At 39.3% G+C, this 140,840-nt stretch overlaps 15 protein-coding genes and 2 long non-coding RNA genes across 21 annotated transcripts in view; 9 read left to right on the top strand and 8 right to left on the bottom strand.

The window, feature by feature from the left end:
• The window catches only part of LOC116261047 (pentatricopeptide repeat-containing protein At2g18940, chloroplastic), a 4,252-nt gene extending 2,429 nt beyond the window's left edge, over positions 1-1,823 (bottom strand). For both annotated transcript variants that reach the window (XM_031639639.2, XM_031639640.2), the window contains exon 1: positions 1-1,823. This exon is cut by the window's left edge and continues 926 nt beyond it. In XM_031639639.2, coding sequence (XP_031495499.1) covers positions 1-1,641 — 1,641 coding nt within the window. In that variant the 5' untranslated portion in view covers positions 1,642-1,823.
• A 5,069-nt stretch (positions 1,824-6,892) lies between these two features.
• On the top strand, positions 6,893-7,694 carry LOC116261106 (peamaclein-like). The gene is made up of 2 exons (XM_031639721.2): positions 6,893-7,101; positions 7,278-7,694. Exons 1-2 carry the CDS (start codon positions 7,023-7,025, stop codon positions 7,463-7,465), a joined length of 267 nt encoding a protein of 88 aa, XP_031495581.1. The 5' UTR covers positions 6,893-7,022; the 3' UTR covers positions 7,466-7,694.
• Positions 7,695-9,815: 2,121 nt separating this feature from the next.
• Positions 9,816-20,104, bottom strand: LOC116260449 (aspartic proteinase 36-like). The gene is made up of 12 exons (XM_031638798.2): positions 19,566-20,104; positions 19,216-19,336; positions 17,628-18,055; positions 17,369-17,525; positions 17,000-17,082; positions 16,575-16,671; positions 16,348-16,420; positions 14,891-15,097; positions 13,031-13,158; positions 12,846-12,947; positions 12,644-12,741; positions 9,816-10,213 (listed from the first exon to the last, which is right to left on the bottom strand). The coding sequence occupies exons 1-12, from the start codon at positions 19,862-19,864 to the stop codon at positions 10,039-10,041; spliced, it is 1,968 nt and encodes a 655-aa protein (XP_031494658.1). The 5' UTR covers positions 19,865-20,104; the 3' UTR covers positions 9,816-10,038.
• Positions 20,105-26,004: 5,900 nt separating this feature from the next.
• On the bottom strand, positions 26,005-31,401 carry LOC116261099 (pumilio homolog 12-like). Its single transcript, XM_031639711.1, has 5 exons — positions 30,028-31,401; positions 29,663-29,825; positions 27,568-27,731; positions 27,200-27,464; positions 26,005-26,517 (listed from the first exon to the last, which is right to left on the bottom strand). The coding sequence occupies exons 1-5, from the start codon at positions 31,221-31,223 to the stop codon at positions 26,398-26,400; spliced, it is 1,908 nt and encodes a 635-aa protein (XP_031495571.1). The 5' UTR covers positions 31,224-31,401; the 3' UTR covers positions 26,005-26,397.
• Positions 31,402-32,155: 754 nt separating this feature from the next.
• Positions 32,156-36,957, top strand: LOC116261245 (protein RBL). Its single transcript, XM_031639919.2, has 6 exons — positions 32,156-32,502; positions 32,640-32,738; positions 33,769-34,856; positions 34,964-35,222; positions 36,023-36,195; positions 36,352-36,957. The coding sequence occupies exons 1-6, from the start codon at positions 32,484-32,486 to the stop codon at positions 36,361-36,363; spliced, it is 1,650 nt and encodes a 549-aa protein (XP_031495779.1). The 5' UTR covers positions 32,156-32,483; the 3' UTR covers positions 36,364-36,957.
• A 742-nt stretch (positions 36,958-37,699) lies between these two features.
• LOC116259946 (E3 ubiquitin-protein ligase APD2-like) lies at positions 37,700-41,505 on the bottom strand. Of its 2 annotated transcripts, none has more exons than XM_031637977.2 (8): positions 41,291-41,505; positions 40,970-41,196; positions 39,806-39,908; positions 39,650-39,724; positions 39,014-39,243; positions 38,793-38,862; positions 38,405-38,699; positions 37,700-38,181 (listed from the first exon to the last, which is right to left on the bottom strand). In XM_031637977.2, exons 1-8 carry the CDS (start codon positions 41,391-41,393, stop codon positions 38,103-38,105), a joined length of 1,182 nt encoding a protein of 393 aa, XP_031493837.1. In that variant the 5' UTR covers positions 41,394-41,505; the 3' UTR covers positions 37,700-38,102. The 2 variants fall into 2 exon arrangements, with proteins under 2 accessions (XP_031493837.1, XP_031493838.1); XM_031637978.2 differs by having other exon boundaries at positions 41,287-41,443.
• A 4,132-nt stretch (positions 41,506-45,637) lies between these two features.
• On the bottom strand, positions 45,638-51,721 carry LOC116259809 (uncharacterized). The gene is made up of 6 exons (XM_031637738.2): positions 51,359-51,721; positions 48,920-49,125; positions 47,717-48,014; positions 46,715-46,822; positions 46,075-46,316; positions 45,638-45,990 (listed from the first exon to the last, which is right to left on the bottom strand). The coding sequence occupies exons 1-6, from the start codon at positions 51,695-51,697 to the stop codon at positions 45,876-45,878; spliced, it is 1,308 nt and encodes a 435-aa protein (XP_031493598.1). The 5' UTR covers positions 51,698-51,721; the 3' UTR covers positions 45,638-45,875.
• Positions 51,722-67,115: 15,394 nt separating this feature from the next.
• LOC116261184 (probable indole-3-acetic acid-amido synthetase GH3.1) lies at positions 67,116-70,114 on the top strand. Its single transcript, XM_031639817.2, has 3 exons — positions 67,116-67,488; positions 67,767-67,868; positions 68,583-70,114. The coding sequence occupies exons 1-3, from the start codon at positions 67,205-67,207 to the stop codon at positions 69,946-69,948; spliced, it is 1,752 nt and encodes a 583-aa protein (XP_031495677.1). The 5' UTR covers positions 67,116-67,204; the 3' UTR covers positions 69,949-70,114.
• Positions 70,115-82,552: 12,438 nt separating this feature from the next.
• Positions 82,553-83,927, top strand: LOC126410384 (uncharacterized). The gene is made up of 2 exons (XR_007574288.1): positions 82,553-82,691; positions 83,598-83,927. It is a non-coding gene; the product is annotated as an uncharacterized LOC126410384 (long non-coding RNA).
• Positions 83,928-86,393: 2,466 nt separating this feature from the next.
• Positions 86,394-88,958, top strand: LOC116260954 (cyclin-A3-1-like). The gene is made up of 8 exons (XM_031639500.2): positions 86,394-86,991; positions 87,172-87,398; positions 87,481-87,556; positions 87,669-87,745; positions 87,847-87,880; positions 88,001-88,150; positions 88,245-88,379; positions 88,448-88,958. Exons 1-8 carry the CDS (start codon positions 86,683-86,685, stop codon positions 88,514-88,516), a joined length of 1,077 nt encoding a protein of 358 aa, XP_031495360.1. The 5' UTR covers positions 86,394-86,682; the 3' UTR covers positions 88,517-88,958.
• Positions 88,959-90,155: 1,197 nt separating this feature from the next.
• LOC116261378 (TIP41-like protein) lies at positions 90,156-98,078 on the top strand. Its single transcript, XM_031640111.2, has 9 exons — positions 90,156-90,182; positions 90,284-90,525; positions 92,465-92,650; positions 93,728-93,815; positions 94,611-94,727; positions 96,357-96,416; positions 96,508-96,549; positions 96,848-96,982; positions 97,750-98,078. Exons 1-9 carry the CDS (start codon positions 90,171-90,173, stop codon positions 97,852-97,854), a joined length of 987 nt encoding a protein of 328 aa, XP_031495971.1. The 5' UTR covers positions 90,156-90,170; the 3' UTR covers positions 97,855-98,078.
• Positions 98,079-99,730: 1,652 nt separating this feature from the next.
• Positions 99,731-101,162, bottom strand: LOC116260055 (zinc finger protein 4-like). Its single transcript, XM_031638132.2, has one exon. The coding sequence runs from the start codon at positions 100,600-100,602 to the stop codon at positions 100,087-100,089; it is 516 nt and encodes a 171-aa protein (XP_031493992.1). The 5' UTR covers positions 100,603-101,162; the 3' UTR covers positions 99,731-100,086.
• Positions 101,163-103,645: 2,483 nt separating this feature from the next.
• Positions 103,646-109,571, bottom strand: LOC126410352 (uncharacterized). Its single transcript, XR_007574180.1, has 2 exons — positions 108,919-109,571; positions 103,646-104,316 (listed from the first exon to the last, which is right to left on the bottom strand). It is a non-coding gene; the product is annotated as an uncharacterized LOC126410352 (long non-coding RNA).
• A 961-nt stretch (positions 109,572-110,532) lies between these two features.
• Positions 110,533-114,127, top strand: LOC116260020 (pentatricopeptide repeat-containing protein ELI1, chloroplastic). Of its 3 annotated transcripts, XM_050079409.1 has the most exons (3): positions 110,533-112,661; positions 112,740-112,809; positions 113,596-114,127. In XM_050079409.1, the coding sequence occupies exon 1, from the start codon at positions 110,593-110,595 to the stop codon at positions 112,504-112,506; it is 1,914 nt and encodes a 637-aa protein (XP_049935366.1). In that variant the 5' UTR covers positions 110,533-110,592; the 3' UTR covers positions 112,507-112,661; positions 112,740-112,809; positions 113,596-114,127. The 3 variants fall into 3 exon arrangements, with proteins under 3 accessions (XP_049935366.1, XP_049935365.1, XP_031493940.1); XM_050079408.1 differs by having other exon boundaries at positions 112,740-114,127; XM_031638080.2 differs by having other exon boundaries at positions 110,533-112,809.
• Positions 114,128-116,801: 2,674 nt separating this feature from the next.
• On the top strand, positions 116,802-118,710 carry LOC116260129 (uncharacterized). The gene has a single exon (XM_031638224.2). The coding sequence runs from the start codon at positions 116,809-116,811 to the stop codon at positions 118,378-118,380; it is 1,572 nt and encodes a 523-aa protein (XP_031494084.1). The 5' UTR covers positions 116,802-116,808; the 3' UTR covers positions 118,381-118,710.
• Positions 118,711-120,310: 1,600 nt separating this feature from the next.
• LOC116260895 (WD40 repeat-containing protein HOS15) lies at positions 120,311-128,821 on the top strand. The gene is made up of 14 exons (XM_031639420.2): positions 120,311-120,692; positions 121,518-121,663; positions 121,826-122,321; positions 123,492-123,586; positions 123,708-123,754; positions 124,170-124,314; positions 124,551-124,614; positions 125,333-125,491; positions 125,583-125,704; positions 126,266-126,340; positions 127,078-127,131; positions 127,255-127,328; positions 128,052-128,126; positions 128,232-128,821. The coding sequence occupies exons 1-14, from the start codon at positions 120,632-120,634 to the stop codon at positions 128,449-128,451; spliced, it is 1,833 nt and encodes a 610-aa protein (XP_031495280.1). The 5' UTR covers positions 120,311-120,631; the 3' UTR covers positions 128,452-128,821.
• Positions 128,822-130,247: 1,426 nt separating this feature from the next.
• Positions 130,248-133,149, bottom strand: LOC116260906 (probable cinnamyl alcohol dehydrogenase). The gene is made up of 5 exons (XM_031639442.2): positions 132,893-133,149; positions 132,694-132,807; positions 132,344-132,571; positions 131,345-131,784; positions 130,248-130,694 (listed from the first exon to the last, which is right to left on the bottom strand). The coding sequence occupies exons 1-5, from the start codon at positions 132,985-132,987 to the stop codon at positions 130,498-130,500; spliced, it is 1,074 nt and encodes a 357-aa protein (XP_031495302.1). The 5' UTR covers positions 132,988-133,149; the 3' UTR covers positions 130,248-130,497.
• Between the last annotated feature and the right edge of the window lie 7,691 nt (positions 133,150-140,840).

The raw sequence follows: 140,840 nt of genomic DNA, 5'->3' as shown, positions 1-140,840 counted from the left end.
AGAGAAAGATGTCTCATTAGGCTTGAATCCTTTCAGCTTCAAGTCTGCCATAACGGATTCTGCTGTCTTCCAGTCCCCCTTCCTTGCTAATACATTCAAAAGAGAATTGCAGGTTGATAGGTTAGGAGTAAAACCAGCTCTGATCATCTCGTTGTACATCTTGTAAGCATCTGCTCCCATTCCACACCGACCATATGCACTAATCAATGTATTGAAAGTACTACGATCTGGATCAAACCCACAAACCTTCATCTCTTCCAACACTTGCTTCACATAGTTATGCCTCACTTTGCTCCCACACATTGCTAGCATCGTATTCCACGTCACCCTGTTTGGGGTGCATCCTCGAGTTTTCATCTCAAAAAAGATCTCCATCATCTCCTTCAATCTGGACTTCTTTCCAAGCATTCCAAGTATTGTGTTGTACGTGTAGACATTGGGCAGGCACCCTGATTCTTTCATCTGAGTAAAGAGTTCCAAGGCCTTGTCTTCTTTACCAGCCTTACCATATGCACTTATAAGAGTTGTATATGTTATAACATTAGGCAGAATTCCCTTGCTCATCATGGTGTCAATCATGGAAAAACCTTCATCATAAAGTCCCGCTCTTGCATATGCCAGAATTAGCTCATTGTATGTCACCACGTCTGGAGGGCAGTCGTTGCCTTCCATTTCTCTCAGCACATTCAGTGCATCAGAGCACCTCCCAGCCCTTCCATATGCATTCAGCAATGCATTGTACGCAATCTTACCGGGAGAATACCCCTCCAATTTATATCCTTCAAAGAACTCAACGGCCTCTTCACACAAACCCTGCCTACTACAGGCAGATACAACAGTACTGCAAGTGAATTCATCGAAGCGCAAACCTTTGCTTCTCATCTCATTCAGAAGAGACGAAATTTGATTCCAAGAACGTTCAATTCTACCATAAAGATCAAGCACTACATTGTACGTAACCAGAGTGGGCTCAACGCCATTTTGCTTCATTGATTCAAAGAGACTAAAGGCACGTTCAAATTTACCAATTCGACCATAGGCATGAATCATAGAAGTGTGCGAATACGCATCCAATGCATAATCCTCTAAAGGAACTCTATCAAACAGCTTGCAAGCAACAGTATGTTGGGATTCTTTTCCCAAGATCCTGATCATCAATTCAATCGACTCTTTGCTCAAATGGGTGTCGCTCTGATCGATGAGCCACTCGAAAATTTTCAATGCCAGACCCCAATCCCCGGAATTTTCCAAGAATTTCAGTACCCCAAATGGATCCTCCCGGAGCTCATCCATAGAAGACAGAAAACCATGCAAGTCATCACCACATTTTTCGCTCAAAGACTCAAGAATAGATTTACCTGTCAAGGATAGAGAGCTCATCTCAGCGCCACCAGGAGAATCCTGTTGCTGGACTGACGCAGACGGGTTCGATTCGACGCGTAGATTTTTGGGCATTTCCGATGGGAGGGGAGGGGAGTGGTGAGAGGAAGCCAGTGAGAGATGAAAGAGATTGTCGATTACAGTTTGCATAGGGACGGAACTGGGTGGCTGCGGGGTCGGTAGCGGTGGCGATGGCGGGTGGTAGCATGGCGATGGTTGCGCGGGAAAGGGAGGACGAAGTTGGACAATTTCAGCTCCCATGGAGTGTAAAAGAGGGAGAATTCTGTGTTGCTGAGGAGAGAAAGATTAAAAGGAGCTCTCTCCTTCTCTCTCTCTCTCTCTATCTCTCTCATTGCATTTATAGATCATGACGACGTCGAAACGAGTGACTGGTGTTGGTGCAGGGAATTGGAATACGTTATCTCCCGCGCCCCTTTTCCTGTGAGGTGAACAAGAGATATTGCAGGTTTTTTTCTTTTTTCTTTTCAGAGGCTCCCAAGAAACGGGGTCCCTAACGTGTAGCATATTAAATAATATTATGAATATATAACTTTAAGAAGTTAGAAATACAATATGTAGATACAACCAAATTCGTGGGCTTCAATAAGTCTAATGTTGCAACAGGGATAAGTTTATTAGTATTTTCTTTTCCTACCATCGTCCAGTGACAATGGCGTTGTTGATTATTTCAAAATAATCAATGAAATTCGTGATGTAATTCATCGATCATCGCATTGAATTGGCTAAGCAACACGGACGAGCCCGGGCTAGAGTAGGGTGCCATCAATTTGGCATAAAAGAGTTAGTACTTCAAGGTGGAAAACTGCCGCCCTTTTCTTGCTTTAATAAGTTTTGGTTTTAAAGAATGATAAAAGAAGAACATCAAGAGATGAATCCACATGGTGGAGAGCTTTGACACAATACATCAAGTTGATTAATGTTAAAATGTTCAACAAGAACACAAACTACAAGAACACAAACTAGTAGGCTAAGACCGACTTGATCTTTATTGACATTTCAAATACTTTTGGCACAAATTCGTGCTTTGTGCCATCAGGACTAAAATTCTTAAGGTATATATTTTTCTTGAGATAATGTAAAAAATGAATACTACAACTAAATATAGAATGAAGTTCTAAACATTTGCCTCTATGAGTCCAACAATAAGTCAAACAAATGCATTGCATGAATTCTATTGAATAAATGAGAATATAGAACGATTAACCACTGTAGACCCAATGATGAGTAAACAAATGCATTGCATAAATTATATTAAACAAATAGAAACGAATTTTATGACATGAATATAAGTACATATCAATCAAAAGAATACTACTTGTGAAGCTGAACGTTCAAATTAGCCTCATAAATTTAATTCCATAAAAACGGAACAAAGCTAAGGAAACTGAGAAATTACCAGGAATATCTGGTTCTCCTGAAAACAAATGCGTTCACCGAAAACATGAACTTTATGTACAAAACAATAAAGCTTTGTTGCCTACATGCACTAGTTTCACAAATGTCATCGACCTTATTTAAGGTTTGTAATTTGCGAAAGGCAAGCATGTGAGTACATTTTGACAGAAAGAAGAAGACTGTACCTAATAGATCTCACATATCGATTCCTCCATAACCTGAGAACCCGTATATAAAACTTCACCATTTTAAAGCTACCAAGAAGAACTTGATCGGAGGTAGTAGCCCATTCTTCCGGCACTCAGAAAAAATTGAAAGGATAAGTTGTCCAAAAAATCCAACACATTAATTTAAAAAGGGCTTTGTAAAACAGTATGAATTCAAAAACAGAAGAGAAACCTGGAGGGAGAGGCGGACGCCGGAGAGGGAGGGGCGTGAACTGAATGAATCCTGCCGGAGAGGGAGTATGCTGCCGTTGGAGAGACAGATGCCGCCAGAGAATTTTAATTCATAAGTTCAGTAATTTGTGTATACGCAATAGTTAAACTAAAACATGTCCCCTTTCATTTTCTACACCTATCAATAACTTTTCTCAAATTGTGTATCGCTTTTAAGAAAAGAAAGACATTTTCTTGTTCGCTTTGACCAACTTGCATGATTCATCTAGCTTCTGGTGAACCTCCATAACTCCAAGTGTATGCATTTTTTATTGGGTCAACTTGAGTTCATATACCTGATTTTAATTTTTCTAATTAGTTCAGTAGCTCCGTTCGTTCTTTTTTCCTTACGAAAAATTCGACTGGATCAAAACATAAAGTTTGAGCGTTGTGCATTCGTTGGCAGAGCCAGCCATACTCCCGAACTACTTGATTAGCTCTGTTTCTAATCGTATAAACAACGGACTACAATGAAAATTGCATATCAAATTCATATCCTATTAATAACTGAACCTATTTTCTTTATCAATCGTCATCAAACTAATCAAGACTCAAGATAATCAAATAAATTGAGACAAGACAAGGCAGGTCCTCTTCCCAACGCCCAGCCTTGAGGGATTAGACTGTTTCATCTTGCTGAGTTGGATAATAGAAGTGCCACCATGTTACTGAATTGGATAAAATTGAATATGGTAAAAAGTAAATCCGATTTAAATCCATTGGCAGAATATGGTTCAGAGGCTAGTACCACCATGTTGCTGACTTTGGATCTACAAGCTGGGACCAAGCCCGAATGCCCTTTTTCTGGTTCATTCGAGTTTGCTATTATCACAGGCTTCTGTCTTGAAGTTGGACTCTTTATTTTCAAGAGAGAACATGGAACTGTATCCAATGGGTGTTGTTTCTTCAAGATTTATATGCTTGCCTTACCAACTTCAGATGCATAATATGAAATAAAATTGTAATTAAAAAAAAAAGAATATAGTAAAAGTTGGATGAGATATCTGCCTTTTTCGCTCTGGTGTTTCATATGCCATTACCTGGCCTTGCACAAGGAAATCTTGTTTTGCGCAGTCCATTCGAGGTTATCCATTCAGGTAATCTCTTTTCTCCGTCATTTTATGAATGTGAGATGTTCTATACCTTCCAATGGTACTTGGTGTTCCATGGAGCCATTCCTCGAGTTTGGTCAATGGCATTTTCTCTCCTTCTCAACCTTTCAGTATGGTAGGTCTGCACTTTCTCCATAATTATTGTAACACCACCTTTTATGTATCCCAAAATCATAATAATGCTTTTCCTTTTCCTTTTCTTTACATTTCATACTTTTTTGGAGCATATGAACCTGTAAACATTTTTCTTCGGAAGATTTATTTCGTTTGATCTGCTGCATTGATAGCTTTTCCTTATTCGTAAAACAACTCTGGTGCTCGAGTTTGTATTTGTTATTTTTCCAGAAGCTTTTTTTTTTTCACAATTTTTTGCTTCAGATTCGATATAGCCAAGCAATTTCCCATGCTTGAAAGTTCCTACAAGAGTCGGACATCTCTCCCTTCAGCAAACCAAATCATTTTTGGCCCTCAACTCTGAGGCTCAGACAGTGAACTGGTGGCTCAACTTGTTCAAGTTACAAGTTGCAATTCTGGAATCAATCTTAATACACTAGGCTGAACAATGATCTGTTAGGTTCCCATTCATCTGGTTTCCCAGCTCTCATCTCATCACTTTTTGTGTGGTGAGGTTGGTATTAGCGCAAGGAGATGATGAGAGATGGATGCTAAGTGTGAAGAGGCATACCATGTGAGGTAGGCGGGAGAGGAAGTATGACATCCCACACTGGAGTGGTGATGGTACTGCATTTCCCCTTCTACAACTATTCTGTGGAAGAAGCCAGGCTTTCTTCAGCATTCGTCCGATTACTTTTTTCTAATCTAAGAGGAAAAGAATGGCAAAAACAGGAAACAATTCAGTGATATAACAAAACACAATCAAGTTCGAAAATTTTGATCGATCTATCTCTGCTTTTGTATTACTCTCTGTTTCCAGCAGCGAAACGGAAACGATAAGAAATGAGTTTGCTTAATTTATTCCTTCAAAAGTTGAGCACGGCCTTTTGCCCTTGTGTATAAAAATATTCAATGAGAAATACCTACCCATGTTGATCAAACAAATGTGAAGGTGGGAGGCGTCTTTCCAATTTTTTTTTCATTTCCTTTTTCTATCATGGTTTTAGTAAATGCAGTATCCCTTGTCCCGGTTTAGTTAACTTCAAAAATTTTTCTTTCTTGCTCTGTCGTGGGAATTCTGTTATTCATATCACATTGTTCCCTGTCTCAATTGGAATCCCTATATTTTCCTTGTATATAGCATTCTTTTTTGTGCAGCTTCTTAAAATTGATGGTATGCTACTTTGAGTGCAAGTTTTTATCTAAATTTGATCAAAACATTTTGTTCTGGTGGGGCTGCAACGAGGCTGCCTCTTTAGAACAACTTTAAAACAGGAATAATCGGATCTAGATAAAAAAAATGGCAAAATCTGTACTAAATTTAACCCATTTCATTCATAGCTGAACCAATTCCATTCACCTGATTCATGATAAAGAGTAGAACACACGCACACACACACATACACACAGATAGAGGTATGCATTTGTATATATAGGTTTGGTTTATATATATATATATATATATATATCACTTCAAACCTGGGAGTACTCAACCCTATTCAATGAACTTGACATAAATCAGGCAATTTTTTTGAGCAACTTCCTTTGGAAAAAAAAACGAAAGTTTCAAATCTGATGTGACTGAATGTGATTCAAATTTTTTGCTCAACATTTTCAGAAAACTAATTCTCAGAACATATGCCTTCTACTAATAGATACAACGACCAGAGTGTATCTGAGAGCCCTTGAAGCTTCTTTTGGACGAGGAGGAGTTGATACGAGGATGAAATGGGTTATCCATGTGCACATTCCATGTTTGCAAGCTGTGTCAAATGTCAAGTGATGAAGCAGCGAGAGAAACCACTGGTTAAACAAATGTCAACTTTGCAAATTCGGCTTACAATTCTTAATTATGCGTTCACGAAACTAACACAGACAGTCGACCCGGTCATTCGTGCATTGAGATCAGAAGCTGCTCCAGAAAGCAACGAAGGAGGGAAGCTTCTGCCCACCTTCCCTCCTGCCTAGGTATAGCTACCTTCACGTGCACCATCCATGGCCTCTCTCTCCCCACCTAGTTTAATATTATCAGTTAGTGTCTCTCTCCCTCAACCCTGTTTGGTTTAATATAATCAGTTACTTCACTGCCTAGTCTGCCTCAATTAATATAATCAGCTATTTCAGTGCCTCAGTCCTTTTCTTCCATCTTTTGATTCTGATATGCAGAATTAAACTCTGAGTGCCGTCCAAGTGAATGCTTAATCCCAGCTTTTATGATCATCTCTCTCTCTCTCTTAGATTCCTATTTTATCGGCATCTCTCTCTCTAGTAGTTAGCACACACTACTGATGATAACTTAATTAAAGGGGGTCAATAAAATCTGGCTTGGCGCGCAATGCTTCTCGCACATCAGCCGTCCGATTCTGTCAACTTGAAGGAAGCCAGCGCACTGCCCGTCCTCCCCCTCCCCCTCCCCACCACCAAGAGAATCTCTCTCTCTCTCTATAAGAAGCACTCCTCTCCCCTCTGCTACCCATCTCACATTCTCACTCGACAGAACTTCTTTTTTCCTCAGCTGATTATTCCTTCCATCTGCAATTTCTTTCTTTCCTCTGCACCAGACATGAAGCCCTCTTCCGTTGCCATCATCCTTCTTGTTCTGCTGTGCTTGGCCTCTTCTTTACAGGCAACATTACCTGATGGTCTGTAGTCACTGCTACAACTACCTTCAGAGCTTACGGCATTCCCATTTTTTGTTGGCACCTAAATATTTTCTCTTTTCACCCTTCTTCTGGTGGAAGCTTTCCCTTCTTTCCTTAGGCATTTTTAGTTATTTCCTTCTGTTGTTGTTGATGTGTATGTGTTTGCGCGCTTGCAGGGAACATGTGTGACATGAAGTGCAAGATAAGGTGCTTCAAGGCAGCGGTGAAGGATAGGTGTATGAAGTACTGTGGACTGTGCTGTGCCGAGTGCAAGTGTGTCCCTTCGGGCACCTATGGCAACAAGGACGAGTGCCCCTGCTACAGGGACAAGAAGAGCGGTTCAGGCAAACCCAAATGCCCCTGAGGGGAAGAAGCACCAAGCGCCCTCCCCTTCTCTCGCACTATTTCACAAACTCTAGTGTTCCTCTTTTTACCATGCAATGCTTCATCCCTGTGTTTTGGGAGGAAGAGATGGTCATGTGCTTCACTGGCTGTAGTAGTGTGATATGAATAAACTGTCATGTCATAGTCTTCACGTTGATGATCCTTAAGGAGGTGTGCTTAATCAATATTTTATGTTTTTTCATTTTAAAGGTCTGTGGGTTGCTTAGTTTGTATGGCTTATGAAGAGGAAAAAAGGTTAACAAAATAAGAGAAAATTTTCAGTGAAGGAAAAAAAATGTTCACTTTGTCTTCCCCTCTTGCTTCTGCTCTAATTTTTCATAAATGAACTTCGAAGAATTCAACGATCGTAGAACCTATAATATGCATTTCCCATTAAATAAAGTGGGCAAACCTATGTGACAATAAAACTCCATATCCTTCGGTCTGCTTTGTTTTATATAAGAATTAAATGAAAGCTAGATGAAAGTGGTAGTGCCTCCACATCTTCGGTCGCATCTCCGAGACGCAGAGACAAATGCAGCATGCTTCCTGCAAAAATCTGGGCGAAACTAGGCTCACGCTCTTTAGCTGGTTCATCTTTTTAAATGAACGGAACAGATTAACCTTGTTTTCTGTACAAGTGATTACTAGTTTATAACGGAACAGATTAACCTTGTTTTCTGTACAAGTGAATTACTAGTTTATAAGGGGATATTTTATAATGCACCACGTTTGGCTATTCATCAAAGCACTGTGTTACAAATCTGCACTCAAAATAACATTTTTTTATTTTCAAAATATTGTAAATATTCCTTTATAAAACAATAACTTAAAAAAAAAATTGATTCTCCGCTGAAAGCTTGAATTATGAATAACCACAATTATTTTTTCAATATCACCTTTGACGCTTGCCCCTTGGCACATGTGATGCAAATGCGATTAGGGCTTTGTCGTTTTATCTTTCAAGTTTCCAATCCAATGTAACAATGAACTTTTGTTTTCACAAGCCAGCTGACGTTAGGCACATCATGTCAATTGGCAATTGAGATACACCTTGGATATTGAACTCTGCAGATGAAAATTGGGCTGGGGCATCACCCCTCCATTTATTCAAAAGAACAAAAGAATAAGAGATTGATATTGAACTCTCGATTTTCTTTGGATCAACAAGATTTTTTCATCATCAAGAGTCAAGAGAGGATGAAATATAAAAAAAAGGTCCATTTGGCAATAGTAACACGCTATTGCTAACATACTATTACTGTATCACAAATCAGCCCCCGAAAAATGGGACAAATTTGTGAATCATAATAACAAGTGTTCCTGAGTTTGCTTCGTTTTTTCTGAGACAGTAACAGTGTGTTACTAATTGTCATACGACCCTAAAAGATCTCAATAAGGATTTCAATAAAGCCATAAGAGGTTACAATGAAGATGGCAGAGGTGGCCTAGGACCAAGTGGACAAGGTATCCTTACCCTGTTCCACCCCAAGCTGCATATATCAGATACTGCTCTGTATACCAAACTTTGAATTGTATATCTTAGCTATTTGTACACCTTGCCACCTCGATCCCTCCTTGAGTTCATTTGTTCATGACTTACTCTAATACGCCTTCACCCGTCAAATACTGTCAGATAGAGATTTTGGAAAAGCTTTGGTCTTTAACATGTATTGATGGAGGTCTCTGTCCTCCGCTATTTTTGAATTGAGATGTGCGGTCGAGACAGAACATCTATCTCAGACGATTTCCTCACTACGTTCTCACTTCCATATTAGCATTATGATGCACAAATTGTTATTCTAGCACCTTTGAGAATCTGGCGTTTATTATTGGTCTTCTATTCATGAGAAATTAAGATAGGTTACAGAGTCTCCATGTATCTTTTGTGGCCAGTAAAGCATGCAAAGGGGACGATTACTAGTGCGAGGCGGTGGCAGGGCTAGGATTCTTTGGCTGTGGGGCACCTGAGTTGCAAGCCTACGTCCGATGCAGGCATTCAATGTAATTTTCAAGTCACCACTGTCTGATTATGAGCTCTTGCAAACTTTTTCTTGCAACAATTTCTTTATCAGAATGTCACCTTCATTGAAAGTCAAAACCAATCATACAAGACGTTGCATCAATGGAAGACTCGCTGCATTCACAACTTGAGGGCAGTATTTTTCTGACATTTTTCATAATCATGGAGCTTAAGTAAAAAATTACGAGTAACGATCAAAGTATTTTCGATCTATTTACTCCTGTTATGATCAAGCCCGTTCATTTGGGTGAACCCACAAACACACAAAGCAAGAGAGAGAGAGAGAGAGAGTTCAGAGTCTCACGAATTGTGATATAACCCCCAAAAAAATTGCATTTATCATAATTTTGATACTAGTCAGAGTTTTTACAAATACTGATGCTGAAACCCTATCAAATGATAAACCTTTTTTGATTATAGAAGTTCTGTTCAATTTCCTCTCAATCTCCAAAACCTCCAATTTTTACACCCTAGTAGTGTTAGGAGAAGAATGGCTTTTGGGAAGAAGTGTACGTTGTACCTGAACTTCCTCATAAGGGTTGAAGCTCTTGCTCGGGAACCACAGCATCCACGGGTTTGTAGGCCCCCAGTGCCGCTTGTGAATGTCGCCTCCAAACATACCATCCAATAAAAGCTGAAGAAATCAGCATAACAACTAGCATAGTTGCCGCGATCACAACCAACATGTGCCGTTGCAGCCACGTCCTAAATTATACAGAAAGAAAACGGCAAAAGGTTCTAAAAGCATCAGACTATGTGCAGGGTTGCAGCCATAGCAAGCAGGTCTTGCTGCAGAAAGTGTCCTACAGACTGCAGAAAAAAGAATGAGAAAAGTCTAGTCTACAAATTTAACATTTTTGGACTCCAGTTTTCATTTTGACATTCCTTGACACTGCATGGGCATTTCATTTTTTTTGGAACAATAAAATGTCTAGAAAAGTGGAGACTTCGTGCCATGCGCCTGACACTCAAGTATCTCTTACAAAAAAATGTCCACTAGAGATAATGTATTAAATACTTGGAAGCTCATTTTTCTTTGATATCAGTTCTGGAGAATTGAAGAGTTAAACCTAGTCATAAACCTGAGATTGATGTGAATTGGGCAAAGAAGAGGTCTCTCTCTCTCTCTCTCTCTCTTTCTCTCGCACGCACTGTGTGAGTGTAGCATAGCTGGTCGGGCCTGCAGCACGCCAAGTAACTTGTTTTAGGTTCAATTTCCATGGGCACTACCTACCAGTCAGTTCGGCTAAGGGGTTGCCCTAACTGGGTCAAGTGACAGGAGTTATGGTTTTTGTCTCCTCTGTCTCTCTCTCCCCCATAAGTCTGAGCACCTAATTTTCTAAGGCCACTAGAGCCTGATACCGTGTCAGGATCCATGTGCAAATTTGAGTGCTAGTAGTAACAAGCCAAACAAGCTAAATAGTTTGTTCAGCCCTAAGTCACACAGACTCTTCTATTTTACTGCCGCACCCGAGTCATGTCGAGTCGAGTGCGTCCCAGACATGGGTGCGGCTCCGACTCGCACCTGAGCCTAATTAACGTGAGTCGGATGCGGTCAGCCTCACCAGACTATATTTGTCCATTTCTGACACACACCCGACTCGCGTCAAACTCGAGTCGGGTGCGGTCAACCATCATCTGGTCTAAATGTGTCCCATTTTTTGGTATTATTGTTGTATACATTTTAGCATTTTATTTTGGATGCTTGTTCAGTTGTTCCTGAATCTACCATAAAAGTTTCAAAGTTCAACTAACAATATATAATTATGTATTGTCAGTCGTGTACATATGGCAGCCGTGCATATATACTTTGCAACTAATATAGTGATATATTGTATGTTATAAGCTTATAATATATAATATAAGCCTTTTTATATATGCATTGTGCAGCCAACCAGCCGTGGTTAGTGTTGTTCTTTCGAAGTTTTAATTTCAAATTTTCAATTTCTGTTTTTTATGTTAGACTGTTAGTATGTCATATTACTAAATTACTATATATAATATATTATATATAATATATGTTGTTCTGATATTTTCCTATGCAATACAATTATGCAACTATGTTACATACATTAATAATTAAATTGTAATAATAACATATACATGCTTATTCTGTTATATTTATAATAAATTAATCATAATAATAATAATAATAAAATACCCTCGCCGCATTGCCACACCTAAATTTTTTGGAATGTGCCGCTCCGGCACCCGCACCCCGCACTCATGTGACATAGGTTCAGCCACATTAATTAGTATGAATGTCCATCAATGAATGGAGAATGAGCTCCACCCATTGTCACAGAAAACCCATCCTTTAAGAAAAAAAACTGTCTTTTTCCCCTTAAAAAAACTCTAAAATGAATTTTTGGCGTTTTTGTCACATTTTTTTCTTGTTATATGTTAATTTTGCCTTAAAATTTAAAACTTCAATTAAATTATTTCTATCATTACTTAAAACATAGCCGTATCATTTTATAAAGTTATTTTTTATGTTTTTTTGTTAGTTTTCATTTATTTACTTTTTCTTAATTTTTATGAATTTTTTTCTTTTATAAAAAATTGCCAAATTTTTCCCGAGATTTTCCGCTTACCAAAAAATACCCGATAAAATCCTCATTGTTTAAAACCCATTAATATTTGTGACAATGGCTCCACTTTTGTGAAAAAAACTGACCACATTCCTGCCTGCTTTACAAGAGGTTTACTTCTAGATATCGTTCTTAAAATTTGATAATATAAAATGTACCAAGTGTAGAGCACAACATGTTGCAAACATTAATAACACATAAAATTGTACATGTAAAATTTTATTTGCTGACAAGTGACAAGACCACACGAGCTGGACTTAGATCATGCTAGGCTACCAGGTCATTTATGTTTATAAACAACATGAGTACTATGTGCGAGTTCTTATAGACAAACACTCATTTGCCAGTCCTAGGTTACAGCATGATTTTAAATGAATATGCAACATAATCCTGTTGATGAAAATGTAGTGAATGAAGATTAATATTTTTGGCAAAAAATCATAGAGGCTTGCTGTAGTAGAAAGTCTAACATAAGCCACAAACCAGTTTAACATAACTAGCGGATAATATTTCTTATTTACTTTGCACCAGTAGAAACAAGTACCTTTCAGAAGGCTGATCAATTTCCCAACCTAGCAACCTGTAGCTCCCAAATGTACTAGGAAGGTTCATACGATGTTCAGCCACTAGAGTGTGTATTCTCTGCAAATACAATGCAGCTGTTACATGGCAGGTAAAAGACAGAAGATGGTGATGAAGTAATATTTATCAACCATCAAAAGGTACATGCGAAATAAGAATGCTACCTCTACAGTCGCATTTGATATGTAACCAGTGGAACCATCTGGATATACTGAGCAACTAACAACTGAACCACTAACATCACCTGTAAAGTTTACTATGCGGACCTGAAATTGTTCATCATGGAATAAGTTTAGATAATCCCCTGGTGTAACAATTGGTTTAACAAAAAAGAACACTGAAAATTGACCTGATATGAGTTCACTTCTAATTCATGTACAATGCTTTCTTCAAGTTCATGAATGTGAGGGATGAGGTCGGAAAGCTTTATGGTCAGATGAAGTACAAATCTTATGAATCCAACTCTTTGTGTGCTACCTGAACAATATGAACAATTCAATAATAGAGCATGATAGCACAGAAAAGCACAGACCTAACTATCCTAAGCATAATACGAATGCTAACAGAGCCCTAGGGGTTGTTTGATGAGGGCGGAAATGTGGAATTCTGGAATTAAAATTTTTATTTTTGATGGAATGGGATTATGTTATCAAACAAAGAATTTTGATTCCAGAATTATAAGTTCATTCCTGAACCAAAATTCCATAATTGCGATTTTACCCTAGGGGTGGAATTATGATTCCAGAATTTTAGAATTTTTTAACTCTCTTTGGGGTAGATGTCATGAAGGTTTTAATTCATCAATTATACAATTTTAATTCATGTTTTATCAAACACGTCGTTTTCGATTCTGGAATCAAAATTCCAGACTACTGAACAGAAAGGGAAACCAGAACTGGAATTTTCATTCCAATTCGAGTTTGAGGTAGAATTTTGTTTCTAGAATTTTAATTCTATAATCAAAATTCAATATTGTCAAACACCCCCCTATGACTGCATATTTCCAGAAGCACATTTCGGTAAGATGTTGCTTTTTACTAGCACTAGTTACTGACTGAACACACTTAGAAAAGTATACATTGTGTGAATGTGCATGTATACATATGTGAATGAGAGAGAGCGAGAGAGAGGGAGATGCACAAAAAACTTAATTTCAATAATTCCTGTCACAGGCAAGCATCATATTAACTTCAGAAATGTAAACAGTGATAAAACATAATTTAATCATTCCCTTAGTAGTTAAATTGGTACTTCATATTATTTTGAGTCTGCATTTCACAGTAGTTAAATTGATATTGTCATTTGTGTGAGTATTCACAGCTTAGGCATAAGAGCTGATAATATTGAATGTTTAACAAAAGTAAGAGCAGCCCACCCAGACTCCATTCAAGAAAATTAAATCAATAATCTACGAAGTACACAGACCAGTTTTGTGAAATCTAGCATATACTGCCGCCTCTCATATGGACCAAAATATGCACATGAACTTGCAGCAAAGCATGAAGGTTAGCATAGCTATTACTTATTTAGGTGCACAAAACAGAAAGTACTTTTAGGTTGTGAATTGCCATAGAACCATCAAAGCAGCAGGAATTGATTATGCATTGCTAGAGAACAACCAAAAGAAGCATAAAAATTATGTAAATATGAATCAGACAAAGTACCTGATTACCCTAAAATGTATAGTATCCAGAATTTGTTTTGGTCAAATTCACATCCAAAATGTTCAGTAGAGGTACATGAACTTGCACATGCAATAACACAGCTTACCACAGCCAATCTGAGCACAGGTTTCGTCGAACTCCAGAACGTCAAAATATCAAACTTTTATTTAATAGGTGGGCAACCGAGTCATACATACTCAAGTCCCACATAACCAATTATTTCTTACATGGTTGATATTGAAAAATCACCTGTTCAAATGTCGGATACGATATGAATATGTTTTCATAAGGTCTCATATCAAGGGGCCAGAGTTTTGTGCATACTGAAGCCTCAAAAGTTCATTTTTTACGGAAAAAATCAATTACAGCAAATGAAATCTGATATTGCCCATTGTGTACATAGGCATGCATATTCTAATTATACAACCACTGGCAGTAAGACTTGGATTATGAAATTACTGCAGAACATTGATTTTCATCAGCTTTGGTTATGTAGCTCCAAAATAGTACAATGAAAATTAACATCCATTTGCATACTAGAAGACCTGAAGCGGAAGACATTGGTGGTTGACTAGGAGGCATAGACGGTAAGCTCGGCATGGTTGAGTTCTTCTCAGGAGCTGGCGGTTCTGCTGATGGAGGTGCTTCATTAAGTTGAAGTCTGTCCCACAATTCTGAACAATTGGTCTTCCAAAATCCAATCTTTTCATTTGCACGATCATAAGTTACTAGAGTGTTGCGCACAATAATCCCTGCATAATGCTACATTATCAATCACCAATGGAATCCCACATATTCCATGAGATTTTTCAATATTGCCTCATTAATGTGAGGATGTGAAGGACCTTAAGTTGCACAAAAAGGCTTTCAGTTTGACCAGTATGTAAATAGCTTTTCACACGATAAAGCCTTGATAAACAAGCAATTTTTTAGGAAATTGCACAAGCATACATGCACATACAAAAGTGTGATCCTGGCACACTGACAACTCTGTATCTTTCTCCTTATTGAATTTTTGCTTTCGTAGTATCAAATGATAGATGAAGAGGAGTTGTGATGGTGTTTCATACATGGAGTTGTCAAGATAGAGTTTCCACATGCACATGCATACACACACGTGGAAACATGGATCCTGACTACTGCAAAATGACATTCCCTAACTACTCTCTCCCTTTTTTCCTTGAATATATTTTCTTCAGCATTTAATGAAGAAAGAGATAGAGTGGTCGGAGAATATCGGTTTTGCAGTAGTCAGGACACACACACACACACACACATATATATATAGCCTTTTGATTGGAGACACACATCCGACATGGATTGCATATTAAGTACGTGTTTCATATTTTATTTTGCAACATAAAAACATGCTTTTGTGAGTAAAGAAATTTGAATCAATGACATTCTACATCCCTTGAGACACATGGGCAAATGCATTGAGTGCATGTTGCCAGGCAAACCATGTAGATAAAGTAAAGGTTCAAACTTGTTTGGGTTCAATTAAGCTGAGGTAAAAAGTAGATGTTCAAGCCTGGTGAGAAGTAATAATTCAAGAATCAGGCCTCACAGTACATGCCATAGGAAGTGCAAATGGATTTTTGATGAGGGTTTTGACATGTCCGGCTGTGCAGGATCAAATTTTAACCCAAGCAGCAATATATTCAGTCCCAGATTTGACCTATTTGCATCCCTATATGCCATACCAGGCAACATGAGACCCTTGCTTATGAGCTTTAAGCATGTAATGATGATGAAAACCGAAAAGAATGGGAGGAACACATGTTAAATCAACCCAGCCAATCTGGTCAAGCAGAAGGGCCTTATTTTCTAGGGAAAAAAATATATATAACCATAATTAAGAAGCCACAAGATGAACTATACAAAGCTTAAGCCAAGCACTTTGAACAGCCAGAACCATGTTATCACAATCTCATTTTATGATGAAATTTATACAATCTTAGTTGTGATGCTGCAAAATGAAAACACATATAGATAGAAATACCTCCCAAAAGGGTTGTAGGATCTCTCCCGTTCTGAAAAACTCCCAGACAGTAGGCACCATGCACCTTGGAATGCTTTTTTTTTTTTTTTCATAGATAAGATAGAATCAGAAAGTTTGTTCAACATTGTAAACAGAAATAAGACCCATGAACATATCAAAGAATGAATAAAACCAACCAATCAGGCTTCTAGAACAAGACGACACACAGTAATGAAAAAAACAATTACCCTGAATAAATAGTTTTCAGGAGACAGAGATAGTTTTTGCCCATTGCTGAATACCATGTCGACTGTGGGAAATGTCTCTGAGAGTCGGGAGATGTCACTGATTGCATCCAATGAAATAGTCAGGAACAAACTTCATAAATACATTAATGACAATAATGCATGATGCACAAAACCCTAACAAACCAGGACTTAGTCAGAAGTAGGTTGTAGTATGTGCTCTCTTATGTCACATGAGTATGGCTGACATAGTCAACTGTTATGCTCTTAGAAATGAAAACATCAAAATGAATATAACATCCATGGTTGGCATTCAAGTGTATAATATATTTTTCATTAAGTATGAAATGTAGACATCCAACTTGGGTCCACAAAGCTCTAAAATCTTTTGAAGGAATTGCAAGAGAACAAGACGCAAGATCCATCACCTTCCTGCTCCAGCAAAACAAATGTCATGATATGAAGGATCTGGGCCCGGAATTCGCTTGAGGGACTGAAGGCTTTTGAATATCTACCATTGAGAATAAAAATTAAAGCAAGCAAAAAAATAAGCAAGTACATATAACAGCCAGAGGGAAAAGCAAGATCTATAAAAGAAATATTCCAAGATATAGGACTGCAGTCCAAGCTTCTCATTCTATGTAATGTTGCCTTACCACCAAGTGTATGTGCTACACAAATTTCTACCCTTGAGAATTGAGAGCATTGTCTTAAGTTGTATCCACCCTTTGTATATGTTGCCATTGCAATTAGATAGAAGGGGAAGAGATGGAGAGAGAGACAGAGAGAGCACTCACAGCATCTCGAAATGCAACAAAGGCTGCCTCTGGTAGGTAAGCATATGTTGTACCACTATCCAGAACCGTACCATGTTTGCCGTTGAATATACTTGGATTTAACTGCAACTTCTTTCCAGCTACATGCATTTCCCTCAGCTCAATATTGTAATAAGGACTGTTTCCACCCCAAAACTAGAGTAAATGTGCGATATTACTAAATGTACATGTCAGGAAATCGAGAATCATGACGTCTCTGAAATTTAATTGGCAACAATACCTGCGACCAGGATCTGATGGAGAAAACACCATTCCAGGAGGAGGGGAAATTCCACCTAGAACCATTGCACCCCCACCAACTTCCATCCCTCCATAACATAAAGAAAACGAATCACTTATTACACCCTCTTCCACAAGTTGATCCATGATACTAAGTTGACCTCGTCCCAGCCCCATAATTCCATCAGCACGCTGACTGTATAGATCACCAGTTTCTGAGTTCTCACAGCCAAAAACAAGATGCTGTGGTTTAAGAGAACTCTCATTACCAAATGACACAATGTCTTTACCTAGTACACCACTACTGGAACTCATTTCTGCATATTGCCTTTCATAAGTGCACTGCGCATTATCTTTATCGCAAGTACAGTCAATATTACACTTCACTGGCTCGTAGGTACTGGATTGACTGGTTTGGAACTTAGGATCCTGACCACCAAAATAATTCAAAAATGTAAATTGTTAATGAAAAAGTGAGGATAAAATTGTTATATGAGGAAAAAAGAACATAATAAATGCACCAATATAAAGAGAAACTACATCAGGCATCAAATATTTTTTGAAATAACAACCAGTGCCTTCTTTTTGTCTAGCAAAAGCTCTGCGATGTTTGATAGATTATGAAAAAAAAGGTGGCTTCCACTACTTTTGGTAAAACTTTGCTGCCAAAGCAAAAGATCTGCCCAGCTATCAAACAAGGCCTGGTGTATCTTTACTGCACTCAATTCATAACTGAAAAAAAAACGGTAAAGAGAAGGGCATGAAGAAATTCTGTTTTTATCATTTGAAAGAAAGAAAAAGGAAAAATGCAAATGGATTTTTTTTTCCTGTTACATTATTAGACTTTGGAGGTTTCATAAGACAACAAAACGATAAGACAACAAAACGATGCAACTTTCCTGCCAAACTGTAACTCCTAATCCAATTGTCACCCACATTGATAAGATCTGCCTAGTGAAATCTAGATCAATAAAGAAACCAAACCAAAGGCAGTTCATTTTATTCCTACAGTACATTCTTTAACAGAAAACCAGAAGTCCAATCTCCTATATCTACATCTTTACACAACTAAATCGACCAAATAAAGGCACTCCCTAAAAATGTTTGATGTTGGTGCTCTCCCCTACTTGTTTCTTACATAATTGATATAAGGTCGTTCTAATGTTTGAGATGATAACATAGTTGTTTCCACCCGCAAACACATTATAACCAAACCACATTCTTAAAGGGGAGATAAAGCTTAAGGGAATGACGCACTTACAAATTAGTTTTTCCTTAACATTAGCAACCTATCTAGGACCTTCTCTTCCAAATCAATCTTAATAAGGAACTCAACGGTTGAATTCCTAGTTCACTCGGTAGTGCATAAGGCATGTGACAATATCGTCATCGCTGAGTAGGATGTCACACAGCCAAAAATGGAAAAGCCCATTTCAGATTTTTCTCTAGGATTCATGTTCGATTACTGTCCTGTGATATACACATTATCTGAACAGTCTCCCCACCTCCTCCCACACAAATTTTTAGCACAAGACTGTCCTTTCCATTTAAAACTTCTCACTAGAATTCGAAGTTTAACCTGTACTTGCCTGATGATTTCCACACTGTTCACAAGTATCGCAAGGGACGTAAGTAACAGTACTGCCTGAGTCGACTATAAGTGCGAATTCTTGAGGAGGTGTTCCAATAAACAGCCTAGTCGTGTAATACCTGCACAAAAACGAAGATACATTACGCTTCCCATCCGCAATGCTTGATACTGTATATAACACATCCCAACAATTCGAACAAGTATATTCTCTTTCTGATGCATTTTCTAGTCACAGCTATTTGATCCGCGTTCAAGCATCGCTATCGACCAAAAAAGGAAAACAAGCAAGATCTTTCCATGTACTATAGAAAGAGACAAGAACTATCTAGCAAAAACGCAAAATTTTACCCATTAAGGAGAAGATCGTCGTATAACTTCATGTGGGCATTCGATATCTGATGCGAGTCAGTCGCCTGCGCCTTCCGGCGGTGCTCTTCTCTGATGAATTGCCACGACAAGTTGGCGGGCGTCAGAACCAGCGGCAAGATCATCGGCGATCCACGACCGCCGAGGACGCCCTGGTTCAGATGCAGGCCGACACGACCACCACCACCAACCTCCGAACCTCTGTATAATTCACGGCAGAAACAAAGATCGCAAAGAAGGCCTACGCAGAGTAGAGCCCAAAGGCGCGTAATCAACGCCATGGATGGGCAGATCCAAACGGGAAATGGTACAATCCAGCGGTGGACGAATTAGATCGGGCATCAGATGAAGCGGATGACGCGTTCCGAGACCATTCGGCAGAGACAAACGGGGGGTCGCAATGAAAGTTTGCTGTGGAGGGAGGGGCCTGAGGAAAGATGCCCCCCGGACACGATGGCAGCTCGGAAGTCCTCCCCACTCAAGAGAGAGAGAGAGTGCCTGTGTTCTTGAGAAAGGAGGGCGGCCGCGAGTTTATAGTCCTCTGGCAACCGTTGACATTGGGTTTAGCAGTACGTTCCACGATCCTTTTTTTATAACGATTAATATGAGGGTTTTAAGCAAAAAATTAGCCGCTCACACAACTTAAAAAGCTTAACGGTCAAAAGTTGTATTCTCTTGTTAATTTGATCAAACTAAAGCATGTTAAACAATAACCAAAGTATCTCTGCATTCAAATCAAGTTTAACATATTGATGCATGGTTTTAAGGAGTCAATATGAAGTCTCCGAAAGCATCAAATTTTATACCTCCTTATATTATATATATATATATGTATAATATAAAATAATAATAATAATTGATTGTCAATTGTTCGATTGACTGGATTGATGATCTATGTTGCGCCAAAATACGAATGGTGAGTGGTGAGTGTACTTTGATTTCATTGAACAACTTATATATATATATATATATATATATATATATGAACTCATATGTGAGAACATGAGATTGCTGAAAGACCCTTCGTTCTTCTCCGGCAAGAGATTGTCGCTGTGTCAAATCTTTTGGAATCATATATCAAGTTATCATATTTACTTTAGAAATAGATTTTATTTATCCTTAAACATATGACATATTAGCAAACCTCCCACCTTCACGAAGCAGTCAAGTTCCTTAAACCAACGAGCATAAGATTGTCGACTAGTAATAGTATAATTGAATAAAGAGCGAATCCACTAATGATTGTACACTAAATATTAGGCAATTTTAAACTATAAGATAATTTGGTGCACGTATAGATATCATTAAGATTGATCCAAAAGTGTCAACCCTCAAACTGCCGAAATCTGACATGCATGCGGAGTTGAGTAACATTTCGGACTTTGAATGCAATAAAAATGTTGAAACTCGATGAAAACACACACACACACACTCTTTTCAAACACCATTAAGAATTCGATCCTTGTTTAAAATAACCATCTTGATAATATTTAAACCCTTAAAATGCGCAGAAATTAACTTGAGAACACAACAGCTTATTTTTCTCAGTTCTTCCTTCGAGTACGCGTAATCTTGAAAGCGACTCCAGTAGACCAAGATCGAATATCTAAAGAAATCAAACAGACTCGGGTTCAAAGTTTTCTTAGAAACTTAGGTTGTCTCTTTTCGCTTTCCACGCAAGTTAAGCCTAAAACATTCATCAGGAGTTACATTAAATGTCAGGAAAGCTCCTCTGCTATTTCACGAAGGAAATGTAATGAAAAGTAAGGATCTATGATGACCTGCGTAATAAATTTTTCTAAGATTACATTTAAGGACATGGTAAACTTATTAGTGCATCCCCCATGTTCCAAAAGCTTAAAATTAAATGGAAGCTTTAGGGTGAGGCTTCATTTAATAATACATATGTTTCAGAGTAGATATGCATTTGGTAGGGCACCTTTAGGATGATTTTATGAACCCCAAGTGGCTTGGAGCATCCTTTTTTTGTTTTTGAGGAATAGCTTCCAGCCGTCACATGTCATCTCTAATGTAACACTCCACTTTTAAGAAGTTTAGTCCAATACCGTAAGTGGTTTTTCAGGGAAATATTGTTAAAGTGGTTAGTTATCCTGGTTCTTGACCTTTTAGGATGATCAAAAATAAAGATAATAAGGAGCGGGATCCGTCGAACCAGAAGCCTGAACTGGGTATAGGTCTGGTTGTTAAATCTAGCATCCTGCTTTCTCCAATTTGCAGGTGATGTTTTTGTTTGATTTTTCTAAGTTGTTTTGGAATTAGCAAGTAGAGATGCTAATGGATCGGACATAACAGACCATCTCTAAATCTGGATGTGATCGCCATTCAGATTCAGAAATCTGAGCACGATATCCGACTGAGAGACAAACTTTAACTTTATGCTGGTCGGACCTAAATTATATAAGATCCAATTAAATTAAATTCAGAAGGGCCGATCCGACGGGAATCACAAGTCAAAAAGGCATTTACATGCTCGCAAGTGTATCTCTTTGACTAAATCAACCTTTATTAGATCATGCCAAGAGATACGTCCTGATTAGCATGAACCTCGTAGCTTTCTTAATACTCAAAACTTAAAAGTCTACCTCTCAAATCTTTCAGCTATCTTTTATTTTTCGAAGCAAGATCTATTTTTTGGATCGTAAGCTAAAATCCGGATCTCACACATAAATTTTTCGCTAAGTTGTCCTTATCTTATAAACCACATTACTTTATACCATGTTATAACAGGGCCAGGGCCATTAAATAACTCACTAAGTCCCACAAAGCAAATTGGGATAAGGTCATTTGGTGTTTTGTACAATATGGTCCAAAGATCACAGGTATGTCTGCAACTGGCCTGTCAATCCACTGACGGCAGTATACTAACTAGGAAACGGTGACCCTAATGATAGTTTCACGTTGCTAAGCTAAAACACTAGTGGACCTCAAAATAGTCTGTCAGGCTAACAAACCATGAATCTATGATAAACCAAAACTATATAAATAGATAAATTACCAAGCTACAAAAAGTGGGTTTTGTCCAAACAAGTGCCAGAGGAACATGTGGGCTTGTGTGAGCAATTGCCCACACGGACACACACGAATTGCTTTAGTATTATTGTCTCGTAACCATTTGCTTGTTTACATATTAACCAGAGATTTTTTTATCTGTCATCGCCTTTCACGTGCACCAATAGGAGGAGAGAATAAGAAGAAGCCATCCATTGTAAATTAGATTGGTACCTGATCAGACCTCCATGGTCGGTTTCTTGCAGAGTGGTTGCCCGCTCAAGGCCGACTTCCGACCACAAAGCATTGGTGGTCTCCTTTTGGAAGGAAAGCAACCACCGAATATATCACCACAGATTCAATGTCTGCAGGTTCTTCAGTTCTTGTGCCTCAAGCCAAGGAGATGGTGGCTAATGAATGGAGGAAGAACAGCAGCGGGTGCCCTATGATCAGGGTCCTGAATAAAATGGAAGCAACTAAGAAAGTTCTCAGTGAAATGGAATAAAATGGCTTTGGGGCATCTTAGCACCAAGGCCAAGGAACTTCTAACAAAGTTGAGACATTCTCTGCGAAAGAAATTTCGGAAGCCCTTGGAATGAAAGGAATCAGAGAAGAATGGAGAGTGGAGCTCTGCACCAGCTAGAACCAGCTGGTATATCTAGCATGCTGGGACAGGCTGGTTACGCAGGATCGTTTGCAAAACTGGGGCATTCAACCAGCTAGTCAATGCTATATATGTAAGAAACAAGTAGAGAGTAGCCATTATGTGCTCATTGCTTGCAGTGTAGCATCTAAGGTATGGCATATGGTTGTTAATCGTTTTGGCATGAGAAGGGTCCCCTGGCAGAACATTCAAGCTGAGATCAAATTTTGGAGGAAGATTAAAATTCAAGCAAAACTGGCTAGACAAATGATGACTGATAACGTTTCACATAGCAATTTGGAGGATGTGGTGGATAAGAAGTAAGATAGCTCATGGCGATGAAGAGGCAGTGAATGTTACGTGTATACCATCTATGGTATGGCAATGGTGCAGGCAGTCCTTTATGACCATGAATTGGAATGATGCAGACAAGGAAAAGGTTGGCATCTGGCTTGAAACAGGGTTGAAATGTGTGGACGTTGGAGCAGAGGAGACTGGATTTGTCACAGCTTATGTGGTAGTTGTAAAATGAGGTAAATAGATTCTATTATATGCTTGCTTTTCCAAAAGCTCAGAATATTGGAATAGAATAAAGTGATTTAGAGGAGAAAATGCTCAGGGCTCTGCAGAATATAAGGTTCTCTTCATTGGTGTGTTAGCAGTTCCACAGATGACCAGCAGAGGATAGGTCCAATAACAAATAATAAAGGCTGGGCCAAGAGACAGAGAACTACTCTGGAGGGCAGATGTGCATGGCCTCAAAGGTGGGCCTCTGTGAGTGACCTTTGCTGCAGATTTCGGCTGAGAGATAAAGAAGTTCCATTGGAGATTGGAAGGATGATTTTAAATTATAGGGAAACTGATGGCAGGTGTGAAAACGGAGAATCAGAATCAGTGGGTGCTTGTTTAGCAGGTTTTTTTGCTCGTGGAATGGGAGGACTTCTGAGTGGCTGGGAGGGGGCAGCGTCTTGCTCTCTGGTGGCTTACTGCTCAAGGTGTTACTGTAAATCGTAATGTTTAGTTGTTGCCTTTTGCTTGTATGCTGCTTTTGTTTATCATTAAATAAGATATTCTTTTGGAGTGAAGGCGGGGAGACTGCTCCCAGCAGTATTTTCATTGGAAGCTGAATGTACAGCTCTAAAAACGAAGCTGATTTGGCGTTATTCTCTTTGCGGTTGAAACCATATTTTTTATTTTACTAAACTAACGATAAAGGTGTGATCTTCAATAACATATTTTATATTTTCTTCGCTGTACGAACCATGAGAGACTACGAGCAAAAGGTGGGTGATTCATTTTAAAACACATAAATATATGGCTAACACAGTCAAGAAACTTATTTCTATGTCAACTTATAAATTATCTTAGAATGTCGATCTCTTGTGAAACACAACTCAAGTTTTTGTGTTTCAACTAGGGACTTTCAAACTATGCACGAGGGAGGCAAATATTTACTTTTGGAGCCAACTAAAATTGTTTCCATTTTTGGGGTGAAAGTTTTCAGGGTTAGTGTTTCCGTGTGAAATTTTTTCACCTTATATGGGTTGCCATCAAACATGGAGAAAAAGAATTGCATTTTTTTTTCGAATTTCCAGTTGGAGCTGCGAATTCCGGATATTTTTCTTGAATAGTCTACCTTCAAATCCCCTCATAAGAGTTGCACTTCAGTCACTTGAGAATTGCAGCTTAGATACTGATTTGGAGAAAATAAAGTAGTAGTGACATGCACGTCATCTTTGGGAGGCACATGATGACAACTTTGCGTGATCACCTCATCGCTTCTTTGTTAGTTAAGCCTAAATCAATGAATCATTGCGAAAAATCTTTCCGCTTACTTCCTGCAAGAAGTGCAAGATAGTTATGACCGAAAATGCATCCCGATATGCAAGGAAATTCTACTATTTCTGTTCGTTCCGTATCTTAGTCGGTCCAATCAGTGTGTTTAGTTCATCCACGTTCAAATCAAGACTATTCCACACTTTCGTTGGCTCATTGTTGCTAAATTTTCCTCATAAGCAGCAATTATGGTCTGCTAAGAACCACGGTTCAAAACCTACAAAAAATTCCCCTTGCAATTTGTCAGGATCGGTTGAATAGTTTTTCATAGACTTTTGCAGATTGATGAAATCGAATCAGACCAGACTCCAGAGAGACTTCTTAACTAAAAAAGTTTAAAGGTTCGAACTTTATAAGAATTTGAAGAAATAAAATTTTATGAATAATCTACATAGGATTTAATCGGTTAAAGCATGAATATTAGCAACTAAAAATAAAATGAGTAAGATTGTTAAAAAACATTTACATACGACAACTTAACCTTGTCTACCATTTTTCTACATTGTATGCTGCAAAGAGTACACAAGGTTTGGACAGGCATCTGTTGGGCAGACATCCTTTTCCTTTTTTATTTTCTCTCGGTCATCCATTTTCCATTTTGAAAAGTTCAACAGCCCATATAGGATTAGCACATAAAAGTCTGTTTTCTACCTATATATGTATATATATATATATATATACATATATGTATATATATATATATATACATATATGTATATATATATATATATATACATATATGTATATATATATATCGAGAGAGAGTGTGTGTGTGTGTGTGCGTGTGTAGGGCAACTACCATCATTAGCACGAGTCTTTTTAATCATGACAAATTCTCGCAACAAATCCATAAAAAGAATATTCGGTTACTAGTAACAATTAACATAACTAAATTCAACTTAGGAGTAGGCTATTATTAAACAAATGGAATTCAGTTGTGAATTTACATGATTATATAACAAAAGCATTGGCCATGACCTCCAGACCTGCACGAACTGCACGACAGAAATTTCTCCGTATGTTATGCGTTTCTGTAGTTCTGCAGACTCAGCTCAGTCTTGAAGAAACTTGTCCCCATCCCCTTTCCAAGTTTTCGTGAATCGGCTCATCTTCACAACTCTGCAACTATGCACATCTAACAATCCCTACTTACTATTTCTTTATCTAGAGAACATAGGAAGACAATCAACAGAGAAGAGCCTAAACAACATTTAGGCCACCCAACAAATAAAAGAAATATAAACCAACGAATTCAAGTGTACTATCAGTTGATTTACTATAGGAACATCTTTGCTGGAAGCACTTCATGATGAAATTTGCTTTCATTCACAAAGACATATTCAACACCGAATTGAGACACTGCAAAACCTTTCTCCCAATTGGGCAGCGGAGAGCAAAAGCGTTTGCTTGTATCCTGCCAACCAGATCATTGTGGACGGCAGATCCCTGGATTCAGAATACAGGAAAAGTTAGTTCAAAGGGAACAAGAGTGACTGACTGGACCAACTCTATATGGTTGCCCAAGCAAGAAAGCATCAGCCATTCAACATTTAAGAAACACTACTACATGATTTTCAAGTTCAAAAGCAACCTCCCATGAATCACTGTAGGCAACAAAAGATTGTCTCATCAACTACTATGATGCAGCCACATAGGGCTCAGGTGGCACTTGCCTACTCTGACCCACAAACCTTTAAAGAGCAATATGGGTTTAGAGTAGGCACTCACCACCATGAACTCAGGTTTTAGGTTCTTTATGCCCACCCTGAACCTGAGCCATCCAACACAGTCTAACTGTTTTTCAGTTATGGTGCCCACCCTGTTTTATATTTTTGGCTCTCCCACTGACTCAATGATCAACACTTAGAATGTACAACCAAGAAAGTTATACTTAATGACAAGCTATGATCCTGTCAATGTCCAAGTATTAGTGCAATGACTGAAATTTGTTAAAACTTGGTTCTCTACTCAAGTACTACAAGCAAAATGAAGCATTATTATTAAGTCCTAACTGTCAAAACTAGGAATGATATGTCGATGAGAATAAAAACTTGGGCATCCACTAAAAATTATCAAATCTCTATTGACCACTTCCAACCAAATTGTAGAGCCAAATGAAGTACCATACCTTCCACATTTTTAATGCTGACTGAATTACATAGTTACCAAAACTGTCTTTCACAAGCTTTAAGAAGTCTGGGAATTCAAGCAGCTCTCTAACTATAAGAGCGTACTCCTTTTCCACACTAACACACAGACATTTCTCCACAACATTGCTGCTGAACTTATCCATTGTCAGGGGCACAAAACGACCTCTCAACATACTCAGAACCTTAACTTTGGCCCAAGATGCGTTGTTCTTTAAGTCTAGTACGGACTGCACAACATAGTTGCTGAAACCGAGAGAGAGAGAGAGAGAGAGAGAAAGAGAGGCAGTTAGTTTCAATTGAAGGCAACAAAATATGAAATCCAAGATAAATTTACATAAATACAGACCCAAAGCGATGCTGTGTTAGATATAATGTATTCTCACATATCTCATTAATCAACCGATGCTTCTTCTGCCCTTCAGTGTCTTCCAACAGACTTTGCAGTAGAGAACATCCAAGGTTATGAGTTGCAATCTCAACACAATATGCTATTGCTTCATCTACAAGAAACTGAAAACAGCAGAAATTTCAGGGGCAAAATATGAAAGCGAGGAATGGAGTCGAACATGCAATTGCTGCAGGTAATGCTACAAGTAATTTCTTAAAAGGACATGCTAGCAAAATAACCCCATATCTGCAGCAAGGTTCTGTCATTGCAATAAATTTGGCCAAATGTTTAGGCCAAATCTTCAAATGGTCACTTCACTGAGAATTTATGTCATGAAACAGCAGATACAAACAACTGTGTCATCACAAGAAGAGGAAGAAGCAAAGAAGATGACAAAAAGATGCATAAAGGAATCTTACGGAATGAAGGAGCAGGTCCCTCTGATGCTGCACATCAATACAAGCTCATACGAACAAGTTTTCTCAATGACTTAGCAAGGTTTAGGTTTTCCACATCACATGGCTTATCTTGTTACAGTGTAGGACATTTAACTAGCTAACATCAATCCTAAAGGAAGCAACCAGAGTATGAAAGGCAAAGTTCACAAACGAAATGGACACCAAAATTTAAGAAAGGGAAGTCCAGTGGCATTGCTTATACCTTTGCTTGTGACCATGCCAAAAGATAGAATGTGCCATTACATCTTTAAATTGATTGCGCAAGCAGATTTTTGAGGTTTGTGAAGAGCAGAATTTATGTTAGGATAGGCTGCGATAAACAACTGGAACAACTGGAAACATTAAGAATTACATTAAAACATCTTCTTTTAGCACAAGGTTTTTTAGTTTGACATAGAACAATTTAGCTTTTCTGATAATAGCTAAGACCTTTTAAGGTAAATTTAGCTTTTCTGATCATAGCTAAGATCTTTTAAGGTAAAGCACACTCTACTGTATAGTAACTTCCAAAGAGATGGACCAAAGTTAGACACAAATCACAATCTAAACCAGAATTTTGAGGCCCAAAATGAAGAACTTAGAGGCTGTTTTCTTCAATCAATTTAAGCACATCTTACAAATATAAACATTTGAGGAATTCAAATGTCGACAAATTCCAATGCCCATTTTGTTCTCCTTATCGAATTGATTCAGTATTATTTAGTATCCTTGCCTACCAATTACTAGGCTAGACAAAGCTTCTAATGCAAATAAGCATCTGAACTTTCTTGATAGGAGAAAATCCACCAGAATAAGTGATTGTTTAATATCTAGACACTTGTAGCTTATAAGATATGAATTTCTGTTGGTCTTAGTATTTGTTACTATATTTACACTAAACTTACAAGGCTTTCTGTTGGTTTTAGTATTTGTTACTATACTTACACTAAACTTACAAGGCAATGGATTGCAAATGTGAAGGACAGATCATAGAACTATTAAATAACCATCCAAAGCAAAAATATACAAACCAAAATGCCATAAGAAAAATGTACAGATGATTCTCTTGTAGCTAAAACCAGCATTTGGAAGAAGTAAGAAACAACCACAACATGTGACGGGAGTATGACAGGGCCGGACAGGCATTTGCGCTAGAATAAAAGCCATGGCCTTGAATCAACCAATAAAATAACTAGATGGCAAAATGTTAGATCAAGCACCATTTTCAACCAAGTATGAGTATGTTAGTCTTGCACATATTCACAATGAAATATGTTTTCCTTTTTCTTGAAAAAGGTTCTTCATGAATTATAGCTTCTGATCAATATAAAGAACTCTTTAACAATGAAAAGATCCGACACATACGGCGATGCTTGAACTCCTATAAACAATTTGCACATCTCAGGTGAGACTACATAATCAAATCCTGGAATGACTGTGTAGTACTCAACTCTATTCAACAGCTGAGATCTGATTAAATGCCAAACAGAAAAATGCGCGCTTAATTAACCATGCGATTCGTTATGTAGTAAAGATCGCACTACTTTGGCACGCTAGCAACATTCAATAAAAACAATGCAGCAAGCTTAGCAGAAAAGACAGTTAATTTCACTCACCTCACAATCTTTGCTGCTGAAGTTCTTCAAACATTCTAGCACAACATGATGGCCATTTGAGTCCTTCATTACCGTCAAAACCCCAGGTTTCAAGGCCAAGCGGACCAGAGAAATTTCCTCTGCTGTCTTGACAGTCGCTATCAATTTTCTTACTACCTTTGCCCTGCCAACCAAAAAAGAGCACCTCTGTCAAAAACTATCACCTACCTGCAAAAGATCATTGTTCCATGTGCATTACCAGCATCACCAAATGACAGATAAAGCATTTTAAAACTCAAAAACTATCACGTAGCCACGAAAGATAATCAATTAATGTACACAGTAGCACTACCGATACTAGATGACAGAACCAAATAACCACTCACGCGTACTGATTAGTAGACATATGGATGAGAAAGCCACGTTTCCGAGTCACAATGGCAAGGATTTCCATTCTTTGCCTCTCATTACATGCATCCAGAAAACTATCAACAAGGTAATTCCCGAAGGCATCGAAGAGCAACTCGCATAGATGGTCTTTAATCTCGGAAAAGATCGTCTCGAGCTCATCCGGCGAACCTTGTTTACACTTGCTCTCCAAGAACTGGCGTCCATGCTTCTCCTTGGCCGCTGCTACTATCCTCCCTTTCACCTCCTCAAGCGACGTATACATCAGAGACTGCTGGTTCTCGATAAGGAATGAGAAGTCTTCCTCCTTTCGCGACATCTCTTCCAACTCATTCTTCGCCAACTCCCCGGCGAGGTCCATGGCCAGCAATTCGTCCCGCTCGTGGCGGTAAGGCTGTCTTGGGGTCCTTTTGGTCAGGGCATCGTCGTCCCAATACGCCACCTGGCTCCGACCGACACGGCTGGACGTGCCGGGCAGAGTCGAGGAGAGGCTCGTCCTGTGGAAGGCGTTCATCCAGTTGCCGCACCAGGGGACGGCCCCAAGAGGCGAAAGAGTCCGGTACTGATTCCCACGGAAGGATTGGCCCATCGGAGAGGGAAGGCAACTCTGGCGGAGGGACTCCGCCGTCGCCTGATCCTGTGGAGAAGGAGCTGCAAACGGTTGGGTTAAGCGGCTTGCATGTATCGCCGAACCGGACCTGTGGATACCATGGTCGTGAACCGACCGCTCGGCCGGGTTGAATCTCCAGAGGCTTTCCGCGTTGTGGGGGCAGAGCGGAATCAAGTGACCATCGGCGGCTGCGCGGTCGCTCGGGCAGAAATTATGTTGGAAACGCTGAGGGAACTGAGGAACGGTAGACGGAGGACGAGTGGCGACAAACTCGCCGGAGAAGAATCCTGCCGGCGGCGAACTGCTTGCCGGGAAGCAGGGATAGGCTTTATCGAAGTCGGCGAAGAGATACTTCTCATCATGGGGTTGCACAGGACTCCAGTCGCCCGTGGCGTCTGATTGGTTGCTTCGCCAGGAACTGTGGAACGACGACTGGACGAGGTAAGGGTCATGGGGTTTGGCCAGGGAGGTTCCGACCAGCGGCGGGCCGCGCTCTGTAGGAGAGAGGCCCAACGTCTCTCGTAACTCATATACAAAGGACATCATGTCAGCATGGTCTGCCATGACCTCTCTTCTCTTTCTTAGACAGAGCAACAGAGGGAGAGGGAACGCTGTGATACTCCAAGACGGGTCTCAGAAGGTATAGAAGGAAAAGAGAGAGGGAGAAGGTGGCGGGTAGGAGTTAGAAAATCTGAAAGAAGCGCCATGCATGCAGAAGAGAGAGAGGGAGAGTCATGGTCGCAGCCGGACGGTCGACGCCCTCTTCCCTTTGCCGATAAAAAAGAAAGTACCAACGAAGAACGTTGCCTTCTTTCTTCAATTTTTGTACATAAATAATTTGGCCTATGAACTTTAATGTAAAAATGACTTACATTTGATTAAGTTTGTCAATTCAATACTTTCTTTGCAAACAAAACAACATTATATTTGAATGTCAACACAACATTAGGAAGTCAAAAAACTTTTCTAAACATAGGCATGCTTCTGGGAAATTGCTAAAAGTTAGGTGCCCTTTTGAAAAACTTACATTTCAGTAGATCAGGATAAAGGAAGCTCCTGCTTCCTTTTTAGTGTATGTAGAGGAGATAATGATCTTTCAGTTATAAAAAAAATGGAAAGACCAGAAAGAAAAAAAACTCCAATGGGTTTGTAGAATATTTCGTCAAAGATCAACCAAGATAATCATAATCGCCACATTTGCTCCATCACCAGAACGCAGAAAAGGAAATGGCGATACTTTGTTTGCCAAATTCAGGAAAGTCTTTCAATTTTTCAAGCATTTGGGAAAGAGGAGGCGGCAGAGGTTGTAGGTTATTCCCTTACTGGAAATGACACTAATACCCTTGTTGGCAAATCTAGAAGATCACTCCTCCATAAGAACAAAAGTGGAATTTGGAAAAATTACTTGTCATGAAAAGACCAACGTTTCGGCCCGTGACCGGTTTCCGGCGGGAACATAGTGACTTGGGAATCAGACTATTTGAGGATCGTTTGTTAATCGTGCTATTATCTTCTTAATTAGTGCCACTAATCCCATGGGAGTCTAGGAGGGAAAAAGGGCAAAATTGGGGCCTTCATCAAAATTGGCGCCTTCATAAACCCCCTAAGCTCTAGGGTTCTCTCTCTCTCTCTTTCTCTGTTCCCTCCCAATTCGAAAAATTCGGAGGGAATCCAAGAAGAAACTAGAGGGCGGAGAATTGGAGCTCCGAAGCTCGGTCCGTTAGTCTCGTGATATCGGGAAGAATTTGGCCTCTGTCAGAAGCTCCCGAGCGCTTGCAGTTGGAACCAATCGGATTGGGGCACAAGGCTTCGGTTTTGACGACCATGAACGTCCCCATTATCGGTAATTTCTTTTGGTTTCCTAGGGTTTCGTTTGTGTGAAGTGGATCATGATCAGGGCATCCGTTGCTTTGGTTGCCTTTCGTGAATTTTCTTTTTGGGGACTGATTGTCTGGGTCGTGAGCTTTTCTCTTTGTGTAGATCCGTTGCAGGGGGATTTCCCCGAAGTGATTGAGGAGTATCTCGAACATGGCTTGATGAAATGCATTGCTTTCAATCGGCGAGGAACTCTTCTCGTGGGTATGCATGGGACCAGTTTTTTTTATCATTTTCATGCTCTAACGTGCTGTGGGTTGAGTTGTATAAGACAAATTTCGCTTAAATATGGCGCATTTCTTTGTTTTTGACCGATTTTGTTGGGTCGTTGGCTTACATAGAAGCTTCTCGTTGGTTAGTGCTTTCCTTTGTATTTTATACATAGATGCTTAATATGGAGAAGAATGCATTTTGTGAAGGGCTAGAGATGAGTGTTGAAAATGGTATTGTTACTCATTATGAGAGTTTGGTGTATTGAGATGCTTAGTTTTGCTATTTGTTTTCCTCTGTTAGTCAAGTTGTTGTCCATCCCGTAATGGAGCCCTAAGGGAGAAACTTCAATGAAGAGAATGCTAGTCTGAAAAAATCTAAATTCCTCTATCAACTTATCGACCTTGAACTGGCTCAAGAATGTGGTCAATCTTTTGTTTTCTTTTTAATAACACCTATATGTATCAGGCAGTGAGATATTCAAGGCTCCGTGCTTTTAGTACATGATTTATAGTAAAGAGATCCTTGCAGAGGGTTGCTGAAGCACCCACTGGTCTGGGCAAGGTGGGAAACTTTGCACAACACATTCCTTATTTATCTCACCTCTATGGACAATCAAGTGCATCTAAACATGCCCTATGTACAAAAGGTGTTGTATGCTGCTCGGTTGCTTGAACCAAAAGAGGGCTTTTCGGCATTGATGCAATTTAGGTTCTTTATGTTAAGCTGCTCCACATGAAGCATGATCACATGGGTGGAAAGTCGCTGCGTAATATTATGCTTTTGGGTTTGTATTCAATCAAAAGTGATATGTCTGGTTTTAGACTTTAGAGGTGGTGCAATTTCATGCATGATAGTTTTATTCTATACCTTTTTATGCCTGACTGGATACAGGTTTATTCATTTGTTATCTGATCTATGTAAGTTAAGAATTTTATGTTATGTCAGAATGCTGTTTTTGAGCTGTGGCCTTTACTCTTTGGTGCTTAACTGCTTATTGGAAATCTATTTAATGTCTGTCTAGCTGGCTGTGCTGATGGGAGTTGTGTTATCTGGGACTTCGAAACAAGGGGAATTGCCAAGGAACTGCGTGATAATGATTGTGTTGCTCCCATAACGAGTGTTTGTTGGTCGAAGTATGGACATTTTATCCTTGCTGCTGCTGTTGATAAGTCTCTGACACTTTGGGATGTTGTTAGTGGGGAGAAGATTACCCGTGTGCCTTTACAGCAAAACACACTTCATGCACGACTACATCCAGGTTCCTCTAGGCCAACTTTGTGCTTGGCTTGCCCCCTTGCATCTGCACCTGTTCTTGTGGACTTGAATACTGGTAGCACAACAGTTCTTCCAGTTTCAGCGCCTGATACCGGCAATGATTCTTTACCCCTTCCTCGTAATAAATTTGCTGATGGGTCTCCACCATTTACTGTGTCCTCAGCAAGTTTCAATAAACATGGAGATTTAATATATGTTGGCAATTCCAAAGGAGAGATCCTTGTAATGGGCACAAATGATAGAAATGTGAAAGCTGTTGTTTCTGTTCCAGGGGGTTCTGTGATTAAGAATATTGTTTTCAGTAGGAATGGACAGTACTTACTCATAAATTCAAATGACCGTGCTATACGGGTTTTTGAAAATCATCTTCCTCAGAGGGAGGCCTCAAAAGCACTGGATGAAATAAGTGAAAGTTTTGAAGAGCTGCAATATGGTGAGAAGCTCAAGTGGCTGGGAACTAAATGTTTAACATTTTTCCGTGAGTTTCAGGATTCTATCACACGAATCCAATGGAAGGTCCCATGCTTTAGTGGTGATGGAGAATGGGTAGTTGGTGCATCGGCAAGCAAAGGAGAACACAAGATATATATATGGGCTAGAAGTGGACATTTTGTGAAAATGCTAGAAGGTCCAAAGGAAGCATTAACTGATCTGGCATGGCATCCACTGCAGCCACTAGTGGCTTCTGTCTCCATGTCTGGGTTAGTGTATATCTGGGCTAAAGACCACACTGAGAATTGGAGTGCTTTTGCTCCTGATTTTAAGGAACTTGAAGAAAATGAGGAGTACGTTGAGAGAGAAGATGAATTTGACTTGATGCCTGAAACAGAGAAGGTGATCATAGGATGAGCTCATCTGAGGGCTTCTTAGCTTGTTAGGATAACTATTATTGTCCTTGTTCGTTTGGTTGCTTTTCTAATAACAAACTGTTTGATCTGCAGGTGAAAACATCAGAAGTCAATGAAGATGAAGAAATTGATATTATGACAGTAGAGAAAAATTCATCTTTTAGTGATTCAGATGCAGAGGAAGAGCTATCCTTTTTGCCTGCAATACCTTTGCCTGATTCTCCAGAGCAGCAGGACAAGTATACAGGGTGCCCATCAAAAATAGATGAAAGTACTCATTCCGACTCGCCATTCTCTGAGGAAGTTAGAGTGAATGGGATAGAGGCAAATGTGGAAGCAAGTCCCACAGAAGGTAGGAGTATGGCATTTGATAAATTTTCTGTTGCCTACTTATTTTTGTACTTATTGGTGTTTTGGTGATATTTGGGTGGATGTAAGGACATTAAATTTCATGTCTAAAGGCAACTAAAAATTAAGCTATTTTGGTATAAAGTTATAAACATTATCGGTTCTTTGGTAAGCTCAAGCCTCTGTCCAACCTATCTTTATCATATCCAAACTGAGATAGCTCCTATACAGTTAAGAGCACGAGGCAGGTCTAGACAGTGGGGACCTTCAAAAGGCCTTGTCAGGACTTCAATGGGGGCATGGGACCAAGTTAAAGGCCCATGTGGGCTGCAAGATACAAACAGAAACCAACACAGAATATTCTGCAGTGTTTATGTTTGCTGTAACATTTTGCAATTTAAGACAATTTTCATATATTCAGTATATTATTTGTTAATATTATTTGCTTATATTCAGAATATAAATGGCAATAAAGCAAAATACAAGAAACAAATTAGGTGGGCTACGTAGGTAGTATGTAGTCTAGGTGAAAACCAAACTGCCAACTTGCATAGGGTCCCTATGCGTGCCTTTGACTACAAAAGGTCTTTTATGACCATCTGCTTCTAGTGTTTAGATATGGCTTCTCTTTTGGTCAGTTGATTTTTGGCTTCATGTTTAATATTTCTATCCACTGATTATATTGTGGAGACTCATAAGATGGCATTGTCTCTTGTATATTGCATCATGTATTACTGGATTTGGACGCCTTTGTCCTCAAGGAGTGTCGATGCGTCATCTTTGCTAATTTTTATTTATCTACAGGGGATGCAAGTTTGAATGTCCCTATAAAGAGAAAAAGGAAATTATCCGAGAAGGGTGCTGAAATGCAGGCAGCAAAAAGTCGCAAGCCATTGCTGAAGCTGAAAGCTTCCTCCAAGTCGAAGATGGGCAAAAAAACTAAGGAAACAAAAAATACGACAAGCTCTTTATGTGAGGTGGGGGTGAAGGATGACTAGTTGTTGGCTTTTTAAAATGCTTCAGTTTTCTTTCTCTATGCCAAATGAAAATAGTGAAAATTTTCTGGAAGTGCATAAGCGTGTTTACTTCTTCACTGTACATGAGTCTAATACCTGAAAGGGTTGATCACATAGGTTTCTGGATAGGGATGGCTCCTCTTATCCTGAGTTTGAGATTCCGTCTTGCAAGTTGCAACACTTTCACAAAGCGAAGTCGGAGGCTCCTGAAGGTCTTAGGGGGAAATGACAAGCTTTTACATTGCTGTGGTGGTGACCGTAAGCATGGTATGTAGAAAGATGAGCATGAATGAGGTCTCCAAGACCCAGGTGTGATTTCTCTGCATAAGCGATGCATGTCTAATTCACCTTGGAGAAAATTATTATTATTTGTGTGCAAGATAGCAGGAGCTCTGCTCAATACAGGCGAATCGTTTCCTAGTTGCCTTTATGTTTCCTTCATGGAGCAGCTTCTCCTTCATCCTAGTCTAGCTGAGGCATTAAATGTTTCCGATCACCAGTGCAGAACCACATGTTTGTAAACCGAAGTTTAAATCGTGCAAGCTTGCACGGTCCAACACTTTCTGTGAAGGAAACCTGTTATATTGTAATGATCCACAACATGAATGCTTATTTCTGAACCAAAAAGTGACAGAAAATGGTTACCATTTACAGCAGTTACTGTAATTGTGGAAAACTTGATATTGTACAATGGTGGATGTGAAAAGTGTACTTTGATTTCTAGTTGAGGACGAACGAGTTCCTAAATCAGGATAACGCATGTTCTTTTCATCTTCAAAATCAGGACAGCCATCTTTTAAGTTCAGTGTCAACGCTGTACAGGCCATTTCTTTTATTTAGTCTCTTTGATGATTCGGTGTCACCCCATGTTCTAAAACTGTCTGTTTGTTCTTGTACATAATTTTACCCTCTGCTACTGAACTACCAGTTCAGTTTGTGGCTTCAGCCACAAGGTCTTCAAGTGAATGGGCTTCACTTAAGAATGCAACCGAATATCTCTCTGTGATTTCAATGGTGGATTTGAATGTGACTAGAAGGTCCAATACTCGTCTTGGCATCAACTAAGTGTTTCTCAAACTTGTAGGGTGGTGGGGGATATATGTGTGAATGTGTGAGATTTAAATGGAAAATGTCTAATTATATATATGCCTGAAGTATCGGAAAGTATAAAAATAAGAAAATGCGAAATTCTTTATGTAGTTTGGATTTTGAGCCAAGAAGGTTAAGATCGTTAATCTTAATATTTTTGTGTAGATTGATTTATTTGTAATGGATTTTCATGTTTCTTTTCTGACATTTGGTCTTGGATGTTTATTCTGCATAGTTGGATTTTTGAGAACGAGTTGCAAAAGAAATGAGTCGGTGGCATAGGACTGTCTATATATAAAATCTCTCGCTCTCTCTCTCTGACCATCTTTGATAAGATTGCTTCTTGTTTACGCTTTTTTGAGTGCAAGCTGCTATCAATCTGGAAGATTTATATTTTTTTTTCTTTTTTTTTTTCTTTAAGCGCTACAAGAATTTGATCTCTTTATTCAATAAATGACTAAGCACAGCACTTTCGACTACATCTTCCTGTTCTCAGAGAGACCGTACGACGACTGACTTCAGGAGTCATGAAGAAGCAATTGCCAAATCCCACCCTGCGTGATTGTCCACAGTGAACTCACGGTATTTGAAGTCCATCTTACATCCTTAATGGAGAAATACTAGGTATGACCTCATATGTCGACTGAGAATTGAACATAAACTTTAACTTGGTTCTCAAGGGGGTAAAAATGCAGGTAGAAGGAAAGGAGAACCAAGCGAAACATACAGGTGATGAAATAGAATGTTATATGCGGAACACATGCGGGACGAAAATTCTCTCAGGAACTGATCAGCCTTCTCACTTTATGAATCTGCCTTCGACAAATGGGACATGGCTTGAAATCAACACCCTCTATCCTGTAAAAGTCCATCCAAAGAACAATAGAAACACACATTAATATGACGAAAAAAACAAAAAAAATAATCACGACGAACTTATAGTAGCATGAATACTTGAATTCATGAAGTTGGTAGCTAGTTTATTCAGGCTACCACCTAAGGAGAATCATCCCCGTCATACCCTGTTGTTGTATGTGATGCTAAGCTTAAGAGCTTTACAGCACAGTTTAGAGCTTCTTACCTTTGAGCGCAGCTGTAACAAGTAGCACAGTGGCCACACGGAACAAAGAAGCAGTTGCGCGGCTCTTCATAACAAATCACACATATTTTTCCGTCGTATAGATCCTCGGAGGAGCTGCCAACTTGAGAGTCATCGTCCTCGTCGGTAGCGCCATACAGAGTTACGGCCGTCTGCTTAGGATCGACCAAAGGACTGGTTTCACGTTGATCTCTAGTTTCTTGCACATTTACTATTCTTTCGGATTCTATGGCTCCAAAGTACTTCAGAAACAAATATATGAGTACAACGAAGAGACCTGCATCCATCCATACGAGAAACGCATCAGTTCATGCCTCTCCAAAGAGCAAAGGGAAGTGCTGCGGCATCAGCCAAACGATCAATTACGTACCTAAAACTAGAATGTACGTGACCACTCGAGCCGCATATGAGAGCTCCACGTACCAAGCACTGGTATCATCCTGCATGGAAGTATGAGGTTATGTTTACTGCTCCACCGAAAGTCGAAGCCTTATATATATATATATATATATATATATATATATATATATAGTTCACTTATTTATATTTATAATGCAAGTGCATAATTTTTGCTACGATTAAGATGCATACCGTCATGTCCTTCGGAGTAGTGAGGACTGCATATCGAGTTTTGGGAAAGAGGAGCCTGAGGCTACACAGCCCGTTCTTGGTCGAGCACCGGGTCTCTGCTTTGCTCGTGTTATACACCATGGACGAGATATCGACGGTCATCGTGGCCTTCACGGTTCTTGAGTTCACATTGACGGCCCCGATGTAGTAGTTGTCATCTTCTTCCACCGTGTAGTTCACTTCTCCTCGCCCTTGACCATTTCATACTGATCAGGAAATTTTTTATGATAACTGAACAAATATACCATTATGTGCAAATTTCAGTAAGTTAACTTCATGAACTTGGTCATGTTTCAATTTGTAGACAATTGCAACCCATATTTTTCATTTGGATGACATGTTGGAGGATTCCATATATTTACGACTTCTTAGTCTCTCTTTCAACATTCACTAATGTAATTTAATAAAGAAAATATACAGAAACTGAAAATCTACCACGGTACGTATTATTATTTTTTCTATGCAATCACTATCTTATGAAAGTCACTATCAGTATACATTAGACTATTTGTTTAATAGGACAAAGTTCAAAACCATTGCACATCATGAACCACATATGTACCAAGTACGGGATACCAGAAATGCCCTTCAAATTACCATTAGTTAGACGACGGGAGTCGACCACAAGAGCTTTTTTTGGGTCTCGCAGCCACCGCCGGTAGTTCTTTTCACCTGCACAAGAGGTTATGATCTCCATCAAGATAAAGGGCATTTTAGTAATCTTATAAGATGGCAAGAATATGATGTTATTACCTCGAAGCAAGACGACGAGGGGCTCACTGATGGCCGGTGCCGGTGCCGGAACGTTCCATCTTGCTCGAATTGACGAACCTTGGTTTAACCAAACCGAGAATCCCTGAACAAAGATCAAGGGGATTAACAAAGCAATAAGAAGCTAAGTGAAATTTTTTTGAAACTTTGAGCATTCTTTTATAGTTCTAGTAAAACATTAAGCCGCCTTCTTGTACAATATTGAATAAAAGAAGTCAAAAACTCGATGCTGTACTAAAGGAATAATATATAATGATCGAAATTATATCCAAATCTGTTTCGTTTAAATTTTTACATTCATTTATTCCAATTCCAAGTCAGATACAGGTTTAATTTGTATGGATCATTTCAGCACAAAGGCAGAACAATTTGGATCTGGACCTCGTCTGATATTGAAACCTGAATCCTAATCCTAATCCATATTTTGTTGGAGATTGCTGGTTTTGGAATTTATTTTTAAAAGACATTTGAAGACGGTCTTTTTATTCACGAACTTTTGCAAGTCCCAGAGGCACGTAAAGAGAAGAATCAGGTTACGCAAACGTAAAAGTTGTGATTCTTAAAAGACCACAAGTGAACGTTGACGGCCCCTTCTACTTGCAAAGTGTTGACCATAGGTTCATTCCTATGATAAAAAAAAAAAAAAAATCACATGTTGAGGAATCAGAAGATTCATGAGAACTCCGCTTCTTCCCCGGAACTTTTGAAGCTGTAGACTACAAACTTGTTTAGAGTCTCGGAAGTTGGGATCTAGATCGATTGACAAACTTTTATTGTTTGAAAGCATAAGATCAGTCGTCTAGATGGTCAGTTCAGGGGAATAGCATCCTACGATCTTGATCCTAACCGGATTCTTCATTCACAACGGTCACTCTTAATCAGTGAGAATATCATGTTCATTGATCTCTAATTTTTCTGGGGATTCCTACAACTACATTGAATCAAAACCAATCCTACACAAATTATTGAAGTGGCCATAGACGACGAATCGCTCTAGAAATACATCACTTGAAGCAAAACAGACGCCAATTTTGCAGACTTCAGAAAAAGAGAGGACAGAAAAGCGATGATGGATCTGAACTAGAAAGAGAAGTGTACAAATTATATATCGAAAAAACATCAACTACGAAGGGCGAAAAAACCAACCTGGCGACGGTAGGCTGGAATGAAGAGAGACTTGGAAACTGTCCAATTAGCTTCATAACTCAGTTCTGGTTTCTCAGTGAATCCGAAAAGCATGAGCCCTCTTTCTGCATCATCCTTCACCTGCAATTGCTTCACAAAAACTGAGCTCGCCTTCAGCAGCCTTGACGAATTAGGGCCAAGCACCAATTGGGAAGACCCGTAATACCCATATCTCAAGCTCAAGCAAACTACAGAAACACGGAAAACAGAAGAAGAAACTCATCAAAACTCAGTGATATCTCATCTTGTCAGGAACTAAAAGATGGGGTAATTTTTACATGCCACAAATCCATATTGTAAAGGGGAGAAACAATCTAGCGCATGTTAAGTCTCTGCTGTCATCCCACTGGGAGTGATGCCTCGGCCTCCTAACAAACCTGTCCATGGTGCCTCCGTTCGGTCACGGAAGGAGAGAAGGGAAAAGAAGATAGAAGAAATGCAGAGAAGAAGGCAATCCGTCAGTCTAAGTCAGCAGAATGGTAGTTATTGTGCTTCAGTTGGAGCTACCCGTTGTCTTTTCTCTCTTCTGTCGTTCTTTTTATAAAATCTCAAACTTCCAACTTCTTAGTGAGAACTAGTTTTCTAGATGGCTGGAGAGAGAGAGATTCCTTGAATGGTAGGTGACATCTATTTAATATATTCGTCTATTAAAGTTGGGCGGTTTGAATTTCATAAACTTCATGCAAGGTTGGGTTGTCCACATGCTTGGATGCTGGCAATTCAAATCTTGAAGTACCCAGACCCAGGATTTGAGAGAACTGAGATTTTATAAGAATGCGGGTTCCAGTTTGGACTTTGAGTGCTGGAATCGTGGCTTTCATTATTGGAGATTGGAAGGGAGTTTGAAAACTGAGTCTGAAATTTGAGTTCCAGAGTTGGTTTCATTCCGAGGCAATACCATCGAGGATGGAAGAAAATGATGAAAGCTTTGGCTCTCGTTGTTGGAGATGACGAAGGAAAGGGTGATAAGTTTGGTTTTTTTGTTGAGCTGTACTCATTAATGACGTGCTAGATATATCACTTAACTTTAAAGGACCTTTTGACTACCTCCATTATTAAATCATGGATTTAATGTGGCTTGTTTTTGCTGATGTTAGCACAATAGTGTATTATCCATCGAACTAAAGAACTAAAGCCAAAATTAAAATCTATACTTACTTTACACTGGCGAAATGCGTGCCTAAAATTGGAGAGGGAGAATTTGGTTTAAATAAGTGAATTTGACATCTAGAGGATATAAGGCCAGACTATATGAATGATGATTTAAAAAAAAAAAACTGGAAAAATACATCAAAGAAACTTCGAGTTGTGCAAAAAGTGGTGCAACTGACTGCCAGCCAGACCAGGACTGGCCCTTCAAAACATACTGATTTAATTATCCATCTATGATTGGTATGATGTCAATTAAGCCAGCCCATCAAGATTTTGAGAGAAAAAGAAACTCAAAGTTCATACGACTTTAATGCAATTGCATTGCGCCTGATCTGGGCAATGCCCATGGATCACATACATGAACAAGTTACAGTATCTGAAAATCAACTACCATATAGTCAATTTAGATGAAATATTCAAAGATAAAGAGCACAAAAAGTAAACGTAATATTAATGTGAAATTACGATTTTAGACATCCGCAAATTCAGAAAAAAGTCCCTTCTTTCTTCATCAATTTTACTGCATTCGTTTTTTGTCTTCTCGTGAAGCCGTCATCATCACCATAGCACGATGGCACCTGATAGATTTTGTTTACTCTCTCTGGAATAAACCGGAGAACAAGGATCACAAGGGTAGACCACCACCAACCAGGCTTTCCATCGCCCTCGTGAGGTAAAATCCGGGGATCAACGCCACCAACCATTCCTGGAAAACGTCTGATTTGACAGAAGATCACAACCACAAGCATGGGTAGTTTCTTTTTTCCTTCTTCAAGATAGGAAAAAGAAGAAAAAGGGAAACTGTTCTTTCAAATTGGGACAGCAAAAATATATAGATGTGTGATTTTGCATAATTAGGCTCCTGGATCATCATGTTACAGCAAAAAAGGTTTGAGGGATCAAGCGTCAAGTGACAAGAAATTTCGAGGCAGATATTAGAGCTTTTAGAACTCATTTTTATTGGGAAAACAGCGTTCAAAGTAGTACCAATACATGGTAGATGCACCACAGCAAACAATGATTGGGCAACTGATATAAATGGGGCAAATGGGATGCAGAACAGAGGCCAGTCAGATGCACGAGTGAAGGCACCGAGGTTCCACCAACGAATCTGAGTTTGAAAATCGTTCGAATCAATATTTTCTTAATTAAGAAGCCTAAGCTTGTTAAATTGTGATCCTCATCTAGAAAAAATTTATGACGAACGGTTTTCCTGGTCAATTCAGCAACAGATATATAATCCAAGCCCTGCAAACAACAAATTAGTTGCATCATGGCATGCCTAAGACGCCAACATCCTCTCTAAGGATAAACATCTCTACATAAATTTCTCTTGAACAATCGATTCCAGCACAAATTTTATCAAGTCCAAACCCAGTGTTTTTTCTCTTTGCAGAAAGCCGAGGCTCTTCGGAGCAGCAGTGGAAGGAACTCAAACCAAAATCTGTTGAATACAAAATAACCGTCTTTGAAACAAGTTTTTGAGGGAAATTTGAATAAGACCCTCATAATAGCAGCAGTAAAACCTTGTGATTGTTGCTTAATTCTTTTTTTTTTAGTTTGTTACTTGCCTGGAAGTAAGTATAAAGCCCCCAAACTAGTACCTCTGCCATCATGGCCTATACTTTACTTTTGAGTGAGCGAGAAACTATTCCCATTGCCTGAGTGAAGGTCGGAGCCTCCTCCTTTTTCCACATCCTCTCCAAGGCAGTGGCGGAGAAAAATGGTGGCTGGTTGCCCACACCAGCTTCAAAAAATTAGTTTAATATATATGTCAATGATATATTTGATTGTTATAATGTAAGTGCCCCAAACAAATTAAATGTATTGAATGAGTGCCCCCATTGGAAAAAATTTCTGGCTTTGCTAGTGCCCTAAGGTCTAGACCTACTTTTGTGCCTCAATGTGATGCCCCCACTATGCTTTACCTTCGCACCCACCCTCCCTTCTCTTTTTTACAGCACAAAAGATTGACACCATAAGAGTTCAAAATGGAGGCTGACAGTCTATCAGACGGTCATGACTTATGCTTGCTTTGACTTACATAAGAGGTTAATGATGATGAGAATCGAACCAGGAATGGTCTTTTATCAGCTACTGTTCCAGCCAGCTGCATCAAATGCCTTGGAGCGATTATATTTGGGCCTTCAACTTGCACAAAGAATGGGATATAGTGAGCATAAGAAAGGATAATGAATGGTGTCAAGCTAAAGAGTCCTGCCATTTTGTAGCTTGCTGGAGTGTTGTCCTTGTAAAACGTGATTTGGAGACTCATCCCACCATAGAGAAAAGACCCATTTTGCCGGCTCCTTCCGGTCAGACAACAGTTTTTCTTTTGCTTGGACGAAACTGCACGACTTTGAGAGGCGAACCGGTGGCACTCCGGTTGCATCTAGGAGTTACCAAGTCCAATCTAATGGATCAAACTTGAGTGGATTCATGAGTTATGAAAAACCGGATTTGGTTGAAGCTGGTTTAAATCGATCTTTTCATGGAACAGGTTCTAAATTTTGGTCTTAGATGCAAATCCTGACACCAAATCCAAATATGATTGCTAATGGTTCAGGGTTTATGTCGGTCATATTTGATCAGATTTTAGATTTAAATCCAAAGCGTCCCCGAATTTTATGACGGTAGGCAACGGCAGCGGCAACTAAAGAATGAACTGGCAATCATTCATGTGAGCCAATCACGTCTTGGAACCTTTTGCCCGAATTTTCTACAGAAAAGTTTCTTTCCCAACAGCCTATTTCACATTTCGATTTCTTACTAGTGCAAGATTAACAAAGAAAAAAATGACAGAAAAAGCCTGACAGTATTGTTCTTATGGAAGATATAAACAGTTAAAATTGTTTATTAAAAATTTTGGAAAAAAAAAGAAACACCCTACTGGGTCATGTAACAATAGGAATATCGACACAATATTTCATACATCTATCCCAAAAATTAAGACTGATTCATAAAACAATGTGTTTTAGTGTACCATAAATCTGTCCCAAATCTGTGATGCACATTCATGACTGCATAAAAATGGAAAAACGCCCGTTACAGAATTGTTTAGCAGTGAGAACAGTAACTAACTGTTTTATGAATTTGTTCCGGAAGGCAGATTTATCGAACCATGAACTGTCCTAATCATTAGGACACACTCATGGTAAAGTTTGTTACTCTTCTAATTGCCAAATGAGACCCATGCGTTACTAAAACACATGGGGTCGTCGATATTATGAAAGTACGTTAACAGATTGAAGAATTTATAGATTCTAAAAGCTTGGTACTTTGACATATACTCAAGTAGTATCGATTCTAGTGACCATGGTGATTCTTCCGATCTCAATATTGCTCCAAAAGACGGGAATTCTTAACTAACCTTTTAGGCACCAGACATACAGGCAAAGAGGAGACTCAGAAGCAGCATTCTAGATGCAACCCTAGCAGAACTGGAGAATACATGTTCATTAAGCATTTTCTCGTGGCGAAAACTAATAATTTATTTCACAAAATTAACAAACTTTCGCTTTATATACAGATTCAATTCATTCATCACCAGTTGGTAAAGATAATCAGATACACAGGCAGTGTCATGCCATAGAACGCCAGGATACATAAAAGCCAGGGCCTCGGAGAAGGCACGTTAGCAATGAAGAACACAACCACATACACATGTATATCTGCATAGACTTACAATATACGTGATGCACCTACAGAGGTGAACTCATGCATCGTGAGCACTGGAAGCATTGGAATTTGGTCCTTTAGACAAGGATAGTAGCTCCATTAGCTCCAGTCTATACTCCAGGCCTCTAAGGTAATGGCCCAACAACATGCACCTGACAAGAAAGACAACTTTTGTCAAAACAACAGGGATGTATACTTAAAATTCATAAATCATCTTGATCGGGATAGAGCTAAACCAAAATAGCAGCCGCGCGAGATAATCACGAGTGACTGAAATGAGGGGCTGAAATTGTAAGGGGGTATTCTCAATAGTTTCTGCACTATCCTCATTCTTTAACCTCTGTATTCCAGGTACATTCCCAGACTGTTTAGGGGGCTTCGTTTGCATTTTAGGGGAAAGGGTTGCGAGAAGACCATGGATGACACTGTGAATGGTTTCTTGCAACTCCAAGGAAGTTGGTTCTGATAATTCAGCAACCTGGAAAAGGAGAAAGAGTATCAAACGAGTTTCAGAAAGGCTTTAAACTTAGCAAAAGTACAGAAAAGACAACCACAATTATGCTTGTTTCTTCTTCAGTGAGAATCTTGACATTAAATTTTCAAATACAATCCCAGAATTAAGAGAAATCTGAAAGATAAGTTGCTATATATCCCACATACTTAAATTTGGGAAGCTCATGAACCATGATTTAACACACAAATATTCCATTTGTTCCTCATAGCTTAGTAGTCATAACAAATCAAATGATATAGAAATCATATCGGAACAAATGAATAAACAGGTTTATGGAACAAACAAGAGAACTGGAGGCAGTGCCGATGATCAGTAGTTAACTAAAAACTTTATACACAACAATACGTTTTATTGCTAGCAACCTTTTCTGGATCCAACGACCTCAAGTAGTCCAAGAGTGTGTTTTTTTCCTCCCCAGCAAAATGCTGCATCTGAAGAGCATTATTCTTCCTCCTGACATCATGAAGTTCCTGTAAAAAGAGAGTGAATAAATTTTGCTCAGAACATGTACTAGAAAAACAATAGCACCAATGCTTACACCATTTTTACAAGAACAAGAAACGAAAATGTGAAAAATGACGTCGACTATAATGCTCAAAACTGAAAAACCAACCACTGGATGGAAGTTACCGGCAAAATGCATTAAAACTGAAATTGGTAACCAACATTAATATATTAATTCAACATACAGAAAACTTGTGACCACTCCTAAAGAACATCCACAGAATTCCAGCATATGAACATACAGAGCAAAAAGTTAGACCTTCCTGCATAATGAAAGATGATGTGATGCGTGAAAGCTCTACATCCTGTCAGTGCATGATCACATTTTCACCTCAGGTAAGAAAGGTATGTCAGACACTGCTTTGCAGTGATTGCTGGTGATTGATGATCTCCAACGAGCATTTCATTTACAAGAACCATTCACAGTCACTCATCATGAATGAGGCACTTAGGAACTAGATAAAATAAAGACATGCAAAGGAAAAGATTTCAGACATACAAATATAAACTAATATTCATAGTCTATGTACAATATACACAATAACATTGTGAGAGAAGTGCCAAGAAGTGAACCACTAAAGTGAGATTATGATAACAGCTAAAACACAAGAAGTCCAACCTGAAAGAGAACAGGCATAAACCCATTACCTCATTGGACTAATGACCAAGTGTTTGTTGCACCGAAAAAAGGGTTAACAGGACAACATTTATGGGTCATGTGTATATGCTGTCAACAGAAGGAGATCATTATTGCACGGACATAACATACACTTTTGTAGCTTGAACAGTTCTGTGAAGAACATGCAGAAAGGAAGGAGGTTGTGCACTAAATTTCCCTCCACAAGACCTCAAGCACCTACATGTTTTGCTGAAGACAAACGAGATTGCAAGTGAAGAATGTATTGCTGAGCTTCAGGGGCCATTTCCCCCAGTCCCAAATCATTTAGCTTCTCACTGGGAGGGTCTTTTTCAGATGTATCAGAGACAGTTGAGAGTTTATTTTCTCCAAGAAACCCAAACACCTTAGTGTTTCCATCGGGTAATGTCTTGTGATTATCATTTATGAGTTCCTCCTGTTTCTCTTCAGAGGTGGGATCTTCAAATACATCTATATTTCTTTGAAGGCAGAGACTGTACTCAGCATTCCGCAATGTATACCTGGAAAATGAAAATGATTAACAACAAATGGAAAAGACACCACAAAGTCATTAAATCCTCAAGCACTATTTCTGAATGCACCCTCAAAATGTTATTCATAATATATATATATATATATTCCCCTTCTTCGGATCCACTAATCCTAGGGTGGGAAAGATGGTCGTGGAGTGGAAAGAGGAAAAGGGGAAAAATGAGCAAGAAAAATAGGTGAGAGAGAAAATGAAGGGTGAAAAACTCAATCTTGAAAGATGACTGGTTTAACTTATACATAAAGCAGCACTATCCAAGAAATGGACACAAATCGCAGATCAACCAATGCAATCCACAAAAAAGGTTTCCTCTTTATATGACTTCAAACTAGAAAAGATTTACAGATTTCCATACATTAAAAAAAAATATAAGAGGAAAACTGGCATCATCCTCCCACTTCACAAGACATTGTTCACTAGTTAAAGTATTGACATTTTTATGATGCCAAGTTCCCATTCATGTAGAAACAATTAATGAATGACGAGTAGCTTCATAGCTGCCAATGCAAGCCAGACTTTATTGCTAGGTGATGTTTTCTGATTTGGTTTTTAAAACATGAGCAAAACCTGATATTTGTATTGAGTTACCTGGTCCGATATCTAACCTGCTTAAGCCCTTATTGGTTTTTATGTTGATTGCTCTGCTAATCACAACCACAAGTACATGTTCCCTAGTCTTCTAATAATAGCCGTCATGAACTGCACCCATAAAGCTCATTCTAATGCCTAAAATGCTAGTACGAGAAGCCTGCATTGGAAGCCATACACAGGTAATACACAGTTCAAGAATGTCATTAACTGGAAAATGATAACAAAAGGAACAGAAACCTGCACAAACACTAAGATAGAGTAATAGAGTTAAAGAAATTATCATACCCAGTCATCATGGATGACACAAGAAGCCGGGAAAGAGGCTCCCAGAAAGCCTCAATAAGGACATGGAATTGGTCTGAAGGCAGCAGACCTAGCATGCCAGAGATGGTCCTCTTCATTGCATCAATTGTGTCTGCTGATACATCTTTCTGTATCAGGCTTACGTCCAAAGGCTCTATCTCCTGTATGAGATTCGAAAGAATCGATTTCTGAAAAACATATGTTCTTGAGTTAATTCCAAGCAGCTAAAGGCATGAAAGTTGAAGTTTTAACATGGAAGAAATTTGACCATTAAAACTCCTCTTAAGCATGAACTATTTTTCCAGGACCTTCCTGTGTTGAATAATTATGCATACGTTTCAGCCTTTCAGGTATAGAAATGCACATAATCTTTTGAATTTAACAGCATAATGTTGAGGATCTGAAGCAGTAAGGAAAGCAAGGGCATCCTTTTCATCAGCAAGTCCAAGGCCTTCCAGAACCAAGCCAGTTATGGTCTATTGAAAAGGACCATTGGTCCAAAGTGGTTTAAAGAGCTATTTGCCTCCTCTTGGCCAATAGCATTTTCATTCTGCTATACATCAATCAAAGATGGCATTCAGCTTTGGTAAGAAGCAGATTGATCTTGCCGGCTAGCCAACTGGCTCAAGCAGAGATTGTGATCCTTGGACACCAAACTATATCAACTGGATGGCACAAGGATAATAGTATCAAAGATATAGAGCTTGTTTGGGTGACAACTCAAAACAGTGTTTTGGAGGCAAACACAATTTTGCCTCCAAAACGCTGTTTGGGAGGCACTTGGATGACACTAGAGCTTTATACAAAACAGTGTTTTTTGTCCTTTGGAAGATGTAAAACCTGCCCCTATCACACCACACTCCCTCCCCCGCCAAAAAAAGAAAAAAAAAAAAACCCTAGTTTTTCATGGGAAAATTGTTATTTTGACAATGACAACCCAACACCCTGAAAGTTATCTTGGGCAATGGTGAGATCGATATCCTCTTAGGGCATCGCTCAGGTATCATGGAGGAAGGTGATTAAGTGGTCCCATGTGAGAGGTAACCAAGGATTTCTTGCTATGTCACATTGGGTGCTTCTAAATGGCAGCCGCACCACGTCGTACCTTTGTTGATGCTAGTGTCAGTGCTTCTCCGACACAACACATCTAGTTCGGTCAACCGAACCAGGCCAAAACTGACCATTTTAAATGTGCACATAACTAAACTATCTCTAATATAAAACATTTATATGTAAATATAGATAAATAAGACTACTAAACAGTTAAAAAGCTATGTAAGAAATTATTAATATACATACACACACACACACATATATATGTACATCCTCGTCGCACCCGCACCTACATTTTTTTGAAAATCACCACATCCACACCCACACCCACACCCACACCCACACCCACACCAATGTGACATAGATTTCTTGCTTAAAGCAGAATAGCTTCTTTAGGGGTTGGAGGGGACTGAAGAGAGATGACTTAATAGAGGGTTAGTGGGTTGCCAAATGCCAACCAAACTTCTCAATTTTGGGTCTCTATCAACTGTAAAGTAACTAATGTTCAACTGCCATTAGTTTTTACAGATACCCTCAAAAACTCATTTTAGTCATCTAAACAACAACTAGGTTTCAAAAAGTAAAAACCTGGTTTTTATCGTCACACAAACTAAGTTTGAACAACTGCTTAAAAAACTTAGTTTCCACAAAACGGTGTTTCCATAAAACCAAATTTGTGAGGGTGTAATCCAAACGCTATCATAAACTGTAAAAACTCCATAGACATTTCCACAGATAAGCACAAAATTAACGCATGGTGTTCCCCAAGCTTCTTCCTAACAGTTTCTAATCAAAGCAACAGACTCTTTGGTCTCTAAGGAGTCCAATTTGGCAAACCGATTCTTAATTTTCCCATTAGTAATCATGAGTTCATCGGTGACATGAACTCCATTTCCACAAGCAAATAAGCAATACTAGAAATTGCTCTTATTGCAAATTTCGAGCGAAACTACTAAAGCAACCAACTATCAATTGAAGCAATTCATCATAAATAACTAAGTGAAGCAAGCCAAATGTTCATTCCTTATTATTGGCAGTATACTGGAGCAACCAGAAAAATTTAAACTAAAAATTGAAATTCCTCTCTCGTCTGTTCACTGAAATAACGCGTCAAAACTGTTGCCGCTAAAGTGTACATGAAGGAAAGAAGAGGAAACACCTTACTCCAATCAAGTCATAAAATTCAATCTATTATGAACATGTCAAGAACAATTTCATAAAAACCAGCAACAATTCTCACAGCGGGCAATTGGGCATACTTCTAAAAACCACAAGGGAGAACAATTAACGAGAGAACAGGAGAAGAATAGAGTCCGAAAACAAAATAAAAAGAGAGCACCAAGAATCTGAAGAAGGTAGAAAGCGAACCTTAGAACGATAGCGATGTGGCTTCTTAGGGGGTTCGACATGGCGGTCAGAGGAGGAAGCCGAGGCCACAAGGGAGAGACGCCGCGCCTTGAGAACCCATCTGGGGGACGGACCGAAAGGCCGGCGGTGAACAGTGACGTCTCTGCGCCGGACGGCCGACGCCGGCGACGGAGACGACGGCGCTCGGGATAGCGTTGGCATGCTGCTGGTCTCGGGCGTGCCCACCAAGAGAGGCCCTTGCCTCGCAGCCTGCCGTCTGTCAGCCGTAGGGATGAAACAATCGCCTACATTTGTTACACTACCTTTAACAGCGCGACATCTCGTTGCCTCAACAAACATATGACTGTCGTTTACCTGTTTAACTGTCGAGTGAGCAGCCAGTGTGGCGCCAGGCGGATGTTCATGGGATCTTTCGATGATGTAAAATTTCTTAACGAAGTTCTTCTAGGAAATTTGCAGATTTTACAAATATATATTAAAAAATTAAAAGTTTTAATCAGGGGATAGCATCGTGATAAAATATAGAAGTTTAAATGTGCCGACGCTTTGCTTGGTGTTGATTTCTTTTCCCAAGTTTGAGATGGTTTAGGCGCATGCAGTTGGTGGGCTCAGTCTTGACTAGGCTAGCTGGCTTGGTTCAAGTTGATACAACCAAAGCCTTGATGATAAGCTATTTGAACAGCTTGAATATAAGGGGCGTTGGTTAAAAGGAACATTGTGCTTGTAGAACTTACCATGTTCTTTTTTCAAGAATATCGTGTTATTATGAGTGTTGTTATTAAAATTGAACATCAAATAGTAGATATAATCACACCATATTTCTTAGGATAAGAATTTTGTCGTTTTGAGAATAATGTATTTCACAAATGCAAGGTTTTTATTATCAAGCAGCTTATATAAGTATAGACATCAATGGTTAGATTTGTTCAAAATTTAAAATGACAGAAAACGAGAGGACCTATAGTCCACACCATATCTTCCTTTCTACATGAAATAAGTGGTGAGTTCTTAGAGCAATAAGGGGTTGAGTGGAAGTTTTGGTTCTTCTCTAGGTAGTAGAATGAAATACTTCTCCTAGTCACCTTGAAAGAAATTCATTTGCATATATTACTCAACGGTGGCACAGGTTTCGTCAATTTCAAGCATACCTGCAGACTCAATTCAGTTCCAACCTCTATTGCATTTTTTTTGTTCTATTTATATAGCCTGTCCAACAACAACAGATGTTAGTTAAAAGATCATTCATATATAAACCAAATTTTTGGTCGTCATTCCATAACAGCGTCCTCGTTTCTGTTAATTCATTTCCTTATTGGGATTATACTTCATGTATACCTTCACCATCGTCCCCAACTGATTATCAACTATAGAGCTCAAATAGAAAAAAAGTGCTACCACATGAAAAAAATCATAACTGTGAACGCTTCGAACATTATAACGGAAAGGTTGGGAATGAAAATTTTCCTTATGTGAGAATTATTTGTTTCGATCCATTATTCTGTGAGGCCCTCGACATCCCATGTTTTGTTTGGATACGACAAATCATCTAATATGTAGGTAATTGCAAGCCTACTTCCATGCAATTACTGATGGAAGCAAGATGAAAATGCTATTCATTCCTCAGTTGGGGATTTCAAGTATGCATGGAACAGTTTGGACCCGGTTTACTTACCAGATTCGACCTGATCAAATAGCTCTAACTGGATTCAAACTTCGACTTGGACTCTGGCTTCAACTTATAAAATCGAATCCAGAACTATCGAAGCATAGATCCTGCATTTGCATCTGAACAGGCCGGATCTCAAACTTCATTTCTGATCTATTAACCTAAACTATGCACCAGGTATATGAGTCTGGCTTTTATCTGAACCCTGTTATACATCTTCAGCTAACAAGATTTGGTTTTGGGTCAGCAATCAGACACATGCCCCTACATAAACTGAGTCTTAGTTCGATTAGTATTTGGAGATCGTTTCCTTCACCAAATCAGACTGGTCTGGTATTGCCTTCGATTGAGACAACCCGATTCATCGATGAACTTTTGGTCTTTTGAGCGAAAGTAAGCAGCAAGGAACTGACCAAGATCAAAGTGGATCGAGCATAGATAATTATACTGACGAAAAATCCCTCCGTTGCCTCTGGAGTTGATCATCGGCATAAAACCATTAAGTCCTTCCCCTTCAACTTAGTTGGTAAATTAAATAAACCAAGTATTGGGCATGCATCAAAGTCTTACATGCAAAATCTTCAAAACACGAACTATATACAGCAATATGGGATGCGGCCTTTGCCTTAGATCTGGACATGCATGGCATAGATTACATTCTTTAGCTCCAATTTTATAATTAATTCGAGCGATCAAGTAAGATAAATCCATCATTTGTTCGTTCGGCCACACTGATCAACAGCTAGCTTACCATGCTATAATATCTTAGAATTACTTGTATGCATTTTACTAACCTATTCCTTATCCTCCTTTTTCCTTTTCTCTTAGGGCAGTTATGTTATCTTACAAACCTAGACCTCAAGTACTGATTCGTAACTTGGATATGATCTGATACTTGTTCGAATCCAAGTTCAATTAGTAAGGTCGATAAGAAAATTCACACCTGATTCAGGTTAATTTGGTAGAATTTTATTGCCGAAACTGATGGGTATCCACGTTCTGGCAAACATCTAAATTCGATCACAGGCCAGAGCATTCCAAGTCCAGTTAAGCAGTACCAAATAAGTTAAATATATATATATATATATATATATTGGTAACAGTTGTATCCAGTTCGAATCTAAACGGTTTTCGCTCTATCTTATCCTAGTAATAGTCAGATAAGAGAGGAGGATCATTTGCTAATATACAGCAACGATGATGGATAGATTTATGATCAATTGCCTGAAAGTCTGGTATTAATTTGAACAAAACCCAAAATAGACTGAAAAGGAAAAGAAACAGGTTCATGAAACTTAAACATTCTTGCACTTGCCATCCGCAACTTTGAAGTTCAAGAACTGGGTACTGTTAACAAGTTGCTCCATTGAGGCAGTTCTATGTCTCGAACTCCTTTACGGTACTAATTGCATTAAAGAAGCAAACCACAGTGGCCATCAATCGTACTTTATGCTCTGTGAGCAAGATTTGGGATTAACCATCGAAGTATGGGAGACATTTTCAGAGTGCACTCTCATCTCTCGCCAATTCCATTGAAAATCAACTCATCGGAATCTGGTGTTTGAAATTCATGCAATACATTGGAAAGTGGAAACCAATCGTCCCAAGCTGAGACCCAAATGGAATAAGATGTGACCTCTTTCTGAATTTCACGAACTGGAATAGGGCTCTGAAACTTGCCATCCGTAACTTTGAAGTTCAAGAACTGGAATCAGATGTGACCTCTCTCTGAATTTCATTTCCAACATTCCGTGTGCATGAAAAATATGAATTTGAACGTGGTAAAGAATAGTGATCCGCAGTATCTTGGGCCTAGATTGCATTCTCCTGTTACCATGATCAATCCAACATTCTTGTTGGTTCACTATATCATAGCCATCACTAACCACATATTTTTGCTTGCATTATTAGAGGCACTTTAGTAGCTAGGGACCAAAGGGAAAAAGCAATAACGAGAAAACCCAGGAGAAAAAAAAGGAGCAATTCAATCTTATACCCATCAAGCACAAGCACCATATGTTGAAGAACTTTTGTTCACCACTTTTCACATTCTACCTGTTAATAAATGCCACTGCTTTCATATCAAATTCAGTAGTCTAATGGTTTTTGCCAAAAGGTCACTTTTTCTACTTGAAAGATCTACAAAGGTTTGCAGAGAAAGTGTTTTTATTGCTTGTGGGATGCCAAGACTGGAGCTCTATCAAGTGTTTACTTTGACACACTGTATCCATTGTTGACTGCCTAACTTCCCAGCTTCGTAGCAAGATCACCAGACAACAACATGCACCGAATTCTAACACGTTCAAAAAGAGTGACGAGTTCTTTAGTAGAAAAAAAGATTTGAAGCCACTTTATAAGAAAGTAGAAGAAGTGGATTCTAGAGGCCACCGATAATGATCTTTTGAATGGCTTTTTACATAACCAGTCATAAAAAACTAATATCTATGCGGCAATTCTAAGTCAAAGTCAAGGTCATGTTGGCTTGCCAACACTTGCATATTTGAATACTCTTTTGCGTTCATGGGCACCAAAATAATGTGAATGCAGCAACTCCAGGTAAAAGTCAAGTGAATGCTAACAAATTGTTGATTTGGAAAAACAAAGAGCACTCTTTGATCTTTTGCCTCCTTGGGCACCAAATCTAGGTGAAAGGCCAACCAAATCCATGTAATTGCCCACACGGAATTGATTGAATGAAGGATGAGTGGGGGAAGCGAAGGTCATAAATCTAAGATGATCAAAAGTGGCCTTCAATTTGGAAGGTGCATATCACACTCAAGATCTCTTTTAGATGACAGCTGCCTTCGTGTTTATTAAATTCCATGTTGCAGCATTGGGTTACAAGAGAAAGCTGGCCTTGGAGTCTGGGAAAAGCATATTAAATCATGGTCAAAACTACACTACGTGTCCAAAGAACGCACCTTACTATTTCTTTTGGGAAAAGAGGAAATGGGGCTTCCTTTCTTTTGCATCATGGTGGTTTCGGGAAAGGGGGAACATGTATAAGAATTCTATCGGAAATTTTCCTCTTCATCGAAGTCGTGTCGTTCGATCAGTGCCCTTATCCAGCAGCCTTAGTTAGTGTTATTATCAATTGGTCGAATACCAACTCCAGCAGGGACTTGTGTCTTAAGAAAAACGTGAAGAACTGTTACTGACAAGTCTGAATTCAGTATACAGACATGGCAAATATCTAGCACGATTAATTTAATTGTAAGTAAATACTGAATGTTAGTGCAATGAGAACTCGAATTCAACTAGTTGATAAGAGACCTATAATCGATGGTTTGCTTTTTAAGCCCACCCAAGTTGAACCGGCAAACTTTTTGGCTGACTGAATAAGCAAAACTTAATTTTGAGAACAAGAACAATGGGGCCGGAAGTGAGAGATGAGAGTATGGAGTAGTCAACCGCAGGCACTAAAATTAAAGAAGTGCTGGCTCAAACAAAGAGGAGGCTTAATTGGAAAGCAGAGGCATGCAGTAAACGCGGCAGGATGAAGGGCTTTGGCGGGCTCGATGTGGGCATCCGACGGGGAGCATTGCTCTCCGACCGTCGGTCAACAAGGTCGACCGCTTTGACCCACCGCTCCCCGGAGCTTCGGTGGCCGACGACGGAGGGACGGAGAGATTGAGAGGTGGGGAGGGAACAGATGCGCAGTTTTGCGGTCGCTGCACCTTAACCTCGCCATTACGTCTCCGCACCAATTCCTTTGCTTCTGTTCCTGCAAGATCCAATCCCTCTCTCTAAGCCGTACGTAGCTGGACAATGCAGTGGTCGGGATTTTCCGGAAATTTGAACAAAAGTAAGCATATAAAAAAATATACGCATGTGAGACAAGTTAATATTCAAATAAAGAACACATCATATTTTTAAAATGTGAAATTTTCCTTTAGATAGACATGATTCAAGTGTTTTAGAAATTCACGATAAACTTGCGTGGTTCCCCAGAGGATCAAAACATGGCGCCGCTATTTGGGACTATCGTCTGTACTTTACAAGGACAAAACCCCTCCTCTCTCTCTCTCTCTCTCTTGTTCTTAGGCAAGGACTCCTTTTCTGTCATACAAATGATTGGCCCACGTAGCTTCCCATTTTCTTTCTCTAAGATGGCTTTCTTTCCACGACCATTGTTATTTTTATTGGCTAAATCTGATGGGTTTGGCCGAACGAATGCACAAGAAATAAAGTCAGAGAACAAAACTTGCAAGAATGGGAGTCCTGGAAAGAAGAGTCTAAGTGGTAGCTGCTCCCCATCAGCAGTCCAAGTCTGTGTCTTCGTCGATCGATCTGTCTTGAATAAGTTGCAGTTCCCAAACGCATGAAGAGGAGGAGACGTGGGAGTCATCGCCTGAAATATTTGCTCCTACCACCAAGTCAAACAACCTCTTTCCATTTCCATGTTTTGGATCGATACTTGCTACCGACACGCAATTAAACACTATCTGTCTCTGAAAACACCTTTCTTTCTTTGTTTCTTTCTCTCTTTCTCGCATAAAGTATCCCACTCATCGTGATCTGGTCAGCAGCCACTTTCGTTCTTATTCTAATCGTTGTTTCCCGTCTTCCAACTCGCCTTTGAAATATGGGGCTCTTAATTGCAGGGGGTTGACATGAAGTTTATTAACATCTTTTGACCATTCAAACGCCCATCTAACTATTTGAAAGAATTAAACATGAAAATTTCATGCGCAAGATGAATATTTGATAATTTTCAGTTGAGGCGCTCGAGCTTCTTCATCTCATAAAAAACCGATGTAATATTGCATTTATATAAGCAGCTAGACAGCATTTGCTCAAGCTGTGCTGTCGATCATCACCAATCTCAAAAGCGTTGGAAACAGCCAATAGATTTGAGCTTGTGCACCAGCCAACACACACATCTGAGCACGTGCACACGCACAGATAGAATCTATTGTCATACTCCAAATCCTCTACGTATGAACATTGATTTTCGGAGGCCATATTGCCGAGAGACATTTCTTGCAAGGATAAGGTGTTTGGACAGTATGCGTTGGAGTCTGAATGTTGCCGCCATTTTCTTCTTGTCGAAGGAAAAAGCTGGAGGGTACAAGGACTTTCTCTTTGTCTGACCCTTGATCTATACAGGAGGAATCCATTTTTGTCTTAAACATATTTTCTCAAGAGAATTGATGGCTGACACTGATCAGACTAAATTCTGGCTGTAAATTGCACGTTACGTTGAAACAAGTGGATCTACAGCCTGAGTTTTCCACTTATAGACGGACCGTGCATGCCTAACAAATCTGTGGGGGCAAAAAATATTCCCAACATGAAGAACTAGCATCACTAATAATTTAATTCTTTTAATATCGTTTATCTCCTTTTTTTGTTTTGCTATGAAAATAATGCAAGAGAAAATAAATATATATGGAAGACTTTGACTTTAGAATCTATTATATTACGTATCTATACCAGAAGTTTGGCGCGATAGCACCAAGAGCAAATTAAGCAGGTTAAGGGTTTCGAGGACTGAAGTGGGTGTTTGAGTGATCAAATAACCAAAATAACATTGATAAGAAAAAGTGAGAACTAGGTTGTGCAAGAGGTGAGTCAAGTTCGAGCTTGGTCAGCTCGAGCTCAACTCGATATACTGGGTGTCAGCTCGAGCTCAACTCGTTTACCAACTCTCCTATTTACTTGATCTCTTTCCTGAATTTTAAGTTCAGAAGTTATCCCAAAAAAAAAAAAACAGGTAACGTAGATTAATAGATTCAAGTTCAGAAAACTGAAAGGTAGAAGAGTACCGTTTGAAAAGAGCAAAGGTGCCCCTCGACAACAATTGTATGGATTCTCACTATATTCACAAGTCAATTTTGATTTTCAAAGGGGGGAGAGAAAGGAGATAGTACAAGTTTCATTGTTTGGTGAATCAATTGTCTATGACAGAATCACAGAAAGTCGATGTCTCATCGTAGAAAGGATTAATTAGTAGTGCTTGCAAGCTGGGACTTGACATTCACTACCAAGAGTAATCCATGTTGCCCACTTTAAAAGAAGTCATGATCTGACGGACAGAAATTTGCCGAGGGGGGCCGGACAAACGCGCCTCGAGAAAGCGTGTTTCACCAATTATGGGTTGGTCCTGATAGCAGCGTGCCGGCCGGTGGGTGGAGCTTTCTAACCAATGGGCCGGACCTCCTGACCAGCATTATGAAGTAATTATATATTCCTTTAATAGTTTAGGATTACTACCAACATGTCATGCTCCGGATTTACGCATGCTGCAAATTAATTTAAATTTTTGGTCATCGGCCATCTGAGGCTGACCATATGTTCGGCCCCAACAGTGGCGGATGTCCGCCATAAGATCATACAGTAATATGTCATTCCATGGCTTCGTCTTATTTAATATTCTTGTGTGCAAGTAAGTGGACTAAAATAGGAAGCATTATTTGGTCCTCATGAATATGATGGGGACCGTCTATCCGTGGACTGTAATACAGGAGAAGATTTTAGATCACTTTAAGAATGTGATATGGCACGTCGAATGGTCACGGGCTTGCTTAACCTTCACTAGGGATTGCAATTTGCATTGGTTTCATTCGTTATTGGCCACGCACTGTGTACATATATATTAGATTCAAAGTTCTTATTGCACTCTATTGGTACATATCCAAATCAATACGTTCAAAACTCTAAGCACCAAGAGCAAATCGAGAAGCGTCAATGAGAGAAGAGATTCCTCATACTCTTTACCAAATTTCAAAATTATGTCAACCAATAAAGAACATAATTTCTTCACAACACTAAACTTGTCTTCGTAAATCCTTTATGGAGATTGGGACATGATCTTTAGTCAAAAATACAAAAGAAAATTTCGACTGTTGGAATGAATCAAACAAAAAATGAGAAATCTCTCTCCCTCTCTCTCATATGAACAGGCATGCATGCACAGACACAGAGACACAATTATTTAGAGCACTAACTAGCAGTTGCACCGTTTAAACTGGGAACAAGTTGTCAAAGTGGGTCGCAAGGTGGCCTATCCTTATCCATGCACTGTACCACCGAAAGCTAACATGGGCATTGCCCTATCATCTTGATTAAACGTATGAAGGGTGTTCATTTTGTCCACACAGCCATTATACTTAGAGACATATATGTATGCCAAGCGGCTGCTGGGATGTCACAAGCAACTGTCCCTTAGTATAAAATCTAAGCTTGGTTTACCTCTCAATGAGCAAGAAATAACCACAAAGAGTTTTGCCAACTTGTTGCCTACCAATGTGCAGTAGAGGTTACTTTGATCTCTATGTATGTGCGAGAGAGAGAGAGAGAGAGAGAGAGAAGTGGTGTTCCATGGGGTGTATACAGTTTGATATGCTATTGGTATGGAATGCACTGAGAGAACATACATCATATATTATGTCTCTGAAAACCTTTGCTTTAAAACAAGTAAAAAGTTTTATTTTTCTCCAATTTGATTGTACTCTTCGTCACTCAACCTTGTCTTGTGTAGTACTACAGGTCTATTTTAGCACAAGCTGATCCTACTTGACACACATTCTGATGCTTCGTGCATTCCAGAAAATCACCCGTACCATGTCTCAATAATACAAAACATCAAGGTAAAGTTAATGCTTTCCGTGTCGGAAGATCTTTCTATTTCATTATACGCTCTCATTGAGGCCAAGCTCCCGAGGGCCAACTTTAGTGGGAAGGACAATTATGTGCATACTGGCGAATTTCAGTTGTACCCACCTAAGCATCATTGCCCACTACCAAGATAATGTCACAAGGTTTAAAATGTGCACCACAAATGCAAGTTAAAAGAACTCAAAAGTTCATACGGAACTCGAAAGATAATCTTATAAGCGACAACACTAGCAATAGATTTAATTAGAATCTCAGCTTTGGTACATCTTTAGATGAATTAATGGTCTGATTGTGTGGGGAAAACCATCATGTAATTAAGTGCAAAGTTAATAACCTGAGCTCAAGTTCATCTTTCATCTGCAATTAGAACATTAATATTTGCATGTTCTATGCAGTACTTCTGATCTTCCATGAAAAATCAAATAAATTCTTGAAGGGATTAACATCCCCTTTGAAGGAGAAGGAACATTTTGAGGAACTACTAACTTTATGCGTACATTTGCGTTCAAATGTATATAACTTACCCTACAAATTGAACGCCCCTTTTGCACTGGCCAAAAAGTAATGCGCTGAAAAAGTCACTTTTAGCATACAGTACTTCATGGTCTTCAAATGGACACGTTCGCAAACTTCATCCAAATATTTTCACCAAAAGCCATGAACCACCAAGTTCATGAATTTCAAAAGTCTTCAAGATTCAGAGTCCCGAACTTATGTTGGAAGTTCCTTTCATGTTCCCTACGCAGGAGAGATTCTGCTGGATTAAGCAAGCAAGCTCCATGCATCTTGCATGATAATTATGGTCCTAATTGTAGATCGAAGAGGCCAATCAGAATGAGTTGACAGGATAAGCGAAGGAAATTTAACAATCAATGGTTCGTATTTAAAGTTGTAGACAACATTAGTGAATGGAGACATGAAAATTTGAAAAATCTGGAGGCAATGTCTTCAAAAGAAAGAGCAGCGCACGTAGAAAAAGAAGGGAAGATATTTTGTTGGCAGTTCATTATAATATAAAAATGATATTCAAAAGGGTGAAGAGTGAGGATTTTGGGACAGCACAAAAGCAAAAAAACAAAAACAAAAAAAAATCCACACTTTATAAGGCCAGAGGCCATGACTTTGTTCACGACTTGGCTCAATGATAATCACTCGATTTTCAGACCACAATGCACCGCTCTTGACTTGGACCAATATGGATCACCCAATTATTTGACCATACAAAACACATGGTTGAGCCTTTATACATGTGTTGTGGTACCCAATGAGCTAAAAACACACACATATGTGCGTTTGCATGCATGCATGATTGGTTTGAAAAAGAAGATCATGATAACATTTTAGTGGAAGAGCTAGAAATTTTTAGCTGAGAACCACAATTTCAGAAATTTTCATTCTTTAAAGAGCAATAGTATATCTAAATAAACAAATATTTGTATACACCCAGATGCAAATAAAGAAAAATTTTGGTTCTGGTATGGACAACCGCCGGCTTCAGCTAATATGCGGCTCCGCCGCTGCTAAGGAACAAATTATTGCTCGCCATGCATCCAAACGAAAAACAACAAATCCACAGAGCATCCCTACTAACCTAGATGAGACTTCTATACGTACTCATTATTGGCAATTAGGGTAGGGCTTCATTCATGTGTCTCACATACATGAGAATCTAGCCATTATTTCATGTGAAAATGCTTCCACAAACCCTCTACGTATGGAAAAGCTTAGGAGTATATATATATATATGCTAATGAAAGTACTTCATTCTTGCAAAACTTGACCAAAATTCTATCTTTTCTTCCGTAAAAACTTTTGAGCTTTACATCAAATTCTGCAGATGTAATGGTAATTATATCTATCCATGGAAAAACTTGGAAGTAGCTATGATTTGTAGACCTGTTGCTCTCCGGGCGCAGGGCCTTTAAGCGGTCGGATTAAAGAAGAACGGTGACGTCGATGGTCAAAAAGGTTCGCCCTCTTTTCATTCGAGCTCGATGGAGAAATCGAGATGTGACATTGTGGCGTTCGAACTCGAGACCCCATGGCTGTGATAGTTTATCGGTGTCATCCACGTATCTCTTCAAAAGCAGTTAATAAGTCATTTCGGGCAATGGTATTGAAAGCTCAGAGCTATGGAATTCCTCCATGTAGCAATACGAAAAGGTGATATGTCACATTAAATGATCATCACGAAAACTACACTCCTTCAAAGCACGTAAAAATCAAAGCATCATTCCTCTCTTATTATTGTTACCTTTCTACTTTTGTGACATGCCACAATCTTGACAGCTGGTCACTGGTTTGAGTGACATGAGCGCTATCAGTTTGGTCTCTCCTTAATTTTTTTTTTTTTTATATTTGCGTATAACTTTTAGAAAATTTTATGTATCTTATGTAAAAAACTTAACAAAAGATATTTCGTCCCCTATCAAAATTTTAAAACTATAATTCAGAATTCTTTATGCTCATCCAGTCATATGTTGAGTACTAATTTCAATCTTACTTTTCGCTCAAAAGCTTTATGCTGCATTGTAGAGTTATCCAGATTGAACTTTTTATATGAATCCATATACCCAACTACCATTTGGGGAGCCGTTGAGCCTTTCATTATTATATGGTTCATGGCACATACATGGAGAATACGACATAAGATTCCATTTAAATGTGGATTTGAATAGAAAGCGAATATAGTATGATATTATCTCAACTTAAAATAATCTAGGCATTGAAAATCTCAACAAACACGACAAATTAGATGCTTACCCCTGTCATGTGCGAGCCATATAAGGCGCCTTTTTTATAACATGTGGGTGTGACAACCTGCCACAAAAACTAAGACTAAAATCTGACATGCACAAACAAATGCATTCTTAGGGATTGTTTGGCAGAAGAGAGCACTTTATGAATGTTTTGTAAATCTACTTAAATTTTAATGTAGACTTGTGAAACGCTAAAACTAATATTTCATGCACTTAACTTAATGTTAAGAGTAGATTCTTGGGATACTTGACAAAGTATCCCATCTGCCTAATTGACACCTTCCGGTTGATATTTCATTGGGAAATATGATCATATAAGATGATTTTTTTTTTCTTTTTGATATTTTATCTTCAAATTCCATCTTATGGTAAGAACAAGAAACTGGAACTTAAAACCAACGAATAATAAGAATGATATTACCTTTTTGACATTTTGTCCTAAGAATAAGAAGCTAATAAATGTTGCTTCGTGTGTCTCGCACGTCAAGGACACGCGTGCACATGTGACGTAAGTTTCGTAAGCCCACCTTCATGCCCTTTCTTCTTTTTCTTTTCGGTGGCTTGAGTTGCTTCTCTTCTTGTGCATTATTGCATTAATAATTGCACTACACAGCATTAATCACTATATATATATATATATATATATATATATATAGTTAGTGTTGTTGTAAAACCATCGTTTAATATATAGCTTAATTACTCGGAATTTGAACATGTCTAGATGTTTAAATAGTTATCGTATTTACATTATATAACTTGAAAATGCACATTAGTAACTTTCAATAAATTAAATAATTATATGACCGATTAAAGCGTGGCAGTTTTCTAAAATACACCAATCGTTTGTTGAGAAGTCACTTTCAATTTTCAAGGTAAGTCTCTGTTTCATTATTTATTCCAAAATTGTCATCGTATGTGTATTATTCTAAACGATTGACCAAGCTTATCTGACTAAATGTACTTTCGGGATTAACAAGTCAGTTATGAATTTCTATTCAATTTAATCAATCGATTGCCACTAATTTAACACTAATACACATTTCTCGTATCCGAAACTTGGATTCGCTTTTTTAGTTTTCAAGGATAATTCATTAAGTATATGAACGATGCACATTACAGTATCAGAAGTTACTTTTTTTGGATCTTTAGTTCTTCCAATCAACTGCACCATACTATTGTCGATGCAAGAAAAGGTTATATATATATATATATATATACATATATGTTTGTTTGCTAGGGATGGAATAAGCATTCAAATCTCTGTGCACGATAATTTGAATATGTTCTCTTTATAACTGCTGCACATGAGACCGACTTTTTAGCTTTGGGTACCTTCTAAGTCATCTTCCTCATCGTTTTCATAAGAAAGCCAAACTGCGTACAATGGGGACAAGCTTGATTTGGAAGGTGCGAAGATGGAAAGAACAGATTTGGTGATAAATTTGATGAAACCATAAACAGGGAAAATATACAAGATATTGATGAAACAAAGGAAAAAGATAAATTAAATATAAATATAAGATCTTTGACAATAAGATAAATTAAATGTAAATAGAAAATCTTGTAACAATACACACATGAATTGTGCTACTATAAAGGAACCTCTCCCCCAAGCTAATGGATGTGGAGTGAGAGAGAAACTCCTCTTGTCATTGGTGGATATTCTAACAATTCTAACAGCGCCAACCAATCTTCAATATCTCTTGTCAGTAAAACTCTCCATTGATAATTACTTGCTAGGGAAATCTCAATTTATTCCCTTATTGAAAAGCTACGGGTTGATAGGATATGTTGATGCGTTTGGATTTCTTTTCTTTTCTTTTTTTTTTTTGGCCATAAGCAAGGTTAGTCAATATGTGCAACAACCCACCACAGGGCATTGGATGATTGTCAAAAGAACTTTTCAGTATATCAAGTTTATATTGATCATGGTCTTCTTCTATAATCATGCATCATCTCGATTTAATATTACTGTTTACACGGATGCCAATTGGGGTGGCAACTTGGATTGCTGAAAATGAATGAAGTCACGAAAGATCTCCTGCATGCACACGGATGTTGGTAGCAAATAACATGAACAGTCATACATGTTTGATACGTAAGATCTTTTCCATATGCGCAGAAATAATGTATCGAAAAGATCTTACGCTCCAAGCATGTATGACTGTTCATGTTATTTGCTACTTCTTTTCCTTAATTTATTTTTAGCCAAATAGGTTTAGACGCCACTTTATTTCTGCGCATATGGAAAAGATCTTACGTTTCAAACATGTATGACTGTTCATGTTATTTTCTACCAACGTCCGTGTGCATGCAGGAGATCGATTTAGTATTCCTTGTTTTTCTTGGTCGCTCTCTTATATCTTGGTTTGCTCGGAAGAAAATATTGTTGCTCAGACTAGTACAAAAGCATAATATCGAACCATAATGACTTTATGGGCATTTCAAAAATATTATGTGACAACCTTGGCAATATTTATTCGTTAATCCTATGTGAACTAAGCACATTGAAACTGATGTATACTTTATACGGAACCATATTGTCAAGAATCATGCTATGGTTACATGTGAATACTAAAGATCAATTGGCGAATTTGTTTACTAAACCACTTTTGAAAGAGCAATTTCATATGTTAAAAGCAAAATCCACAAGCATGCATGCCCGCTCAGTCTAAGGAAAAATGTCAAGGAAAGTGGTAATCTTCTAGTATTGGTAAAAGCAAATCAAGCGGCAGACAATAAAATAAAGATAAGGTAAGTGAAGTTGGGCACGATAAGAACAAGCTTGATTTAGAAAACGCTCAAGATGGAATGAACATATTTGGCGACGGATCAATTAGTTTGTCCCTGCAGCTTGATTTTGTTTTGTCAATACCAAAAGATTACCACTTTGCTTAACATCCCCGTAACTACCATAATTTTTAATATTAAGTTATGTTGCAGGTTTGATGAAGAGATTTATTTCCTGCTGCCATGAATATTGATCTTTCATATCACGGTCAAAGTTTCTATACACGCACAGTGATTCAGGCATTCAACGTCTACGTGTAGAGCAAGAAGAAGGGAAGGTGCATGGAGTGAACGACGCTTGGGAGCGAGCATGGGGGGGGGGGGTTTCTTCGTCATGGCTGACCTCGGCGGTCCTACGCCATTCCATCGCATTATTCCCCCCTGTCGCGCTGATCCCGCTTCAGGTCAAGCCATCTGAAAACCGGTGCGAGGTCAAGAGGGGGCACCGGAGCCCCACCGGCGCCAGTTTATCCAGCGGGGGCAGGTGCAAGGGGGACCCACTCCAGGAACCCGGCTCGGTACCAGCCCGCTGGTGCCCGCGCGCCCTCCGGCCGGGCTCCGGTGCAGCTTCACCTGCTGCCGCCCGGTTCCGTCACGTGACGGCTGCTTCCCGATTCCCGCCTGCGGGTGGCGCCAAACCACTAGCCGACTCCGCGGGGGGGGGGGGGACCGGGACCCGCTGTCCTGATGAGGCCCCGACCGGTGACGTAGCGGGGCCCCACCTGCCGGCCCTCCGGCCTACCGTCCAAGACCAGCAATATTTGGTTGTCGACCTGCAGAGGGCCACGCTACAGAGGCAGCGCCTCCGTGGCCGCCCTTACCATGCCGACTGCCTCGGCCCCACTGTGACGTGTCATCCACGTCGGTCTCCTGGGCCCCGCTCCCCACCACTATAAATACTCCCCCCTCCTCCTCCTCTCCCACCACCGCCACTCCTCATCATCTCTCTGAGTTCTTCTCCCTTTCCCCGCCTTCGACTCTAGTCTCCCTCTCTCTGTCTCTGTCTCTGAGATGGGTGCCAGCGGAAGGGACTCCGAGCTGCTGCAATTCATAGAGGACGCTACCAAGAATGCTGACCAGATGCAGCGGCGGGTTCTGGCTGAGATCCTCAGCCAGAATGCGCACACTGAATACCTGCAGCGCTACGGCCTTGCCGGCTGCACCTACCGCGAGTCCTTCAAGAAGAAGGTCCCCATGGTCACCTACGATGACATCAAGCCTGAGATTCTGCGCATCGCTAATGGCGATCGCTCCCCCATCCTCTCCTCCCACCCCGTATCGGAGTTCCTTACCAGGTCTTCTTTCTTCTCCTTTTTCTTTTTTTGTTTTTCTATCCGTTTTGTGGGTCAAGTCCACGGAGTTATTCTCGTTGTTCCCCAAGTTGACGGGACGTAGAGTCCTTACGTAATATATTCATTCAAGGTGAACACTGATGGATTTTTTTTGTTTTTAATTTCTCCTGAAGGCTTGCCAAACTTCCTGCTCGTTCACGTAAAAGAAGATGCGTTCTTACCGTCTACGTCTTTGTGCTGACTCTTTTGCGGTGTTCTTTGTTTCTTTTTCCGATTTGCAGCTCCGGAACGTCCGCCGGCGAAAGGAAGCTCATGCCGACGATCCAGCAGGAGCTGGATCGCCGTCAGTTCCTCTACGACCTCCTCATACCCGTGATGAACAAGTGAGTATTTGTGTCTCTGTCATCTCGGCATGTGCTTCTCTTGTTTGTTTCTCTCTGATGCTGCCACCTTTTGGAGGAATCTGTATGTGGTGCTCAGTAGGCGATGAATGAAAACAATCATCAATAAATATAAGTCGGTCCGCATGCAACCCCCCACCTGTGTCTGATCTCTGAGACAAAGAAAGAAGGGGGGGACAACACAAGTTGCCGTGGATCTTCTTTTGCATCCCTCCATGTGTTGCAGCATCCCACCCATATCCCCATCCGGTGATTGAATCCTGAAAAATACAGAATATTCTAATTATGAAAAGAATTCACGTATTCTCTTGATATCAACAATATAAAAGTTTCTCTGTCTGTCTATATATTTCATTCAAATTAATTCTACTGACAATTTTACAGCTCATTGGTTTATGCTGATACCTTTTCCAAATTTTTCTCTAAAAATGGGAACAGTTTCAACGTCTCACGAGATTGTGTTTCAACTATCATATAGTTTATATAGATAATGACAGCTTTCAGAGAGAGAACTTTTTGGTTTCCTGCATCTTGCCCATAAATCTGTTCATAGCTCTAATAAATTTAGTGAGAACAAACATCACACGCGCAGATGGCAGATGCATATGAGATGAACAAAGTATCTGAGAGAATGTAATTGTATATTTCAGGCTTTAACTTTATCTAACGGGTTGGGGAATAATATGAATGGTGCAGGTTCGTGCCAGGCCTGGACAAGGGCAAAGGTCTGTACTTCCTGTTCGTGAAGACGGACACCAAGACGCCGGGAGGGCTGCCGGCGCGCCCGGTGCTGACCAGCTACTACAAGAGCGAGATCTTCAAGCACCGCAAGTTCAACCCCTACCTCGTCTACACCAGCCCCACCGAGGCCATCCTCTGCTCTGACTCCTTCCAGAGCATGTACTCGCAGATGCTCTGCGGCCTCGTCCAGCAGGAGCAGGTCCTCCGCGTCGGCGCCGTCTTCGCCTCCGGCCTCCTCCGCGCCATCCGCTTCCTCCAGGTCCACTGGCAGGAACTGGCCGACGACATCGAGCGCGGCACCATGAGCTCCCGCGTCACCGAGCCATCCATCCGCGCCGCCGTGGCCAAGTTGCTCCGGCCGAACCCGACGCTGGCTCGCTTCGTCCGGGAGAAGTGCTCGGACCCCAATTGGGAAGGGATCATCACCAAGATCTGGCCCAACACCAAGTACCTGGACGTCATCGTCACCGGCGCCATGGCTCAGTACATCCCCACGCTCAATCACTACGGCGGCGGGCTGCCCCTCGTGTGCACCATGTATGCCTCCTCCGAGTGCTACTTCGGCCTGAACCTGAACCCCATGTGCAAGCCGTCGGAGGTCACCTACACCATCATGCCCAACATGGGCTACTTCGAGTTCCTGCCCCACGACCCCAACCGGCCGGAGCTGAGCCACGCCGATCTCGTCGACCTCGCCGACGTGGAGCTCGGCAAGGAGTACGAGCTTGTCATCACGACGTACGCCGGGCTGTACCGCTATCGAGTCGGCGACATCCTCCGGGTGAGCGGCTTCCACAACGCGGCCCCCCAGTTCAAGTTCATCCGCAGGAAGAACGTCGTCCTCAGCATCGACTCCGACAAGACCGACGAGGCGGAGCTGCAGAAGGCGGTCGAGGCCGCATCGAACCGGCTGATCAAGGACTACGGCACCCGTATCGTGGAGTACACGAGCTACGCCGATACCAAGACGATACCGGGACACTACGTCGTGTTCTTCGAACTGGCGTCGGAGAGCGGGCCGGTGCCGGAAGGGGTGATGGAACAGTGCTGCCTGGACATGGAGGAGGAGTTCAACTCGGTGTACAGGCAGGGGAGGGTGTGTGACCAGTCGATCGGGCCGCTGGAGATAAGGGTGGTGAAGAGTGGGACGTTTGAGGAGCTGATGGAATATGCCATCTCCAGAGGCGCCTCCATTAACCAATACAAGGTCCCTAGGTGCGTTAGCTTCACGCCCATCTTGGAGCTTCTTCACTCCAGGGTTGTGAGCTCACACTTCAGCCTCGCCTGCCCACATTGGACTCCAAATCGCCGCCAATATTGATTTACTGTTTACTCGTCTTTCATAAATATTTGTTTTGTTAGTGTTTCTTTTTGTTTTCTCTTGAAAGTAAATTCTGTCAAAAATGTTGTTGAGCGAGCATATAGTGTTGCATCATCTTTCTGTCTCAGTTAAATGATTAACATAATATGTCCCGTTACCTTCTCCAGCTTCATTTGTCTCTTCTGATTGAGATGAGTTGAGATTCATGCTCTTAATTTGTGTTTTACGCAAAGTATCTGCCAGAGTCAAGTTTCTTACTTGGTGAACTGTCGAAAGGATTTGTGTATTGTTTTCCGCTTCCAAAAGTTAAAAATAAAAACAGTCTGCATTGCCTTGACGTCTTGTAGTTGAAGACCTGCTGTCACAAGCAACTGCAAACCCTTTCATCTATCCCTCCTTCCTTGTCAAGTTCGCCTTCCCATTTGATCAGTTGCTTTTCAAACGGACAGCAGCTCCACGCAAAACGCATTTCACAGGTCATTTCAAACAGCCAATAGTAGGTGTGCTCTTTGGTGTCGAGAGCAAGGAAGTTAAGTTTTTGAACAAAGTAGGTGCTGTCCGTTTGAAATGCAACTGATCAAATGGGAAGGCGAACTTGACAAGGAAGGAAGGATAGATGAAAGGGTTTGCAGTTGCTTGTGACAGCAGGTCTTCAACTACAAGACGTCAAGGCAATGCAGACTGTTTTTATTTTTAACTTTTGGAAGCGGAAAACAATACACAAATCCTTTCGACAGTTCACCAAGTAAGAAACTTGACTCTGGCACTGTGTGTGTGTGTGTTTTCTCTAGTTAGCAAGGAAGCTGAGATTTTGAACATTTCATTGAAAGTTTTACAAAAGAATTGTTTTGTAATACTCTCGACACCAAAGAGCACACCTAACGTCTCCACCTGTCCTACAATTTCGGCGATTCAAAAGGAGTTCGTTTTAAATTGTTGCTAAAAAATTAATTTTAAATAAAACAAAAACATCTTACATAGGAACCCCTACATGATCAAAATGTTGATATTATATGAGCGAGCCGTTCAATTTTACCTATTATCAAAATACAATTAACTTTAAAAAATAATTAACTTAATATATGTTTCTATAAGTTGAGATCTTACCTGGAAGGTTAGATTATAAAAAATACCTTATTAATCTAACCTTCCAGGTAAGATCTCAACTTATAGAAACATATATTAAGTTAATTGTATTTTGACAATAGGTAAAATTGAACGGCTCGCTCATATAATATCAACATTTTGATCATGTAGGGATTCCTATTTAAGATGTTTTTGTTTTATTTAAAATATTATTTTACCAATTATATATATATAGTTTTGGGTAGTACAGTCCTTTAGAAAAGTCTTTTTTTTTTTTCCTTTTAGGGCCTGGGAAAGGATGAGAGTCGGAAGAACGAAAGATAAATAGGATTTTTTTTTTTCTTAACTCTCCTGGTTGCTTCTTATTCCACGTTAACGTTGTCCGTGCGGAGCTTTAAAATGTGGGAACGTCGCTCATTTGGCGGGGACAACTTGTCCGCTCTTTGACAAGGTAGCGCATGTTTGAATCCGTTTGACATGTGGTCCAGTGGTGCGGAGACAAATGCTGACTGCAAATCATGTTCCTGCACTTTTGTATAAAAGAATATATTCATTCTATTTAACCACATATCTTTCTTTATTTTCAATATTTTATGAATACCAAATTACTGCTTTTTCTATATATTTACACCTTTCTCTGCACAAATTATTGTTTTGGATCTTTTAGAAGAATTGTGCACTGTTAAGTAAACTATGCCAATTTCACCTTGTTTAGTTTCAAAACGAAACAAGTTTCTCTGGATCATTGTCTCTCTAGTTTCAAGTATATTTAACCATGAATTCTGTCACTCTCAAGTTATCTCTGTCTCTCTTTCTTATATCTTCTTCTTCTTGGGAGTTGCATTTTGGTAGAATTAAGACAAGAGTGAAGGGCTTGTACTTACTGCCATGTGATTCAGATTTTTTGGTGCCTTTACAATGGACAAATGTTTAGGTGCTCAATTATCAATACTTCTACTTGTAGGCCTTACCAGAACCTAAGATATATAGACATGTCAGGTGACGTATTGGATCATCTCTTTTGTGGGAGAGATCAACTTCTTTTCCTTTTCGGAGAAAGAAAGAAGAAGGAAGAACAGCTTATTATTAGTACAAAAAACAACAAGAAGCACCAATAATACCACAAATAATTTCACAATGGAAAGCCATGTTGAAAAACGACATGGCGTGTTGCTTTTGTGGTCAAGTGAAGACTGGGGACTGACCCACACCGAGCCATGGGTCTCACATGCCTGGTCGGTCGACGCCGGACCCATGCCCAACAAAGACCTCGAGATTGCGAAGTTTGCACGATTAGGTTGAGCCCACCCCTCATAATTACGAGTAGGACTCGTGTGATTTGAACCAGTTAGGTCTACGCCTCATCAACATTTTTCAAACTCTTTTCCAAATTGGGTTTTTGACTAATCGTCATTACGTGATGTAGCTTTGTGATTTATGCTTTTGATGACTTGCAAACTTTCAAAAAGTTGAGGGGACTTACGTTAAAGGAAGTGTTAGGTTGCTCAGCGCTTGAAAATCTTGATCAACGTGGCTTAGGGTTTGGGACTTAAAAAGAAACTTCTCGTGTGTTACAAAGGTCATGACTTACTAGGCTTAGGATATTCGGGACAAATATTTTACATGTTTCATTTGTCGGTGAGTAGGAGGTTATAACAACCCACTGTCTGAAGAAAGCCTGAAACTGTCACAATTGTGTTACAAAGGTCATGACTTACTAGGCTTAGGGTTCGGGACAAATATTTTATATATTTCATTTGTCGGTGAGAAGGATCCCGTTTCTCTTGCTTCCGGGGTCATGGGGTTGGGTAGGACTTAGATGGGGCACAATATTTATATATTTCATTTATTTATATATTTCATTTTAAGGCACTTTTATTTTATGATAATTACCATATACAAGCCTAAGTTTTGTTCCTTTTTTCTTCATGTAGATGAGTGATGTGACTTTTTACTACCCTCAGTCACTTCAATAGACTTAAAAGTTGTAAACAAAAAATTATAACAAAGTACATGTTTGATTATAGTGGCAGAGCCAAAAAAAAATTTTTAAAAAGGCATTGGTTCGCATATTTTGACATTTGAATGGGCACTCATATTAAGGGTGGGCATCGGGCCAGTGAGACTGGCCCGGGCCCGGTCCATTTAAAATTAAAAATAATTTTTTTAATGTAAAATATTTTTTTAAATATAAAATATATTTATTAATAATAAATATATATTTTTAAAACAAAAAAAAATTAAAAAAAAAATTAATCTAAACAGGTCGACCGGACCCGACGCCCAGGCTAACTCATATATATAATAGAGAAAATATTTGAAATATGTTAATGTGGAAATAAGGAAGCATTGAGGAGCAACCCACATGTGGCTCTACCACTGTTTGGTACCGTAAGAATCTGGCAAACCCTTAAGATGAAGTTTATTTCCTGCAGTTGCCTGGCAAGATTTGTATTCATAAGAAAAGTGAAAATTGACACCCACTCAATCAAACATGAATCACTTATCCTCATGACCGTCCCTTTCACAGTTGTGAAACTCAAACACGTATTAGATAACATGTTACCAAGGCTCAAGTATTATATTCGGATCAAATTCTAGATCATGGAGGTTCATCAAGGCTTGAGTTTAGATCAGAATTAACAGAGCAAAAGACAAATGCAAAAGCCTTAAGCTATTACATTGTTAGGTTGATATCAGATTCGAGTCGATTTTCTAGAAACAGGCTCTCCACTCTTCTTTGACCTGATGATCTATGACCTTGTAGACAATGGAAAAACCTATCCTGCCTAGTTCTGATTGAAACACATCCCCAACATTTGCTTCTTCTAGGGCATTCATGCTTTTCGCACGCTAATCATATCCAGCAACTCTTCCTGTATATAGCTACGTGAATATATATATATATATATTCTTTGAGAACTACTTGTGTGACATCCATTGACTGGTATTCCTTTAATTACTCTCTTGTTTATTTATGAATGCTACAACTTATGCCATTTTGCAAGGATCCGGGGTAGTAGTGGAGTTACAGTGTGACTGGTGTCGGCCAATGAAGTTAGACACCGGTCTAGTTGCAGATGCATCCACGGCAGTGACTCAAACGCCCACATCGAGTTTTTTCAAAATCCCATTATAGTGAAGTTAGACACATGTATGGTTGCATATCTTGTCTACGCCAAACCGGGGCCAATGACTCAAAGTGCTTTCTCTCTCTCAATCTCTCTCACTCTAAGGTCCACAAGCTAAGTAATATCCTCTTTTGCTTTTGTGGCTTTTTGTCCTCCAATGACAAGCAAAACCACCAACTTTTGAATTTGTCGGTACTAGCTGGTTTAGGATGTGCACGTTTGTGATGCTTTTGTTCTAGCCATTGAGTGCTGCCACTTTGAGCTCATCATCGCATCCCCTGTATTTCATATCATTGATTGAATTGTATTTCGAGAATGAGATCATTTAAACTCTTCAAGATTTTAATCTTACCAACGTGATCAGGAACCTGATGGACACAATGAATAACAGTTCATAACTTATAAATAAACCTTTGAAAATTATCACGAGGGTATAACTTACCAACACATATGCCCGAAACTGGATCTTCGATTCTCAAAAAAGAAAACCAATGACTTAGACATGAAGAACGCGTTTACTGGTGTTTTAATAATGTCAGTGCGCAAAAAAAATTTGCATTGGGGATGAGTTCTTCACAAGATTCCTTCACTGGAAGACGTGGACGTGTTTGAACAAAGATGGACTACTTGAACGACTGATGATGAAGGTAGCTAGCTAGTGCTCGTGGGCACGCACACTTGAATTTGGTTCGTGTAGGGAAAAACACCCAACCGCGGAGGTGGTCGCGTGAACAACCGGAAATTTATCACCGGTCTCCACTCAACGTCTGGTTTCTATCAGTCGCTCTCTCCCCGTTCAACATGTCTCCCCTCTGGCATCGAAAGCAAGATCAAAATCTTTCGCTGCCAAGAGGCACATGTGCCCTTGATATGACTTCTTCCGATTACAAGGAAACCTTGAAAGGCATGGCCATGAAAGAGCTTCAACTTGCAAGGAAAGGTAGGACTCGCAGGTGTGGATTGCATGTCGGCAATTATTCATATGGACAACAAAAAAAAACTTCTTATTTTTATATTAATATTTCTGAGCAATTTTTTCCTCTTAACTAGAATATTCTAACTCCGCCCCTGGCAATATCCCTTACAAGTTCAGCATTTTCCAACTGAAGCTATTAACCATGGTAGATTAAACTGAAAAAACGATGGATTCTTGTCTTCAACGTAAAAAAAGGTTACCAGCAATTGATCTGTATATGATCCTTAAACGGCTCTTGCAAAATGTACTTCTTCTCTCTCTCTTTCTCTCCGTAAGTGGAGATCTTTTGCAGCAGAAAAGGACACACTCTAAAGAACTGCAGATTCTCTAACTTTTCCCGGCAATGGCTCCGTCATCTTTTCCTTTGCATCGCCTACTTATCCAATGCCTCTGTGTTGCACTGCACAACGGGGAACCCACATAGACTCATCAGTGCCATGCAACTGTAATAATCAATTGTTTATCTATATCTATTTTTATATCAAAAGCCGAATGCCCAAATGTTTTTTCTGCCCATTGATGATTCATGAGCTATGAAGAAGACGATCGCTTCATTTATTAATTCTTTTATTCAGGAATCTAGCTCATGATCAGCTACTAGTTTTTCCGAAACGCTAGCTATCTGCCTAAACATTTTGGAACTATATATGATAATTGATTATCTGCACAATATATTGTTTTTGAATCTGACATGATCATTCTTGCATTCAGCTAGGTTCTATGTACATGTGTTAGCTAATCAGATGCAGCTTAGGATTCTTCTTTGGATAGAGGAAGCTATTGCGTACGTGGTTAATCTAATTCCCTATGATTGGATTTAGATATTTGTCAAAATCAGCTAGCTCCTAATATTTTATATGATATGTATACATATAGCCGTTCATGGTTGAATTTAGAGCGGTAATTTGAATAAATTAATCCTACTCTTCGGCAACCCCACCTTTGACGTCACATGGCATTGCCAACTACAAATTCATTAATTAACAAGGGTGCATTAATCAGTTTGGTTTTGGTCTGGGGATTTCCTCATCTGGCCAGACAAAAACCTGATTAATTTGTATATAAGAAATTGGCCGACCAGTTTTTCACCTAAAAAAAAAAGTTCAAGTAAAAAAGGAGAAAAAAAGATGGATACGGCTTATCGGTTGGTTAAGAGGTCACATGTAAAGAGATGTTATAATATGGAAGACTAGCTATAGCATGGAATCCAGAAGTGGGAAAATATGATCATCAAAATTGAAGGCAAGACTAGGAAGCAATAGTTACGCCAATGTGCGATTACTTTTCTTTGTGTTAATGAAGCTTCGGCTCTCACTCGGGTAGTGATAATGGAACAGTGGCGGTGGAGCAATTATTTTTTGGGCCTGTTTAGTTAAAATAGTGTTGTTTCACATGCTAAAGTTTCAATATTTTTTTACACATTGGCAATGACCAACAATACATGGGGACTTAGACCAGTTGCTACTTAGCATTCACTGAACTAAAGAAATTCAGTATATATGTAAGCATGCAGGCATAGGCGGAGCCAGGATTTTCTTTAGGGGTGGGCCAACAGCCTAACCTGGTAGGGCCAAATTGAATTCAAATCCAAAAAATAGATGGCATAATTTTTTTGTTCATTGGCCAGGGTGGGGCCATGGCCTAGGCGGGCCCTCCCCTCCCTCCGCCCCTGCATGCAGGTGTTAGTGAAACGTCGCAGTCTCAATGAACTTAGGTCCTTGTAAGACTGTGCAGGCAGTTGTCTACACATACCAACAAAAAATTCATATTGATATTTTAGATATTTTAGAGTAATTTTTCTGGTTTACATATTGGTGTTCCTTTCAAATTTTGATAACTAATGTCTCTTTGAAAATTTTCTAGCTCCCTCCTTGCCTTGCCTTATAGTATTAAGCGATAGGCTAGATGATTCCACAAAATGCCACCCTACATCATAGCCACGAGAAAAAAAAAAGATTCATGCGCCTTGCCAGTGAGTCACATCAAGACTTTCATATTAACGGGCTAGCAGTTAGCCTGACCTCCTTCAGTATTGTAAAAATCTAAAATTGAGGGACATAGACTCAAAAAACCATTTATTTAAATCTCAAATGTATATACAAACAAAACAATGAAACAAAAGGGAACTTTCAAAATATTTAATAATAATAGAATGATTAATGTGTGTGTTTGTCAACGCAAACCTGGTTATATGTGCTTGCATGAATTTTCGTGATGAAAATCGAAAAAAGTAAAAAGACAAGAAAGGACACTTCTTTTTAGAAAATTACAACAACAAAAAAAACCCCACTGCTCTTACTTACGGTGCACATTGATTGCATGCATGCACCTAACAGAACCCACAACTCCTGCTTTTGGAAACCTAACCTAACATGCTTGACCTGACCTGACCTTATGGTTCACTCCTCATGCATGCATGCACTTGCGTGGCATAGACAACCATGTGTGTTGTCCTTTTCCGAAGGTGGAGGCAGGTGGAGGCTTGTGCGGGCAGTTGCCCACACCTATCCAAAGATTGGTTACTTCTCTATTAATACCTCATACCCACTTTCTTCATTTACATATTTCTGCTTTTAGAAATCTAAAACTTGTATACTACTGCCTCTCAATCAATCAAAAATTGTTTGCTCCATCTCTACCTTTTTTTTTAAATGATAAGACAATCTGAGGTTAGGCAAACCTACTATCAGCCTATGCTAAAAGAACTACTGACTTCCTTCAACTTTAAAGTCTTAATTTAACCCTTTACTCCATAAAAGTTGTGTCTAACAAGCTATCAAGTTCACAAATGTGATTGCAAACATATGCACATAGAGCTCAAGATGTTCGGGTGTTCATTATGAGAATGCCCTCAAAAAGATGAAACGCAGCTCCCTACGAGAACAAAACGGGAAAACTGACTGTGTGAAGGTGAACACCAAGCAAGTAATGTGTGTGTGTATATATATATATATATACTTACTTACTTACTTATTTTTGGCTAAAAATAGGTCAAAGACAACAACCCGACCCCTTATTTTTTGCTAACAATTTATTTTAAAGAATATAAACATCTTAATATATTTATAAAAACTATTTTGGTATAAAACTTGCTTTATTGAAGCTGTTTTTATGGAAAATATGAAATTTTCTATTATCAAAATCTTGGGAGCCATTAGTTTCTACTTATTATAAAAACACTATTAAAATCCAAAAGATGGCCAACTTAAGATCGAATGGGTAAAGTGAGATTGCAAAACAAATGCCTTAAACATCCTATCCAAAGGATCTAGTTTTTGTCTCTTACCTAATGGTCTGGTTTCTACCAATTTTCGTATATATGTATTCTAACTGTATACACGGTCGTAAGTAGTTGTAATTTATTCACCTTGATCATTCATTAAGCATTGTATCTAATTTCTTCCATGAGACTCAATCCTGTTCCCCCATGCATTACAAACCGAATTTGCACTTAATTTCTTTCAGTTTTAAATCAACCAACTTGCGTGTAGCATATCTTTCATGATCAAATCTTGCATTTATTTTATTTCTAAGCTTGCTCTTGATGGTTTGACTGGCTTACATGATGGAGTCAAGCATCTGATAACTTGGTCTTTTCTTTTGCCTACAACTAGTATATTTACAAGCTGTTGTTGTTTATATGTTTAATGTCTGTTGCGCCGTAGAAATCTGAAATATTGTTCCACTGCAGAATCTGACTTGATTTATACTTTGTTTCCCCATTCCACACACCACACACTGCTTTAGGTCAAGCTGCCTGTGGATCTAATTAGACCTTTAGATTTATTGCTGCATAAGCTGTCGGGAGATCATGTTTGCGACTAACTCAAATCGAGATCACGCGTCCAGATTATATATGAATAACACCGGATGCAAAAAAAGATCTTTAATAAAGGTGAACTCGAGTTAAGCATAGTTGGTAATGAGACTTTGGGCCATCCATGAAGACATTTACTTGTCAGATCGAGTCAAGAACATGTTTAAGTACGGTTTTTAAGTGTCTAAAATTTGTCTGGGATATCAACTATGTGTGAACTTCCATATGATCGTTTTTAAGTGTCTAAAACAATTTGTATCGAATTAGTCTATAACACAATCGACAGATCTTCTCTGTTTTGTCCAAAGCTTAATTAGAAGATCATTTTCAAGTTTGCTAACACCAAATTAAGTTGATAAATTTTGACTGTTGGTGCCAATGAAAACCACGTGGGAGCAAGATCTGGACCTAGTTATTGTGAAATTGCTTTCATCAGGTGATTCAGGTTTCCTTTTTTCTGTCTTTCTAAGATCTATGCACATTAGAATTTAGAAATGGTTTCTCAATAACAGTTTCATCAACTTCATTAAGCAATGTGCAAATTGAAGCATAGGAGGGCGTCACTACCAAGTACTGAAAGTAGGTTTGATACAGCGGAATGATGAAGAAAAATGGTGGTGTTTCAGCTTTTTTTTATGATAGGAGGAAATACTTCTTCTGCTCATTCATGACCAGCTAGGTGCATGGATACCAAAAAACTTCTAAGGAAGGTTAGCTATGGATTTGAGAAATTCATTGAGTGTGTCCCAGTGGTCAAAGGAACATGCCCTCGTCCACACACATGTGCACGGATCTGATCACCAATGCACGATAATTGCATTGCACGTAACAGTTTATGAGAATTTTCCTTTGCTTCCAAACGTACAGTCATCAGATGCGGCTACTACAAACATCTGCTGCTGATATCCACGTGCTTGCTGCCGAAATGCCGATGTTCCCACGGCAGACCGCCATCGCTGTTGATATTGACTGTGTCGCCGAAGATGACGACGATGGGCTGTTGCTAGCGAGACTCCCCAGGACACATCTCTTCCCGAATTTGGCATTAAGCGACGTTGAGGATCGCCATTGATGACGATCTTCCCTCCTTTATGTACTGTACGTCGAATTCCCTGATCACATCCTGCCCTTGACCTATCTGATGCATGGTCGGCATTGAGTTCTCACTGGATCTCACCTCCCCCAACTGGGACATTACAGGGGTCAAACGAGGAAGCTTCCTCATCAAAAACGCACATCAATACGATCATCTGGTTTATTGTCTTCACATTCCATCACGGCCTGGTCATGTTCACGTGAACCTCCAGATATCGGTCCGCTTTCAGAGCCTTCTCCATGTCAATGTAAGCTACGCCATTATGGCCACTCCTCTGCCTCTTCGGGAGGCAAATCGACACAGCATTGATTGCCAGGTTGAAACTTGCCGTCGTCAAGCCAAAGCCAAAGTATTGTTGGGTCTTCATCGATGTCCCTTCTGAACCGAACCAAACCAAACCAAACCAAACCAGGAGAATGTTAATGAGTCTGCATAAATGGACTCACAGAATTGATTTGTCGCAATCGAAGGAGAAATGCACGCCCAGTTTGTATGTCGGTGCAAATGGGTTTCCGAAATTAAACTGCCTGCTTATAGTCGTTTGAATCCGAGTCTTGTGGCTGTAAATGGTTCTTATAATTGATTAAATTCTTAGGTAAATTTTGTCAGAAAAAAAGTTCAGGAGTAACTGAACGAACTGAAAGTACTCCTGATGCATATGTTACTTCAGGTGGAATTATTTGGAGAACTACTTGATAAATTTCATATGAAAAATGCCTCTTCGTTTATGAAACTAAAAAAATATTCGTGAAAGACCATGTTGGCTTTCAAGACCGAATGAACTCGATCAATAATTTTGATCTAGGAACATTGTTCAGGCTCAAACAACTTCACCGACTGTCTAATACCATCAATGGGTTGCTTGAGTCTGCACCAGTGCAAGCTGAATATCATGATCTACCTTCATTGAAGTTACTTTGAATGATATAGCTTTTTGGATATCAGGGTGTCTCTTTTTAAGAAATTTATTTAGTTTCCCCGTCGAAATTTTCATTTTCTTAGCAATCTCAACCTTTTTTAAAAATTTACTTAGATTTCCCGGTAGAAATTTTCATTTTCATAGCAATCTAAACAGCCTTTTTCCACATTTGTTGACAGATATGAGGCTTCAACACTTATCCAATGCATTGAAATGGTGTGTTTGATCAATTGCATCGAGCAGCGTGATTGAAAACATCCTCATGGCATGATCAAGGATTTCACCTTCTGTACACATCTCACATTCCATGCCCCATGTAGATGCTTGGAGATCATGTTCTGGTCATTCCATCGACTATCAAACTCAATCTGAGTTGATTTCTTTATGCTGCAAGAAAATGGTAGCAGAACCAAAATCCGACGAATATTGACAGAACCTGAAGTCTCGATGTATGTGTAACAATCAAAGAGCTAATTGACTGCGAAGAAAAGGGCTATCCAAATGCATCAGCATCTATCCGTCCAAGTAGGGGGTGAACAACGAGCTCAAGCTTGAGCTCGATTCATTAAAGCTGGCCTTGTGAACGAGTTCGAGCCAAGTCACTTAATGAGTCGAACTCAAGTTCATGAGTCCACTCGTTCAAATAATTGAGTCGTCAAAAATGACGTGTAGCGATTTTTTAAATATCCAACTCGTTTTTTTAATTAAAAACCCGGTATATTAACGTTAATTAATTATGTAAGCTTTTACAAATCAAATTTGTCGAGTCTTAATCAAGTCGAGCTTGATTTATGGTAAAGAAATAGTCCATATATTCAAACGAGTTTGTCGAGCCTTAATCAAGTCGAGCTCAAACTCAACACGTAACTGCCTTGCCTAGTCGAGCTCGAGTTGCTTTTGTCGAGCTGACTGAACTTGGGCTCGACTCGACTCGTCTTTACCCTTGCGTCCAAGGCACTAATGGTGATAGAGGCAATCACAAGTAATACTATTAGACCTTGCTGGATTCTGAGATCTAGATCTGCCCTGGGCAGGATCCGGACCCACTTAGTTGGTGGGAAAAGTCACATGTGGTAACTGCTCACGTTATGACATATTGGATTCGAATTGGACGAATCTCATGCGCCATGTCCGATTTATCGGTTATTCGCATGTTCGGATTCGAATAAGAATAAAGGAAAGTCTATAAGATATCAAAATCTGATTTTTAAATTCGCAATGTGAGTACAATCCAACTCCGACTTTTACATATACAACCAAATCTCAACCGCTTTATCATACGTTAATACCCAGCTTTTAAAATGTATGAATGTTGGACATAGAATGTTTATTTGAAACTGAGTTTAAATTCAAAACCAATTAGATATTTTTTTTTATAATCGAATCTGAACCCAATGTGATGTCATTTCTTGAATCCAAATCTAGTTCGTTTAAATAAATTCTTTTCATATCAGAATTCAGTTTGGTCATATATCCGATCCAATCCATTGACATCTCCACCCGTGTATATCCATATACAAGATTAGATTTTCGCTTGTATAGAAAGGAGATTTATATGAAGAAACAGAAAACTACAAATGTGCGGTTTTTAGAGAGGGGATGGATGTAAAAGAGCAACGGGTAATGGAGAGTCCGCCAAGTTTCTATTTCTCTCTCAAGAATAGATGAAGAACAACGAGTACACCAGAAATCCGTCTTTGAGTTCGTCTGTCTCAAGGGTAACAAGCTCAATGGCATCTACTATCTAACCATTTCAAATATCTTGTGGTATCGTGTATTGCCTTTCTTTTATTTTCACATGGTATCAAGGCGCTAACCTTACGGTTTCTAAATCGTTCTCTGAACATTCTTCTCCACGATATATAGCATGAACTTGCAGCAGTGTGATTAAAATGTTGTTTTTGGTGCTTCTCTTTATGAGCTCTGTTTCTACTACTTGTCGGTTGTTGCTGCAGTCATCTGTTGCAAACTTTGCTTTTTGTCTAGAATTTCTTGTTGTTGCAATATTGTTCTGTTACAAGTACATGTTTTCCCATCATCTCCAAGGGGAAGTACATGTTTACCTATCATCTCCAAAGGGACTGGCACAAAAGTCAGTAGCTTGGCAGTTGCCCTAAAAAAATTCAACCCTCGACCATAACCAGGTGCTCTTTCACAACTGAGCCCGTCTGCCCTGGTTGGTAAGCGTCGTTGGTTCATTTGAGTCACACCGGCTATGGTTGTCTACCAGCGCCGAAGTTCAGCAATAGAATTTCAAGACGTTGATTATAATGGAGGCTTTTTCTTTCACAATTTGATAAGGCTTCGATGAAGTTCGTCTTTGGGTATATAACATTCATGGGATGCATACGATGGCTGCTAAATTGCTGTCAAGGCGACATGCACTAAAGTGTTTGCTAAAATGTCTCTAAGAGGTTGTATACCATCTAAGCGAGATACTCATGACCCCTGCTCTCGACATAATGCCAGCACTGGTCTATTAGAATGTATGTGATGAATGTGTAGTCTCAGGCGAACAATCAGTGGATTTCTTCTCCTAATTCATGTTCAAGTTGGAACGACAGTAAAAGCTTCTGATTTAATTTTGAAATTTCCAGAACAGTAAGATCATCTTCTTTTTTCAGGTATTCATGACTTAAGGACTAGGAATAAGCTCTGTTCGGTGAATGGCTCTGTGATTCTTCTTTTGATTTTCAGTTGGAGGAGCCCGACAGTGAGTTGAAGTTTCGTTCTAGAGGGAGTGAAAATTTTGGGGTTGTATATTTTAGGTTACTTGTATTTGTAGAGATAAAAAGAGCAAGAGAGAAAGTACTTTTGTTGGCTGAGATGTTTCTTGACAATTTTTTTTTTTCCATTATATGTTGATTTTAAGTCTTTCATATGTGGAGAGAGAAAAAGAAAGAAACACTGAATATTTTTTATTTGTCTCTAATTTTAATATGTTTTCAAATGTATTTTTTCCTTGTCATATATGTGAATTTTTTATTGAGGGAAAGGAAGAGCATTTTATTAGTTCATATATTTTTCATTTATTTTAACATGTGTTTTATAGAGAGAGATATAAAGATATAAAAATGCAAAACACATGTTAAACTTGTCCATCTAGCCATTTAAATAAGCAGTAGAGAAGATAAGTTGAACATTTTGTATTTATAAACAAACACTGAACATAATTTCAACTTGTTCGTATAGACAGAGACTCTTTGTTCTTAGTGTCACTTGTTTTAAGAACAACTGTTGTAGGAACAGTTGTTCTTACAACCAAACTGTATTAATATGAGAAGATGAGGATTGGGTGGGGGCTTCGGTTCTCTTCTTGCCTTTTATGCAGTGAATGAAATGCTTTTCCTATTCACCCAAGTACATATTTCTCCGGTGCTTGCTGTAACTATAGCCTTTCCGGTGTAAGTGTCCTTTAGATCTAATTGTAAAGAATTCAAAGGCATTAGTATCTCCCTCATTTAGAGAATCTTATAATTGTCTTGGTTTCCATCCGCTCCTCATTGACAACTATGTTACATGGAGCCGATCAATGACTATGAATTTTAAACGAATCAGGTTCGTGGACGATTCCTTCTTAGGACCTGAACCTATTTCATCTAAGTATGCTTTGCAAATGTGTCGCAGTAATATGGTTCTCTCCTGATTAATCATCAATTCTCTATCTCATGAACTTTTATAAGTTGTGATCTATCTAATACATTTCTAAACCATGGGTTGGTCATGAATATTTTACTCAAAACACGCTCTATCTATTATCGAATTTGGAGCACGATAAATTGTGATGCTCGAGAATCTTCGTTTCTCTGCTGCCAGTTTTTCCAAAACTAAAATAATATTGGCTTATGATCCCTTTGCTCTCACGCATGCAGCTCTTGTGAGGCGGTAATGAATTAAGGAGTTTGATGAAAACAAGAGATTGGTCTATTCCAATAAAGGATCTACGAAAAACGGCTCAGCAGTAAAAAAAAGGGGCAAAAATGCATTTTTTGAACAAAAAGTTTGTCAAACACGAAAAAAAAAAGTGTTTTTTCGCATTTTTTTCATTTTAGATGTTCTTTCACATTTTTGTGTGCCTTTTTCATATATTTTGTTCCTGATTTTCACGTTTTTTTTATTATGACATTTTAATTTTTGCATTTTACTCTTAAGATTTTCCTTTTTATTGTTTTGAATTTTGCTGAGATTTTCCCAAGATTTTGTCCATAAAAACAACTCTGCCATATTATCCTGAGAAAAGCACGGCGTCTAAAACATGTAAACAAGATGTGGACCATGGTTTATTCAGCTTGAGTGTTAATGACTCTTATAATTATTTTATAGGTGAGATTCTTTTAATCGATCCATTGCCATCTAATGCCAATTAGTCCAACTTAAGATCATCTGTTTGGGTGACTTTTCTTTCGCAGATTGATGTTATGGGGATTCGAAACAGGATGGCCCGCACCCCAATCATTAGGCAAACCCCTTGAGATAAATTTGCTTTTGCCTTTATGTCGCCTTTTAATTCATATGTGGTCGATCCAATATTGCGATTTATTACCGGTGTAAATGGTTCGATCTGGATCTGATTAATGACATCTGGGTTGCCAAATGTGGCACGGTTGCTAGATTAATGTATATCAATATTGTATTGAGGCATGGTTGGTTTGGGCATTATCGGATCCAGTTATGGGACTAATGGATCCTAGTTATGACATGTAAGGTTTGGTGGATTTTATGAGAACTAGTCCTTGTTCATCATGTGTTTGATTAATATAACAACTTGAGCTTAAACTCGATTCAATCTCAAGCTTGCATAGTGCCATTTAACGATCCAAAGATCGTAGAGAGTGTCATTCAACGCCCCTTAAGAATTTTTCATTTTAATCAATTTATATGTGCTGTTTCACAAAATGTATTACTTATTGTTCTGATTTATTCGATTTTTCTGATGCACAACCGATTCGGTTGAATCCCACCTGAATCCAAGTCCAACTTTTCTATCTATAAACAAAGTCGAACTAGTTGTATTGATGAACAAACAAAGATATTCATTTGAAGGTTAACAAATACATAAAAGTGAATCCAAATACGAATGTGATTGGATGTCCTTTCATGAATCTAAATCCAATCCAACAAATATTTCGTGCAATTGCTCAAGAACAATATGCAATATGCGGATCGAGATTTGCAAGATCCAAAAAGTAAACTCAACATTTGAATTTGACAAAGTAAGACAACAAATCTCACATCATAACTAATTCAAATCCATATATGTACAAGTGTTATGGAAAACGAAAGCGCGGGTTTTTCCTTTCTTTTATGAAAATAAAAATTCCAAAGTCAAAAAAGAAAGGGGCGCCATCCTCTTCCCCCGCGAAAACCTCCGCCCTTCGAATCCAACCCCACTTTCAAAATGAGAGAGACAACGAGCCAAAACCAGAAGCTCCAAAATGAAAGCGTGGGAAACTCCAAAATTTCGAGGGAACCAGTCCATGAAAGGCAAGGAGAAAAGTGCGCGCCTTCATCTCCACTCCACTCCATTCCCTCCCTACTTCTGCATCTGCAGATCCCCACAGAGAGAGAGAGAGAGGGAGATCTGTGTATAGATAAGGGCTCCTCCGCCACCCCCTCTTCCAAGGAAGAAGGGAACACGCCTGCACCTCTAACTACAGCGGCTCTCCTCCCCTCTTCCCCACACTATTCCCTCATCTCGCACCAGCAACAATGTCGACCGATCAGGAGAACAGAGTGCGAGTCACAAGGGCGAGCGCGAAGAGAGCTTCCGCCGCCTCCTCTTCTCTTTCTTCATCTGCTCCTCCCCGGAAGAAGCGCGCCGTCTTGGGCGACGTCACCAACACCATCGTTGGCAACTCCGGCATCCTTCCGTCGACCCCCGCTCCGTCCAAGAAGAAGGTGGTGGCTCTGGTGGGGGTGCCCGTTGTTGCCGTCGATAATGTCGACCCCTGTGGCGATGACCCGCAGATGTGCGGGCCATACGCGTCGGAGATCTATCAGTATCTCCGAGAATCAGAGGTACCACTCACCCCCAGCGAATGGATTTGGGGGTTTCGGTCCTTATCTTCCTCAATTTTTGCAACCGATCACCAATTTTTTCTGCATTGCTCGGAATTTGTCTGTTTTTTTGTTTAACCGCTTCCGAGATGATGTGGATTGATTGTGGGATCGACTTCATTTTTGTCTTCCGATGCGCAGAATAAGAGAAGGCCAAGCCCAAATTATATGGAGTCCTTTCAGCACGACGTTAACGCGAACATGAGATCGATTTTGGTGGATTGGTTGGTCGAGGTTGCAGAAGAATACAAGCTTCTTCCTGATACTCTGCATCTAACCATCGCTTACCTTGACCGATTCCTGTCCTCTAACGCGCTCTACAGGCAGAAACTGCAATTGTTGGGAGTTTCTTGTATGCTTATTGCTTCGTAGGTTTCTTTCTCCTTGGCTCTTTATTATTCTTTCTTGCTATGTTTTGTTTCATTAATTTGAAGTCTTTCTTGTTTTCAGCAAGCATGAAGAGATCTGTCCTCCTCATGTTGAGGATTTCTGCTACATTACTGATAATACCTATAGCAAGCAAGAGGTATATTGGGTTTTCTTGTTTGTCTTGGCCTTTCAATATTATTGGCTTTGATAATTGGAAATGGATATTGTATTCTTTTTTTATTAGCTGATGGCTTGGTTTGCATGTGAAGGTGGTAGAGATGGAGAGGAAAATACTTATGCTCTTGAATTTTGAGATGAGTACACCCACAATCAAGACTTTTTTAAGGTAATAAAATTTTGACATTTGAGTTCTGTCAACACTTTGTAACAACAATGCCATTGTAGAGTCATTGATCTTTCTTGGTGTTCTTTTATTTTCCTTCTCAGCGGGTTCATAATGGCAGCTGGACAGAAAACTGAGGTATGTAGTGTTATCTACTTGGGCAAGATCACACTTGTGTTTTTTTTTATATTTATTATATTGTCACATGTTTGTGCGTCTTACCTCCACAGTTGACTTATTTTTGAACTATTTTTGCAGTCTCCCAACTTGGCTTTGGAGTATCTGTGCAATTTCTTGGCAGAAGTATGCTTATTAGAGTATGGATGCCTTCAATTTTTGCCGTCTCAAATAGCTGCGTCCATTGTCTTTGTAGCAAGATTCACACTTTGTCCGAGGACTCATCCTTGGGTAAAACTTCTAGAACCTGCCCTCTTATCTAAATACCAGTTTAATGTATTGGTGAACGAGAAACTGAGCATTTAATTTGCTTGAAATTTTTTAGAGCAAGCATCTGCAGAATCAAACGGGTTATAAAGTATCAGACCTTAGGGAGTGCATCCAAGTCATACATGATTTGCAGCTGAAGAGCAAAAATTGTACTCTGGCGGCAGTGAGGGAAAAATACAAGCAGCACAAGGTAGAAATTCTCCTGCAGCCATCTGTATTGGAAATTGATTCGTTCATTAACATGAATCTATGTTACAGTTTAAGTCTGTGTCAACCTTGGCATTTCCTGAGAAGATCCCTTCTACCTTCTTTGAAGACCTCAACTGATGGATTGTCCAGTAACTTCCGGCGATACGTTTCACTATCTGGGGAGTCCAAACCTGCTTCACTAACTGGTGTTGGTGGATGCCTCTATGCAAGGAACTGCCGAAGACTTGAAAGAGTTTTTCATCTCAAACACCAAGCACTTTGCTGATGATGGGGAGCAAGGAGTTCCCTAACAATGATTTGATTCCCGTGAGCAACGCGGTTCAGCAAGCCCTTTCTGCAAGGGACTTTTTATGATCATGCTAGATAAAGTGCCGAATTTGTAATTGCTAGAAAAGGGATAAATATGGTCATTGCTGAGGCCACTGTATTCTAACTTGTAAGATGGAGGAAACAGGCCATCTTGCTACCAGATGAACAATACTGTACGTGTAAAAACTAACTGAAGTGAAAAGTAGGTTTGTTCACATGAATGTTGCAAGAATGATGCTTGAAATATGCTTTTGTCTGTGATTTACGACTGAAAATTTTGAAGTAGGACGGGTAACAGTGCTTGGAGTTGGAGTAATATCACTTGCGATTGTTTGTAACCTAGAGATGTAAAATGCAGACCGCCCATTCTTTCTGTTAAATACGACCCTCTTGCTCATGCATTGGAAGTGCTTTGTGTTGATTTTTAATTATGTTCAGGGTGCCTGTTCCTCATGTTTGTGTTGGAACTGCATCTGATTCCATTGCAGAGTCCAGAATGAGGAAATTCTTTCCTTGAGTTTCACGCAGCAACATAGAAATCAAGCTTTGGATCGATTTCGGGACAAAACATTTTCAATTCTACACTGATTCTGATCTTCAAAGCCTAGCATTAGATACTTAATATATTTTAATGATAAACGTTTTAATATTTAATATCAGACATTCAAATGCCACCTTAAGGATAGATGTTCCACTTATCCTTGAAAATAAAGAATCAGCTTGGCTTGCCCAACCCAACAAGAAGTTGCGTTTCAGATGTGGTACAGCCGGTGGCCCTGTCCAACTATGCATCTTGGGCCTAAGCCTGGTTTGGCCTGGCCAGATTATAAAATGCATGTATATATAATATGACATATAAATATATTTAATTCTAATAATATATGTTTAATTAAAATAATATTAATAAATAAGTTACCAGACCAACTCAAGCTGGTTCAACGATAATTTATCAGACCAGCCTGATGCCTAATTTTAAGGACCATGGTCAAGCCGAGTCAGGTCAGTTATAAGGTACCTGGCAAGCACCGGTCCAAGGCAAGTGGGTGTGTCGGCCACATCTTGTATTTGGGTTGAGTCGCTCTAAGGGCAACGCACAAGTTTTGCTTGCTTGGGGGCGGGTGGAGACTTTCCGTTTCGGTGAATAAGTTGTTCGCTTGATTTATTAAATCTCTGGATGGATTATGCTTACGTTGTTCGTCCCTTTGATTTGCAACTTTTGCATATGAAAATGGATTGAGAACAATCAGATATCGAGACTCGTTGCTATGTATTTCTCGAACTCGAGAGAGCGTCGAGGCGATACAAGATTTACTAAACTGGTGCTCTGACTAGTTCTGAGTGATCGTTGAGTTCAAAAGTTTCGAAGTCTAGCAAATAACCAACAGGGCCCGGCTCGTTCGTATGAATGTTCTCCATATTAAATTATTCGCGCTCAATACTCAGTATTGAGTCTGTTGACGGCATGTTGTTTAAGGTGATGCAAGGAAGAAATTGACACGGAACAAGTCCGATCAGTTCACAACTCGGAGACATTGTCGTGGGCTTTCACTGAGGCGGTTCTTTTGTCAATTCCAGTGCCTAGGGTCGAGTTGTTGTTTAGCGCTTAAAAGCCACGGTGGAGTTTGGTGGGAGGTCTTCGTGGCCTTTGAGGTGATGGAGAAGGCCAAGGGAGATGGGCAGCCAGGAGAGGAGGCGACAGAACTGAAAGATGGTGGAGTTCCCCAGCCGCTGCCAGATGGGAGGACCGGAGTACTCTTCAATGGATGGATCGTTGAGACCCACAAGAAATCTATTCTCAGTTCCCTATCACTCGAACAGTAATCCGTCTTTGCCGTTTCTTTTTTTGTTGTTTCCGTTTTCCTTGTGTTGTATCTCATCGATCGGGTGATAATTTGATTGCCTGCCTCTAGTTTAGACACCCACAAAGTCATTTTTGAAGGAAATGTTTGGTTGGATAGCGAAAGGCATATGTCTCTGTTGGAGTTTTGAGGTTGGTTTCTTAGATAGTTGGTGGGTGAAGGATGAAGGCAGTTGGGTTTGAAGCTTATAGAGAAATGGCGTGAAATGAGATCTTCCGTTTAGCATTTTGTGGTTATTGCGGTCTTCATCTTTCCCTGCCATTTATGCTGCTTCTTAGTGGAATTCTCCGACATGATTACTTGTTTTTTGGTCTTAATAAAACGCCTAGATATGAAGTAATGAAGGTTTGAACTTGCCTGACTTATTGAAAATCAAGTTCCAACGAGCAAAAAATGCTAAAATGTCATACCTTCTTAGTTGGGGTCGGCTATGAACCGTTGTAGTTTTTTTTTTTTTTTTGGTCGGTTTCAATTGCTGGTTTCTAATGAGGAAATATATTAAACTGGATGTTACGGCTGTTCGATTTGATGAAAGGTTATTGCTTCCACCGGACCACCGCCATGCTTGATAGTTTTTCTTCTTCAGGTATCAAGCTTCACTTGCGAAGAATTGAACTCTGTGTTACCACTTCGTGCGTAAGTTGGCTTTTGATGCACAATCGTTCTTTAGTAACGGATGTGGTCTACTTCAGAAGGCTTTACTTGAAATTCAAGGAATAAGGATGACGATGATGATGATGAAAGACGTTTGATATCCATTAACAAATAAATATCATAATCGCCGTAAAGCATCCATCTTGAAGTCTACATAATTGTCAACAAAAGTATTTCTTTATCCAGATGTAATTCCGTGTAGTCAAGTTGAGGCTCACCAAGCACCCTGTGTAATGCGACTTGACAGTCTATGCCTCTGGTTCTCCATGAATTGATTTGTTTCATAGTAGCGTGGGGTTGGTTCAGGTTGACTGGAGCGCAAATCCCTAGCACAATATATGGGGCTTGTTGCCAGTGCCAGAAGGTGCTTGTCCAACTTGATAGTCTTACCCAGTTTCCCCTACAAAATTAGCTGTAGTCTTTCCTCTGGAAACAATAAAAAATTAATGAGCTGTCAGCAAATTTTCAGTGTCATATTGGGGACAAAACTTGAACCAAGTTCCTGTTTTGACTAGCATAGAAAGCTTTACATGTTAATTGTTTGAAATGCTAACTCCAATGGGTGCATAATAGAGTATTTCATTTATGTGATTACTGTTATATTCTATTCTTATATTTTTGACCTTTGTTTTGTGTTGCGAATGCTTTAATCTATGGTTAAGTACTATCCTAACTTATCCATCTACCCATGCAAATGCAATTATGTCATATTGACACCATCTGCAGTTGTATTTGGTGCACATTTCCGGCACCTCCCTCTGGTTAATTGTAATTTGTAACTAAGTTTCACCAGTTCCCTCTACAAGCCCTTTTTGATCCCTCATATATGTTTGATTAACTCTAAGCTGGTATACATTGAGGACATACTGTTCTTGACAATATATCACCTGCCAACAACACCTTTTTGCTTCAAGCAAAAATCAATCGATTTTTGAAGAATTGATCTTTTTGTTAGAAGAAAACCCTTATTTTTCTTCTTTGGTTTCTTGTGGGAAGGTTTTGGCATCATGTACGAAACTGTCTGCCTCTTGCAATTTCTGTAGCAATTAAGCACTGTAATTTTTTGTATCATATATTGGCATAAGCAAATATCATGTGCTTCAGGGTGTGGATGATGCAACTTCTATTTATTGCAACATAAGGCTGAAATAGTTCCTCTAACATGAGAAGATGGTTCATAATTTTCTTTTCCTTTTATTTTGTGATTGTCATCTCTGCATTCTGAGGGATGTTATGTTTGCAGATGGGAAGAAAAGCTTGGAACCAGGCATATGCCTGAGATGGTTTTTGGAGAGAGTTCTTTAATTCTTCATCATGTAGGAACTGGGATTAAGATTTATTTCAATGCCTTTGATGCTCTTACTGGGTGGAAGCAGGAACGACTACCACCTGTTGAAGTCCCTGCAGCAGCAAAATGGAAATTCAGAAGGTAGATTCTCATTATCTCTCCTTCATTCTCGTTCACTATGGAGAAAGTAGACAGGACAATTGCTGTTGAATCCTTTTTATGGCTTCAGTACCGCTGTCCTTTGACCCACCAAGCGGAGGTCTCAATAATTTTTTTTAACCATATTGACCCCACAAATTTGACTTGATTGTTTATGAATTTCCTACCAATGCTAGGAAACAAGGTTCAATTTTTCTGACATTATTCTGCCATTTTTTCAAGAATTGGTTTCAGAAACTGTTGCGTGATCAGTTTGTTCATTGTTTCACAAATAGGTGAATATTGTTTTTGCTTAGCTATTCCAAAAATATGATCTTGACAAGCTCCTGTCTGCCTTCTTTCTTCAAGTCCTTTTTGCTTGGCAATGGGGACACTGATCAGAGCTGCACTGTGTGGACCCATCCGGCACGGTGGAAGACAAAATATCAACTTAGTACTACTTGGAGAATTTGAACGTTGCAAATCTACATTAATGGTTAATAACCACTTCTCTAGTCAAAGTGCCTTAATTGTTTCTGGTCAATGTACGATATCCATCTACAACCATCATGTTCAAATCCACGTAGTGAATTTTCCTAACAATAAAATTAGGCAATAAATGCAAGCAATTCTAACGGCTGCAACTTTTTAAAGCTTTTCCACAGTTAGTGGACTCTCCACTTCAGCATCGACTCATGCAATAGCATATGGGCGCATCATATCACCAGTTCTATATATAACTGCCCAACACTTTCTTCCCCTCTGAAGTTTCAAGTTTCAACATTTCTAATCTACGATCTTCGGATATGTAAAGCTAACAGAGCAAGCAAAAATTTTGATTCTAATCATTGTTTTAAAACAATGTCAGATAGGTGGTCCATTATGATGGTTATTGATCTTGTCCCAATGTATGAACTCTTGTTTTTCACTGGCATAAGGTGTACTCATATCATGAGGATCTTTGTCGGTGACTTATTACTGGGGACAGTTATGTTGTGTACCTTGTCACCTCTTTTTACTGTCGTCTGTGCAGTGATACATTTAAGCATCTCGCTGTCTTACTGCTGTTTGTTGATGCAGTAAACCTCAACAGCAAGTGATCCTTGATTATGATTATACATTCACAACACCATATTGTGGTAGTGAAGCTGTAGAACCAAGAGCAGAGGTTTGTACCAAATAAAATTTCTCTCTCCATGCCTTTCCTGTGAAAGAATGGGTATAGTATTTAGCTAATCGAAAGTCATTGATTCATGCAGTTGTGATTTTCTGAAGTTTAGATTTTATTTCTGGTTTGTTTTCTGCATTTCTCATAAAATAAGTTTGAAAACTTGTGGTGACAGTGAATAATTTCATTACAATTTTTCCACGTAAAGCTTCAAAAAGGCTGCTGGTCAAAGTAAATCTTCAATAAGTCATTCATTATATGGGACAGTGATGCAATTAGGCAGCATCAACAATACAATCATATGGCAGCAACCTAACACATGCAGAGAACAAGCCAGCCTTGAATGTTATATAGGTTCCACAACTCAGATGTGATAGAACAGTATGATATTACTAATGCTGAGCAGGACTGTGTATTCCGATTTGTCCAGCACTGACTGAAGTACATTTCAATGCTCAACTTGTAAAAAAGTGCAGTTCAGAAACATGTTACTGTTGTACGTTTGATTTACAATGCAGAAATTCACACGTTTTTGCATCCAAATGAGCATTTGACATTCAGTTACTTATAACAGCCTTCTAGGTTTGCAATACTTTCTTCTTTTTCTGTCCTTTCTTCTTAATCTCACTGCAAGTCTCCCTAGTCCCTACATACATATTTTCTCCAATCTCATGGTTAGAGAATGAGTCATCAAATGGATGGGATGTGGTCTGTTTTTCTAGATGAAGTCATGGTATTGATAATTTAAATTCTTCTAAGTAATCCTTAAAGTAATTTATTTTATTGGATTACCAGATGGTTATGGGCACTAAGCCTGAAGGTTCAACTGGAGTTCTGCATTGGGTGGATTGTGATGAGCACATTGATTTTGCTGCCTTATCTCCGAAAGAGCCTATACATTTTTTTGATGAGGTATCAGAAACTTTCATATACCTTTTCTTTACATCTCTAACTCTTGTTGGATCACACTAAATATGAATTGGCTGATACAATATTCATATGGCTGTAGTATGCTTCAATTGGATCTGTTCTTGTTGGTGGAACAGATTATTTGGAAGCTGGTCCATGCAGATATATTTTGATATTTCAAATTTCAGGACATTTATGTGTGCACATGTGCATGTATCTTTTGTTCCTACGCACGGCTGGGTCCTTGCATTGTCTGAATATATCTACTCGAGCATGTTAATGATGTTTTGTTACGGGGACGATGGACATATCTGTTACAACATGATTTGTCCTGTTAAACAGTATCCCACACTTGTGGATTTACTCATCATCATGTTTTAATATAGAGCTGTTCTTGTACTTTACTATCACTAATGACGTAACCGCCATGTTAGAGACTATGTTACGCTCGTTCTAGATATTATGTTCCACTTGTTTCCAGTTCACCCATGTCGTGTTTGGATGTAGAGTTATTTACATACTTTACAACCATTATGTTACACTCATTGTAGATTCACCCGTGTCGCTTGGATGTAGAGGTATTCTCATACTTTACTAGCATTAAATGGGGAAGTGAGAGGGAGAGAAGGATAACTATGTATGTCATCTAGAAAAATTATAATGAGAATGTTATTTATTATGAGAATTTTAGTTTTTTTTTTTTTTCAATGTGTGTGCATTGGAAGGAAGGAGGGATTATGATTTATCAAATCTAGGAAAATGACATCATCATGTGTGTTGTGTGTGCATGTACCCTTATTAAAAATAACTGAAATTTCATATGTTAGATTCTTATTTATGTTGTGTTACATAGTGCATGTTGACATTTGCATGCATGTACGAAATCTCCAACCATTGAAACTGAGGAAGGTTGCAGTAAGTGAGAAAGATGGGGAGGGAGAGAGAGAGAGAGCAGCAATGAAACTGGAAGAAAGTGCAGCGCAATTCTTCAATGGTTGAGGAGCCTGCTCGGCTAAGTTCCAAAACATGTTAGCTGTAAATTGGGTTAAACTTGAGCACCGATGTCTTCTCCTCCACTTTTTGCCACAGAAGAAGCTGGAATGGGTGGTTCTGAGCAGATGGTCTAGCTTTACTCTCTTCCAGCTGCTAATGCAAGGAATTGAGTGGCTGACATTCAGACCCTGATTTGTCATATTATTTGGAAAATGCAGTTTTCAAATTTCTACCTTTTTGTTTTTCAGTGTAATTGAACAAAGAGGGGGACAGTGGCTTCAAAATTTGTCTGAATGACAACTATTTTCTTTTTAGGTGCAATGAGACTGGACAATGTCAGTCCTGCTAGGAGCCTACGATGTGTTTCCTTTTGTATTTCTCATTTGATAAGTAACCTTGAGTGTTTTCTTGGCTTGCATAGGAAAGGGTTGGACTATAATCGTGCATGTTTCTGTTCTTGAATTACAGATCCATCTTTCAGGTTTTTGATGTTACTTTGAACTAGGCCTGATGTTCACGGCCAATTCACTGATAGCTCTGGTCATATGCTATGTACTGCTTAATCAGAAGGACATGTTGACAGTCCTGAAAAATTGCTGTAGGGTCCGTGACATGGCTGTTTTTGCTTGATCCAAACAGGTGCTGCTGTATGAAGATGAACTGGCAGATAATGGTGTGTCACTGTTAACCGTAAAAGTGGTAAGTGCTGGAAGGAGTTTCTTCTGACTCAGATCTGTTGCTTTTGGTGCAACAATTACTCTAAGCTATTTTTTGTTCCTCTGATTTACAGAGAGTAATGCCAAGTTGCTGGTTTCTTCTTTTGCGATTCTGGGTAAGTATGCTGTTATTTACCCTCTTCTTGGTTTCTTCCAATGCCCTATTTCTACATTCCTTGAGGGCTTTTAACTTTTCATTTCAGCTAAAGGCGCTTTTTGTTAATTTGAGTAGTATTTAATGCTTTCATTTGTGGAGTAGGAAAAGGAATCCGTGTTTCTGGTTGTTAATTTTGTATCAGTATTTAGTTTTATTCAGTGACACCACTAGGCCTGTTTTTTTTTTTTTTTTTTTGGTTTTGTTTGTAATCCAAATTTTGTAATGTTGCTTGATAGAGTTATTTATCCTGCCTGCAGCTTAGAGTGGATGGTGTGCTGGTGCGATTAAGGGACACCAGAATGTATTGTGCTTTCACAAATAATCATGAAAGGGTACCTTATGTACTACGAGAATGTTGTTGGAGAGAGTGCACATTCAAGGCTTTATCTGCTGTGAGTATACCATCATTTCTCCACACCCCCTGCACACACGATTAAAAAGTTCCGGTAGAAAGGTCATCTTCTTCCATAAAGGTATAAAAGGTACATAATGCATGATGCTCAGATAAGCATAGTTATCACTTTTCATGTGTTTCATGTAAGACACCATGTTCAGCTCAATACGGAAAGGTCTGGTTTGTGTGTTTCCTAGAGTATTTTGCAATTTGTTAGGCCAACAACCACTGTTTTTTTTTTTTCTGTGTCCTTTTTTTGTGACAGATTAGCATGCATTCTTCATCTATGTCAACCTTTTTCTCTGTTTCCAATGTATCCTTTTTTGTCACAGATTAGTCTGCTTCCTCCATCCATTCTAAACTTTTCTCAGTTTTCAATGGCATAAATAGGCTATTTGCCGGACTGGCTGTTTGAAAAGGTGTCCATAGGCATTTGAATGAGGGGGTAATCGATGAGCCTTTCTTTTTTTAGCTCCCATTGGATGTATGTCAGTTTCTGAATGCCCCTATTGGCGTATTCTTTCTTGGGGGCTCAACTCTGAGGTCTATCTGCCAAGTAAGCCTTGTGTTGCCTGGTTATTCATACGCATTCATCTGTAGTTGCCCTTTTCTTCGTAACTTCAGCTGCTCAGCGTTACGAATTTTGTTTTGTAAATATTTTCTAAAAGATGTACATCCGAGGTTCTGCGCTTAATGAATTTTTTAGAAGTTCCTGTTGGTATGCTGTCACTCAGATTCTTTACCCACTGATCTGCTGTTTTACAGAGGGGTTTTCCATCTGATTCTGCTTCATATAGTGATCCAAATCTTATCAGCCAACGTCTTCCAGTCGTTGTCCAGAAGACTCAAAAGTTGACATTGTCTTCATGACCAATGTTCCAATTGAGTTATGCTGCAGTTACTGTTCATTTCTGTAAAAGATAGGAAGTTTGTAAAACTTGGCCTATGCCAAATTGCAGTACATCTGGTGAAGAAATTCTGATGTAGGTTATCCGACAGGCATGTATCTGATTGAGATGTTCAAATCTTCGATTTGAAAATTTCTTCGTGCTTGATACAATCCCAACACTAAACCAAAGCATAATTTTTGGGTATGTCCCGTGGAGATGCTAATGTAGATCGAGGAAAAGAAAAAGCAGAGCGAGTCGATGAATCTGTGGCTTGATCTAAAAGTCAAATTTTAAGAATCATAAAATACAGTAATTTGAATTATAGGACATGAAAAGACACCATAGCATCCTACTAAGGAGATCAGCGACGGAACCACCCTTAACAGTAACTGAGCAGTACTAAGTACTGCCAGCCTTAGGAAGAGTTTTCCTACATAATCTCAGTAAGCTTAGTTTACTCTATGTCAATAATGTAAACTTGTTCTTTTCTTCTTTGGTGAATGTTCTGTATACGAGGAAAAGGAAATAAGTACGTCTCATGGTGTAAAGTTGAAAGGCTTGGCCCATCCAACTGAAAATCGGTGTCATGGTGTCATGTCTTCCACAGGCTCTTGCATGTGCTTGAAAATCATTTCATTACAGCTTTGGCGCGTGCCAAGACGCTACTGTGCGATCTCTTTCATGTGAAAATCCCTAGCGTGAATGACTATTCAAGATCTACATGCAGCTTCCTTGCTACGCAATAGTCTGTGCGCTCTATTATTTTACTGCTTATGTCTACAGAATGGGCCATGCATGATTTTTCTTGCTTTCCAATGATTGCACTTGGTGGGTCTTCCGGTCTTTGATCCTATCAATAAAAGTCCTTCTTTTCCCCTTTGTGTGTGTGTGTGTGTGTATGTGTGCATGTTTGCCATACGCCAAGCAGCAGAGAGAGAGAGAGAGAGAGAGCGGAGTTCCTGGTTTGGACAGCAGAAACCTTTAACTCATTTCTGGAACTGAAGCAGCTTCTTCTGGCCTCAAGGACATATGCCTCAAAAAGCAGTTTTTGGACGCTTAAATCTTCTGTGCCGTGGGGAATTTTCTGCAATGAACAAGAGCCTCAGATAGCAAGATTTTCACCACCATATACTGTGGTTAGCGACTTCATCCTCTTGCTAGTAAAGATGTCACAAGCTCGGACTGCATCCCTTGTATTACCATTATTCGGTAGATAACAATTCATGGACGGTTTTTTTCAGAAATAAATGGAAGGAACTTTCAAGGAGCGGATATTTGCAAATATTGAATGCATTGAATTTGGTAGGTGGATCACATATGGATCATCTATGCTTGAAGAGGCCTGGATCGTGCATGATTAATTTCATGAAGAATAAGAACAAAATCTCTTTCCTTCTCTCTCATTCATTGCCTGCAAGTCATCACTGTGCTTAACAGTTCCATACAACTCAAGGCTGTCTGCTTCTCCTGATCTTTCACTACATTGCTTACATAATGGCCTCCATTATTGATTAGTGTCTTGCTTTTTCGGTACTTTTACAATATTTAATTGAGAAAAATTTACAAACCATCTCTTTTTTGAAATAAGCTTGGTTCAATTGTAAAATGTTGACGTACATAATTTGGCAAAAAGAAAAAGGAAGAACTTTTGCTATATAACTGAAGAAATAACGAGGTGCTGGGGCTACCAATGAGGGATCAAGGGTTCGAATCCTGCGTCCGTAAAATTTTGCAAAGAATGGAAGCTTGAGGACTGTACTTTTGCCCCATTTCAGTTCTGAGGGAAAAAAAAGACCATAAAAAGCAACGACCACCCATGTCCATTCCTATCTGATTGATCTGAAGCTTCAATAGTTCGACTCCTAAGTCCTAAGGCCGTTCTCTCCTGCACAAATCAGCGCCCTGTATTGGCCTTGGGCATGAGGATCCTAGCCTTGGAGTTCATATTTGGAGGTTGATCCAAGATCTACTGGATTCAACGTTTCTCCGATAGCAAAACGAAAGAGAGAGAGAGATCGTCAGAAACGAAAACTTAATCGACTGGAGACCTTTTACCTAGTTAGTCAGTTTATTTTTCTTTGAATTGTGAAAGATAATAGACTTTCGTGAAATGCCAATCATAGATTTTATGCCAATTGATTTCTTCTATAAAGCTTTTCCTTGAAAATAACAAATCAATTACAGAGAAAGCACAAAAAAGTGTTACATCTTTTCAGAGGCTTAGGGACAGGTCAAGCTTTGCTATCTCTGGTTCGATTGGCATGTGAGGAACCAAATTGACAGTAGCAAGGTTCACATGAAAGCTTCCAGGCCACAAGAAATCCATGGCTTCTTCCATCATGAATGGAGACCATGCTTTTGCCGAGTTGTCGTCGAACCTTGCCGCGCTGGTGATGTCTCTGCCCACAGACTTGTGAACAAGTGCATGAGGATGAACACCTAGAGACCGGAAATGTGGAGTGCGGAAAGGAAGGGCCATGGCTGCACCAGACCCATGCCTGTGAGTCCTCCTAGCCGCTCCCCTCTCTCTCTTATGAGCATTCTGATGGCCACCTAAAGCCTGGGAACTGTAAAATTTCCTCATGCAAAAGTTGCAGGAAAATACTTTTGAAGGTGCCTTTGATGAAGCATCCACACCATCTGTTTCACTGGCTCCTAGGCTCAAATTCAACCATGATGAAGACGCACTGTCATCCTCCACTGCAGTTGGTTTACTTGTTGACGACATCTCTCTCTTTCTCTGTTTCTCTCTCCTCTGTCTCTCTTTCTCTGTCTCTCTCTCGTTGGATTTGGAAGGCTTTTGCAGGGTTCTGCAAATCTGCCTTATATAAAAGAGGAGAGGGAGGAATATGTGGAACGGAATGGAGAACAAGCATCCAATGAAGAGAAGTGAAGTTCTTCACTATACTTTTCTTTTCTGGGGTTCTCTGGTTTCCCCCACATTGGGACCCACGGTGATGCTTGGTATAGTAGAAGCAATGCCACTGTTACATCACAGTTGCACATCTAGAGAGAGTTTCTGATTCTCTTTCACCATGAGTAACAGCAGAAGTTTTTACAAGTTTTGAATCTCTAGCTCAAAGTTCTCAAAGCCAAAGGTCAGCCCGTTGGTCCTGTCAACTGTCAAGTCAAAGAAAAAAGCCATCAGACATGTTGCTCATGTTTATCTGCTTTGAACTGTACATGCTGCGAAGCAGGCCACTGCAAGCGAGATTTTATCAATTCGTATCCTTGGCTGTTTCTTCATATCCTTACTGAAATTTCACTGTTGCAAGCTGCCTAAGTTAATTCAGACCCTGTAGTTGTAATCTGAGTTGCTGGACCGCAATCCTGCAGTCAGAAGGAATTTCTTCCAGTGAAAAAACTTGATGTTTCTTAATCACTAGGACAAGAACCAACATTGTTTTATGCCACTAAATATGATTTGGGATTCAATTCCTACCACATCAGCGGTGCTGAGTGCATTCATATGGTTCGACTTGATCAAAACAGATACATAACAGTAGATGACAGGACATGGCTTTAGTTAAAGCGGGTTGGTCCAGGATAGGAGGGGGTTAAGCATAATCTTTTTTTCTGTAGGAGCAGAGATGCCATTTCCAATCGATATAAGTTGGACCCCGCGGAGTCAATTAGTAATGGTGACTAAATGTGAAAAGTAGGTGCACTTTATTACTAGGCACATTATTGGTATGGATTCTTATGAGATGTCACCATGTGGGGGCTCCGGCTGCCCTGTAGTAGTGGGCAGAAGTATGTCTGCAGTTGGAGGAGTCCATTCAGAACCACTTGTACCTATGCTCAGATGTCTTTTTGTTGTGAACTACACAGAATGTGGAGATAAACAGGCCCATTTCTAACTCCCAAAAGCACCTGCTTCTCATTTCTGATTGCTCACTGATGTGAATTACTCGTTTTCTCTCTCTCTCTCCCCCCTCCCATAGGTATGACAAAAACTTGTGGAGGAGACTTGTCTCAACCATGGCCACACATTTGACAGACGGTGCCATGGATATGCTACAGCAGCGATGCTACCAGCAATAATTCTGCAACCCAGTTGGCCAAGGATTGGGTTTATATACTTTTAATCTTTCTCAAGTGCGTCACAAGATTCGACAAGAATTGAAGGATAACTTGGCAAAAGGTGGATTATGTCTTCGATAAAGCAAGAACCAATATCCGGGAACTGCTCCTTATGGTTGAGTTGTCAAAAGCAAACTGGATTCTTTGGGATATAATTTGCCAAATGCCGCACCATCATTTTATATGCTATGTGACCAATTTCTAGGCCAAAGTATGCATGTGCGCGAGCGCTTGAACGCGTCACACAGAGAGACATATGCAGGGGAGTTCTAAGCTTCTGCATATAAAGCAAACTCATGCTTCCGATGGCCCTTCTAAAATTCCTTCTTTTTCCTTTTTCCAACTGGAATGTCTCGGGCCACTACCTGTATTCTTGATTACGTAAACGATTCTACCATATCATCTTTGAATACCACTCCTGTCTATCTTCTTTTCGTATGCTCAAAGGAGTATAAAAGGATACCTTGTCTGAGAAGGGTCAGAGTGGACCACTGCGTAAAGAAATTCTTAAACTAAGGTTCGTAGGAGAAGTAAGATGCTGTGCGTGTGTGTGTGTGTGAGTGCCCATGCTGTGCATAGCGCATACAGGTTTCAGTTTGTTTTTTGCTGTTGAGTTAAATTTTGGGGTCACAGTTAAAAGTTGTGGGCAGTAACAAGACAAATATTATTTGTACAGACGTGCAAGCTAGGGTTGGACAGATTCTTAATCAGTTTATGCCACTAGATGTTCTCGGGCTTTACTGAACTTCGTCTCTTTCGACTTGTAAGGCCTTAAATCTGACTTCTTAGACTCATATGGATGGAGTTCTTGTTGGTATTGAAAAAGCTAAAAGAAGGTACAGGCGTATCTTGCCAAGATTCTCACATTGTTCAAGGGAAATTCTTCTTTTACAATAAAATAGGAACCCATTGAATTTTTTAGGAGCATGTGTCATGAATCGTGGTGAAATACAGATGTCATTGGGTTGGACTATTCAATTGCCAGACTAAGCTAAGCTTAGATAAATTAGGTTTGGCAACTGAATCCAATTAATAATTGGATATTCATTCAGCTGAAGATTTAGTGTCCAAATTTAGCAAATTTATGATTTAGACGTATACCAGAACGGAATGACAGGATAATTAGTCTGGACACAGTGATGGTTTTCCTCCATGCATATCTGAACTTGAATCACTTAACTGTTTAAAAAATGTGTGACTAAGGAGATGTGGCAATGGATGCATTCCCAATGTTCACATCCCTCATTGAAAACAAAATGCATGATTGGAACACTACCTCACGCGTTTCCATTTTTTTTTATCATATTCTTTTAGATGTGCATTCTTAACCCATATAGGCTAGCTGGGTCACGCGGACTTTTTACAGATTATGCCAAGAGAGATGCATTCCGGATTTTGAATTCTTGACCTCCTTCCATTCGAAGGTTGAAAGTCCAACGCTCATGCTCAACTAATAGCATTAACCACAAACTCCTCCTCCATGTTCAAGAACAAGATACTAATGACATGCTAAAGAAGAAAGAAACAACGAAAATTTTGCCAATCTATGCATCTGAATCTGTAGATGGCCAAGTGGGGTAAATAAGGAGAAAATAATTCTTATACCCACAAAGTAAATCTTCACTTTATTCCAAGAGCACAGGGTCTTCAATCAGGAGCTCAAGTAGCGTATTCTGACATTTCGCATATCATGAATAGAATATTATGCCAATGAACATTTCATCATCAAACAAGTTAACCGCTTTGTTCTTACACTTTGCATGAAATAAAAAAATAATCTTGAAGAGACTGCTGACTGGAATGTTTGATCACCAAAGATACTATCCAGTCATATTCTTGCATTCTGACGGAAGAAATTGGCCCTACCTTCCAGACCGAATTCCCAACAAGCAAAGATGGCTTGATCCTTACAGCACTATTATTGGCACAGAATGTCAGCAAGCTAAGACAAGACCGCCAAAGAAATAGACATATTTTCCAGACTCTAGTGATGCCCACATGCCTGACTACAAAATTGATAATAGTTCAGCTAAAAACAAAAAAGTAGGTTTTCTTCATCACACTGGATTACAGCCCAAAAGCAATCACCAGGGGTTGATGATGTTGCAAGTACAACGGATGATTTATTATGACACACGACAGACAAATCGTCAAACCAGGGGTAGTGGTTAGTTTCATTCACTCAGCTAAAAATCAACTAACCAATAAAAAAAAGAATGCAGCATGATGTCCTGGTGGACCTGGTCAAGTTACTCCTCTTCTTCCAGCTACAACATGAAAAGAGAACCATCGTCTAATGAGACTAAGAGCTCATTTGGCATGTCACCCGCAGTAAATTTCGCCCATTTAGATCAGGGACCTGCAACAATAATTAAGGACAAGCCAGTTACATTGCAATTCAGAGAACCATAGATTTCACCCAAAAAGAGAAGCAATAAACACTTCTAACACTACAAACAAGAAAAGACAAAGAAATGTAATCTTTTATGGTGCTTTAATAAGAAACGGAAAATGGAATTGGCTTGTTAACTTTGACCAGACTCAATACATGATACTGTAATTTTTGAGGACCTTGGACTACAGTCAGTAATAAGAGAGATGAAAGAAAGAGGTAAGCAAGAAACCCCGCCTTCATAAACCAAAGGTGACCGTAAGACGTCCACTTACCCTTTCATGAAGGCTACATTTCGAATTTCAGTAATGACAAAACTCACCAAGTTGCATAAAATGACATAAACTCTAGTCCATGTCACAAAGGCCTGGTGGTGGTTGGACACTAAACTTTAGCAGTAATGCAGGCCCATGCCAAATCTAATAGTTTTATTGCACATGGATAACTATGCAATTTTACATATTTGTTGCACCATTCATGAGTGACCGAAATTCCCTCTTAGAGGTGTTGTTGAATGTGAAAACTTTGTGCCATGGCATCCTCTTTGCCTGCTGCTCACCTGTGCATGCAAGTATTTGAGAGAGAGAGAGAGGTGTGAAAAGCATAATGGTAACAACTTCCAAAAAGAAGTCTTGTAAGTAAATATAGGACCTAAACTAAAGGATTTGACACCAGTTAAGAGAAATCACTTAACAAAAGCCTAAAGAGTAAAGTTTACAACGTAGTGACATGACGTGATAGGACTGATAACTTGCCAAAAGAACAGCAACAACAAAAATTAGCTCTGCTACGACTATCAAAGCCAGACAAATCAACGTGGAAGAAAATGAAGAACAAAGGTCCAGCTATTCTTCAATAATGCATATTTTATTTTCTGAAAATAATTGCCCCACAATGATATGCATAAGAATATGCAAAATAAACCCAGAAAAGAAATGATGGAAAAGTCAGTCACAACGCAAACATTACCGAAAAACTAGGAATATAGATATCCTATATTACCAGGCATCATTTTCTGCCAGGTTGAGAATTCTACTGATCTGACATGTTCCTTTTCTTCATTGCTTAAAGCATAGGAATAGGCCATAAGACATGACAGGGATCACTTAGTGAATCATGAAGGTGCTATAATATTTCTGCTTCAATGGTTGTAACTCATTGATATCCAGCAAAGCCCTTTAAACATCCAGAGGAAGGGCTAGACAATGTGGGGGTAAAAACATATCCAGACATGAAAGACCTAGTTGCTGGACTTGAACTTTTGGCCTTAGTCTCTTAAAATGCTGACCAGCTGAAAAGGTCAATAATATCATTTTCAAACGTTGGCAAAATAGTGACTATAATTTCAGCATATAACCAAAAGCCAGTTTTTGGTTTAATACAATCAAAGCCCAAATCCAAGGCAAATGAACATTGTGGATTAGTTTGTGTTTTAGTTGTTTGAGTCATTTTGTTTGTAGCTTGTATCCGTTTGACATTTCATTAATATGAGTTCCAAATCTTTAGAAGCGCTTGAACAAGTCCGTTCTCTCTCCTTAATTAATCTGTTTCCATCCAACTGAAGGAAGCAATGTTGTCGTTGGCGCATCATATCGTGTATTGGTCGGGCCAACCTATATGCTGTATCGTAAATTCGTAACATATCATAAACGTACCGTAACGTATCGTAAAATTGTTTTTTTTTTTAAATAAAAGAACACTAAAAAATGAGTAAAACATCATGAAAAATAGCCAAAAAATCAAAAAAATTAAGAAAAATGTATTTCATATAAAAAAACTCATCACACACAAAGAACTTTAACGATTCATCATTCATAAACCATAGAGTCCCACTGTCACAAAAAACGTATTTTATTGGAAGAAGACATGTATAATACGCCAAAACGTAGTCAGTCGTATAATACCCGTACAAAACACGTTTTTTTTTTTTAAAAACGCCAGAAAATAAAAAAAACATGAAAAAAATGCATATTATATGCGTTTTTTTCATATTTTTATGGTTTTTTATAATTTTCAGTAAATGTTTTAAATTTTTTAAAATTTGCCAAGATTTTCTCGTTTTATTCTCGAGATATACAACTTTGTCATATTATACTCGAGAAATTCATTGCCGTATAATACTTATACACGTTTTTTGTGACAATGGTATCAAGTAGGACTAGGAACATGTTGTATCTATTCAATTGCAAACCAAAGCACGACTCTGATAAGTTGGACATAAAAACCAAACTCAACCAGTAATCAGATACACATTGGTTATCATTTTACGAGTGAATCCAGTGAAATACCGACTGAAGAAAGCAATGTTGTCGTTGGCGTATCATATCGTGTATTGGTCGGGCCAACTTATATGTTGTATCGTAAATTGGTAACGTATCATAAATGTACCGTAACGTATCGTAAAATTGTTTTTTTTTTAAATAAAAAGGCACTAAAAATTGAGTAAAACATCATGAAAAATAGCCAAAAAAATCAAAAAAATTAAGAAAAATGTATTTCATATAAAAAAACTCATCACACACAAAGAACGTTAATGATTCATCATTCATAAACCATAGACATATATAACAACAAGAAATTCCAAAAATGAAAAGCAAGAATAAGAGATTCAAAATAACATATTAAAACATTCATCATCTATCACAAGTTTAAAAAGCATCTATCAGGTAGAGTTTAGACTTTCGATGTAGTAAAATACAACTCGAGTTCATAAAATCGATGGTTTCTTCCGTAAATCAGTGATTTTTTGGAGAAACCAGCAAAATCTCTCCCTCTCACAGGCTTTAGAGAAGTTCAGAGAAAGAGTTTCGGTTGAAAAGAATGAAGTAAAAAGAGACCTTGAGACCCTTTTTTAAATTTAACCCCATAATGTAAGATACGGGGTGTATCTACGATACAACTCCTGTCTGGTATGATACACCCGATAGGGGCACAATGCGCAGGCGTATCACTTATCGAACTCGTATGGTCTGAGTTTTCTTCACCCAAACGAGTCATAGCGTATGATACGAGTCAGTATCGCATGATACAAATAACACTGGAAGAAAGATATATGAAGCTAATTATAAGGCCATTAGCAGTGTGGATAACAGCTTTTCTCCATCCTAATATAATTCCTAGTCTGTATCCAATTAAATAACAACCCATCAGTCGAATGTTGCAATGGTACAGCTAAACTATTTACGCCCCTACATCCAAAACATTAACCAATTGCTATGGTTACCACTTTACCTTAACTACCCCAGCTAGATATATTCCTGCAACACTCTAAGAGTTATTGATCCCAAATCTAGATGTGGAATCAAGCATACCCTGACCAAGACCAGGAAACTGAGTTTATCCATAATCATTATGCCTACATAGATATACAAACACACGCATACAGCAGAATAATTTAACCCACTAGGCCAAAGCACTTTCACCAACCAAATTCACTGTCAGGTATCAAGGGTTGGTAAATAAGCTGAAAGAGTCATGCTTAATATTCGGCATCAGACCATTTAGGATCGATTAGCATAAGCTTGGATTTTCATTAGCCAAATTCAGAGTGACTGAAGACTTGGGTCCGGGGCTTTGCTTCTTCACACATAGCTCAACAAATATTCAGATCAGCTGATAGTTGCCTGGTCGGGAGCTCTAGTCATCTTCTAGAGAAGCCACCACAACCTTGGAGTTTTTCTCCAGCAAAACGAGTAGCTCATATGCTGCTCATTCACAAGGCAGTCAAAGAAAAGGCAGACCAATGAACTTCATAAGTGGGAGATCATTCAACAAATATGTATAAACAGACATGATCTCAATTTGATAGAATTATCTTGACGTTTTATTGTTTATACTATTTTAATCTGGATTTTCGCTAAGAAGATAAAGCCGCTAAAAGTGGACTCATGTTCCCTATAGTTGTAACTAAGGATAAGCTTCCACCGGAAGTAATGGACTCAAGAAGCAAATGCCGACTTACTCCAAAAAGGAAAATAAATTGAGAAGGTCGACAAAGGACAATCAAGTCGATGCAACGTGTTGAATCAAGAAGAAAATTACAACGTAGCTGAGACATACATGAGAATGTTTTGGCATTCAGGAGACTGAAAACTACCATCGTATGAGATTCAATACACGAGTAACAGTCACCTATCTACCATCTCGATATCAAAAGTAGTACTCCTAGGACATACAAAGACTGTTCCTGCCCAAAATGTTAATTTTGCTGATCCTTTCCCCACAGTTCAATGAAAATTTAAGATGCACTGTAGCATGATAGAAACCCGGAAATTTTGAAGAATATTCCATAAGATCTTCCATAAAATCTCAGAGAAAAGGGCATCGAGAAAAGGAAAGAAAAACGAGAGTGCATTCATCCAAATAAAAACGAACTCGACTAACTATCAGAATTTAAAGGCTTCATTTATAATTTGCTTTCACCAAACTAGCTAGCAAGATTTTGATGCCTCATCTCCAGAACATCAACGACAACCAAACAAAGTACACCAATCATCAATAGTACCAAATGGGAAAAGTCTCCCCTTTATAATATAATCAATGACTATTCTGCAGAAGATTGAAACTTACTTTGCTTCCCTTCCCCAGGATCTTGTCGTGTGAGAGAGCTCCATGGAAGACAGTCCTCATGCGGAGTGGCCACGTATGCCCACAACTCAAATGTGGAAAAACTGACGCGCCTCTCGTTGACTGCAAGGGCGGCCATCTTAACCTATATACGGTCTCGCGAACAGAAAATCCAGCGAGCTCGTAGTTTAATGGGAGGAATCTAAAGAGAGCACTGTTCATCCTTCATCTTCCATGGAAAAGGGGAAGAGAGTGAGATCGTAGCCACCACGTTTTCTCTTCCTCTTCTCTCTCTCATACACGGACAGAACTCAATTCCAAGAATGGAGGAGGAGCTCTTCTCAGCTTCGGAGAGCGGGGAGTTGGATGGAGTGGTTGCTCCCTCCACTTTCCTTAGATTGTGGAACTGGACCAGATCATACCCATCACGGGCGGACCGCATCAAAAAACCCAAAAGGTAGCCTAGCAAATTCAGCTGGAAGATTCATCCTCGAAGAACACCGCTAGTAAGTTCCAGCATTTGGAGAATTTTGGTGTCGATATTGAGATTAATTCTCCTGCTCACCCAAAAGAACACTATCAGCCAAAGTGATCAAAAGGAACGATCCCACCACAGAATCGGAAAAGAACAAAGGACTATGACCAAATATAAGCTACCGTTGTCATTTTTCATCCTTTTATGAGAATGAACATCTTGGGCGAGTTATTGCCGGACAATGATAACAGAAATTTACTTCAACATTAATTTTTCAACCCTTTTCAGTTTAAAGGTTTTAAATTTAACATTCTAATCATGTGGATAACTATTTGGTTACTTCACAAATTTTTGAACTTGAGAACATTATATTGTTTTTTTTTGTTAAGAAAAGTATAAAGCGTTTATGAATGACACCCTTTAAACACTGTTTTGGAGACAACTTTCAATGTAGTTGTATGGCAAAAGAGGCACTTTGTTGTCTTATAAAATTCTTGAAAGATTGAGGTAGGTTCATAGAACAATAGTTTTAATATTTTGTGAATATATCTCAATCTTTCGAACAGATTGAATGTTATATGTTCCGTGGGCCAAACAAAGCCTCAACGGACATTTGATTGCCACTGATTTAAAATCTTTAAAATTTGAGAACTATACAGAACCATTGACCTTAAATTGGATATTTTCTCAATACAAAAAGGAAAAATAAAAATTTCGAGTGTGGATTTTAGGTTGGACTTAATATCCTCAATTTAATAAACTAAATTTGACACATCAAATTCATGAATTTTTAAATATGAAGTATTTAAATGGTCCTTAAGGAGTATATGGGTGACGATTGTACATAACCCAGTTTGACAAAACGGTGTTAAAAAAAAATGAATAACATGGGCACCCCCAAATTTTTTATGCAAAGGTTTTTATTATTCTCACTCACAAGCAGGTTCGAGTTACTCGTTAGAAAACCTGACACTGCAACACCTGGTATCCACGCAAGTCATAACGACGTTTTTAAAGGCGTCATGAGAAACTCGAAAACATGAAGCCGGTTTTATGAATTATCCCAAGCTCTGGGTTGCGAAATACAAAATTATCTTATAACTTCCGGGACACCAACGGTTAACTTGAAAGAGCTCATCCGTTTGAGAGAGGGATGGAAACCTGGCTACGCGCACTTTACATTAATCTGGTGAGGGCTGTTGATGGAGGTAGTCGCCATGGCCTCAACAGCATTGTCGCCACTTCCTCACCACACAGCCACCACTATTCAAGACCAACGTCCTTCCTCTCGCGTTTCTCTTCCACACCCACCTGCCGTCCTCCTCGAGAGGTGCAAGACTCTTGACCACGTCCTCCAAGTCCATGCCGCTGTCGTCAAGCAAGGATTGGTGCAAGACGATCTTTTGATGTTCAAGCTTCTCCGCTCCTACTCGAATTCTGGGAGCACCCGACTCGCCCACCTCGTTTTCGACCGTATAGCAGAACCGAACGTCTTCTTCTGGACGGGCCTCATCCGGTCTTACTCTGTTAATGGTCACCATCCTCAAGCTATCTCTTTGTATTACCAGATGCAGGGACGTGGGGTCCAGCCAAATGCAGTCACTTTGTCTACGGTCTTGAAGTCGTGTTCCGTGGATTTCGCATTGAGAGATGGGGAATGCATTCACGGGCATGCGCTGAAGTTGCAGCTCGTTTCCGATGTGTTTGTGAAGTCCGTGTTGATCGATATGTATGCAAGGTGTGGACGAGTTCAGTCTGCACGCCAATTGTTTGACGAAATTACAGAAAGAAATGTGGTCGCTTGGACTGCCATGATCACGTGCTATGCGAAATTGGGTGATGTTGATGTAGCGCGTATGCTGTTTGACAAAATGCCTGAGAGGGATGTGGTGTGCTGGAATGCCATGATTGATGGTTATACCCAGCATGGCAAGTGCAGCGAGGCGTTGGCTCTGTTTCAATCGATGTTGAGGGAATTTAATATGAAGCCCAATGAGGTGACAATGCTTTCGGTTATATCAGCCTGTGCCCAGTTGGGTTCTATTGAGTCTGGAAGATGGGTTCATTCGTATGTTAGGAATATTGGGCTTCATACGAGGGTGCGTGTGAACACGGCTTTGATAGATATGTACTGCAAGTGTGGTGATTGGGATGATGCTTGCTATGTCTTTGACAATATGCAGGAGAGGGATATAGTGTCTTGGAATGCCATGATTGCAGGCTATGCCATGCATGGCAAGAGCAAAGAGGCTTTGCAGCTGTTCTCAGAGCTGACTGAATTAGAATTTCAACCAACTGACATAACCTTCATTGGGTTACTGAATGCATGTAGCCATGCAGGTCTTGTCAATGACGGGCGCAAGTTTTTTGAGTCCATGAGGGATAAGTTTGGGATTGAGCCGAAGATTGAGCATTATGGTTGCATGGTGGATTTACTTGGCAGGGCTGGACTATTGGATGAAGCTTACGAACTTGTAAAGAGTATGCGAATTGCACCTGATCCTGTTCTTTGGGGAAGTTTGCTTGGTGCATGTCGACTTCATGGTAATATTAAGCTTGGTGAGCAGATAGCTTCATTTTTAATGGAGAATGGCCTTGCTAATTCTGGGACTTATGTTCTCCTTTCAAACATGTTTGCTGCTGCTGGCAATTGGAAAGAGGCAGCAAGAGTGAGGACTCTAATGAAAGACAGTGGGGTTCATAAAGAACCAGGCTGTAGTTCAATTGAAGTGAACAATAAAACCCATGAGTTTCTTGCAGGGGATATGAACCACCCAAGATGCAAGGAGATCCATATTATGTTGGATAAACTAAATGAATTGCTAAAGTTAGAAGGATATGTTCCACAAACCGAGATCGTGTTGCATGACATAGAAGACAAGCATAAAGAGCAATCACTTGCCATTCACAGTGAGAGGCTGGCTATTGCTTTTGGACTTATTAGCACTGAACCTGGGACTACCATTAAAATTGTTAAAAATCTTCGTGTCTGCGTGGATTGCCATACTGTTACTAAAATGATTTCCAAGATAACTGGTCGTAAGATTGTTGTCCGAGATAGGAGTCGATTTCACCATTTCATTGATGGGACTTGCTCATGTGGAGATTATTGGTGAGTGTAGTATCAAAGCTTGACCTCACTAGCTGCATCATTGCCCCAAGCGCAAAGATCAAAAGCTTGTATCGTCTGTACATTGAAGTGCTGATTTGCGCATCTTCAAGTATCGGTTTTCCATTTCATAGACGGGACTTGTGCATGTTGAGATTACTGGTGAATGTGATATCAATAGCTTGTCCCATCTGTACTTTGAAGTGCTGAATTGTGCTTACTCAAGTACGTTTTCACCAGATGTGAAATGAAATGGATCCTAAATGCTGCTTGGCTTGCCTATCAATTCCCCTGCTGCCTGTGTTTGGAGGTGCGTATGTTATCAATGTCCAATTCTTGATGATTGCATCAATGTAAATTATTTTCTGTATGTAACCCAAGGGATCTTATTTTTCACTATCACGTGCTTGCGCATATGTATTCAATAAAAACTTCAGATAGGAATTTTTCACAACCAGAAAAGAGGTGATATTTGTGTTCTGGAATGGAAATTGACGTTTATGATTGCTGTCCAAAAATCCCTAAGGGCCATCTACAAAATGTGAAAGGTACGAGTCATTCCTCTAGTATCTGCGTCTACATGAGTTCTACATTCTGCTGTCCTGTAACATGAATTTCCCGTGAATGGATTGCCAAGAACTCTCCTTAACCAATCATTTGATGATCAGTAGTGACAGTCTCTCATGGATTCAAGCTATCGGCATGAGGTGACTGTAAAGAACCACCATAATGTCTTTATAACTAAGGCTGTTTCAACTAATTACTTAGGATAAGACTGATATGACACAGAAATCACAAGACATCAGGCCATGCAAATAATATTGCATTTATGTTGCCAAAATGGCAACAATGCAAGGCAAGGGAGGAAGCCGTTATTTAAATAATTTTGAAACAGATTCTGAAATAAATCCTCTTATAACTGCCCTATGATTTGGGGAGTAATTCTTGCTTAACGTTGTAATCAAAGTCTACGTATATGAAATGCCTTAACACTATTGACACAAGGTCGGTGATGACCTTCCATGGGTAAATAAATGGCCCACATTAAAATCATTTTATTTGCTAATTTTTCATTTTTCAACATGGTATGAAGCAGGTTGCTTGCTGAAGAAGATCGGAGCCTGAAGATAGCCTGCAGACCAAGGAGATCGCTGCCTTCTTCACCAAATCAAGGACTTGACCCGGTTTTGATCAAAATCTTCAAGGAGCAAATTTGGCTTTTCGGATCGGCACCAGAGTGATGGCGCGATTGACGTTTGTAAAAAAAATGCAGAAAACTTGGACTATCCATTCCACCGTGCAGTTTGAGGGAGGATGTAAACAACCAATATCACGTCTTTATTTCAATTCATTAATTAGGACAAGGCTGATATCACACAGAAATCACAAGATATCTAGCGATGCAATAAAATTGCATCTATGTGACCAAAATGGTAATGCAAGGCAAAGGAGGGACCCATTATTCAAATATTTTAAAATAGATTCTGAATTAAGTCCTCTTTTAACTGCTCCTTGATTCGGGCAGTAATTTTTGTTTATCTTTGTAATCAAAGTGTATATATATATATGAAATGCCTTAGCACTATCGACTTATACTCGAAGTCGATGGTGGCCTTCTGTGCTGTGATAGTCCGTGTTAAAATCATTTTATTTTATTTATTTTTATTTTTGACAAACCACAATACCCCTCACCGAGAAGGCTCGCTCGATGTTGGCATCCATGATTGAAATTTATTACGACTTGGTTCTGGCTGTTTCAGGGGTTAATAGAAAATGAGCTCAACCTCACCATCGCTCTGTAACGTGCTGCAATAACATCTGCGAGTTTCGTTTCTATGTTAAGTCACCGGACTCTTTTATTTTACTGCCTCATTCGAGTGCGCACCAGACATGAGTGCGACTCTGATTCACATCTGAGCCCAGTTAAAATGTCATATTATTAAATTATTATATAATATATATTGTTTTGATATTTTTTTATGAAATACAATTATTTAAGTATGTTATATACATTAATAACTAAATTGTAATAATAATATATACATGCTTATTCTGTTATATATATAATAAATTAAAATAATAATAATAAAATACCTTTGCCGCACAGTCGCATCTAAATTTTTTGGGATGTACCGCTTCAGCATCGGCACCAACACCCAACCCCGTACTCTAGTGACATAGTTTATATGGACTCCAACAGACGGGCCTCGAGTCGCCGTCCTTTCGAGGAGTTTTTCAAGTTCATCCTATCCTTGTAAATACATTCATTCCTTGCCATTGACGAAGCTCTCATTGGCGTTGCACTTCGAATTCAAGTCCGTCATGCTGTTATTTCACCGTGATTTGTAGCTTTACCATAGTAATCACCAAAAAATGATTTATCAATTGAATGAAACTTTTATATCCTTCTATTGTTCATTTTTTTTCTTTTTCCGGAATTACATACCTTATTCTATTAAGTGGTCCCTTTCTTGAGTTTTTTTTTTTTCAAGTCCGACAAGTGTGGCTAGTTAGGTTGGTGGGCCAATAGGAGTCGTCAGTTCGATTCATATAAGTGTTACTCTTTTGGACTGCAAATAGTGATAATGCAACATTCTTTAAAGGTATCATGTAGATCCCAAAATAATGTTAAACCTTGGAAGTAAGGAAACGAGAAAGGAGAGGGTTTCGGGACTTCTTCAAACGGTTTCCTCTCCCATGAGCTTCTTGTCTCTCAAAGCCTTGTTGCACTCCTGCAAAGAAAAAAAAACACCAAGTTTTTGTCATACAGGCGGAAACCCTGATAGCGATAATTATATGATCAGCCTACAAAAGGAAGTAAGGAACTCTTATTTTTAACGAAGACTTTGTTCTATCAAACAGTGTCTAAAATAGATACTAGATTTATCTTGAAAACTCGACTGAAATTCTTAGAAAAATGTGGGAATGGATATGTCCATAACCACAAGGTATAGATGAAATACGTCTATGACCCCTAAAGACTAATATGGGAAAATTCTAAAACCTTTCTCGAAAAAATCCTAGAAGCTTTCCAGGATTGCTGGAGAAAGTATTTATCCAGCTTCACACTACAGACACCGAAACTGGGTCAGGATCACGTGACATTGTTTGGACGCTCATCAGCACATATATGAACCATGGAAAAAAAAAAAACAATGTTCTAAGATATTAAGTTTTCATCACTCAATTTTTTTGTGTGAAACTAAAAGATATTGTTATGACTAAGACATGTAAAGACAATTAAACAGGAAAAACATAAAACATCATGAGATTTATTTTTGAGACAGCGAGACTTGTGGTTTTCGTTTTTTCTCCCACTTCGAACCACGCAATTTTTTTTTCTCGTTCATGAGTACTTCCAAATCACTATATGTACATATATGGAGGAAATAATTGGTATCTCTAATTACTTGTGAACATAAACTACAAAAAATTATGAAAATGTCTATGGATGTAACCTGAGAATGACATCTTTGAACTTAATTGTGGCCACATATACATTCGCATGCAAAGAATGTCTGAAATTTCTCACATCTCTCTTTGTAAAGGCCTCAATGCCGATGGCTGCCACGTTGACGATATAAAATTTTCTTCCAAAAATTGCCTCTAAATATCTCGGGGCTTGACCTTGGGGACATCATCCTGGTCATGGGCTCATGTTGTCACTTTTTTCTTTGAGGTTTTGTTGAAACGATTTGAATAGCTGAGATTAATTTGTCTTGATTGACGGTGCTGACAAAACTTGTCCCTCAAATCTTTTGTCTCTCTTACTACCTGACCGATTTGTGGCCACCCACATGACTCGTAGAACACGTCGTGTTTGGTTGGACGTGGAGGAACAAAGAACAGATGCAGCCTACGCCCCAACCGGGCTCATCTTGTCCAATTCCTATACATTCATTCTTCACCGGCATTTATTGAGTGAAACCTAATTCTTATATGAGGCCCACAAGCATCTGGACTCAATGAGCCAAACCCTAAATCCAGTGGCTCCAATTCAATGGTGATCGGCCTCAGCTCTATCACATATTTTTCATACGGATCTTTGCAAAATGGCTCCCTTGTTGAAGCTTTTTTTCACAAAAGCACAAATATTTATTTGGTTAAGCCAAAACTTCTCTACTCTTTCTGAATCCTCTTCCATGCAACCCAGCTGCAAAAAATTGGCAGTACAATGGTTAGGCCTAAGAGAGGGATGAGTTTGCAAATCTGCATAACTCATGAGTAATTTTGCATATTGGGAAAAATTTGTAGTACCCATTTGGCAAAGAAAACCACTATATAAACCTAACCAACTGAATCGTCCAGGATGAAATCACAAACAAGCATAGGCCCTTGTCTAAGCCATTCTTCTTCCTCCATGGAGATCTCCAAGTGGATTGTAGACCTTCCAAGCATGGAAGGTTGGTCGGGTCCGGCCGCCTCATCGAAGACCTTCGAGCTCATGGGCTCACATGATGATCAAGGCAAGTCTCTAATTCTCAGAGCTGAAAGAACAAGTGGTTCTAAGCAAGAAGCACTTGTTACCTTCTCCCTTGGCTTGTCTGCTCCTGCAGATGAATCCACAACTTTGTGGGTTTCGAATCCGTTTTCTATCTCGGGAAACGTGATGGAAGAAACAGTTGTTCCTTTGTTGGTTCAACTTCTTGAGGAGATAATAAATAGAGCACCCAACAACTCCAGTGTCCCACTGTTCAAGCTCACCACTGATCTATCAGACACTTTTCTGTCTTATCCTGCAGAGTCACTTTATCATTTCCTTGATTTCGTTTTCACATGTAGGTTCTTCTGGCTCTGTCTTTGCAATGCTCCCTCAGAGATAGGTTCCCTGTTCTTCCAGAAATTTTCATCAAAACTAGTTGCTTCATCCTGCAAACAGATACTAAAAGCATTCCTGACATCCATAGGAGCTGATTTCGAACTGAAATTCACGCGTTCATTGTCGTATATATACACCAAATTACTTATTCTGAGAAGTTTTGATGTGAAAAGCAAAGAACCAAACTTGGGCATCTACTCTAGCTCATATGCTAGTGCATCTCATGATTTCCTGGTCTTCAAGGGCTACGTACCACTGTTAGCCATGAACCAGGAATGGACCAATGAGAACAAACAAGGCCTTTTACTTGACACAGCAGAGTCGGTGCTAAGGTATACTCTGGCACACCAACAGCTTGAAGCTGTGGCTCAATTTGAGTACTCTGTCCATCGAACGGAGAATTACTTGAAGGTCGATTTCAAGGTTGATAATATAAGGATCAATGTTTCACAATTGCGGTTCAACGGATCCGAGCTCCTGTGTGATGAGAAGCACTTTCCCTCAAGAGTATGCATCACACTTGGACCTGAACTGGGTTCGAGCTATGTGGTTAGCACGAGCCTAGGCCGGTCCACGCCGAACCACGAAAAGGAGATCAAGGCACAGAAGACAATCAAAGGGAACTTTGTGAAAACCAAGCTTCCAATTCTGAAGACAACTGCGAGGACTGCAACAAGGAGAAGGGTGAAGAGTTGGACTGTTGATCAGGCTGCAGAGGGCGACACTGCAACCCTTGACATGATCCTGTGTGATAATTCAAGTGGTGTGGAGGTTGCTGCATGGAGGCCTGGTGCCAACACGCAGGTTGATCTGAGAAACAGCTTCAGGAAGCGGTATGCCGGTGCGAATCGAGCCTTAGGGAAGGCGGGCGGCGTGGTTTTTGCTGGAGATGAATATGGAGAACAAGTGAGCTGGAGGTTGAAGAAGGAAGCGGAAGGAAGAGAATTGCAGTGGAAAGTGGGATTCAGGGTATGGTTGACATACATACCTAACGACTGTAAGACTTCATATCTTGAAACACGCTGTGTTCAGTGGGAGGAGGAGTTCAGTTTCACTGTTTAGTGTGACAGACGACGATGAAGATGAACGTCAACATAATATATATACCTCCATTTGTAAAGCTTAATTTTGGAGATAAATAAATGTCCACCTTTGTCTTGTAAAGCCTTAATGGGTGAACCATGTTTCAGGCCTTAGACTAGGCAGGTCATGGATTTTTCTTGGTCTGGAAAATCAATGGCTGCCATTTTTTTCGGCAGTAAAAACAATTTAGTTGGCAAGAGAGATATAGCTGACAACGTTCAATGGTTTTCAATGATTCTCATATTTTCTGGCTTTGATGTTTTAGTAGCCTCTCTCTTTCTATAAATATAAATAAAATAAACAAATAAATGTGTGTGTGTGTGATGGTCGTTAATCTGCTGTCACCCTGATACCATGGTTTACACCCTCAACTTCAAAACAATGGAATGAACTCTAGGTCTTGCTTAATATATATATATAAAAATTGAATGGTGATTCTAGCTTTTTAGAATCACTCACCTATTTAATATGTACTGTTGGATCCAATATAATGGACTGATATAAAAGAAAAAGATGTAGGCATTTTCGTCATCTAATGTTAGTTCACATTTTTTCTTCTTATTTTTTTCTTAATCATCTATTTGCTCTTTAGATGGACGGCATTAGTTAGATGATTGAGTGACTCTAGATAACTGGAGTCATCGCTCACTCACTATATATATATATATATATATATTGCTTAATACATTCATGACCTGCGAATTGACTATTTTTCATGATATAAAAGAGCTTCTGGTCCATAAGGTTAGTTTGAAGATTTAGGTTTTAAGGGTTATATATATATATATATATATATATATATATATATAACATCATTCAACGTGGGTCGAGCCAACCAAGTCCTGTCCCCGCAGAACAATACACATACACACAGAAATAGAGAGAGAAAGGGGGGGAGAGAGAGCCGTTTTCCTTGGTTCAGAAATGAGGATGCTGTATTTGACCTTTCACACGAACACACACGCACATATAAAGGCATGGTTTGAACCTTGGTCGCTGATATTTTATCACAAAGGGCCAACATTTTACAATTTGTCACCGAGAATTCGTGGCTTTAGGGCACACACTGTGTCATTAGCATCGTGAGTTGGTTACTACCAAGTAGCAAAATGCAATTGATATTAGGGCTCATATGCCAATTTTGTTTCTTATTTGTCATTGATCCTTTGGGAGCTAATTCGAGAGGTTTTGAGCCTCTTTAGATGCTGACAACAACTGCCGAAAATGTGCAAACCCTGGTCCTTATTTCCAAGCGCGGCTTTAAACTGTGCTTGTTAATGATGTCTCTAATCGACTGGGAGATGCAGATACTCCAACGAGGCCGAAGCCCATCCTTCCCCTTGCTTCCGAAGTCTACGACTACTTTGAAACTTAGAGCTACTCGAGGTAATACCTGCCATCATTTGCAGTTGAAAAAATAGAACTCATAACCAAGCTTCTGCTTGCATTTGTTCACACATGGGAAAAATGTTATTTTATGCTAGGAAATGTCTACTGTTTATAAACGACGCCATGATATGAATCTCTACAATCTAATATTATTGAATCCATGACTTAAATGATTCTCATTAAGTTTGGCATACGAGGGTATGATCGCTATCTATTTTCTTAAATTATTTCCATCAAGTTTGGCATATGAAGGTCTGATAACTATTTCTTTTCTTATATACGAAGGACGAGCCAGAATTAAACTATGAGCATGGATTCCAGCGCGGTTCGATCTGAGCCTGACTTCTTGTCGAGCTAGGCTGAGGACTGTCCATTCCTGTGATCGAAATTTGAGAGTCATGACAAGTTTTAAAGGTATATGCTTATACAAAGGCTAGGAATTGCATTGTTTTTCTTTTCTCCTTTTTTAAAAATGTGGCCGGAACTGAAGGGTTTCGGGTCAGACGCCCTTATAACGAACCCAGAAGAGAGAGAGAGAGAGAGGGAGAGAGAACCGCTGGGAAGCTCATCCCCTTCGGCCAAAGTAAAACTGACCCTGGCGTTCCCGCCCGACGACTGCTCCAGCTCATTAAAGAGAGAGGGAGAGTCGCCGTGACGTCCGGCGGTGGCCGAGCGAATCTCAGCCGACGAGTCCTCTCTTCCTCTTCCTCTTCCTCTTCTTCTTCCTTCCATGCTCTGTGAGACCCTAAGACTGTCCGACGTCCGACCTCTCGTTGCTCCTTGGCCATGAGCCGTGGCCTCCTCTGCGAGAGCTCAAGGTGGTCTCGAGGTGGCGCCGTCGATGGCGACGATCACTTCCATCGAATTGAATTACATGGTCTTCCGTTACCTTCACGAATCTGGTACGCTCATGAGTTCAACACCTTCCGTTTCTTTTTTTTTTTTGTCCGAAGTTCTTGTGAGGTATTTGGGGTTTAGGGCAACGCGAACCCTATTGTTTCTTCGATTTCTTCGGGAGTTGCATGGTTTTTAGTTTCGTACTTTTGTGGGTTTTTACTTTTCCGGGATATTCTAATTAACATCACAACATTGGGAACGTAATCTGAGCGGTCACTAATTTTATGGGATTGATTGGCCTGTCGCAAAATGTTTCTTATTCTCCGGAATATTTCGGGGTGGAATGTATTGGTATTAAGATTGCATTTTTCGGCGTTCAACTGAACTGAAATTGGTCTATTTTCTCATCCCTGACCTAGTTGGGGAATAAATTCATGCCCAAATCACTCAGTTGTGTGCGCGCGTGTGTTTGAGGGTTAGTTTGTTATAATTTGTCTATGGGAGCTGAGGGCAAGACCATCATGTTGATGTAGCTCTAAGGTTCTTTGCTTTGGCACTGTTATGCTGTTTTCCTTGCTCCTATTAGTGAATGTTCTGAATATTTATCTTCTGGTTTGTTAGTAATTCAATGGGAGCTGAAGTATAGTAGCATGTCAAGTGTGAGGGACACTATATTTTCGACGAATGGAGTCTCTAAGTCAAACCGGAATCTGTTTACCATTTATTATCTGTTTGCCACCTCTTTCAATTCTTGCCTATGCTTGCCGATCGATATCCGTATGTAGAAAGTACTTAAAGAGTGTGACGTGGTGCTTGCATGTCTTAGTCAGTGGAAAGTGCTAGGATCTTTTACTTCTTGTCGACAGCTTATTTATCTTGCTTTCGTGCAGGATTTACACATTCGGCATTTGTTCTAGGATATGAAGCAGGGATAAATAAAAGTTCTATTGATGGCAATTTAGTTCCTCCAGGTGCTCTTGTGACATTTGTGCAGAAAGGGCTACAGTATTTAGAGTTGGAAGCGAACCTCACTAATGTGAGTTTCATTAATATAACATTCCTGGTTCTGATTTTTCTGTTTATACTTGTCGCATGGTGGTGCTTTCAATTTTTATTTGTCAAACCTGATGCTACACTAACACTGCTAATCTTAGTAACTTTCGCTTGTGCTGATCTATTCTTGTTTCAAGTTGGCCAGAATGATGCAGATGTTGATGATGATTTCTCTTTTTTACAACCGTTGGATCTTATTACAAAGGATGTCTGTGAATTGCGTAAAATCATAAAAGAGAAGAAAGAAAATCTTCAAAAAGAAAAAGACAAAGAGAAAGAAAGAGAGAAAGAACGTGAACGGGAGCATGAACGAGAGCGTGAACGTGGGAGGGAAAGGGAAAGGGAGAGAGAGAGGCAAGAAAGGGAAAAAGAAAAGGAGAGGGAAAGAGAGAGGTTAGAGAAGGAAAGAGAACGAGAACGGGAAAGAGAAAGAGAAAAAGAAAAGGAGAGAGAAAAGGACAAGGAAAAGGAAAGGGAGAAGGAGCGGGAGAAGGAGAAGGAGAAGGAGAAGGAAAAGGAAAAGGAAAAGGAAAAGGAGAAAGAAAAGGAAAAGCAGCAAGATGAGTATAATGGTCGTCAATTGAATAGAGAACCTGATGATAAACCTAAACTGAATCAAGAAGATAATGATGGCTCTGGAGGTGAGTGATGTGCTAATTATGGTAGCTTGTCTCATTCTTTTTTGCAGGTTGATGAAAGTGATTTTCATTCGGTAGTTCAATTAAGTTCTTACTATCTTGTTTTTTTAATCAATTGGAAGTTCCTGAGTGGTCATTTAGGATTCTCTTTTCTCATGGTGTGTATTGGGCTGATTTTTCTCTTCCTTTTCTGAGTTTTGGTAACGAAGGGAAATCTTGTATGTGTTTCTTAAGCATGCAATGCCAGTTTTCAAAGTGTATGTAGAAGTTTTTCTTTTGGAAAGACGGAAAAAATTTAGTGGGTTTGTATGCCACCCTTGTTGGTCTATGGGCAGTAATTGGAACCTATTGACCTGGAAAACAAAAGTTTTTTAGGATATAATCTCTCGTAGAGTTCATTTAACTGAACAATACAGATTAGCTTCATGTAACAATGCAAATTTTGTGGTGGCAAGAAAACTTATAAATATCATTTGCTATGGTTTGTGGATATAGACTACTTTTTTCATCTCATGTTCCTCTAGGATCCAACCGGTTCACAGAAAACTACCTTTTCTTTATGTTACATAATTTCATGGCCGTTAGTTTATTGTAACAGCTTCATGTGTGCATTTTGTTATCATGTGTTACTTTCTCTCTCAAAACAAGAAAACATAAAATAAAAAAAAATATACAAAGATTTTTGCGTTATATAACTTGTATCGATCAGGTGTTTTGGAGTAGATGCCCATTGATATCTATGAGCAGGGATAGTCTGGTTTGGAGTTTGAAATTCATCACTTGTGGAACACATCAGCTAGCTTAAACTGACCAATGAGAAAAATGGGCATGGTAGCAATGACAAACAGGCTGTTAGAAGCCTCGCCTTATTATGTTGTGCAACCCAAAATTTAAAAAATTACAGGTCGAACTTTCGGCAGTCCAGTGTCACTTGGTCTTATTGGGAAGTCATGGAGCTTGTAACTGATATGCATAGGTGCCCAATCAAAGATCTCTTCTTGTCTGGGTCATGGTTATGTGACCTGAAGTTAAATGAAGTGGACCTGAAGTTAAATGAAGTGGCTAGTTATCTGCTGACAAATTTGTTTTTCTGTTGATTTTTTATTTGGCAAGCAGCTTGCATGTCCTTCTTCTATTTATATTCAAATTATTCTCTGCATTTTTTTTTGGTAGGGCCGGAACCAATGGATATATGTTCAAGTTCACCTGCTTTGGGCAATGAGATTCCTAGCTCTAATGTACTAATTTTGGAGGGACATACTTCAGAGGTTCGAACACTGGAGTATCTTTGGAGCCTTGGACTTGTTTCAACTAATTGATTTTCTTTTAGTAATGGACTTGGGGCAATTATTTCACTTTATTTAGCCTGAAAACTTTGTTTGTTCTTAGGTTTTTGCTTGTGCTTGGAGTCCAACTGGTTCGCTCCTAGCTTCTGGGTGAGCAACTTTTACATAAAAGCCTTGGTGTTTCTTTTTGCTGTTTCCTTATTGGCTGTTTTATGCAATAGTCATGTTTTCTTGTTGTCGTTGCGTTAAAACGCTTCATAGAGTTTCAATTCTTTTATTATTTCATATATTTGCTGTTCCGGAGCTTCTCTTTTTCTGGTTTCATGTCCTTAATAAGAACCCATTTAATGTATCACCTCTGCGTGGAGTTGGTTTTGGATCACAGAAATACTTTATCTACATTTTGTTAAGTCTGAACAATGAAGAATTTAAAATCATAGTTAGGACACTGATGCAGATCCATTTGTTTGAGTTCCAGCACAGTGCAAGTGAAGCACATAGAATACTGGCTGTAAATGCTTCTGCTTGTCTGGTAGGCTGATCTACTATTTAATTGCAAATTCAGGTCTGGAGATTCAACAGCTCGAATTTGGATGATTGCTGATGGCCCTTGTGGTATGCATGGTGGCCCTCCAAAGGCACTGGTTTTGAAGCATTTCAAGGGTAGAACCAATGAAAAGAGCAAGGATGTTACTACACTTGATTGGAATGTGAGTGTTGCATGAGCAATACATCCAAAGTGTCTGTACTTTTTGATGGTGGTATTTCTGTTTGTATCCTTGCATCAGTGGAATCTTAACTCCACAAAACATAGTTTGCAGATTAAGTAGTGAACTGTGGAGTTCGCCTGGTCATTGAATTTGTCAGGCATTTTGTTCGTTCTTTTCATGTATTCTGACCTTAAGCATTTTGTATGATACACTTATATGTCAAAAAATTTATGCAGGGTGAGGGAACATTACTTGCAACTGGTTCCTATGATGGCCAAGCTAGAATTTGGAGCAGAGAAGGTATAATATCTTTCCTGACTATTGTGCTCTCTGCTAGATCTTAACAAATTCCTAAAGCTTGAAGCCTTGAAGTCAAACATTTAGTTAGATTGATCTTGCATAATCTTGACAAGATAAAATTTGAGTATGTTCCATTATCTTTTTGTATCCTAATGAACTATAGGCAGCTTGGTTCTTCCATAACAGTGAATTTAATTTATAATTCATGTTTGTCTTTCTGGTCTGTCTATACACCGTACCTATTTTCGATTTGCATGAATAGCTAGATTCGTGCTGTTTATGCATTTATCTTTAATCTCTATAATTAAGGGCTTAGCTTTGATGGTTGTGCATGTTTAGGTGTTTCTGAGTTCGGACTGTTTATCTGAATATATCTGCATGATTTCAATTTTGGCCCACTATGGTTCTTTTTCTTTTTCTTAAGCTAGTTTGAGTAAAGTCAGCCAGCTTTTACTTCTTTCTAACTTGTTTTTGGGATCAAAATAACAGTAATACAGTTAGTCTGGTTGACTAAACTTCTCACTATCAGTGTCTAGTTTTGTTTATATTTTAGGACATGAGACTGTAGCATGTTTTATGGTCTTTTTATTTGTCTGGTATCTTGTATTCACAAAAATAATATGATCTGATTCTTTTATTGCATTCAGTAAGTTATTTCAGGGATATATCATTTATATTCCCACTGTTTACCTTATATGAAAATACTTACATTGATCAGGAGAATTGAGGAGTACCTTAAACAAACATAAAGGACCCATCTTTTCTCTGAAATGGAATAAGAAAGGGGATCTGCTTCTCAGTGGGAGTGTTGATAAAACTGCCATTGTGTGGGATGTAAAAACTGGAGAATGGAAGCAACAGTTTGAATTCCATTCAGGTGAATTTTTTTTGTCTTTTTTTCATTGACATGAAATAAGGCTATTTAAGCTCCATTATAATGAATACTGTTTTGCCATGTGTTTCTGTAGCACCAACACTTGATGTTGATTGGCGTAACAATGTCTCCTTTGCCACCTGTTCAACTGATAACATGATATATGTATGCAAGATCGGCGATACTCGTCCAGTTAAAGCTTTCGCAGGTCACCAGGTTTGTTCATTAGCTTTTTCTCTAAAACTTTTGACTTTATGAGTGTTATTCTTCTATGGCATCAAAACACTTGTTGTCAGCTATGTTTTAGAATCAACATGGATGCAATGTCTTGAAATCCCTAAGAACAAAAATAGAACTGGGGAAGCTGCACTTAAGGGCGTTTTGCTGGAGACTCTTGTTCTTGGTGTACTTCTTAAGAGAACTTCCACCATAACTGAAATATTTTGCCCTTCTAAGATGTATTTGTTACCGGTTTTCCATTTTTCGACCCCCACAGTTGTGTATGATTAACTTTTGTTTTCAGGCCATCAAATACCACTTAAAAGAAAAAGTTTCCCTCATATATTCCAGTATAGGAACAAGTGAATGAGTACAAAGTTGGAACCCCCAGAACCAAGAAAGCTGTCAAATGAACTACAAATCCTTTTGAGTTTCTCTTCATGTTTTATTGGAGTTACACGTGTTGAATTACAAAATCCTGTTCACACGTGTTGTAGCTACAATTTCAAAGTCGCACATTTTATTTTCAATCTATCTTGAAATTGGTATTACTTTCAGGGCGAAGTCAATGCCATCAAATGGGATCCAACTGGGTCGCTATTGGCTTCATGCTCTGATGATGTGACAGCAAAGGTGATGAATTTTTAGCTGAATCTTCTAATTGGTGCTATCTGCTTTCTAAGTTTTTTTTTTAGTATTTCTCTCAAATTTACATCATAGTCCTCGAATACTTGCACATTCTGATAATGGGACATGTTGCCTTCTAAGTCACATGGATACTTCGTTATGGCAATTTAGAACACAGGTACTTATAGCATGCTAGGTACCTCAGGGTCTTGGTCAGATCGAGACCTGAGACCTTATCTTTTTAGACTTTCATGTTTTCTATCTTTAATTACAATGGATTTTATATGAACTTATAAAACTAATTTGCTTGTTTTTTGGACCATTGCAAATTATTGACTATGAATTTATTCTGCTTGAATTTTTGTCAAACACACACACACACACACACACACACACACATATAGACTGGTGCCAGCAGTTGCCCACATGAGCCCCAAATTTTTATTTTTATTTTTATATGGATACCTTATAATTATTTGCTTATTTTTATATATATTGTACCTCTTGATGAATGAAAATTTTTAAAGTAGTGCCCCTTAGCTAAAATTTCTGGCTCTGCCACTGGTATACTCTGTTGTGTTCCTGTACCCACATTTCTCGAAAATTGTTGTCCAAATTGTTTCTGCACCCACATCCATGTGAATAGGTGTGGCTTTGTCTTGCTTTTGCTTGATTCTGTGTTTGGTTTTTCTTCAATAATTCTTTGTGAAGTTTGAATTTGCTAACTTTGTCATCATGTACAGATTTGGAGTATGAAACAGGACAAATGTTTACATGATTTGAAGGAGCACACACAGGTTTTTTCAACTTTAGTGCTACTTTTCTTATTTCTGAGTTTGTTGATTGCAGGACTGATACTGCAGGCTTTTATTTTCTTAGAAAAAAAAATATGGCACATGACCATCTTATGTCACGTGCAGGAGATATATACAATAAGATGGAGCCCTACTGGGCCTGGTACCAACAATCCAAATCAACAGTTACTCTTAGCAAGGTTGAAAGCCTTTTCCATTTTGCAAGCCCTTGATGTTTGATTCAGTTTTCTTTATTTTCTTTGAGTGTTGGATCTTCCACGTGCTGGATTCTTTTTTCTGACATCAGGTGCCTGCACTGCACCCTCTCTGTCATGCATGTGTTTCTAGGGCAAGATGCATGATGTGTTTATAGGGCTGAAGTAGGTATCAGAATGATCTCTGTTATCATGCCGAAGTAGTATTAGAATAATCTGTTTTTGTGCTGATATGTTTTTTGTGCCAAAGAATTGCTTTCGTTTATCCAGAATTTTCTTGTTTATTAAGCTGTTTCATTTGTTTTACAATGCTGTCATTCAGTGAAGCTTGCCAAAGAATAATTATTCTTGCTCTTCTCGTTTATTTTCTGGGATAGAAAGAGTAATGTCATCTATACGCTCTCAACCATAAAACAACCTGATGCAACACTGAAAAAAAAATGTGAGCTGATTCTTGTATGCACGTGGTGTTTTAGAAGTATAGGGCTGGTTGCTGTCACTATTTAGTGCATCTCATATATGGTTGGAATGTTCAGTACTTTTTGGTTTTAATTTGTTTTAAGAGCTTTCCCGTTGAGATGGTTCTAATTTGTTTTAACGATCTACCGGACCTTGACAAGCTGTATATTGGTGCCACCTTATGTCATTTGAGAAGGCTGTTAAAGGCAAAATTATGCTAATAAATGCTTGATGTTTCTGTTGCTTCAGTGCTTCCTTTGACTCGACCATCAAGCTGTGGGATGTGGAGAGAGGTAGCCTATTGTACAGCTTGAATGCCCATAAGTACTCCTCTCAAAGCCTTCTTCCTTTTGGTTTTTCGAGTGTGATGATATGTGCAGCTCTGTGATTGTTGTGATAGTTAACTTGGTATTCACTTGCAAATGACAGAGATCCTGTATACTCGGTTGCATTTAGTCCAAATGGGGAGTATCTAGCCAGTGGATCATTGGATAAATGTTTACATATATGGTCAGTAAAAGATGGCAGGGTTGTGAAGACGTACCAAGGGAATGGAGGCATCTTTGAGGTGTGCTGGAACAAGGAAGGTGATAAGGTTGCTGCATGCTTTTCCAACAATACAGTCTGTGTCTTGGATTTCAAAATGTGAACTCCAAGTTGTTAGATACTGCTGATCAGGATAGGATTTAGATAACTGACTGTTCAAGTTTGGGGGTTCGATGGATGTCTATATGCTTTTGGCAACTGCAGACAAGCCCGACTTGCTAATGTTTCCCAATGCCATCTCATGGCTGGGTTGGGGCCTGATGCTCTGAGCAAAGCAATGGTGCGATTTCCCCCACCATATGACCTGTTACCAAAATCTTTTATGCTGAGGTTAGCTGCTTGTGAGTTGTAATTGTCTCAACAATTTTCTCCGGAGTTGATGCTGTTTGTATTAGTAGAACGGCTCTGTATCGTCTTTCTTCTCAGGGGACGTAGATATTTGGTTATAAATCTGAAACGTCTGCTTTGTGTGATGCTGATCTCTCTCTCTCTCTCTCTCCCTATATATATATATATATATATATATATGTTCTCCCAATGTAGTTATAAATGTGGCTACCACGTTGGAAAGCTTGAGAACGCAAAAAACCAAGAGAATTTATGACGTCTCAACAGTAAGACGTCAAAGGTTTTCCCAACTGACGCATTCCTGTCTACATAAAAAGGTATATAACATTAAATCAACCCGTAAGGTTTCTCGGCTTAAGATTACATTCTTTAGTCACTTTAATGGAGCATGCTAGCTAACATAACATTTGGTATATTAGGTGTGGTTGAGGACAAAAGCATCTTTTCCGGTTGGCCTGGATCACGAGTTATTTTGGGCTGTTCTAGCTGTTGGTGAACGAGTCCAATGTGTTTGCCTTGAAGATGTTAGCAACAGTAAGACATGAGGCTCGTGAATGGTCTGGAGTGTGGGTCTGCGGATGGTCCCAGTCGTCGCCAGCTGACTTCTTCCTTTTTCACCTAATGCACAACACAGTCTGCGTGCTCAGACGAGACAAGATGTAGCACTCGAACGCAGCACCTTCATAAAAGCACTGTCCATCGAGCGGGTCCTGCAGCACTCGAGTGTGTCCAGTAGTCTAACCTCTCTACTGTTCACACCTAGCATAATCAAATTGTTCAAGTCTATTGAATGCCGAAAGTGTTGGTTTTGGAGACATTGTCTTGTGGAGCCAATGGTGGCCGCATTGCATCGCTGGAGTACTACTTCTGGTGCATGAAAATGCACGTGAAAGTGATGAGAAATATATACAGCCAAATGCGCTGATATCTCCCACTGCTTTTTCGCCTGCCCTCCTTTTTCTGGCATGCTAATAATATTCCTTAATAAAGGGAAGGGTGCAATGCACAGGTGACCCCATAGCACTTCCCTTTACAATTATGCAACAGGTGACCCCATGTTAAGATGCGAAGCGAGCAGTCTTCCCGTTGGAGTTTCAAGTTAAAAAGTGACTGATTGGGTGCCATTTTGATTATTTCATTCCAAACAAATTTTGAAGGGCTACTGTTGGGAGTAGGTGTTTATTTAGCAGCCGAGGAAAACAGGAGATCTCTTTTTGAGGCCAAACTCGAAAAACGTGGCCTCGGGATGAAGAGTTTCCTTCACACTAGCTGAATCAGAATTTCATGCGCGCAACTCAGCGCCATATTTACATAATCAGAGATAACACAGGAGTCTTCAGTTGGCTTAACAAAGAAATTGGGCCAACGGACCCCAGTTTGAGCTTATTAAATTAGATCAGACTTGACCCCTGTTCAGCCTGGGCGTGTTTGCAGGAATAAGCTTTTCAAGATCATGTCTGAAATCGGCCAGACTGGTTTCAATAAACGACCTCAAGTGAGTCATAATCCATTGAGCTCAGCAAGTTGTGCACCGCTCAACAGAAACAAAGATAGTCAAATCCAAAATAAGTTGAATTCTGTAAAGTCTGGATCTAACACGAAATCGAACAGTTTACACCCCAAAAAAAAAAGGAATATAATTTTTTTTCCCCATGAAACTAAGCGTAAAAAGCACACATTTATTTCACAATTGAAATTCGTACAAGGTGGGCTTTGGCACCTTGTACAAACCACTTTCTTCTCATGTACTCGGTGCATATGAAGAAACAAAAGCCAGAGGAGATGCCAAAGTGAGATTCACTTAGAGGTTGCTAGCAGCAACATCTATCACGAACCTGTATCGAACGTCGTTCTTCTCCAACCTCTCCATCGCCTTGTTCACGTAGTCCATCTTAACGATCTCGATGGTGGAGCTCACCCCTCTGTCCGCGCAGAACTTCAGCAGCTCCTCTGTCTCTTCCATGCTCCCTATGAAGCTCCCTGAAATCGATCTCCTCCCTGAAATTTTGTTTTCCAAAATCTTCTTGTCAGTTGAGCATGGTGTAGCCAAAACTGCTGATATCTTGAAAACGCTATATAAAATATAATATTTTTACGCATTCGAGCATCTTACTGTCGTGAAAAAAAGGTTTTCCTGGAGATTATTTATATCCTCAACAAATGAAATTCCAGAGGTGATTAAACGCGACCAAATCATAGATTGGTAGACCCAAAAATGTCCACCATCAGATAAGAACTAGTGGGCATCTCTTTTTCTCTCTCTCTCCCTACCCTACAATTGTCGCCAGTCAGGACCATTTGGTAGCCTACCAACAACTTGGAAGAAAAGAAAAGTTTAGTCCTTTGGTTGCTTCTTCATTTTCAAAAGCAAGGCCCCACGGATGCGAACCAAAGCGATCCGTATTACTCCCGGTATAAAAAATGATGTGACTTTGAAGGAGGGCATGGCCCTATGCTCCAAAATGATAAGGACAATTCTGATCAAGTCCAAGTCTAGTTATATCACCTCAGTGACAGATGTTCTTAAAGAATCCAAAAATAAAAGATGCGATGAAAACTCACCCAAGAAGAAGATTCAAAAGATATGTGAACGCTGTTCAGTAAATTTTCCATAGAGAAGCTCGAGAAGGTAGGCAGTAAGAACTTACCCAGCATGATCATGGGGGTCACGAATTGCAGGGGACCAGGAACAACTCCAACCATGATGATCCTACCGTTGACTTTCAAAAGAGAGAGGTAGGGCTCAAGTGGGTGCACTACGGGGATGGTGTCAATGATGTAGTCCAGGCTATCTGCTGCCTCCTGCATCTTGGCCTGGTCTGAGCTCACTAGGTAGGCGTCAGCGCCCAGGTGCTCCATCGCCTCTTTCTTCTTCTTCTCCGACGAGCTGATGACAGTCACATGATGCCCAAATGCCTTGGCTATCTTCACCCCCATGTGCCCCACGCCGCCCAAGCCCAGAATGCCGCACCTGAGCCCACTTTGGGACAGGCCAAAGTGCTTTAATGGACTGTAGACAGTGATGCCAGCGCATAGAAGAGGTGCCACTTGTTCTGGGGGAAGATTGTTTGGAACGTGAAGCACAAACCTACCACATAATAAAAGAAAACGAAGAGAATGTCAATGTCCTTTACAGGATATTTTTGCAGTCATAGCAAGCAGAAGAACAGAGAAGAAAGATACATAAAAATTTTCTTGGTCTAGGCACTGTATATTGCAAGTTCTTCAGAAACTTGTCAGAAGTCTTTAATTGCGGTTCATAGTATATCCCCATGATAATAAATAGACATGAAATCCAGTTGCAACCAACTGAGTCAAGCCAACCATAGGTATGCCCACATGGTAGGAGGTTTGAACCTGAAGCACAATAGTTCAATTGGTATACACTGCCATTATGGGTCTGCCTAACCTCCAATTGCCTTTGAAAGAAAAATAAAATAAAATAAAATTCTCCCGCAAGGCCAAAGCACACCCCCATCGCTCAAGACTAACTTGGCCAGCCAGTAATTTCCCAAATTCGAACCGAGCTCCTTGCAACCCAAACGGGAAGGCAACCACAAGGCGCTGTTCTTCTGGTCTCTGATCATACTAAAAGAAAAAAGAAAGAAAGAAACCGCAGTAGGGGCTAGATAGGAGGGATGACTTACTTTTGGTTCACTACCATGGTGGTGGCAAACCCTCCTTGGGTGGGCTTTCCGTCATGGTAGACGTCATTGTAGGTCCAGATCTTCTTGCTGCAGTACTGTTCTATGTTGGATTGGCAGGAGGAGCAAGAGCTGCAAGAACCAATTATGCAGCCAACCCCGACCTTGTCTCCAACACCAAACTTGGTCACCGCCGAGCCCACCTCAATGACCTCTCCCACCACTTCATGCCTACGGATGCAAACACCATGAACCAGTCATCACGATATGAATGAACAACAACGGCGGCAGCACCAATTCGAATTTCAGTTTTTTCAGTGTCGAAAACGATTCGCAGAATGGGAGGTACGTACCCCGGGACCATGGGGTATTTGGAGGCATTGAAATCGTTCCTGACTTGGTGGAGATCGGTGTGGCATATTCCGCAGTAGATCACCTTCACAATCACGTCTTCTGGGCCTGTCTTTCTGTTGGGTATTACCAAAAAATTGCAAAGAACAAGTTCAGAGAGAGAGAGAGACATAAAGAAAGAGAGAGAGGGAGAGAGAGAACCTGATATTGAAGGTAAAGGGAGCAAGCACCCCTGAGGCATCCTGGGCTGCCCACCCTGTGATGGTCCTCTCTCCTGAAGATTCAAGGCTGCCCATGGTGATAATGACGATGGCGCTCTTCCTTCTTCTGCTTCTTTTGGTTCAGCCTAGGAGAGAAGAGGGAGAGAGTTAGAGTAAGTAGCCTCTGAACTCCGTTTCTCTCGGCCTCTTCCAGTATTTGTATCACAGCAGTGGTGGGTTCGTTCGCCTCCATTGGGTGGTGCATTTTATAGAGGCGGTAATGGAGCCTTTTCTCCGTCAGTGCGGTAGGTGGAGACGGTAGGTCCGACGAGCTCATCGCTGCACCCAAACCCGGGGGTCCCGGCCTCCAGCGTTCGTCCTTTTCCCTTCTGCTTTCCACCTCAATTGGCAAAGGTAAAGTTTTACTGAAGAGTTTTTTTTTTTTTTTTCTCGATCATACACGAAGTGTAGACAATGTTAACCCGCCGCCGGTCATTGGGTAGACATAGACGTGGTCGCTACAATAAATATTCTTTAAACGGCTCTTTATTGGCATCTCAAGTCTCAACGTCTCTCATCTAATGGATGCAATTCGTACGATACAATTAGTATAATTAAGATGGTTGGCACACTAAATACCATGAACTAATAAATATAGACTAGGACACGACCATGTTCATCCATCAACACTTCAGAGCAAAATACGTTATGAAAGATATAAATGAATTTACATCGTAGTATAGTGCTGCTGTTCGCGCAATTTGATTAAGTAACTAATCACGAACATTGCACACACGCACATATATGGAAATTAGATTTTCAGTTCATCAATGCCAATAATTCTCTTCATTAAATATTAACTTTTCTTAGTTTTCAAGGGAGGACAAAATGAAGAAAGAGATCAATTTGTTTATATTGTCACCACAATAGGACCACAACCTTGCATTTATATGACTTTTTAGGAAAAGAAACAAAGAAAAATGTGATGTGATATGGGAAAATACGATATATATATATATATATATATAGTAGCTGAAATCCTCCATCCATATTGAGATCTGTCTAATCATAGCCCGAGCAGGTTAATTTTTTTTTTTCATTTCTCTTGCTGAATATAAATTTTTATATAGATTAAACTATTTTTTTTAAATTTAAAAGTAAAATTTTATTTTGTATTACTGGGGCCATGCCCCCCTTGCCTCCATCGTTGAACCACAGGTGTTGAATGAATTACATCCCGCAACGCAACATGTTGTGAGAAGGTTCCTTTGTCTTGATGTGAATGGAGAAATCCACTATATATATATAATAATAATAATAATAATGATAATAATAATAACAATAAAATTACAACTTAATTATATTTATCTTTTTCTGTTTGAGTGGTGCTTGATGAGCATATGGACAAAGAAATCCACTTGTCCCTTTGAACCGGTGGTCGTCATTGTAGACCCGCTACAATAACACCAGCTCCATGCATTTTCAGGGCGGCTGTTTTCACATGCTAGTGGGAGCAGGCGTGTGAGGTGCTGCCATTGAGTTTCAAGATCTTCTTTTGGTTTAAATTTGATTTTATTTGAGAGAGAGAGAGAGAGAGAGAGAGAGGCGCCCACAAAACGGGAAAAGCTACAATACAATAACCCAATTGCAAAAGCAAAAGGAAACAAACAAATAATACAGACGGGAGAAAGAAGGAGACTGTGGAAACCTTCCTCTCTTTAAATAGATAGTAACTGCTAAAGAATATAAAGCCTCCTGTTTGGTCATGAAGAGGATGCGATCAACGCTACTTATCCGATAAACGGAATGGATGCTCGAGTTCCAGATATCAAGATATTGACGTCTTACAAGTTGCTGACATTTGCACATCAGAAAGAAAGGATTTGTACTCAGATATGCATCTTTAAATTATGTTTTCTTAAATATATTTGTACTCGGATATGCATCTTTAAATTATGTTTTCTTAAATACGTTGTTTAAGTGTAGCTCTCAGTGGTCCACCTTTTCTTGTCATTGCTTTAATTATATGACGTTCTGATTGGCTTTTACAGACCGAGTACTTCAACGCCGCTGAGTGGGAGGAGTTGCGAAGTTGGCGTTTCATTGGGTCGTGAGTCAATAGCGGGCTGCTCTGCGGCCCTACCTTTCACGGCGGAAGAAAAGTGTGGCCCAAAATTAAGGGTCAAAAAGACGAACAAAGCCCTGTCCCGCAAGAAAAGGCTTCGAGAACAATCTCTTTTTCGATATTATCTTTATCTCCCTTGATTGCACAAGAAGGTGCGACCAACGGAAAAAAATCACAGTCTGAAACATTTCTTTTTTCCGTTGTATAGTGAACTCACCATAGTCTGAAACATTTCTGATTCAATCACGGCTTTCTTCTTCTCCAACTTCAATTTGTCTTTCGTCAACGACAAATGGCCCAACAGTTGTTGCTGAGTCTTCTCCATCAATTTCGATTTACCTGCTCACAAAGTAAGTGAAACGCCGATCTTTTCGTTGGAAGTTAAACGCCCACCTAATAATTTCACAATTTTTCCAAACCTACTCTCTTTCTGAATTAAGAGACACCCGATAGATTTTGGCTTACAAAAACACATAGTTTGCTCGAACTATTTTCTTGGGCTTCAGCGCACGCTACAGTGATGTTGCACCATCAAGAAACATCTTTCCATATTTGTTAAAGAATTGCTCACACCCAAGAAAAGATTCAGGTTTGGATCAGTATGCAAGGTGGTAAGGAGCTTAAATATAAATAACCATGTCTCTCAAAATCTTAAACCAAGAACTATTCCCGACACGTTCACTGTTTTGCTTAGGGAATAAATCTACAATTATCAAGTGGCTGATTTGATTTGATTTGATTGTTGCCGCATTCTGATAGGTGTTTCACCTGCATTATTAAGTGACTGATTGATTTGATTTGTGGATTGAATAATGACAATTTAAATAAATGGGCCGTCCTTTCTTTAATTTTCTCTTTGTCAATCTGAATAATTCTTTTACAGAGCACACCAAAAACTTTTTTATTGTGATTTATATCTACAAAGAGAAAATTTGGTAAACGACATAGGTTATTTTTGGCCGAGGGAGGTGTATGTGGTCAATTATTAAGTCACTGCTGGATTTGATTTTTGTATCTGATGACAAGTTAACTGGGCAGGTCTTTGTTCACTAGTTTCTCTATCTAGATGTACTCTGAAAGATGATTTTTCAAAGCACACCTACAAAGTTTTAGTGATTTACATTCACTTGGAGGAAATTCGGCAATCCAAATACATAAACCACTTAGACTGTTTTTAGCTGACAAGGGTGCAAGTAATTAATTATTTGAGTTTACGTCTTCTTCTTTTAAAAAAAAAAAATTACAAAGCGCATTTATGTAATTTCAAGCTCCTCAAACATTAAGGCACCTTCTTATAACCGATGGTCAAACTATTGAAATCCTGAATTTATGATACTGTTGGCCAATAAACTTCAGTTATATAAATGTCAATGATAAAAGTTCATGAGGTCTGCCTGGTCGAAGGTGGGTGGTATACTTAATAATGGATGAGCTACCTCCAGTACTTTTTACTCCTTATTGCTGGTATCCTTATCTTTCTTGCTGACCTATGCAAACACCAAGTTGTTTTTCTATTTATTCTATTTAATAATTAATTAATAAATATTTTAAAAAATGCTTATTTTACAAGTCATGTATCCGCCAAATGTCGTTCGTGTATCGGCTGATGGACGGCCGACAGTGACTGCTCGGATTTTAAGTATGAAATGCCAAGCTATGAACTTTGCAGCAGAAAGTTTGGAACAATATTATGGAACTTCACAGGTTTGAACTTTTGGACAAAGTGTGCAGACCAGAAACGGGAACAGTTGGGTTTAGGTGAGACTACATCTTGGCCTGTTCTAACCCTAACAGACAGTAACAGGTAAAGGGGACGTTGGTATTGTAATGAGAAAGCTGGCATGAAGAAGTTGCATCGCTATCGTGATACTGACATGTTTGAAAGTCTTTCTGGTTACTTTATGAATGTATATAATTCAGAGTGTATAATAAGTATATCATATGCACTTACTATTAGCGTTTTCTGAGGAATTCCTAGAGGAAATCAACATTTATAGAGTCTTGGAAGATTTTAATTAATTTTTTAATGAGTTGGGCCGCTCCAAGACTATTTAGAGAGGGTCAAGAGTTCAATGGTATACGTATATCTTTGTTAGCATAATTTGCCTTAGGCTTAACAAGTGGTACTAGATTGCTACTTAGTAAAACGAAGATGAATGAGGGCAGAATGACTTGTTCTCTGAGCTCTTTCCCTTTGCCTGCAGGGTCGAGAACTGCTTCTGTCCAGTTGTCTGACCACCAAACATCAACTGGTGCAATGCTCCTACCTCATAGCATAAAGATGGCAGTTTAACCTGACCTCCAGCCCGACCAGCTACGATGTGCTCTTGGGGGCTGTTAACAAACAGAAAAGGATTTTTCCTTTTGCTTCCTAGCTATCATGGAATCATATATTTGGAGAGCATACTTTGATATCCCCAACATTTCTTAATTTTCTTGCATAATTACATTAGTAAGAAAACCTGACTTGTCAATTTATTTCCTGCATCTTTTCGTTTCTTCTTTAAAAATGTAATTTGTTGGAGGAGAGGAAGAAAAGAGACAAAACATGATAGTTAGGGCTGTTAGGATTGGCGCTTACTTCTTTTGGGTCTATTTCTCTCTATGGTGACATCCAAAGGAGAAGTAAAGTGACTCATTAGGTAGTTGATGACTATAGAAGTGACAATCTACTTGTCTCATATTTATTGCAACCGAATCAGAAAAATACAATTTGGTGATAGTCATAACAACCCTTCCTTGAGTATATTGCAAACTTTCTTTTCTCACATTTCTTGACCTAGTCTGAACATTGAATAAAGAAAGAGATAGAGAGAGTTTTGTCTCAACTAAATGGGTTGAAGTTTCAAGCTTGGGTTCCCCTCACACAAACCTAAAAATGTGACTTCTTAATCCACTCCTCCTCATATTTTCCCCATATTAAATGTGCAAGGGATAGACTAAGAATTTAAAATTCTCAAGCTTGTGGAAATTAGGATAAATATATAAATATATATGTATAATTATTTATATATATATATATATATAGTGAAAGTCAATGTCATAGTTATGAAATACATGTTAAGTTGGTTACTTTTTAGGTTTAGATGCGTTTTAAGCCATCAATGCTTAGTGGCTTTTACAACATCAAAATTTTGATAATACGAAATCAAGTTTCTTCATAAAAACAAGGTTTTCTCACTAAATTAGTAGTCGAGAAACACTTAATTAGGTTTCTGTTATGTTCAATACATCTCCCCTTGTGAATTAATTTTAGCTGCATTCTATGGTTTTGGTATCGATACAAGCGGTCTTAGATGTACTTGTCCTTTCTTCATATATATATATATATAAAATCATGGCTCCACACGATTCTGTCAACCTAACATCTTAATTTGTCTATTCTTTCACCTTTCTCACTTACTAAACGTCCAAAACAAAGGACTAAGAGCAAGGGTGGTCAAGAATGTGGAAGTCGACATTGAGTGCACATATAATGGTGGAAACGTCGCCGTTATCAAAATAAAATAGACTTGATTCTCACCCACTTTTCAAAACACTGTACCATTGGAGAAATTTTTTTTAGGTGAGGAAGAAGTTAACAACCCACCCTGAAGGAGACATGAATTCGCTGCATCAGCGGGGTGACAAAGAGATCTTTGTCATCCTTCACCTAATTTTGAAAACAGTGTCCTCCGCTCATTAGAGCTTTTGCTTTCAGTTCTCTATCCTCAGTTCAGTTCAGCGTGGGTAACGTAGTTCTGCCAGATGTTCATTCACCTAGCAAAAAAAAAAACACGTACCTTAAAAATGCGTCGTTGGACCCCGCATGATTGGGAGGAAGGCCCAGAAGCTGGCCACCACAATCATTTTCCTGTTTCTCTTCCAATGGTTGGTGAAGGAAAATAAATGAAAGCAGAAGAATCTTTGTACGCTGGGGGATGATGGCCAATGAACATTCATTCATGAGGACATTCCAACCAAAAGAAAAAAAAAAGTTAAGAATTTATTGGCATCGAGGGGGAATTCTCGAAACGTCATTAAAACATGTAGGAAAAGCGTCTAGAACGCATTGGGCTGTGATCAGAATTTTTTATGACAAGGTACGCCCACCCTAAAATCACTCAGGAGGCGGTTTTCTGTTCTCGAGTTTGTCAGGCACCTGTCAGGCACTTTGACCAATCATCCCACGGCGGTAGCTAACCCGCCACCTTTCGAAGACAAGCCACTTCACGGGCTGAAGGAAAATCTTCAGGGAGAATTTAGTTACCATTCGAAGACAAGTCGGTTCTCAGGCTGAAGGAAAATCTTCAGGGAGAATTTAGTTACCATTCGAAGACAAGTCGGTTCTCAGGCTGTTGAAAAATCTTTTGGGAGCAATTAGTTTTGATCTTACATCTATAAATTTTGATGTCGCATGCTTTTGTTCATCAGACAAAAAGGTTCCCACTGAGATTCATGATTCTTTAAACTAAAGACTTTACTCCGCACTTTAGATCGTTGTTTTATTCTCTAAAAGTAGCAAAAGGTTGTACTTGAGATCAGGAAAGAGATGGCCTGGTTTTAAATCCACGAATTTCAGATCCTGAAGATGATGCTAGAGCAGAGGCAATCAAACGTCCTCCTTGATGGACTCAATCAGAGCAGGTAGAGACGGGTACAAAGAACATGATTTCAGATAAACGGTTGCCTGATTTTGTTACATAAATCGTCTTTATCTAGGAAAAATCGACCTTCCTTGGTTGTCCTGAAAGTGTGACACCACTGGCCAGGACTCCCGTATGCCTAGTACAAATTCGTGTTTCATGTTAACAAGGTCACTCTCTTCTCCTTCCATCATCACTCTCTTCATCGCTGTCATTCTTTCTGAAAAACGCCGATGGCACTGACAGCATTGTGGCAATCGTTGGATTTCACTGCACCTGCACCTGCGTTAGTGAGGCTATATGCAAGAGGAAACCTAAATCTTCCAAAGGAGTAAAATAACTTCTGAAGTTTGTTGCTTATGTAACCTTACCCCTAACTCAGTTTCCATTTCCTAACATGTTTTTTGCAACAATCATTGCTGCTACGCGCATTGATCTTTGCACCCAACTACTTCATTCGTTGCGGGTCCGTCTCCATGAAGATACTGTGGGAGATGGGTTGTTTCCCGGGCCCAGTCTCTCCAACAACAACCATCACCTGGTTCTCATGAATCACGTAAAGTAGCTCATGACGCATTGAGTACATTGGAAGATAAGCTTCACCTTTATCTTTGACGTATGCAGCAAGCTTTGCCCCTTCCTTGAAGTCAACTTCACCCTCTTTCCCCATTACAGGGGTGTCTGCATCAATTTGTTCTGCCGTCTTCTCAACACCAGGAATATCACCTTGTTTAGAGTCTTTAGACCCATTCCAAAAATTGCTGACGTGCTTCTCTTGAACTGCCCATATAAGAGCAGAGTGCTTCTTAGATATTATTGCCATGTCGGTTGTGGGATCCTTTAACAGCAAAAGGAGCTTCGCTTGCTTCGTGAAGACAACCAGGATATCCAAGACTTGAAGTTACGTTGCATTAAAGAGGCTACTTGCCACATGAAGGACAAACAGTGGTTTTATAATCTTGAAGCTTTTACCAATGGAAGCTTTGTTCGTACTCTCCAATGGACACAGATGATCTCAATAGTTTTATGTGGAGTCTGGCTGACGTGGCCAGTAAAGGCAGGTGATTTCCCTCCCTTAGCTCGCCACAAAGAACGAGTGTAAAGTTAGAAGCAGTAGAATCTGAAGTCTAAACTAGACACAGCATTTGCGAACCAAAAGTTTCAGCCATTTTGATCTACTTCATGGTTCATACAACTAG

The sequence above is a fragment of the Nymphaea colorata genome, chromosome 9 (assembly GCF_008831285.2).
Source record: "Nymphaea colorata isolate Beijing-Zhang1983 chromosome 9, ASM883128v2, whole genome shotgun sequence".
Lineage (NCBI taxonomy): Eukaryota > Viridiplantae > Streptophyta > Magnoliopsida > Nymphaeales > Nymphaeaceae > Nymphaea > Nymphaea colorata.
Note: the sequence above shows the minus strand (reverse complement) of the source record. Positions and strands in the feature narration are given on the sequence as shown.

Coding starts and splice junctions, on each gene's coding strand:
- LOC116261106 (XM_031639721.2), top strand. CDS start 7,023: ATGAAGCCCTCTTCCGTTGCCATCATCCTTCTTGTTCTGCTGTGCTTG. Junction 7,102..7,277: donor ACAGGCAACATTACCTGATG/GTCTGTAGTCAC, acceptor GCGCGCTTGCAG/GGAACATGTGTGACATGAAG.
- LOC116260449 (XM_031638798.2), bottom strand. CDS start 19,864: ATGGCGTTGATTACGCGCCTTTGGGCTCTACTCTGCGTAGGCCTTCTT. Junction 13,159..14,890: donor ACCAATGTCTTCCGCTTCAG/GTCTTCTAGTAT, acceptor CATATTGTTCAG/GTAGCACACAAAGAGTTGGA. Junction 12,742..12,845: donor TATCAAATGCGACTGTAGAG/GTAGCATTCTTA, acceptor TTGTATTTGCAG/AGAATACACACTCTAGTGGC.
- LOC116261099 (XM_031639711.1), bottom strand. CDS start 31,223: ATGGCAGACCATGCTGACATGATGTCCTTTGTATATGAGTTACGAGAG. Junction 29,826..30,027: donor ATGTCTACTAATCAGTACGC/GTGAGTGGTTAT, acceptor TTTGGTTGGCAG/GGCAAAGGTAGTAAGAAAAT. Junction 27,732..29,662: donor TCAGCAGCAAAGATTGTGAG/GTGAGTGAAATT, acceptor TGCTGTTTTCAG/TTTCTTGTAGATGAAGCAAT.
- LOC116261245 (XM_031639919.2), top strand. Junction 32,739..33,768: donor GCGAGGAACTCTTCTCGTGG/GTATGCATGGGA, acceptor ATGTCTGTCTAG/CTGGCTGTGCTGATGGGAGT. Junction 35,223..36,022: donor GGAAGCAAGTCCCACAGAAG/GTAGGAGTATGG, acceptor ATTTATCTACAG/GGGATGCAAGTTTGAATGTC.
- LOC116259946 (XM_031637977.2), bottom strand. CDS start 41,393: ATGGACAGGTTTGTTAGGAGGCCGAGGCATCACTCCCAGTGGGATGAC. Junction 41,197..41,290: donor CTTTACAATATGGATTTGTG/GCATGTAAAAAT, acceptor GTGTTTCTGTAG/TTTGCTTGAGCTTGAGATAT. Junction 38,863..39,013: donor CTACTCCGAAGGACATGACG/GTATGCATCTTA, acceptor ACTTCCATGCAG/GATGATACCAGTGCTTGGTA.
- LOC116259809 (XM_031637738.2), bottom strand. CDS start 51,697: ATGTTTGTTGAGGCAACGAGATGTCGCGCTGTTAAAGGTAGTGTAACA. Junction 46,823..47,716: donor GTTTGTCTTCAGCAAAACAT/GTAGGTGCTTGA, acceptor CTCTTTTTACAG/GAACTTCATGATGTCAGGAG. Junction 45,991..46,074: donor CTCGCGCGGCTGCTATTTTG/GTTTAGCTCTAT, acceptor CTTTCTTGTCAG/GTGCATGTTGTTGGGCCATT.
- LOC116261184 (XM_031639817.2), top strand. CDS start 67,205: ATGGGTGCCAGCGGAAGGGACTCCGAGCTGCTGCAATTCATAGAGGAC. Junction 67,489..67,766: donor GTATCGGAGTTCCTTACCAG/GTCTTCTTTCTT, acceptor TCCGATTTGCAG/CTCCGGAACGTCCGCCGGCG. Junction 67,869..68,582: donor CTCATACCCGTGATGAACAA/GTGAGTATTTGT, acceptor TGAATGGTGCAG/GTTCGTGCCAGGCCTGGACA.
- LOC116260954 (XM_031639500.2), top strand. CDS start 86,683: ATGTCGACCGATCAGGAGAACAGAGTGCGAGTCACAAGGGCGAGCGCG. Junction 86,992..87,171: donor AGTATCTCCGAGAATCAGAG/GTACCACTCACC, acceptor TCCGATGCGCAG/AATAAGAGAAGGCCAAGCCC. Junction 88,151..88,244: donor GTCCGAGGACTCATCCTTGG/GTAAAACTTCTA, acceptor GAAATTTTTTAG/AGCAAGCATCTGCAGAATCA.
- LOC116261378 (XM_031640111.2), top strand. Junction 90,526..92,464: donor AGTTCCCTATCACTCGAACA/GTAATCCGTCTT, acceptor TTATGTTTGCAG/ATGGGAAGAAAAGCTTGGAA. Junction 93,816..94,610: donor CTGTAGAACCAAGAGCAGAG/GTTTGTACCAAA, acceptor TTGGATTACCAG/ATGGTTATGGGCACTAAGCC.
- LOC116260055 (XM_031638132.2), bottom strand. CDS start 100,602: ATGTCGTCAACAAGTAAACCAACTGCAGTGGAGGATGACAGTGCGTCT.
- LOC116260020 (XM_050079409.1), top strand. CDS start 110,593: ATGGAGGTAGTCGCCATGGCCTCAACAGCATTGTCGCCACTTCCTCAC.
- LOC116260129 (XM_031638224.2), top strand. CDS start 116,809: ATGAAATCACAAACAAGCATAGGCCCTTGTCTAAGCCATTCTTCTTCC.
- LOC116260895 (XM_031639420.2), top strand. CDS start 120,632: ATGGCGACGATCACTTCCATCGAATTGAATTACATGGTCTTCCGTTAC. Junction 121,664..121,825: donor TGGAAGCGAACCTCACTAAT/GTGAGTTTCATT, acceptor CAAGTTGGCCAG/AATGATGCAGATGTTGATGA. Junction 127,132..127,254: donor ATTTGAAGGAGCACACACAG/GTTTTTTCAACT, acceptor TGTCACGTGCAG/GAGATATATACAATAAGATG.
- LOC116260906 (XM_031639442.2), bottom strand. CDS start 132,987: ATGGGCAGCCTTGAATCTTCAGGAGAGAGGACCATCACAGGGTGGGCA. Junction 132,808..132,892: donor CCCTTTACCTTCAATATCAG/GTTCTCTCTCTC, acceptor AATACCCAACAG/AAAGACAGGCCCAGAAGACG. Junction 130,695..131,344: donor GACCCCCATGATCATGCTGG/GTAAGTTCTTAC, acceptor ACAAAATTTCAG/GGAGGAGATCGATTTCAGGG.